At 42.8% G+C, this 144179-nt stretch overlaps 3 protein-coding genes and 1 long non-coding RNA gene across 7 annotated transcripts; 1 reads left to right on the forward strand and 3 right to left on the reverse strand.

The window, feature by feature from the left end:
• Window positions 1-582: 582 nt before the first annotated feature.
• Window positions 583-16677, reverse strand: PRSS16 (serine protease 16). 2 transcript variants are annotated; one of them, XM_075836220.1, is made up of 12 exons: window positions 16520-16677; window positions 11458-11639; window positions 10861-10960; window positions 10014-10143; window positions 9652-9772; window positions 8490-8567; window positions 7056-7103; window positions 3769-4032; window positions 3481-3622; window positions 2056-2235; window positions 1547-1692; window positions 583-1469 (listed from the first exon to the last, which is right to left on the reverse strand). In XM_075836220.1, exons 1-12 carry the CDS (start codon window positions 16536-16538, stop codon window positions 1416-1418), a joined length of 1464 nt encoding a protein of 487 aa, XP_075692335.1. In that variant the 5' UTR covers window positions 16539-16677; the 3' UTR covers window positions 583-1415. The 2 variants fall into 2 exon arrangements, with proteins under 2 accessions (XP_075692335.1, XP_075692334.1); XM_075836219.1 differs by lacking the exon at window positions 16520-16677 and adding an exon at window positions 14324-14448.
• Window positions 16678-28711: 12034 nt separating this feature from the next.
• Window positions 28712-106595, forward strand: LOC142658846 (uncharacterized). Of its 2 annotated transcripts, XR_012850203.1 has the most exons (6): window positions 28712-28745; window positions 40973-41082; window positions 41628-41877; window positions 48408-48550; window positions 48622-48705; window positions 106459-106595. It is a non-coding gene; the product is annotated as an uncharacterized LOC142658846 (long non-coding RNA). The 2 variants fall into 2 exon arrangements; XR_012850204.1 differs by lacking the exon at window positions 41628-41877.
• CRX (cone-rod homeobox) lies at window positions 37794-46627 on the reverse strand. Of its 2 annotated transcripts, XM_075834452.1 has the most exons (4): window positions 46572-46627; window positions 41539-41771; window positions 40641-40792; window positions 37794-39341 (listed from the first exon to the last, which is right to left on the reverse strand). In XM_075834452.1, the coding sequence occupies exons 2-4, from the start codon at window positions 41633-41635 to the stop codon at window positions 38721-38723; spliced, it is 870 nt and encodes a 289-aa protein (XP_075690567.1). In that variant the 5' UTR covers window positions 41636-41771; window positions 46572-46627; the 3' UTR covers window positions 37794-38720. The 2 variants fall into 2 exon arrangements, with proteins under 2 accessions (XP_075690567.1, XP_075690569.1); XM_075834454.1 differs by lacking the exon at window positions 46572-46627 and having other exon boundaries at window positions 41539-41777.
• A 6058-nt stretch (window positions 106596-112653) lies between the features above and the next one.
• On the reverse strand, window positions 112654-120527 carry SELENOW (selenoprotein W). The gene is made up of 6 exons (XM_075834455.1): window positions 120401-120527; window positions 116107-116131; window positions 113933-113986; window positions 113776-113850; window positions 113204-113321; window positions 112654-112846 (listed from the first exon to the last, which is right to left on the reverse strand). The coding sequence occupies exons 1-5, from the start codon at window positions 120439-120441 to the stop codon at window positions 113247-113249; spliced, it is 270 nt and encodes an 89-aa protein (XP_075690570.1). The 5' UTR covers window positions 120442-120527; the 3' UTR covers window positions 112654-112846; window positions 113204-113246.
• Window positions 120528-144179: the final 23652 nt, after the last annotated feature.

The following is a 144179-nucleotide window of genomic DNA, read 5'->3' on the forward strand; positions in this document are numbered from 1 at the left end:
ACATGAGAAATGGTCATGAAAACAAGTGTCACTGGGAAATTGTGTATATTTTCCATATTATTGATATAGCGGTATAATAATGGTTTTTTTATTTTATTTTTTTAAACTACTATATTTTGTATTTCAATTCAAGATCTCCGCTTGCTCAGACCATATGGAAGCATTCCGGTTTACATTCGGAGGCTGGAAATCCGTCCTGCTCACACAGCGGAGACTTTGTAACAAGGAATGGAGGAATTGAAACGTGATATATGGCAGAGAAGTTTCACTACTGCAGCAACAGATGCCCCTATAGATCGGTGGCAAGCACTAAGGGCACATTTTAGACGTCCACCCCCTTGCCCTGCCTTTGCATTGGTGATGGGTGAAGATAAAAGGGGCTCGTGGCTCTCAGACAACCTACGTTTTAGACAAATTTTTTTGGATCCATTTTATATTATTTATTGAACATTTCCACAAAGCATACATACATTTTTCTAATTCTTGGTGACTATGATACTTTGATAATCTAAAACATAACATTTTATGGTATCAAAGTTTTTAATTTTACATCTTGAAAAAATAACTAATTATAAAACCTCCTCAATATTGTAATAATTTATTTGTAGAACAAAGGCAAAATTAAAAAATTGCTTAGTGGCCTCACAGATCGGCACAAGACATATTTATATAAAACCATAGAAAAATAAAAAATATACAAAATGTAAAATACCTTCTCAGTGGTTATTGTACATCTGTGCACAGAGATTCCTGAATGTATTTGTAACAATTAAAAAAATCAACCTGAAAACAAGTTTCTATGGGACAGAGGAGCGGTTATCACATTCTCATACAATACTGTTATTTAAGTCTAAGATAAAAAAAAAAAAAAGAAGCAATTTTTCATTGTCTTCATTAAAAATCCCCTGCCGGTTTGTATATACAGCTCCTATGCAGACCTCTGTGTCTCCAAGGTTACAAACTGCAAACCCGGTGTAGTCTGATCCTGCCGTAATCCATTCTAGCTAAGCTAATAGGCGACAGATGGAAGGGAATATGACTGCAGCATCAGACTACATGGGGTTTGTTCGTAGTCTGTAACCATGGAGACACACAGGTCTGCATAGAATCTGTATACACAAAACATTAGGCAATTTTTAGTCAAGACTAAATGCAAAGTTGCTTCATTTTTTAAAATTTTTAGATGCATTGAAGCAATGAAAACATTAGTTGCAAAAGTGGACATAGCCTTTAAGTACATAAAACATGGAATCTCTTTTTTAGCATCATTGCACATTGTCTCCTTGCATTACAGAAAGAGATTTAACACACAGAAAACCTGAGGCCACGCGCTTTGCTTGCATTGGTTAAAATCCACATAAGACATTTTTTTCCAGTGCTTTTTAAAATATTTTGGTATTTTCTGGTGTCAAATGTTACACTGCCATCCGGGCAGTTTTCAGCCATTCTCCAATTTTATCGGCAATTTCCTGCAACACAAAAGGGAAGATCGTAAGCGACGTATTCAATATTAAAGTAGACCTGTATCATTATGTATTCTTCTAACCTCTCGAGCTTTCTGCAGGGATGGAGGATCGGAGGCACGGGAAGGACCCATGTTTGCACAATGGGCTGTCCCGTTGATAAAGATCGCGATTTCTGAGCGAGACTGGTTCTTCAACACACTGAGGGCGTGCCAGGGGTCCACGTCACCTGCAGGTGAGGCAACAAGAATACTTTAAATGTTAATTAAAGGAACACTCTGGGCAAAACTGATACACTGTGTTATGCCTAATGCAGGGACTGAGGGGGCGGCGCACGACACCTGCACTAGACATAAAATGCATATGTTTTAGCTGGAGTGTTTCTATATTTTTAAATCGTTAAATCCTTTGTATTGTTGGAGTGCATTCACATGTGCTGCTTTTGTCACAACTTTGCACAAAAACACTTTTTATTGCAAAAATAGCAGTAAAGAAAAAAAGCAGCACATGAGAATACACCCTAGAAAACACAAATTACCAACTAAACATTAGTTTAAAAAGGCAGCACACTCTGAATTTAACACGGTCATACCATTGACAAAGATGATCCTGCTGGACTTGGGATGATCAGCACCATAAAATTCATTGGTAAATTGGACCGACTGACGGACAGACTCTGTGGGGATCTGGAAAACTTCTGTGCAGAGATCCAGCTGAGACTTCAGGGTTATGAGTGAGGAGAATGGGCAAGAACTGTTCTCACAAGTCTGATCTGTGAACAGAAGGGGTAATAATCAAAGAGAGTATTAAAACCGTGTAAAAAAAAAATGTTTTCTGGAACCAGACAATCTTTTTTTTTTGGGGGGGGGGGTTATCTTAAGATAAAACAAGAAACCAATTTAATTCTATATGAAACTTTCTCCGATCCCTGCTCATGTAAACAAAATGGTCATGAAGATGTTATTTTTTTTATTTTTTTTTCAAACATCTCGTCCATTTCATAATAATCACATGATCACACAGACCCTGACTCAGCCCATCTGATTAGGTCGTCACATAACCGCATAGACGTGTCGTCACAGGTACAACATGTCACCGTGGCCGTAAATATTACAAAATCAAATTAGCTATCCAACGACTATGCAGTCATGTGATCTTTCTCAGATTTTATTTTAAGATAATTCCTTAAAAAACAAAAGCCCCTATGGTGACTTTGTAGGTACTGCTCTTTTCACAGCCTATAGAAACAAGTGCCTGACCTCTGCATACCGCCCAACATTTGAATCCCAAATCCCTAGACATCTAAGCCAACGCCAATCCAAGCCAGAAACACCCCCCATAATGGCTTATTACGCCCCTTTTAAAGTGAATTTGATTAAGTCTTGCCCTTTCATGGCCTAGTTCACGGAAAAACAGAATTATCGAGAGGAACGTCTTTGTGGGCTGTATACTAATTAGAACGCCATTGCAAAGTACCGCTCCTCAGGCTCCCTACTCCCAGCACAGCCAGTATAAGACCATTGACGCTTGTATTTCTAGGCCCAATGCACACGATGCGTATTACGTGCGGATTTGCAGCGCAGATTTTACTGTAGCAAATGCGCAGCGTAATTCAGTGCTAGCAAAGTAATTGAGACTTCAAGTAATCTCATCTACAAATTGCAGAATTTATTCGCACATAATTTATAATCTGCAGCATTTCAATTTATCTGTCATTTCCGCTTGCGAATTGCATCTGACAAGTTTATATATATATAAAAAAAACAAACACAAAAAAAAAAAAACAAAAAAAAAAAAAACCACACACCAAAAACCGCACCTATTTCCGCATCAAAATGTAGAAAACGCACATAACAACGCATCATTAGGTACGGATTGTGGTTTTAATGCAAATTTTCTGGACCAAATTACGCAACGTGTGCATGTAGCCCTAGGCTTGTTTTAGGGCACGTTCTTCAATACTAAATCACTTCAGTCCCCCAAGGTAAAACACAATTCGGAGACAGCCAGCACTCACAGTAGCCAAACTCGGTGCACGTTTGGTAATACCACTGCCGTTCTCCAACTCCAACCGGATTTAGCTCGGTGTTTCTCAGCTCCGACATCGTTTTCTCATGGGAGTTCTCCACACATTTCAGGCCTATGAAATCCATGTACATCTGCCAAAGACAAGGTACATAGACGTGACTGTATCACAGATCATCCTTTATCTGGCTGCAGTGACTTTACATGACAATCTTCATAGATTAACCCATTAGTAGAGGAGCATTAACCCCCCCCCCCCCCCCCCAACTGCAGAACTTACTGAATTGGCAATTCTCAGTCCTTCATATGCTGATTCTGCACTGACTATATGCTGACAGATCTTCCTCACATCACTGCCCGGAGACTCCATGTTGTATTGCACAGCTCCCATAAATATATCTGCCAGGTTGCTGACAAATTCCGCATAATCCTCAGGGGCATGGAGAGGCGAACAGGAAGAGAAATCTTTCTCCAGTTTAGAGACATTCCCTGTGTGAAGGAGGGAATCCACTTCTTTGAAACTCTCCCTCACTTTGTCAAGACACTGCAAAAAGAACCGACCAGAATATTAGCCAAAAAGACATGCTGCTCAGTTACTCGAATACAATTTACATGACACTCAGGGACCGCAAAGCGACCCTCCGGTCTCACGACAACATTTTAAATATGATAGTGTACATGGGGGGTAATAATACCTGATGCCCTCCAGTTGTGCCCCACTGCCGTAAATCCGCCTCTGGGCTGTACCAAAATGGCCACAGTGCTACTTAGACTACGAGTCTGAGCCACTTCCACTGTTCTCGGATTGACCAGAGCGGTTTACATTAGCAGTTCTGTCCAATCCGTGAGAAGAGGCGTGTCTTAGACTCAGTCTGAGAAGTGCTGTGGCCATTTTGAGTACACAGGGGGGGCCCTAAAATGTTGAATCCGCGGCAGAGGAGCACAACTGGTGGGCATAAGGTAATATTACTCCATATACCCCATCACTATATCATTTTATCCAGGGACCGGAGGGTCGATTTAAATAATGTTTAGATCCCCCCAATCCTTGTATATGGAATGTCCGTGTAAGGCTCTGTTGACATCTGTGTCTGAGGCACTGTTCGGATATCCCTTATATTTTTCCAGTCTTAACGACAGACACCACAACACTACCTGATGGACCCCACTATATGCCCAATGGTGTCCTTTGGGTGCCTGTGGTATCCATCGTATGAAGGGAAAACCCAATGCAAATGTGAACATAGCCTTAAATAGCCTAGAAATATCACCAACGTCAGACTTTCAAGATCCTTATGTAAATGGTAATCTGGCTCTTCTCATAACACACTGTTTGCTGTATGTATTAGATCCACATCAACAGGTCAAAAGACCAATATGTCTTTAGATAAAAGACCAGGGTATGGAGATTCAGATTTAAAGGGTTGTCCGGGCATCGGTTTTTCATACTGATGACCTATCTACAGGATAGCTCATGAGTATATGATTGGTAGGGGTCCGACACTCGGACTTCGCACCGATCAGCTGTTCCGGCTGCCTCCGAGCATCGGATGTTATGCAGCGTTCAGTGCAAAAGTAGTAAAATATAGGGGGGAAAAAAATATAAATTTGGTATCACTGTAATTGTATTGAGTCTCAGAAAAAAGTTGTCGTTTTTACTGCACGGTGAAAGCAGTAAAAACAAAACCCAAAAAACAACGGAGGAATCACAGTTTTTTCCAGATTCAGCCTGCAAAGAATTTTATTTCAGTCTCCCAGTACATTAAATGGTGTCAATAGAAAATACAACTCCTCCCGCAAGAAATAAGCCCTCATAAGACTCTACTGACGGAAAAGTAAAAAAAAGTTATGGCTCTTGGAAAGCGGGGAGTGAAATACGAAAAAAAAAAAAAGAAAAAAAATGGATCAGTCCAGAACGGGTTAATTAATTTCTAATAAAAAAAACATTTATGACCACCTGTGGGGTATTGCCGTACTCGGGAGAAATTGTTTACAAATGTTGGGCGGCTTTTTCCTCCTTTATTCTTTGTGAAAATTAAAAAATTAAACATTTTAGTGGAAATAATGTTGCTATTCATTTTCACTGCCTATTTCGAATAAATTCTGCAAAAGACCTGTGGGGTAAAAATGCTCACTATACCCCTAGATAGATCCCTTAAGTGGTGTAATTTTCCAAATGGGGTCACTTTTTGGGGGTTTCCACTGTTTTGGTCCCTCAGGAGCTTTGCAATGCGACATGACACCCGAAAACCATTTCAGCTAAATTTGAGCTCAAAAAAAGCCAAATAGCGCTCCTTCCCTTCTAAGCCCCGCTGTGGGTGCAAACAGCAGTTTATTACCACATATGGGGTATTTCCGTAATCGGGGGAAATTGCTTTACAAATGCTGGGGTACTTTTCCTCCTTTATTCCTTGTAAAAATTTCTATGTTTTTTCAGAAAAAAAAAAGTAGATTTTCATCTTCAGACTAATTCAAATACATTTAGCAAAAAAAACTGTGGGTTCAAAATGTTAACTATACCCCTAGATAAATTCATTGAGGGGTGTAGTTTCCAAAATTCGGTCACTTTTTTTTTTTTTTAAACTGTTTTGGCCCCACAAGACCTCTTCAAACCTGACATGGTGCCTAAAATACATTTAAAAAAAAAAGGAGGCCCCAAAATCCTCTAGGTGCTCCTTTGCTTCTGAGGCCGGTGCTTCAGTCCATTAGGACACTAGGGTCACATGTGGGATATTTCTAAAAACTGCACAATCTGGGAACTGATTATGGAGTTGCATTTCTTGTGTAAAACCTTCTGTGTTACAAAAAAAAACAAAACAAAAAAAACCAAAAACTATTACAAATGAATTTCAGCAAAAAAAATGAAATGTGTAAGTTTCACCTCTACTTTGCTTTAATTCCTGAGAAACACCTATTGGGTTAAAACACTTTCTGAATTCTGGTTTGGATACTTTGAGTGGTGCAGTTTTGAAAATGGGGTGATTTATGGGGACTTTCTAACATAAGGCCCTCAAAGCCACTTAAGAACTGAACTGGTCCCTCGAAAAAATGGCCTTTTGAAATTTGAGAAATTGCTGCTAAAGTTCTAAGCCTTGTAACGTCCTAGAAAAATAAAAGAATGTTCAAAAAACGATGCCGATCTAAAGTAGACATATGGGAAATGTGAACTAGTAACTATTTTGTGTGGTATTACTATCTGTCTTACAAACAGATACATTTAAGTTTAGAAAAATGCAAATTTTTGCAAATTCTCTAAATTTTGGTGTTTTTCACACAAATATTGAATTTAATAGACCACATTTTTTTTACTAACATAAAGTAGAATATGTCTCAAGAAAACAATCTCAGAATCACTTGGATTTGCTGGTAAAAGCATTCCAAAGTTATTACTACATTAGGTAACATGTCAGATTTGAAAAAAAATCAGCTTCGTCCTCAAGGCCAAAACAAGCTGTGTCCTGAAGGGGTTAAGAAACTGATCAAGACAACAACATGGTTTACAAGGGAGGACATTCTCATAGAATAATCTACATAAGCGTTGACCATAGGGCAGTGGACTGGACTTACCTTGGTTGACCCTCCAATGACTGGATCTGACAAGCTCTGAGCCACCACCTGTAAAGCGGAAAAGAGGTTGATAAAATCTGGTACAGGTGATCAAGTAATGCCTAAAATGTTTCAGATCAAACAATTACTCCTGCCAAAGCACATCAACAAGTTTTGTAGCATTTAACTAAGGGTCGCTCGTCCACATACATTTCTATCATGTCGGCAGCGCGTCTACCTGTATACAGATGGAGATGTGCAGCCGACAACGATAATAGTTCTTGCAGCATAAACCATACAATCAGCCGATGAACGAGCGTTTAATAAGAAGAAGGAGCGTGGAATGAGCTTTCTGTGATCGCTCATTTGCCCGATAATTGGCCCGTGTAAAAGGGCCATATGTAAACTTATCTGCATAAAACAAATATGGAAACGGTTACTGCCAAAATAAGTGGAGTCTGAAATTTTACAGAAATGGACTTCAGAAAAGGGGAGATAATCACCCGGAGGTCAGACTTCCCCATTTTGACCTAACAGTTTTGAGGCGACCTATAAATATTAGATGTTTAACCCTCACCCAAAAATTGATGAGCAGCGGAAAAAACCCCGACAGGTTGTGTGTTCCTATCTAATGCTAGGACGGTAAATCAGTCCATATGATATATTCCTTTAAAGAAAAATTCCACCTTAATTATTAATTATATTTATATCACAATGGTTATCCCATCAGAACAACCCCTTTTTCATATGCCCAATAGGGCATGTGGATATCGTGGGGTCTCTGCTTGAGACCCCCCCTCTATGAACCATAGTGGAGAGCCACTGGACATGGACTACTATTAACCCTTTAAGGACACAGAATTATTATTTTTTGGTTTTATTTTTTAAATCGTCGCATTCCAAGAGCCAAAACGTTTTTATTTTTCTGTCTACATAGCCGTATGAGGGCTTGTTTTTTTTATGGGGCGAGCTGTAGTTTTTTTTGGTATTTTGGGGTATGTACAACATTTTTTTCAATCTTTTTGGGGAGGCGAGGTGACCAAAAAAACTGAAATTCTGGCATTCCGACATCTTTTCCTATGATGTTTAACTTGCGGGTTAAATAACGTGATGTTTTAAAAGTTCGGACTTATAGTATATCAACAGGATATGCCATAAATGTCTGATAGATGCGTTTGCCAACTCTGGGACCTGCACCAACCATTATAACGGGGGTCACCTGACCCATGCCACCTGGCAAAGCAGCAGCTGGCGAAGAATCAATGGAGATGTGGCCGGGAATTATGCAAACAGCCGCATTCACTGTGATACGCCATCTCCATGGTTCCCAGAAGTGAATGGGAGTTGTAGGAAAGCAGAGTTTAGAGCTGGGAAACATTTCTATCAGACATTTGTGGCATCATGCCAGATAATGAATCCGCATATATAAAGATTCAGAGAAACTATGTGACTGACCTTGTTATAATCTGTGAAGTCCAGCTCTGCTCTGACCGGGGCAGAGGAGGCCACAGCTGCATATACCAGATGTGGGAACTGCGAAAAGTAAAGCAAGATATAGAATTATTACGCTCATCAATATCACAATTTACTGTATAACTAATATTACACAAACAAATAAACCATCCATAGTAAACCACAAATTCAAGTACCTGTGGCAGAAATTAGTAACAGAGTGGACTTTTGGCATATGTTTTGCCGGTATACCGTTGCCTCAACTGAAAAACATTTTCAATACAACTGTATGCAAAATGGTAGTCAATGGCAGATATAGGTCATTGTAAAGGCATATAGGGGGATACATTAAAGGGTCGACAGGATATGTCATAAATGTAAGATAGATGCGGGTCCCACCTCTATCTCTAGAACGGGGCCCCCTAAACCCCGTTGTAGCTTTTTGTGCTCACGCTGCCCCAGCCACTTCCTGATTACATGGTCGGGAGTTACAGAAACAGCGTAACACGCTGAGCTACGCAGTTTCCGTAACTCCCATAGTAGTGAATGGCCGTTACAGAAGCAGCGTAGCAGGCGAGTTACACGGTTTTCGCCTTGATGGTCGGAAATCAGTCGGAACACAAAGAGGTAGAACGGGGTTTAAAGGCCCCGTTCTACAGAGATAGGTGCGGGTCCCAGAGGTGGGACCCGCATCTATCTGACATTTATGACATATCCTGTGGATATGTCATAAATGTCCCTCGTGGGAAAACCCCTTTAAGTGGACCGTTTGAAACAATCCCACCGAACATAATCCACAAACATGGTTTATTTTAGAAGAACTTATGATCAATGGGTGCAAGAATGGCGCGTCACAACCAGATTTTTGCCCATTTATGGTATTTTTGACGGCAAGAATAGCGAAGTCTGCAAAAAACCCCTAATAGACCCAATTATAGTCCATGAAGTCCGCCGGTCTTCATTTAAAAATAGATCAGACATAGCCGATATGGCTTTGTCATAAGAGTTAGCATGGTATCGGTAGATACTATGATTGTTACTGTGAAATACAAAACGTTTCTTCATGTCTTTTCCTTAATTACATCATAACATTGACTATTGCCCTATAGTATGGAGATTATACAGGCGGTAATCAAATCCAACCATTCACATAGAAAAGACCCACCTTCAGTCTAAACCAAGCAGAAAGAGATCCCGGGTAGGAGCCACCAAAGCAAATCCAGGTGTTCTGAGTCAGGTTATATTTCTGGGAGATGAATAGATGGAAAGAAGCCAGGTCTGCAAGCCTATGTAATGTAATGCAAATAATGAAAAGATTGCATCTTAAAGTTTTTAAGGTGGTTGAGGACCTTTCGACTCCTAGTACAGGAGGACACATAGTAGAAATGCTAGAAAATGTGCATATGAATAGATCATTATGGAGGCTCAACCTGCCTGGTATATAATGAATATATTCCTCTTCTGGTGTATGAGGTGGAGATAGATATATACACACACACACACACACACACACACACGAGTACTTACGCCTGCTGACTGGACAGAAACCTTATAGCTTCCAGGGTCAATCCGTCTTGATTGATGCTGGCTCCATAATAACGATGTTCAAGGGCCACCAGAAGTGCTTGATGTTTTTGAGCCAACTCAACGTGCTCACCTAGATTAAAATGAAATTTACTTGTAATAATTCTCCGTAAGGAACAATACACCAAGTAAAAGGATAAAAAAAACATACACAAGTACCTAAAGTCAAGAGTTTCTGCACGCTTCAAAAAAATAAATTAAAAAAATAGAGAAAACAAAGGTCTGTCTCCTCCTAATTCCTCTCCAACACAACTACCTCGATTAGAAAGTGACTTCATGACATGATCTTATTTTTTTGGTCATAGAAACCACTAACTGCATCTGAGTGAAGCTGGGCTCCCTTGGCTGCGGTGTCTGCTATCCTGGTAGTTACACCCATGGGTGGGGCTTAGTTAAAGGAGCCGTGTTTAACTTGTTTCCAATGTTAGCGGAGTGCAGGGAGGTTTCTGCTTCAGCAATCTGCCCTCTAGCCAAAGTCTCACTAGACTAAGCCACGCCCCTCTAGATTTTGAGGAAGAAAAAATATGGATGCCTTCTAGGAAACATTTCAAAGACATGTTATGCTTTTTTCTTTATTTTTCACCCTTTGGATCACAGTATATGTGAGAACAGATTTCAGGAAAATGAGAAGATCATGCCAAGTGTTGCTAGTATCTTTTAATTATAGTGACCCTTTAAGAGCATAGACACAGTAAACATCACAAATACTATTCTACAACAGGTTGTAAATGTTTCTGAATTTTCCACAACAGATAGATATAGAAAACTAGAGGTCATGTACAGTACCAACCTGCTAAGACTGAGAATTCAGATTCGGCACTTTCCCCTCCGATATACAGGAAGACTGGTCCATCAGGGCGCTTCCAAAATTCTTCATTTATCCAGTATCTCTACAGATAGTTAAATGAAATGCAGGATGTAAAAAAAAAAAAAAAATCAACATTTTCGTTTTTTGGGAGAAAGGGTAATGAAAATTCCAGCACAAGTAAAGGTGTCTGAAAAACTCCTCCTCAAATCAGAGCCACCTTGATATCGCTAGGGAAGCGGTGGACAGCCATATATTTCTAAAGGAGAAATTAAGGGGCGACCATGTAATATATGGACACACTGAGTCCTCCATAACGGGAGGAACTATTGTGGCTCTCCACTCTCGATGATAGAGAGGTCCGTCGGGCCGTGTAAGAGGACACTTACTATCCTGCCTTATCTAGGCCTCCATATATTAGAGCAGTCATTAAATCCCCAGCCCTATGTTGACAATTATCTTATCCTGTCCCAGTTTAGACAGCAAAACGTTAATTAAAATCCTGACTGCATAAGTGTGAACATACTCTGACTTTTCTGTAAAAAAAAATGAGGAGCGGCTTTGGAACCCGTTTTTGCTCACCTGTTTATATGTGCCATTATTCCTCCGGTTGAAGTGGTCAAGAGGCTGTGTGAGATAGCCTTCTACTGGGGGCACATATAAGGGGGCGCCCTTTGGGAATCCAAGACGAGTATAAAAGGTTTTAAAGTTCTGGACCTCACGCAGTTGGTAGATTTTTTTACGGATCTGTCTTTGGTTCCAGGCTAAAATAAACATGGAGTAAATCAGGGACTGAGATACATAGTACAGAACAAGTAACCTAGAGAGTAGAACTGACCATAGAAATAGTGATAATCACAAAATACTAAATAATGATAAAATACTAAAAATTATTGGTTCCAACCAATGATGTCCTGTTTCCAAGACAACTGTCAGACACCGAAGCCTTAACATTGACATTAGACGCATGACTTAGCAAGTAGCCCTCCCTGTAGCACCAGTATGTGCATGTACTTCCAAAAGCACAGCAGGCTAAAGGCTCTGGACACCTATGACATGGCCAACAGCTATTAACACATTCCCCCTTACACTTGTACATACACGTGGCACCGATGGGGTGACAGAGGGTGCCCCCTTCCTCTGTAGCCACTTCAATGTCAACCATGGCATCTAAGGGGTTCAATGGCTGGGATTGGAGGTAACTCCGATACCAGCCGTTGCAGCAGGATGCCAGCTGTATGTTACAGCCCGCACCCGCCACGGATGGTGTGGCCACAGCTCATGTTCCCATGCCATCCAATGGGCGCATTATTACATCCCATTGTGGTCAAATGCTTTCGGTTGACTACTCTTCCTGCCGACACCACCATACACACGCATGCTCGACTTGGCCAACCTTCCAGATCCTTCTTTCCACTGAAAGACCTGCACTTACAGAAAATAAAAATATACGCTCTAGAGCGGGAATGAAGAGGTAGGAAGGAATGCTGCCAGTCTTATTTGCGGACGTGACAAGTCGTCTTTAGGTCTCAGGCTTATGCCGCACCATTACCACTGCGTGCGCATGTACCCTTAGGCTGTGTTCATATCTGCATTGGAGGCCCAATTGCAGATTCCATCAAAAATGACGGGCACCGTGACGGAAACCTGACCGGAGTCGTTAAAGCTAATGAGTTCTGTCGGGTACAGTTGGTGTCCGTCATGTGATGGACCAGTCACAACATTGAATTCCGTTTTTCTCCACCTACGACGGAACAGAAAAATCTGAATTCCTAGTGCAGATGTGAACAGAGCCTTAGGGTATGTGCACACACACTAATTACGTCCGTAATTGACGGACGTATTTCGGCCGCAAGTCCCGGACCGAACTCAGTGCAGGGAGCCGGGCTCCTAGCATCATACTTATGTACGATGCTAGGAGTCCCTGCCTCGCTGCAGGACAACTGTCCCGTACTGTAATCATGTTTTCAGTACGGGACAGTAGTTCCACGGAGAGGCAGGGACTCCTAGCATCGTACATAACTATGATGCTAGGAGCCCGGCTCCCTGCACTGAGTTCGGTCCACTACTTGCGGCCGAAATACGTCCGTCAATTACGGACGTAATTAGTGTGTGTGCACATACCCTTATAAGAAAGTAGCTGTGGACAGGTGACAGGTGACGCTTAACCAATGAGCTGAGAGTGGGAAATAAAATGCTCAATCCTGAAGGCCCAAAATAGCGGCTCCAAGATGAAGCTTCATTTTAGGCTTCTATGTCTAGAGTCCTTTACTCTAGCTCAGACGCTTAGTGTATAGTCATGTGCCTGTTGTGCTTCCTCTTGTAACTAATATCCCCCGAAGAGGAAGCCACGCAGGAAACTCTGTCATGTGCATCCTAACATAAAAAAGCAATGTCCAGGCACGATCAGCTCCAGAACCTGATCTACTCCCCTACATCTTGCTCTCTCATGAATGACTAAGCTTTTACGTGGGTTTCCCAACCCCTAAAGATAGGGCTAAAAAAAGAGAGTAATAATATACTTGTCGTTTAAATTCAGCATCACCTATATCGGAGTCCCCCACCGTGTCTTGTTACTATGGACGACATGTCACTGCCGCCGCCGTGGTTTGATGCGATAACAAGGCTTGTCGTTGAACCCAGTTTTTTTTGGAGTGGGGCATTAATTACCGTTCAGCTCTATTTTTAGGTAAATGGCTTAAAGTGTATTTCCATATTTAAAACAACATTTTGGAAAAAGACAATTCCAAAACCTCGGGTGCGGACAAATAGCAGAGGGTCCCTGTACAAGATCAGTCTATGGACCCCTTGCTCCCCAATAGCTCATCATAGAGCCCCCCCCCCCCCATGTCGATCTAACAATCCACCAGTAATCGCAGGCCATGAAATGTATTAGCTCAGTCCCTTACATGCAATCTTATAGACAACAGGAAGCTGCGGCCCCCTACCTACTGAACTTAGAGGAATGTGCTTCATACGGCATGAACTTACTCACAGCCCCTTGATTGTAGGGGTGACACCCAGTAGTCGCTCCTGCACCCTCTAGTGTTACCTTAGCATCTATCTAATTTACACATAGTATTTGCTACACAGCAACTTTTGGTTGCTGCAAAAGTACAGTCTATTGCACGTCAATATTTCACTATGGGGCAAAAATTCTTGCAATCGTCTCAAGTCGTCCGCAACTTTTTGTGAAACCGATACATACAATCCGTATCAATATCAGAAGCTGCTCAAGTTCTGGCTGGGGCTAAAGATAGGACTAAAAAAAAAAAAAAAAAAAGACTGTCGCAGTCGGAAAAAAATTCAAACCTGATGAATTGCAAGTTGCAGACGACTTTGCCTGCATGGACTTTAATGTAAGTCACGTGGACGTAGAGTGAGAACATTGAGAGGAGCAGAGACCTGCAGGAGGGGACGAGAAGATTATAGTAAGTATTATACTCACCCCCATCTACTCCACCTAAGAGCAGGACAAGCAGGAGCTGCAGACACAGGGCGAGCATTGTAGGACTAGTGTGAAACAGAAAGAGTCCACTTCCTACACCCAGCAGGCTGGATGCCTCAGTCACATGACATGCCGGATCACGTGACTCCTTAACTTTTCATTAACTCCAAAAGTTGCACACTCAGCTTTTGTTTTTGCTTCTGCAGCAGATGACACATGACTAAAGATTTAACTGTTTCACCGCACTGAGTTTCTTTGCTACGTCTCCTATTTAACATGTGGCTAGAGCTACACGGTGACTTTGTGCACGCGATATAAAAATGTTTGCAATTTGTCTGAGACTTCTTGTCGCACAACTATTTTAGGGTGTGAATGCGACATGCAAAAGATACCTCCAAAAATATAAAAACAGCTGACATGTCACAGTCGCACGCAACTTACATTAAAGTGTATGGCTGAAAAGTCGAGTGTGATTTGCACATCTCGTTTTTTCCTTGCATTTAACGTTTGCGCCAGTTAAAAACTCCCCCATGTATACGTTAAATGTAGACTGTGATGGATGCCTAAGGGCCGGTTCACATCAGCGTTCGCTTTCCGTTCAGGGGTTCCGTCTGAGATTTCCGTCGTGGTAACCCTCAACGGAAAGTCAAACGGAAACCTTAGCTTCCGTTTGCATCACCATTGATATCAATGGTGACGGAAACATTACTAATGGTTTCCGTTTGTCACCGTTCTGGCAGGTTTCCGTTTTTTCGACAGAATGCGCTATTGATTCCGTCGGAAAACGGAAACCTCCAACGGAACCCCTGAACGGAAAGCAAACGCTGATGTGAACAGCCCCTAACAGTGGCCTCCATCACTTATAGACTATTATAGTATCTGTTTAGCAAATACGTAATGAATTTTAATGACATTTTCATGACGTATCTGTTAAATGCCACTGTTAGGCATCCGTCACCCAAAGACTATTAAGGTATCTGTTGTAATGCCTGCTGCTCCCCTCTCTGTTGTTACCTGATACTGTCGTCCGGGCCGGCGCCTCCCTCGTCGCCAACACTCTCTTCTGGGCCCTAGTGCGCCACTGGCCCTTTAAGAAAGCGGGGGTCAGGGCGTGCACTAGGACCCAGAAGAGAGTTGATGGACAAAATTATTTCTCAGCCCTTCCTGGCTATAATGCACACGTGGCAGAATTTAGTGCAGAAAATTTGCATCAAAACCACAAGTAAATGCGGTTTTTACATTTTGATGCAGAAATAGCGCGGTTTCATGCTTTTTTTAAAAAAACTGGTGCTTTTTTTAAAAAAAACTTGTACAATTCGCAAGAGGAATTGCAATATAAATTGACATGCTGTGGATTTAAAAATACGCTCTGCAGGTCAGTTTACATGCTGAAAAATTCTTCAACGTGTAGAGGAGATTACTTGAAGTCCCATTTACTTTGCTGGTACTGTATTACGCTGCGGATTCGCCGCAGGAAAATTCACGTGGCAAACCGGCACGTAATACACATCATGTGCATTTGGTCTAAGAGTGTATTCACATAGTGCTGTTTTGCCGCGTTTTTTGCCGTGCGCCCAAAACACGTATGCATTCTTACCGCAATTTGACACGATGCGTATCCCCCTGCATACAATGCATATTACGTGCGGTTTTACCGTGCAGATTTTCCTGCAGGAAATCCGCAGCGTAATACAGTACTAGCAAAGTAAATAAGATTTCAAGAAATCTCATCTAGACGTTGCAGAATTTCTCTGCACATAAATTGACCTGCGGTTCATATTTCAAAATCGGCAGCATGTCAATTTATCTTGTGCTTCTTTCTCAGAATTGTATCTGACAGGTTTATAAAAAAAAAAAGGACCAATATCCGCACCTATTTCCGCATCAAAATGTAAAAACCGCACCTAAAAACGAATAAAAAAAACTGCAGTAACAAGTACAGATTTTACCTGCGGAATTACCTGCATTTACCCGCGGTTTTGATGCAGATTTTTCGCATCAAATTGCGCAATGTGTGCATGTAGCCTATTGGGTCCTCTCCTTCCTTCTTTGCCAGAGCAATTTGGTTCTAGAGTAACCTCTGCTATTTAGTTTACTGGATTACCTATGTTTGACCTTTGCTTGTACTTTGACCATCCTCTCTTGCTGTCTGCCCTCACCTCTTGCTATTTCTGACCCCGCTTACTGGCACTTCACCTGTTACGTTGGCCGTCATCAATGGAGACTACCCTGGGGGTAGCGACCTGGGGTTCCCCTGCAGCGAAGTCCAGATCTCTGTATAGAGGTACAAGGGTGAAAAACAGGGGTTACTTCACACTCCGCTGCCTGGTTCAAATCCCTTGGTGATAAAGTGGGTTCACACCGCCCTCTGCTGGCTTTGTGACAGAATATCCCACGGGCCCCGTGACATCTGTTTAACATTTACGTCAGCAAGAGCTATTAAAAAGTGCTGTGATGTCAGATGACCGCAGTGCCCGTATATTCCACGCCACGGTTTGAAACGAGGCAGATCTCTTGCCGTTCGTTTATTTGTATCCTTAGTGCTGGGCTACTTTTTTTTTAGCTCAGCACTTACTTTGGGAGCTGTGTTTAAGCAATGAGGAGGGTGGAATCTATATTAGTTGGCAGCTAATAACTCGTACCCACATTTTATTTGCCTGTTACCATAGAAAGTTCTGTTACTGTTCTGTTTCAAGTCCGTCTAATGAAGCTTGCCGACCCATGTGACTCGATGGGGGAAAAAAAGTTGTTCACCCTTTTTATATCGCACCAAAATCCTATGAAGAAGAAAGTGTCCTGTGACAGAAGGACAGCCTGAGCCTTAAAGTGGATGTACCCACAAAAGTAAGCGGCCATAAAGACCGGCTGATCGCCTTGAGTCTGACTGTTGAAACCCCCACCATTCAGCTAATATTGCTGGGGACAGCCACACATTTCTCCTTTCAAATAAATAATCTAATGTAATACAAGGTCCAAAGTCCACTAGAGCGGGAGCAGCTGTATACAGCATCACTCCACCCTGGAACCCCCACCATTATGTCTATATACTGTATGTAGCGTCCATGGCCACGGGCCGTCGGGTTTACTCACCTCCCGACGCCCGCAACCATGGATCTGTGAGCGTTGGTTCCCATCTCCTTCCAAGGAGACGCCAGCACTCACTTCCGCTCCGGCCTGCTGTGTCCCGCAGGTGAGAATCATCATCATCATCAACAACTGCCCATGATTTCCTGGTCTATAAGAAGGTCCCCCTGCCCTTCTGATCCTTGCCTGAGCGTTGTTAGTTATCCCAAGTCTGTCTTGTAAATGGTCCCTTAGTGTTTCCCGTTCCAGTTGTTATCCTGCCTTGTTACATGTTCCTGTATCCCATGCTGTTCTTGTTCCTGTGCCTATTAGTGTCAGAGTCGTGTCACGTCCTGTGTCATCTACCACGTCCGGAGGAAACCGCCACGTCTGGCGCAACCTGCGGCACCTGTGTCATCCGCCACGTTTGGCATTACCTGCTGCACCCATCTCCATCAGTGCCAGAGCTGCGGCCACTGTCTGGACTATCCAGGTACCCTTGTGCGGGACATTGTATTGCTGGGGTTCCCTGTTGTTTGGCCAGCTGCCTCCCCGCTACGGCGCTTACGGCCTAGTGGGTCCACAAACCCGCTACGTGACAGTACGCTCAGGCCATGGACCCCGCTGGTCAACCTGAGACCTTGACGACACAAGCCATGCTGACTGAGATGGAGGATCTCCAGTCACGACAGGACTAACTCCTCCTGTCGGTGAACGCCATAGCCCATCGGCTGCTTGCTCCAACCACAGTCGTCACCGCACCCATTCCTGCTGTTCCTCCTGCTATACTTCCTGTCTGTACCAGTACCAATCCCCTGTGCTTCCTGCCGCTACCTCCACGCTATGACGCAGATCCGAGGTCCTGCAGGGGATTTTTGAATCAGTGCCAGATCCACTTCAAACTACATGCCAGGTCCTTCTCTTCGGATGACGTCAGGATCTCCTTCATCATCTCTCTCCTTACTGGCAAAGCCCTGGCATGGACTAATCCTCTGTGGGAACATCAGAGACCCGTGACTTGCAGTGCTTCTTACGGACCACCCGCTCGATCTTTGAGGAACCTGGGAGTGTTTCTTCGGCTGCTGCATCCCTGCTGACCCTACACCAGGGAGACCTCTCCGTGGGCGAGTATGCCATTCAATTCCGTATCCTGGCTGCTGAGTTGACCTGGAACAACGAGGCTTTGGTGGTTACATTCTGGCAGGGACTATCTTCAGGGATTAAGGACGAGCTGGCTGCTCGCGATCTGCCATCTACCCTGGACGATCTTATCCTACTCGCCTCCCGGGTTGACATGAGGATCCGGGAGCGTTCCCAAGAGGTACTCTGGGAGAAAGAACTTCCTAGGCTGGATTCTACTTTCCAGCAATCCTCCTCAGTCGTCCAACCAGAGGATCTTGTGCAGAGTAACCAGGCCAAGTTGTCTATCCAGGAGAAACAGCACAGACGCACTTCTGGACTTTTTTGTATTGCGGCCTCGGAGGCTATATTGTATGTCTGTGTCCCCAGAGACCCCATTGCCTAGGATTGGTTGGAGAGACAACCCTAGGTGGAATGGTACCTAATAGAGAATTCTGCTCCAAGTTGACTATTCCTGTGACCCTAGTATCCGGCGAGAGGACGCATCAGGTTTCTGCATATCTTGACTCTTTGGTCTGCGGCAAACTTCATTCAAAAGGAGCTAGTGGATCATCTTCAGTTCCCACAGTTCCCCTGGAGACGTCTTTGGCTGTTGCCTCAGTTAATGGACTGCCTCTGCCTGATCCTATCGTTTCTAAAACCAAGCCGTTGAAGCTCCAGGTTGGAGTCCTGCATTTTGAATTAATTTCTTTCCTTGTTTTGCCCAAGGCCATCAATCCTGTTCTGCTGGGCCTGCCTTGGCTTCGACTACATGCCCCAGTCCTGGACAGGAATTCCGGAGAGGTTCTCCAATGGGGCTCCAAGTGCCATGGTCGTTGTCTGTTGCAGATCCATCCTGTCAAGCCTCCTCTGCCTCAGTCATTGGCGGGACTGCCTCCCCAGTTTGCTCAGTATGCAGATGTTTTCAGCAAAAGGGAAGCTGAGACGCTGCCTCCACATCGGACTTATGACTGCCCTATTGAACTGGTTCCTAATGCCTCCCTCCCCCGTGGCCGAGTATATCCTTGCCAGAGTCTCTATCCATGTCAGCCTATATAAAGGAGAATCTGGAGAGGGGTTTCATACGAAGGTCTTCCTCCCCGGCCGGGGCTGGATTCTTCTTCGTTAAAAAGAAGGACGGATCCCTTCGACCCTGCATTGACTACCGTGGTCTCAACCAGATCACAGTCAAGAACAAATACCCGTTGCCACTTATATCTGAGCTGTTTGATCGCATACGAGGAGCTAAAAAAAATTCTAAGCTATTTTCTAAGCTAGACCTGCAGGGGGGGCTTACAATCTAGTCCGGATTCGCCAGGGTGATGAATGGAAGACGGCATTTAACACCCGGGACGGGGCCCTACGAATACCTAGTGATGCCCTTCGGACTGTGTAACGCTCCCACAGTGTTTCAGGAGTTTGTTAATGATAGCTTCCGAGATCTCCTCTATGTCTGTGTTGTTGTTTATCTCGATGATATTTTGATTTTCTCCCCAGATTCGACGACTCACCAGAGGCATGTCCGTCAAGTTCTACTACGATTAAGGGAGGATCGTTTATACGCCAAGCTGGAGAAGTGCATCTTTGAGAGGAGTTCTCTGCCCTTCCTGGGCTACATCATCTCGGATCAAGGTCTCAAGATGGATCCTGAGAAAGTGAGAGCTGTTCTGGAGTGGCCACGTCCTCAAGGCTTAAGTGCCATACAGCGGTTCCTGGGATTCGCCAATTTCTACCAGCAGTTTATTCCTAACTTCTCTTCTCTGACGGCTCCCATCTCTACCCTTACGAAGAAGGGTTTGAACGCCAAGGTGTGGACTCCAGAGGCAGAGACCTCATTTATTAGCCTCAAGAAAGCCTTCACTTCAGCTTTGATCCTCCATCATCCTGACGTATCTCTGCAGTTCTCACTGGAAGTGGACGCTTCCTCTGTTGGTGCAGGTGCACTTCTGTTCCAGAGGAGCTCCAGTGGAAAGGCAGTAGTATGTGTCTACTACTCAAGACTTTTTTCTTCTGCTGAGCGCAATTACTCTATTGGAGATCGGGAGCTACTGGCCATCACATTGGCTCTGGAGGAGTGGAGACAACTTAAGAGGGCGCTGCCCACCCCATCCTGATCTTCACCGACCACAAGAACCTTACCTACCTTCAGTCCGCTCAACGACTGAATCCCCGTCAAGCTAGGTGGTCACTGTTCTTCACTTGTTTCCAGTTTGTGCTCCAATACCATCCCGCAGACAAGAATGTGAGGGCCGATGCCCTGTCCAGATGCCCTGTCCAGAGACGGAAGACACGGTGGAGTCCCTTCAGACTATCATAGACCCGTCCTGCATTGTCACTGCTAATCCTCTGCAGGTTAGAGACATCCCTCCTGGGAGGACTTTTGTTCGGTTGGCAGACAGGAGAAGAGTTCTCCGCTGGGGACACAGTTCTAAACTGGCTGGGCACGCTGGTGTCCGTAAAACCCGAGATCTGATTGCTCGTCACTTCTGGTGGCCCACGCTACCTAAAGATGTTCTGGACTTTGTCTCTTCTTGCACGGTGTGTGCTTCTAACAAAGTTACTCACTTCAAGCCTGCCGGCCTGCTTCAACCTCTGCCTGTACCCAATGCCCCCTGGCAGCACATTGCAATGGACTTCGTCACAGACCTTCCCCCCTCAGCAGGATGCAACACTGTCTGGGTGGTGGTGGACCGGTTCTCTAAGATGGCACATTTTATCCCGCTGACCAGCCTACCTTCTGCTCCCCGACTGGCGAGTCTCTTCATTCTACACATCTTTCGCTTGCATGGCTTGCCTCTTCACATTGTGTCCGACTGGGGGGTTCAGTTTACCTCTAAGTTCTGGAGAGCCCTCTGTAAACTCCTGGATGTGAGTTTGGACTTTTCCTCAGCCTATCACCCCCAGTCCAATGGGCAAGTTGAGAGGATCAACCAGATCATGGAGAATTATCCCTGCCACTTCATCTCTTCACAGCATGATAACTGGGTACAGCTTCTTCCATGGGCCGAGTTCTCATTCAACAACCACACAAGCGAGTCCACCACTTCCACTCCATTTCACATTGTGTACAGTCAACATTCTAGAGTCCCTCTTCCTGTGTCGACCACATCTCAGGTCCCCGCTGCTGACTCTGCATATGGGGACTTTCTGCAAATCTGGCAACAGACCCGGTCCTCTATTTTGCTGGCAGTCGAAAAGCAGATACTAGGAGAAGAGAGCCGCCTCAGTATCTTCCGGGGACTAAAGTCTGGCTGTCCTCTGTGAACATTCGCTTGAGGGTGCCTTTATACAAGTTTGCTTCCAGGTTTCTTAGTCCTTTCGAGATTCTGCAACAGATAAACCCTGTCTCCTATAAGCTGCTGCTGCCTCCTACCCTCAGAATCCCCAACTCCTTCCATGTGTCCCTCCTGAAACCTGTGGTCCTGAACCGCTACAGCAAGACTTCTAGTTCCACAGTTGCTCCCAGCGGTTCTTCTGATGTGTTCGAGGTGAGGGAGATCCTGGACTGCAAAAGGGTAGGAGGAAGGACTTTCTATTTGGTGGACTGGAGAGGGTTTGGTCCTGAGGAGAGGTCCTGGGAGCCAGAAGAGAACCTCAGTGCTCCTGCTCTCAGTAAGAAATTGCTCTCTCGCTCCGGCCCCAAGAAGAGGGGGTGTAAGAGGGGGGATACTGTAGCGTCCATGGCCACGGGCCGTCGGGTTTACTCACCTCCCGACGCCCGCAGTCATAGATCCGGGAGCGCTGGTTCCCATCTCCTTCCGCTCCGGCCTGCTGTGTCCCGCAGGTGAGAATCATCATCATCATCATCAACTTCCCATGATTTCCTGGTCTATAAGAAGGTCCCCCTGCCCTTCTGATCCTTGCCTGAGCGTTGTTAGTTATCCCAAGTCTGTCTTGCAAATGGTCCCTTAGTGTTTCCCGTTCCAGTTGTTACCCGTGCCCTGTTACCTGTTCCTGTATCCCATGCTGTTCTTGTTCCTGTGCCTATTAGTGTCAGAGTCGTGTCACGTCCTGTGTCATCTGCCACGTCCGGAGGAATTTGCCACGTCTGGCGCAACCTGCGTCACCTGTGTCATCCGTTACGTTTGGCGTTACCTGCTGCACCCATCTCCATCAGTACCAGAGCTGCGGCCACTGTCTGGACTATTCAGGTACCCTTGTGAGGGATATTGTATTGCTGGGGTTCCCTGTTGTTTGGCCAGCTGCCTCCCTGCTACCGCGGTACGGCCTAGTGGGTCCACAAACCCGCTACGTTACACTGTATTAGCAAAAAGAAACAAATGTGTGAACTTTTTATGCACTCTATAATATATACTAAATGTACAAAGACTTTATTTGAGTAAATAAACATACACCAAACAAGACAAAAATATATTAAAAACATCTAAAAATCACCAAACAAGTACATCCAATATGGGGATGTAAACCTTGATAGGTTGCTACCTCCTGGACCTAACCTCCAGTGGTATAAGTCACCTATGGCATACCAATCACAAAAATGTGAAATATCTGCCAAGTAGAAAACAATTGCGATGGCATATGACATCTGATAATACTGTATGACCATACACAAAGATAAATAGATAATATCACCAATTGATTTAATGAAAATGAAGTTCAAATGATGAAGATACTCGCCCGTATTTACCACTTTTACCGAACGCCGATCGACAATACAGTCTCTGCATCCACATGGATCAATGATCGGGAGTATGGGGATGAATGGTTGTTAGGGTATGTGCAAACGACAACGCCAAATACGTCTGAAATTCCAAGCATTTTTCGCGGCGTCTTTTACGGACGTAATTGGAGCTGGTTTTCATTGGAGTCAATGAAAAACGGCTCCAATTACGTCCCAAGAAGTGTCCTGCACTTCTTTGCCGCGGGCGTAATTTTACGCGCTGTCTTTTGACAGCGACGAGGAAAATGCCAGCTCGTCTGCACAGAACATCGTAAGACCCATTGCAGGCAATGGACAGATGTTTGCAGACGGATTGGAGTTGTCTTTTCAGGCGTAATTCGAGGCGTAAAACGCCTCCATTACGTCTGAAAAGAGGTTGTGTGAACATACCCTTACTACGATCGTTCGTTCACATACATTTGCATCATGTCGGCAGCACATCCTGTTTACATGGAGGGATGCGCTGCCAACAACGACCGTTTTTCTGGCCTCATAAAGGATTCCATCAGCCAACGATCGAGCCTTTGCTCGTTCATCGGCTGATCTCTGCCCAATGATCAAGAACAAGCATTCGTACGGACGCTCATTCACCCAAACATTGACCCATGTAAAAGGGTCTTTGAAATAGGGCACAAGCACAGCAAAAAAATAAAAAATAGATAGTAGCCTCAATATTTACCCTCCTCGCTCCCGGCAGTTGTTCAGCTCCGGACGCCACTGCAATGGACCCTGACGCCATCCAGCATCAAGACATAGTGCATGCGGCGCACGCAACATCCTGCCACTGGACGGGGTCAGGACCCAGGGCAGCGGCGCCAGGAGTTTGGAGCGTAGGTAAAGTCTGGTCTGGGGTCTGTATATTTTTATGTTTTCTTGTCTGCTGTCTGAATTAAAGAGGTTGTCCAGTTTCAGCAAATTAATGTTAAATTCTGGTTGTTGTTATTTAGTAGGAACATACATTGTTAACTTCCAGTGGATACAATTCTATCCATGGTCATTTCACTTTTAATTATACAAAAAATAACATTAATGTGCGAAAATCGGACAAACCCTTTAAAGGGTAACTAAACTTTCAAAAAACTTCTGTCATGTCATAGTGACATGTCAGAAGTTTTAATCGGTGGGGGTCCGAGCACAGAGACCCCCACAATGGGTAAAACGAAGCAGCAGAAGCGCTCGTGTGAGTGCTGAGCCACTTTGTTTCTGATCGTCTTTTCTCGGAAAGCCGAGCGATTGGTGTACAGACACAACTTTCTATTGAGCCCGTATACCAATTTCTTGGCTTTCCGAGAAAAGCTAATCAGAAAACAAGCGGCTCAGCGCTCTACCCAACCACTTCTGCCGCTTCATTTTAGCGATAGGTGGGGGTCTTGGACCTCCACCGATCAAAACTTCTGACATGTCACTATGACATGTCAGAAGTTTTTTTTAAAGTTTAATTACCCTTTAAGTAACGTGTCTGGGGTCTGATATAAATATAGGGGGTCTGGTCTATGGTCTAAATATATTTAGCGGATGTGGTCTGGTGGTCTGAGATTAATATATTTAGCCACGCATTCTTATATAAGTATCACCCTCTGAAGGGCTCTCCCAGGTTAACATCTCTGGGCCCTGGATCTACCAACTCACCGTTTTCTCACCACTCTTATGATTGTAGTGACATTACACATAGTATCCACTAGATGGCGCTGCGGAATAAGCCATAGCTTCTGCACCACTTTGAACCATTAGAACTGCAGGTTTGGAAGCAGCTAAAGGGGTTCTCCGAGGCTTTAACATTGATGGCCTATCCTAAGGATTAGTCCCCAGAAGAAGCGGAGTCTACTCTGCGAAATACACATCAGGGCAAGCACCGTAGAGGAGAATAGAGACAATAATATATAGCCACTAGAGTCAGATTGCAACTTAGTAGCACAGGCTTGCTAAAAGTAAGGATTCATAGCTCCTATAGGTGCGGTGTGCGAGCCACATGCCACGTTAATATAGAGACAGGTTGGTGATACAAACCACACGCCGCAGAGCGATAAGAGATAGCAGAGAGACTGTGCTGTGTTCTCTGTTGGCTGACATTAGGGGGTACGTATAGTGCCCCCAGCCCATGTTTTTGTTGCAGATTGCTGCCTTACCTCATCTTACAATGACGTCGCACAAATACCTAACCACTCGATACTTCTAACAATTGTAGTGCATTGCACACTGTATCATTTCTAATTGTAGTCTGAAAAGCTGCAAGGACAGGAAGACGCTAGTGCCGGCAATTTTCCAGCTTTTCTATTGATTTTACGTAGGATCAATAACGCAGCCTGCAACCAACCTGCATCAGATCCCAACTTTAGCTGATGGGGTGGGGACAACTGACAGAGCTCTGCACACACATTATGTGTTAAAGGGGTTTTCCCATAATCAATATTTATTATCTATCCACAGGATAGGTGATAAATATCTGATCGGTGTGACCGTCGGGACTCCCCCTCTCAAACAAGAGAAAGGAGCGGTAGTGCACGTGCTCAACCACCCCTCCATTTATTTATATGCGGCTACCGGGAGCTATTTTCGGGAGCCCCATAGAAATGAAAGGAGCGGTGGCCGAGCATGCGCACTCCCTCTGCATTCCTATGGGGCTCCCAGGAACGGTAACGTAAACCCATTCTCGTGATCGGTGGGGGTCCCAGCAGTCGGGCCTGCACCGATCAGATATTTTGCACCTATCCTGTGGATAGGTGATAAATATTGATTATGGGAAAACCCCTTTAATGGCCATGAGCAGGTAGAGAGTAATTAAAAAACCTGTAAAATTAATTTTAAGGAGCCCAGTGGCGAATATTTAGAGGTTATTTATGGGCCCCATAGCAAAGATAGAAATGATGCTCCTTTCAGGGGCTCCTTGACACCATTGCACTTCTAACGTCTGCCCCTATGGTACGGATGCCCTAGACTAGATGGAACATGACATTTACAATAGGCATATATAGAAGTCAGGACAGTGGAGATGTAGCTGAATATTCTTGGGGCAGGATGTATACATGCATTATCTGGATTTACCTAAATTGGGCCTTATTTATTTACCACCTGAATCCTCTCAAAACGGGTGTGTGACTGCAATCAACCCCAATATCCCTTTTCTTTCCTTTGGGTCCCGGGTGCGGAGATGCAGGAAGCTGTTTGGCAAGATCCTCACACTGTCGAGCTGCTTTAGCTGTCCCTGCCTGACACTGTGAACACTGTAGTCAACAATCAATTCCATTTCCTAATTAAAGAAATTACTCTTTTTTTATTTCTTATAGTGAAGGCCATTGAGATATGCCTGAAGATAGCATTGTGGGTGTTCAAGGGCCTACAGACCGACCATAGAAGTAGCCCGTGCGGCTGTTATTTGGCCCTTGGAGGGGGCAGCCCTGGTTGGACCTATTGCCTTTGCTATTCAGAGGTAAGAACTACCAAGCCCTTCTGTCCTGGGTGGCAAAACTCTACACCATAATAAGATGCCCAGTTTTAGTCCTACTCTTCTATGTACTCCATTGGTGGGGGGTACATGAATTAGGACCCAAATGGATTTCCATCTATTAGCCAGAGCCGAATACCTTTGGAAAGAGCGTCTTGCGCTATTGTGGATTAATCGCGACCATGTATTACATAGTCACCTGCTTATTCAGATGGGTTCCATATGATGCTACATTTTCAGAGGTATATCGCTGCAGGGAAATCTGTTGGCACCTGCAGCTTCACCTGGTTATAACAGCTGATCACTAAGGCATCAACCTCTCCATGGGAAATAACAGGCAAAATAACGCACGCTTTCGTTAAATCCAATGCAAGGAAGTTGTGATAAATGGATGTCGGCGACTTTTCCATTACACCCGGCTGCCTGTGAGCACTGCTCTTGAGCTTCCTTCCAATAACACACTTTAAACCAGGCTTAGCCCCGCTGCCCTGGCACCCCTCCCCTGGGGATTATAAAGCCAGCGTCTTGCTACACCTCCTCAAGGTTTCCCTGTTCATGGCTCCATCTGTCCCCGGGGATAATAAAAGATTACATATCCCAATCTGTCCGCCTGCCCTGCACCAGTTTTAAACTTGCTGACAGGTTCAAAGATTAGTTATACCTCCTCCCCACCTGTCCACTGCCAGGTTCCTCCTCACTGTCCTCCCTGGCATGACGGGTAAAACAACCTCCTTATCTGAGGGGACGGTGGACACTACTACAGAAGAGCCTCATTTCCGATAGTCTATATGTTCAGTGCCAACCTGTGACATCAAACACATATATTTGTATCATCCGTGTATTATAAAACACTACCCAATAGTCCAGTGAAGGTAATTACTGCTATAGTGACCCTGGTAAGGAGAAAACATTTACTTATTGTCTTTATCTTTCTCATTGAGATTATTTAATACAGCACACTGAATTTTATAGGGGTTCTACAGGATTAGAAAAATATATCTGCTTTCTTCCAAAAAACAGCACCACACCTGTCTACAGGTTGTGTGGTGTATTGCAGCTCAGCCCCATTCAATAGAACTGAGCTGCAATATCAGACACAATCCATGGACAGATGTGGCGCTGAAGAAAGCAGACATATTTTTCTAATCTTGTACAACCCCTTTAAATTGCCTTTAAAATCAAGTGACACAACCATGGTGACGGTTCAGTCCAAGAAATACTCAAATATTAAAAGAAAATTCCTGTGGAAAAATGGTGTACTATTATTCATCAGGGTGACAACATCAAATCTTGGTGCTTGTTGTCACTCATAGAGATTCATTTGTGCCTACAGCAGTTCCAGTTTAGCAGCTAGGGAGAGAAAGACTTAGGGTATGTTCACACGCAGTGTTTTCAGGTATTTTTCTTGGCGTAAACGCCTCGAAAAATGGCTGAAAGAACGGAAGCTGAACGCCTCCAAACATATGCCCATTGATTTCAATTGAAAAAATGGCGTTTCGTTCAGACGGGGCGTTTTTTGACGTAAAAACGTAAAAAAACACCCTGTAAATAGATGTGCAGGTCACTTCTTGAGCCGTTTTTGGAGCCGTTTTTCATTGTGTCAATAGAAAAACAGCTCCAAAAAACGCATAAAAAAAAACGTTTGATGCTTTAAAAACGGCTGAAAGTCAGAGGCAGTTTTCACTTGTAAACAGATCTGTATTTTACAGCCATTTTTACTTTAGCGTGTGAACAAAGCCGAAGTGACTGGATCGCTTAGTGCTGGATTGCGGATTGCCAGATAAGGCCAAATTCACAAGACCGTGCCCGTAATCACAGTCCGTGATTACAGGCACTGACGGCCGCGGACAGCCACCCGCACTTGCAGGCCGTGCTCCCATATAAAGTATGGTAGCGTGGTCCGTAGAACGCAAAAAATAGGACATGTCCTCTCTTTTGCGGAGCCTTACTACAGCACGGATACCTTCCTGTAAATATATGGGAAGATGTCCGTCGGCCATAGAAATGAATGGGTCCGTAATTACAATTCAATTAATTTAAAATAAAAATATTAAATAATTATATTTTTTTTATTTGCTGCACACATAGGTCTGCGTGGGATCTGTATACAATAAGCGGTAGGATTTATTTTGTTTTGTTTTTTTCTTCTTTTTTTTTTTCAGAATATCACAATTATTGTGCATATGTAAGCTGCATGCTGAACAAATGTTATATAGATTGCAAAGTACCAAATTTTCATGGTCACCATCATGGTGATGGGGAGACCAGGAAGAATGGAGGCAGGGCCTCTCAACAACATCCCTCACAAACTTTCACAGGACTCCAATTACACCAATTGGCTAGCAAAATAATATAGGTAAAAATGGGGAAGTGCTAATCTCTCCAGTGGGTCCTAATTAAAAAAATAATTAGACAGATGTACTGACCTTTGACATATTTGTACATAGTACATTTTAAGCCATCTTTTTATCTTTTTTATTTTTTTTTAAACTAAATAACTCAAATTGTAATAATATTTCTTGGTGCTGCAATCCACCCATTCCTGTACTTAAAGGTGCCCAAAATACACACAATATTCCATGTGTGATCTGCTTAGTGATTAGTTTAGAGGCAAAACTATGATTTTATTTGCTTTTGCAGCAGCTGACTGGCACTTTTTGCTAAAGTTACGTTTATACCCATACCAATACCCCCAAGTCCCCGGTTTGTTAATTAATATACATGCACTAATGATCGCCATTCATTATAGTAATTCCTATTGCTTATGGCCATGGTCTAAAACAAAACAAAAAAAAGCTTTGTTTTACTGTCCAATAGGGACATAGAAGAATATAATTAATGGAAGGTTTTAGTGATTTACATGGAGAAAATACAACAACCCATAAACAAACTGTTATTTTTCTATTTTGAAGAGTTTGTTCCTTAATTAAAAGTGGTTACCCAGAATCCCCTGCATATCCCGGGCATCTGTCATCCTTTATTGCAGAACCTATTTGTCATGTTGCCGGGATAGGTAATCCCTCCTAATTCAGTTACCAATCTGCTGGGGGAGCACAGAGCATAAGAGGATTGAGACATTTGCTAAATTAGATAAGTCAAACTAACGTATAGGGACGGAGGGGTTCAGGGGGGTTGAGGGCACCACCACCGTGTAATTCTGACCGGCAACAAGTCAAAAAAGGCAACGAGATATATTTCATTGGTTGCGAGTCTTGCGACTTATCATCTTATACAAATATCAGTTGCCCGTAATAAGCGTGTCGCCAAGTAAAATACGTGTTCGAAATGTAATATTATTATTTTATATATTTTAGAATATTTCTTATTACAGCCTCCACAAGTATAGATATCCAGCTTTTCTATACTCCTGAACAGCAACTTCATCTTATTATGTAGTGATAACCCCGTCCCTCCTATAGCAGCAAAAATAGACAATCAGGAATTTAGTTAAACTGGGTGTCAATCTGTGTCGGCTTTAATGGTGTTCACCCAGAGACTGAATAGAACTTTAAATGCAGCTATTAATCATCAGGGCAGCGATCTACCTTAAAGAGGCTCTGTCACCAGATTCTTAAATCCCTATCTCCTATTGCATGTGATCGGCGCTGCAATGTAGATAACAGTAATGTTTGTTTTTTTTAAAACGTTCATTTTTGGCCAAGTTATGAGCTATTTTATATACAGGTAGGGAGACAGACAGGTGAGCCCTAATCTACCCGCCACTCAGTCCCTGCCTACTTGCAACGGCCCGTCCTAGGTGACGGCGTACAACTGGGCGACGGTCCCTACTCTCACTATGTGCACGACAAACAAACAGACAAGGGTACAAAGAAGCTAAGGGAAATGGGGCAGATGCCCACGGCAACACCGTGAGCTACAAGAGTAGTGAACAAGCCGAGTCAAACCAGGAGTGTACGAGGTACCAAACGCAGAGCAGGAGAGTAGTCAGTAAAGCCAGGGTCAATATGAAGCAGAGGACAAATAGTACAAGCAGCAGCAGCAGAGCCAGGAAACAAGCAGAATCACAGGCAAAGGAGGAGCAGGAAATGAAGGTATAAATAGACAGAGGGCGGGAGCTAGCTCCGTCTGGCCAGGCTGTGATAGGCTCTCCCACTCCTCAGCCTCCCAGCCTGAGTGGTAGAAGAAGGAGTCACTCTATCAGACCTAGGAGCAGGTGCAGACTGACTAACCACGGGCGTTGACACAGAAGCTGTGTCTGGCAGATCCATTACAGTACCCCCCTTTTATGAGGGGCCACTGGACCCTTCCTAGGTGGACCTGGCTTATTGGGGAACCGAAGATGGAACCTCCTGAGCAATACCCCAGCGTGAACATCCCGGGCGGGTACCCAAGTCCTCTCCTCAGGCCCGTATCCTCTCCAATGGACCAGGTACTGGAGGGAGCCTTGGACCCTCCTGCTGTCCACAATCTTGGCCACCTCGAATTCTACCCTTTCAGGGGTGAGAACAGGGACCGTAGGTTTCCTCGAGGGAGCCAAGGACGGGGAGCAGCGTTTCAGGAGGGAGGCATGAAACACGTCGTGTATTCGAAAAGATGGGGGTAACTCCAGTCGGAAGGAGACAGGGTTAAGGACTTCAGTGAACTTGTACGGCCCTATATACCGGGGAGCAAATTTTTTGGACGGGACTTTAAGGCGCAAATTTTTAGAAGACAGCCACACCAGATCCCCGACCACAAACAAGGGGTTAGCAGAACGTCTTCTATCTGCCTGAGTCTTTTGTATGCTCTGGGACGCCTCTAGGTTCTTCTGAACCTGGGCCCAGACTGTGCACAGTTCCCGATGAACAACATCTACCTCGGGATTGTTGGAACCAGCCAGCACCTACCGGAGAAGTAGAGGGGCGAATGTAACCCTTGGCAAGGAATTCCTGGATATACTCTCTCATGGCTTCACGTTCGGGACAAGAGAGATTAAATATCCTACCCTTAGGGAGCTTAGCTCCTGGTACCAAATCGATTGCGCAATCGTACTCTCTATGAGGAGGTAACACTTCGGAGGCCTTTTTAGAAAAAACATCAGCGAAATCCTGAATAAACTCAGGTAGAGTGTTCACCTCCTCAGGGAGAGAAATACAATTAACAGAAAAACATGACGTCATGCATTCATTACCCCATTTGGTAAGATCCCCAGTATTCCAGTTAAACGTGGGATTATGCATCTGCAACCAGGGTAGGCCTAAAATCAAATCGGACGATAATCCCTGCATCACCAGTACAGAGCACTGCTCCAAATGCATGGAGCCAACAAAAAGTTCAAAAACAGGGGTATGCTGCGTAAAATAACCATTAGCAAGAGGAGTGGAGTCGATACCCACTACCGGGACAGGTTTAGGCAATTCAATCAATGGCATAGCTAGAGACATAGCAAATTCCACAGACATAATATTAGCAGAAAACCCTGAATCCACGAAGGCACTGCCGGTAGCAGACTTACCACCAAAAGAGACCTGAAAGGGAAGCAAGATCTTATTAGGTTTCATATATACGGGAAATACCTGTGCGCCCAAGCGACCTCCCCGATGGTCACTTAGGCGCAGAAGTTTTCCGGCTGCTTATTCTTACGCCTAGGACAGTTGTTCACTTGATGCTTGTCATCCCCACAGTAGAAGCAGAGACCATTCTTCCTGCGGAAATCTCTACGTTGTTGGGGAGACACGGAGGCCCCGAGTTGCATAGGTTCATCCGAGTTTTCCGTGGAAGAACGAAGCAACAGCACCTCGGGAGTCATCATGGGGGAGCCAGAGGAGAAGGCACAAAAACGTTCAAGTCGTCGTTCCCTGAGACGTCGGTAAAGACGTACCGCTAAAGCCATAACCTGATCTAGAGAGTCAGAAGAGGGATAGCTAACTAACAGGTCCTTCAGGGCGTTCGACAGACCCAATCTAAACTGGCACCTCAAGGCAGGGTCATTCCACCGAAAAGCTTCACATCACTTCCTAAAGTCTGAACAGTACTCCTCAACGGGTCGCTTACCCTGACGTAAGGTCACCAGCTGACTCTCGGCAAAGGCAGTCTTGTCAGTCTCGTCATATATGAGCCCGAGAGCAGAAAAAAAAAGGTCAACAGAGGAAAGTTCAGGGGCGTGTCGGGAGCCAAGGAGAAGGCCCATTCTTGGGGCCCGTCCTGGAGCCGGGACATAATTATACCCACTCGCTGGCTCTCAGAACCTGAGGAGTGGGGCTTTAGACGAAAATAGAGCCTACAACTCTCCCGAAAGGAGAAAAATGTCTTCCGGTCGCCTGAGAACCGGTCAGGCAACTTGAGGTGGGGTTCAAGAGGTGAGGTGGGGGGCACTACCAGGGTAGCATCATGCAGGTTGCCCCTCTGAGCCAGGGCTTGGACCTGTAGGGAGAGGCCCTGCATTTGCTGAGCCAAGGTCTCAAGGGGGTCCATAGTTGTGTCAGGGACCAGGGTGGAAAAGGTATATGGGCCTGTGATTAAGTAAAGACGGGGTAGGGAGACAGACAGGTGAGCCCTAATCTACCCGCCACTCAGTCCCTGCCTACTTGCAATGGCCCGTCCTAGGTGACGGCGTACAACTGGGCGACGGTCCCTACTCTCACTATGTGCACGACAAAAAAACAGACAAGGGTACAAAGAAGCTAAGGGAAATGGGGCAGATGCCCACGCCAACACCGTGAGCTACAAGAGTAGTGAACAAGCCGAGTCAAACCAGAAGTGTACGAGGTACCAAACGCAGAGCAGGAGAGTAGTCAGTAAAGCCAGGGTCAATATGAAGCAGAGGACAAATAGTACAAGCAGCAGCAGAGCCAGGAAACAAGCAGAATCACAGGAAAAAGAGGAGCAGGAAATGAAGGTATAAATAGACAGAGGGCGGGAGCTAGCTCCGTCTGGCCAGGCTGTGATAGGCTCTCCCACTCCTCAGCCTCCCAGCCTGAGTGGTAGAAGAAGGAGTCACTCTATTAGACCTAGGAGCAGGTGCAGACTGACTAACCACGGGCGTCGACACAGAAGCTGTGTCTGGCAGATTCATTACAGATAGATAGATAGATAGATAGATAGATAGATAGATAGATAGATAGATAGATAGATAGATAGATAGATAGATAGATAGATAGATAGACTTCAAAAAATAGGCAGCACTCCGCAGTATGGTGAAAAAAAGTGAGGGTACTTTATTGCCCCATGTGCAACGTTTAAGCTCTGTCCTCTAGAGCCTTTCTCAAGGCTTGAGAAAGGCTCTAGAGGACAGAGCTGAAACGTTGCACATGGGGCAATAAAGTACCCTCACTTTTTTTCACCATACTGCGGAGTGCTGCCTATTTTTTGAAGTCTGTATAGGTGGAACCTAGGTCTGGTTCCTGAGGCTTGCACCCAGTGCTGCTGGGTTTTCTATTGTTAGATAGATAGATAGATAGATAGATAGATAGATAGATAGATAGATAGATAGATAGATAGATAGATAGATAGATAGATAGATAGATAGATAGATAGATAGATAGATAGATAGATAGATAGATAGAAAAAAACCAAAAGTGTCAGTCGCACAGTTGCCAAAATCTGGATGGGAGCAACCCCGCCATGGTCATGACCATAGACCCAAACAAATATATCCAAAATCAGGCAACACTCCAGGGATAAAGTGAAAAAGTGTGATGCTTTACTGATCCATAAGCCCAATGCAACGTTTCAGCTGTACCATAGAAAAAGGCTCTATTGTAAACTTTGCATTGGCTTGTGGATCAATAAAGCCCCACACTTTTTCACTTTATCCCTGGAGTGCTGCCTGATTTTGAGATAGATGGATGGATGGATGGATGGATGAATAGATAAAACTTTCTGCAATATTTTTCAGTATAAAAATATTGCAAAGCAAGCAGTTGTCTCATGTGCAACATTTTATCAGAGAACGATTCCTTCCAGTAGACGTTGTTACACATGACCCCCTTATGTTCCTGATTGTCCCTGTGGATTCCTGAGGTGTCACATGTTTTTAGCACAATATAGCATTGGCTGCATTTCTTTTGTTTGTGCTTTTGCTATATATCTCTTGTACAGGGCAATGGATGAGGATTTCTTGTTTGATCAGGGCCAGGGCTGTTGCTGCTTATTAGTCAGTTTATGTGACCGGCCCATTCACCTTTGTTTTCAGAGCAATTGCACAATCATCTTAAACCTGATAATCCGAGGCAGCTGATTTCCTCTAATTCCCATTTTCCTCTGAAAACAACTATGTTTACTGTACCAACCAGGAATCTGAAAAATATCTGCATGGTTAATTGGAGTTAATAAGGTGTCAAGTTCAACCAAATCTTGGCAAAAAGTACATTAAATTAGGATTGATCAATGGGAACCTCTCCGAGTAGTAGCCTGGCTATGCCCACTATTTTACTGTCTATGGCTTCACATCTAATGATGACGTGCTCTGTAGAACCTATATACATTATAAAATATCTTCATAAGAGCATATTCCTTATGTGGTTGGGTGGACCATGGATCGTCGAGGTGGTGGACCTCAGTTGCATTTGCTATATCTTCGCCCCTTAAACTCGTCCACTGGGATTTGTGTATCTTAAAACCATCAATCTTTAAAGGGTAACTCCAGTTGTAATTATTCATTAAAGAGTCCTCCGGATTCCCATATAAATTTATTTTGCAAGAGCTATCCCTTGGAAGTCATGTATACATATACAAATTTCTTTGCACTGGTTGGAATAGAAAAAGGAGGAACAGGCAGGACACACATTAGTACATTATTGCCAAAAAGTGATCTGGGTTTTTTTTGTTCTAAAAACAGCGCCACTCTCATCCATGGGATATGTCTGGCATTGCAGCTCATCTCAATTCAAGTGAATAGAGCTGAGCTGCAATACTAGACATAACATATGGACAAGAGTGGCGCTGTTTCTAGATCGAGAAAAAAAAACGACTATTTTTTCTTATCCTGGACAACCCCTTTTATTGCAGCATAGATCATTGTATGAGACGACTTAATATGCCACACATAGCAGTGTTTGGGGCTATACTGTACATCTGTACACCTCTGATATCATATGGAGTTTTACAAATTGAAAAAATTGTGGCTTTCTCCTTTTGATGCTGTAGTACAAAGCATTGCTTCTAGGGGACAATATCTCCTCAATACGGAGCTGTACAGAGGCAGCATGCGACAGGACACAGAGTGCCTAAGGATCATCCTTCAGAACTGTAGGGACTCTGCGTGCCGCCTTGCAGGCTGTGTACATGACTATGCCATGTACATGAGGATTCACGATGACAGCACGCAGCATTATACTCTTCATAAAAACTTTTCTACAATGTTCACAGCTCGGATGGCTTTTTTTGGTCTAGAAAAAGTTTCACATTTTATGCATAAGACGCATATCTGCGCCATTGGCCGAGCATGCATGTGTATTCAATGCAGAGAGGGGAATAGGCCACTGCCAGACACATCTAACATGAGAATAAAGGATCGGACATATAGAAATCCAACATGCCGATCCTTCTTACCCACGACATCTGCCGTCAGGCGAGGGTCGGGACACCCCCATACATATTAGATGATCGGTTGACGTTAATGTAATGTGATTGGGCACCTTTATTGTCTTATGCCTGGTTTACACTTGACTTTTTTCTTCAGTATGGTTTATTTGCGCTCTAAATGATTTATTCTGCAAATTGATTGTAAAAATTGACCATAAATTGCTTAGTATGCATCAATATTTCAATCCGTCAGTGAATAAAAAAAAAAAAGTTGTGACGATCCTGTAAAAAAACAAAACTGATCATGATGGGAAATGAATGCACTTTATCATTAGTTTAAGTTCCATAGGAATAAATAGAATCTGTCATGATCTGTGTTTTTTCGTTTTTATAAACACAAATGTAAACAGAGCAAAAGTCCCTTTTTAATATAAACATCGAAAATTGCGACATGTTCTATCGCATGCCACATTACAGAGGTCTGCACCTCCAGCAGTATTACTTATAGGGTATAATGCAGAGGTAACACACCATACGTGACTTAGCCTAAAATAGGTCTAAAGGTGGCCATACATCTTAGATTGTATTCCTACCCCCCCCCCCCCCATTTACATGCAGGCTCAGCTGAGTGTGCATGCGTTCTCAATGGGGAGATGTGTCTGGCAGCATCTCATCTCCTGCAGGAACAAAGGATACAGCATGGAATCCAACATGCCCGATCCTTCCCCACCTTAACATCTTGTAAGAGTTGGGACGCCACCATACACATTAGATGGTCTGCCGCCCCTCCGAAATTGGCTATCCAGCCGATGTTGAGTTAATGTGTATGGGCACCTTAAAGGGGTATTCCCATCTCGGCAATCAAACTTCAACTGTTAGGTAACGTCAAGATACGCATCTTAACAAAAACATTTATTTTTCAATAATGTACCATTTGTCAGATCCAGATCACACTCCAACCATGGTCCCCTTTTTGTTTATAAGACGTGGCCTACAGATACGGCCCGGTCCAGCAGCGGTATCCGGACTTGCACCGTTCTGTCTCAGCATTTTGCAGTGAGGATGGCCGGGAACTCGGGAGCATTCAGGCTAGAACATACGCAGTAGATCCCTGCCCAGGCACCTTATTGCAGCTCAATAGGGCAGCTCCCGGGCATCCGATGCACAGAGCATGTAGGGAGTGCCTCACATGGAAGCAGGTAGCATGCTACCCACAAACCGTCCGATGGCAGGGAGCCAGAAGCGGGCAAATGTAGACCAGAAAAGCTGAAGGCATCGTAGGAATTTGGACTGGATGCGGCGGATTGGTCTCATTTTCATTAGACAATTGATGGGGACAAAAAAAAAAAAAAGGGCTGAGATGGGAATTACGCTTTTTTGTTGTGATTGTTGAGCAGAGATTTGCATTATTAGACATTTTTCCATTCACCTTGGTCATAACCAACAGATTAGACAAAGAACACACAGGGACTGGTTTGACGTATTTTAATAATATCCCACACAGTTGTTTTTTTTTTGTTCTTTCAATTAACAATAATTAATAATAATATAACAGATCTATGGGGGAGGGGAAATCCTCTCTTAGCAAACATTTGCGGCAGCAGACACACAAGCTATTACATAGCACTATATTATTAAGCAACAAATAAAAAGGAAAGGTGGAAAAACAGAGACACGTTTCTTCCAGTGTAAGGATCGTGATAACCTATAATGTTTTTGGGTAGGCCGTGACCTTTTATAAAATAAATTAAACTTTATTTAAACATATTATACAGTAACAAAATGCATCAGGCGTATATTGCATGACCTGACTTATTCATCATGTCTATAGCAGGTCTAGTGTTTTACCCTATGGGGGAAGGTGTGACACAATGAACAGGTCATTATTGGAGTAAGGTTCCTGGCAATTTGAAGCCTAATTAACACAATAATTGCCAGCCATTAATTAAAACACCATTACTGTTATTACCAGTAGCCAAAACTCCAGGGGCGTAGCTAGGTGGTTGGCAGGGCATGTTCCCCTTCTGCCAGGGAGGAGGTGCCAACAAGCCACTCTGCCTTGGCCAGGGTTTTGCGATACAGTTTACGGTAGAAAATAAAATAATTTTCCCGGGCGAAGGAGGCCTAGGTCTGTGATACCACATATAATTATATTAATAGTCCACTTTAGTGGTAGAACGCTAGATTGTTTACTAAATCAATGCACCCAGAGATCACTCACATACAATGAATAGGAATTCTAGAAACTTTGTTTTTAACTTTTTGTAATACAGAGTTTGGGAAAGGGAATTTATTCTCTGGGAGTTAAGGTAGCCTGATCTGCTCTTGTATGTGATGACGATCAATAGTCAAAAGCAAAGCAAAAAAGCTAGCAGACAATAACCATAAGCTATGATTACCCTAATTGAAAGTGCTTTTATATCCCAGGCTGAACATTGTCTATTACAGAAGAACATGAGAGGAGAACGATAAAAGTCCATTTCTAGGTGCAAACTCTCAGCAGGTTTTTTTTATAGCCAACGATAAGACATTGACTTTGCAAACTTTGTACATTCTGGTATCTTCTTACTGTTGTACCTTTGCCTGATTGTTGACTCTCTGGGCTGGTGGTAAGTCTTCAACCTACTTTACAAGACTTGAAATTTCCATGAACTTTGGTCCTTATAATCAAGGCAGTCAGTGGCATTAAAATTAAGCTTCCAAGAAGCAGTTTGGTCCTTGTAGTCTAAGCAATCCACTGAGGTGAACCCAAGGCTGGATCCATATCCCTGGGCAGAGAGAGATGCAGGTGACTGGCTAAGATGGCTGCCCATTGTTGGAGTGGCAATGGGGCTCAATGTAGCTCCTGGAGCAGATAGCTGTGGGTGCATGGGTGATAGGTAGGAGCTACAGTCCAGGCCAGTGAAGTAAGATGATGATCCTCCATAGCTCTGGGTGTAGGCTGGAGCTTGACTGTAGGTCATAGGGTATCCAGCTGATCTTTGCATACAAGGAGTGGTGACTGCAGACAGAGGATCTGGAATAGGAGATATCGAAGCTGGACTCCATATGGAAACTGTGGCACTAGCTGTGGAGCTAGGGGTCACGGCTGTGCCAGGTGGTGGAGGACTATACTGCCCATTGGTGCTGGCTTCTGAGTTAGTCTCTCTCGCAGGGGAAGTCTTTTTCTTGGCAGGACGAGGTTTGGCCTGTCCACTGCTCTGCTGCTGTTGTTGGCGACATTTGGCCCTTCTGTTCTTAAACCACACCTTCAGAAGAAAAAAACATAATAATAATTAAATTAGTGTTTTAGTATAATATATAGAAAGTACTGCTAAGATTATACCATGCATGACAAGCATCATCTATAGACTTGGGATGCTTAAGACAAGGACAATCTAGTGGCATTTATAAGGCCCTCATGTATGAATAGTCAAGCTTCATCTATAGACTTGCATTGCTTACAACGAGGACTATTTAGTGGCACTCATAAGCCCTTCATGTATGAATAGTCAAGCTTCATCTTTTAGACTTGGGTTGCTTTAGACAAGGACTATCTAGTGGCACTCATAAGGCTCTCGGGACTAGTCAAGCTTCATCTATAGATTTGGGTTGCTTTAGAGAAGGACTTTCTAGTGGCATTCATAAGGCAGCTTCATCTATAGTATATGGTTGGTTTAGAGAAGGACTATCTTGTGACAGTCATAAGGCAGCTTCATCTGTAGTATAGGGTTGGTTTAGAGAAGGACTATCTTGTGACAGTCATAAGGCAGCTTCATCTATAGTATAGGGTTGGTTTAGAGAAGGACTTTCTAGTGGCATTCATAAAGTAGCTTCATCTATAGTCTTGGGTTGACTTAGAGAAGGACTATCTAGTGACAGTCATATGGCAGCTTTATCTATAGTCTTGAGTTGGTTTCGAAAAGTACTATCTAGTGACAGTCATAAAGTAGCTTCATCTATAGTCTTGGGGTTGTTTAGAGAAGGACTATCTTGTGACAGTCATAAGGCAGCTTCATCTATAGTCTTGGGTTGGTTTAGAGAAGGACTTTCTAGTGGCAGTCATAAGGCAGCTTCATCTATAGTCTTGGGCTGACTTAGAGAAGGACTATCTAGTGACAGTCATATGGCAGCTATATCTATAGTCTTGAGTTGGTTTAGAAAATTACTATCTAGTGACAGTCATAAAGTAGCTTCATCTATAGTCTTGGGGTTGTTTAGAGAAGGACTATCTTGTGGCGGTCATAAGTAACTTCATCCATATTCTTGGGTTGTTTTAGATTAGGACCATCTATTGGCAGTCATAAGGCAGTCTCATCTATAGTCTTGGGTTGCTTTAGTCAAGGAATCTCTAAAGGCTTTCGAAAGACTGTGAAACTATTTTTTGTAGCCCTGAACTTGTGATTATGAAATCAATTTATCAAGACATATAGAGGGTCAATGGAGGTAGGAAGGTCTAACAATTCTATACTGGATGTAACAAATACCCTCGTCCTCTTCTAATTACAACAGGATCAATATTAATTTACCACACTAGTTTGTAGTAAAGTCTACTACAAGTCATTTACCTGCACCCGTGATTCTGGGAGATTTATCTTTAAGGCCACTTCCTCCCTCATGAAGATATCAGGATAACGTGTTTTAGCAAACAGAGCTTCCAAAATATCTAGCTGTGCCCTTGTAAATGTTGTCCTCTCCCTTCTCTGCTTCCGCGGTGTGTCTGGTGAAGTAAAATACAGAGGTGGGCATTACAAACAGAAGTGAATATTATCTTGGGAGCTAATATTATTACTTAAATATAAAAACTATAACAAAAAATGAATAAATAATAATTTATTCAAATAATTGTCATAAAAATTGTGCATAAATTATAAAAAAATTGACAAAAAATTCTCTACAGGATTGGTATTTTTGGAAAACTGTAGACAAGACATTTCCCTACGTAAAAAGAATATATCAGCGATTATGCGGCAATACAGAATGTTGAAATCGGGATTAGTCCAATTGCTGGTAAGTGGTTAAAAAAAAAATCTGAGATTATTACGTGCTTCATACGAGTATTGTTAAGCCTTCTTCTGGATCAATAGGGTTTGCAGGCATAAAATATGAAACTATATAAACTTAAGAAATTTTTATTCAAACTATGATTCAGCTATGTAAAAATAGGATTATTTTAAATTGATATTAATGCAGTAATATATCACTATGAGGAAAGTAACATATAGCATGTATGTATAATCATCAGAAACCTGCTTGCTATCAGTCCACAGACAATCACCACACAGCATCAGCCTATCATTTCTACGTCCAAAATTTTGAAAATAACAGTTCATACAGAAATATTTAAGTACGGTAGTAGCGAAAATAGTTATTAAAAAAATAAAAAATATTCAACATTTTATGCATAAAAACAGATAAAATATGAATAATACAATACGTATTAAATAAGAATAATACCCAACTTACTTGGATATCCCACAGCAGAGTGCAATAAATCCATCCCCGTTCCAGCTAGCGTCAGCCCATTGACTGTGTAATGTGGTTGTTTAATGTAGGACATCATTTCAGCGGCGCTTGAGGTTCCGGAGGCCGGCGCTACCTTGGATGAAAGTTGATATTGAGGATAAGATCCTTTATAGATCCTTGTACTTTGGAAATATCTTGGTTGCGCAAAACTGTAAAGCTTCTTTTAGCTGATCCTGAAAATTATGAGATGAGATGAAGTTGTTTTCTCATGAAGTCCACAAAGCATACACTGGTACCAAGTCTATCTCCTACGTCCAAGACCAAGCCTACTGAGCTCAGGTGAGGCCAATGTTTGTTTTAAAAGCTCCCCCTCCAGACCACTAACTAATTAAATCAAAGATTGTCAGGGACTCTCCACCCACTGCTCACCTCCCCCATTACTCTCCAACACACTTCCCCCTTAGAATTTTGGGTGGAGACTTTACAAGAACTTGGGAAACCAAGAATTTAAGAATGAGATATTAAAGAAAATATGTTCATGAAGTTCTTAAAGGTCTGAAAGACTATTTCCTTTCAAGATAAGGTCTATCTTTCAAGATACTATATATAGAGTCCTACCATGTGGACCCATTCCCCAATGTTTTCCTCAACAAGCCTACACGGGAAAGCTAAAACATAGGAGTTGTTGATATCTAACTTGTAGATTTAAGCCTTCATTAAAGTTTGCCGTCCCCGTGAACACAAGACTTTCTACAGAAGAAACCCCATTGTCCTTAATGCATTTTAAAGCTATATAGAGTAAAAGGCAACAAATACCAAGGACCCAATGAGGCCCTAGCCATTGATAGTCAAATGCCCCTCCTTACAGAGCGTTCCCCAGGGGGGTAATGACATAGGACAATGGTTCCACATAGAGATCTCAGTGATACAAAGAGATTTATTTAACATGGGGAAAATAGGTGAGGTGTCCCCAGCTAATATCCTATTACACCTTTTTGTTTGGGCGTCAATGACAATCACGGAGGGTGTGTTAATACTGTGCTAATTGGGTAAACACAGATAGGGAGATCTGTTGGCCTACTTCATCAGAATCACATCTGGTAGAGAATATTCTTAAATAATTCCCTTGACCACCTCCAGGCATATCCCCCCCGGGGAGTCTGTAGCTCTTTCAGCCAGATAGGAATAATAGCCGGAGATCTGTGTATATCCACAAGTTAATAGGACTGCAATAAACTACTCAACGTGGCAATGATACTTATTAATTGGCTCAAGATCTTCACAATGAGCGCGCTCCACTGTGGGACCTATAGCCATGTCTTATCAGGCTGGTGATTATTGTACGTACAGTAGTATAGATATGCGAATTCTGGGAAAATACAAGTCTTTCTTGATCTTTTAAAACTTTAGGATTTTATTTGTTTATATAGCTTTGTTTTAGTTTTGGTTTTCTTTGGTTAACAATTTCCCCTATTTTTAGACCTCATATACACGATTAAGATCTAAAAAAGATAAAAACACTGCTGAAAGTGGTGACTAAATGCTCGCTCATGAATTACGATGTCAATTCAGTAAAGCTTGTTAGATAGATAGATAGATAGATAGATAGATAGATAGATAGATAGATAGATAGATAGATAGATAGATAGATAGATAGATAGATAGATAGATAGATAGATAGATAGATAGATAGAATTGTAAGTTCCAGACCGTCCATTCTTTTTGTAACTTTTGTTTTGTGAAAATGATGCAACAAAGCACGTTGGGCTAAACATGATCAAACAATCTAAATGATTTAATTGACACAAGGTACAACTTCCCATCCATTTCCAAGCCCCCTTCTCCCTATCTGTTAGGTTTTATCCGTTTTGCCTGCTTTTGAACCTAATTACATTTTCACTCATAATTTCAGAAAGTATTGGTCCCCCAAGTTACTAGACATAAATAATGAATTTACAAAAATTGTTGACAACCATAATGGCTCCCACAGGGTTCGTCACCCAGCTTTCTTAGACTACTGATTGCCAAATCTGCATCGCTGCATAACTTTACACTTTCAAGGCTCTCTCTGAAAAAGCTTGGTCAGAACCCAGACAATGGAGGATAACTCAAGAACATATGAAAGTTTTTTTAATCTGACTTCCTAATACCCTGCCTAGTGCAGAATAACCATATAAAAGGCTGTGACAATACAGGTATCAGACCTCATCCCACATATCTGATTGACTAGCGTGGCCCCAGCGCAGGTAACATCCCTGAGATCTACGTACACAGTCATTAACACCTCCACCTAGGTAATTACTTCCAGGGAATCATTGTTTGCAGCAATCTCATGAGGATATCAAGGGAGACCCTTGTGTTGTGTTCATTTTATGTGCTGTAGATCCCAAACATCCATCCATCCATCCATCTATCTATCTATCTATCTATCTATCTATCTATCTATCTATCTATCTATCTATCTATCTATCTATCTATCATCTATCTATCTATCTATCTATCTATCTATCTCATATCTATCTATCTATCTATCTATCTATCTATCTATCTATCTATCTATCTATCTATCTATCTATCTATCTATCTATCTATCTATCTATCTATCTATCTATCATCTATCTATCTATCTAAAGAATCACTCATGATAATTGTTCTACTTAGTGATCCGTTACGACCAATGAAATCTGTTCATCCGTCAAAATGATCGTTCAGACAGAAACATATTTTTTGACAACTGTTCTTGCTACGATCGGAAGCAAATAAAGGTTTCTCAAGGCGCCGGGTTCCCTTAAAGCTTAGCGTGTATTTTCACAGCTAGCGTAAAAGCAATACATTGATCAATTGGCCTTTCTTAAGTTACGATCGTAGTGTGTCAAAAGAAGTATAGACCCTCAAAAACCCTCTTTAAATAGGCCTCTATAGCCAGGGGCATAGCTGTGGGGGACTGCGGTGATGTGCCCACAATACGAGGTCCCGGGGGGGCACCAACAAGCCACTCTTTAGACTACAACTCCCTGCATCCACTAACTTACCTCAGCTATAAACACACATTACCATGATATAATAAGACAACAGCTGACCAATACTAGAATAACGCTACAATAAATCAATACTTTCCTGTATATTTTGTGCATGTAATAAATTGTGTAATTAGTCTCAAAATCATTTACAGCAGAAAATTTGTAGGTAAATATTTTTTAGAAGGTTTTCATTGGTCTGCTTAAAGAATATTATCCTACTCCTAATGTGGGCGACAGATGTAAAAATAATTCATTATAATCATCCAGACTGATAATCGTTGCATCTCTAGAATACAGAAAAGATCTCCTGGTCTCCTTTAAAATTGTTTTGAAAATGTATCGGAATTTTTTTTAAATTAAAAATTTCGGAAGACATAAAAAAAAATTCACTAATCTAGAAAATTGGAAACTAGAATCATATTGATCGTGGATGAACTAGCCGGAGTCATTACGATCAACATGAAATAAAAGAATAAACGAATAAAAAAAATACAGATCATTTTTAAGAAAATGTTTTTTCTTTTATATGTATTTTTATAGGGATCATTTGATAAGATTTATTGATACTTTTTGGGTATATAAATATTTTTTTTTAATTCAAGTTTTTCCAATATTTTTATTCAATTATTTTTTTAGTATTAGATTTGATACTTTTCCATTGTTCCCTTTTATTTTTAGGTTTTAATGAAAGAAAAATCTATTTGCAAATGAAACATAAACTTTTGTTCTTTTTATTGCCAATTTTTGTAATCTATAATAAAGATATAAAATATATAATTGATATATGTGGAAATGGTCAGAATTATTTGATTTAATCATTATCATATAAGATGTATAAAAATTGATGATGATGTCTAGGATCATGATCGCTCTGATTGTAGCATCTAAATAGACGTCTAAAACTAAACCCAATTATGGGGGAAAAACACAACTTAATTTTTCTGGGATGTCCAACTGTAGAACTGAGATCTTGATAATTCATTATCTAGTTAATAAAGTATTCCCTGTGACTTTTTTTTTTTTTTTTTAAGTTTCTAATTTCATTATTATGTTTATTTCTGTTTATTTTAGTTCCTTTCATCACAATCTATTTTCTATATAATTTGACATTTTTAGCTCCTGTCCCGTTATCACATGTTGTGTGTCCGGCAGGCTCGTGTTGTGTTGACCTGCGATAAGACAATGTGTAAGGTTCCTGTAAATCCTTACTTAGCAGGAGAACACATTCCACAAGTCACCCATCAACGCAACATTTTTATAGCAGATTAACTTGGTGTCTCTGGGAGGGGTGAATGATAGACAAAAGACCATCCCAAATTATTAGAGCTGAGCAGTTTGTTCCTGATAATTAGAGAGGGGAGAGAATTACCCAACCCCAGCTGCTACACCAACAAGAGCCTTATGTCTGTGTGTCCGGCATCATGCGTCTGTGTGCGGTTAGTTTATAGTGCAAATAAATAGAAAGCAAGATGCAGATTGAGCGTGTAAAAATTGAGAGGGAGTGATAGATAGATAGATAGATAGATAGATAGATAGATAGATAGATAGATAGATAGATAGATAGATAGATAGATAGATAGATAGATAGATAGATAGATAGATAGATGATAGATAGATAGATAGATAGATAGATAGATAGATAGATAGATAGATAGATAGATAGATAGATAGATAGATAGATAGATAGATAGATAGATATGAGATAGATAGATAGATAGATAGATAGATAGATAGATAGATAGATAGATAGATAGATAGATAGATAGTTAGATAGATATTAGATAGATAGATAGATAGATAGATAGATAGATAGATAGATAGATAGATAGATAGATAGATAGATAGATAGATAGATAGATAGATAGATAGATAGATAGATATGAGATAGATAGATAGATAGATATGAGATAGATAGATAGATAGATAGATAGATATGAGATAGATAGATAGATAGATAGATAGATAGATAGATAGATAGATAGATAGATAGATAGATAGAGAGATTGAACATACCTTTTATCCAATTCTTCAGTAGTCAGTATAATACAGACACTTGTTGCTTTCTGAAAAACATAAAATAAATCTATGAGTGTCATGAGTTCTTTGTACCTCGGTGTTAACATTCTCAGTGCTGGATGTGGGGACAGGGGGTGACTGTCACCTGATCTTTGTGGTCCTTTCAGGGTTAATGGCCTGAATAACAGGGATCACATTGGGATTAATATGTTGGCATAATGGCGCCTTGTCCTGTGAGTTCAGGCAAGTTAACCCTTTAACTAAATTTAAAGATAATTCTATTCAATTTCTTTTATTTACTATTACCCAAAGAATTTACCACTAAACTGTAAAGGACTCTTAAGTTAACGCACAAGGTTGTTTACACTGTTTACATGCGTGGTTGTTATATTCACCATAAAGCCGGTGCTACTATTGGAAGTTTATCTGCGGTCTATGCAAAGCTACAGATATCAGCTGGTGATTTGTGCCAAATGACAAACTCAGCTTTGCTATATCTGTAGATATGTGCTAGATAAAACTATCTATCTATCTATCTATCTATCTATCTATCTATCTATCTATCTATCTATCTATCTATCTATCTATCTATCTATCTATCTATCTATCTATCTCATATCTATCTATCTATCTATCTATCTATCTATCTATCTATCTATCTATCTATCTATCTATCTATCTATCTATCTATCTATCTATCTATCTATCTATCTATCTCATATCTATCTATCTATCTATCTATCTATCTATCTATCTATCTATCTATCTATCTATCTATCTATCTATCTATCTATCTATCTATCTATCTATCTATCTATCTATCTATCTATCTATCTATCATCTCTCATAACTATCTGTCCTAAATAATATATGCATATATCATTAATTTCCTTTCAAGTACTAGTAGGTCCAAGTCTGTAATATAGTTCTAATTAAAATATTGACATGTTCATATGTAGTAATAATGCATAGTTATATCTCTTAAGGTTAAGGTAATGTAGTAAACGGCAGCGCAATGTAAAACATCATGATATGCCAATGCCCCGTGCCAAATGACAAACACATTCCTGCTATATCTGTACATGGTTTAGCTTTAAATAAAATTGTCACTTACATACATCAAAAGGCTACTGATCCCCAACATGTACAAGGAACTAAAAGTTGCCAGCGAGGCGACCGCAGATAAAGTGCTTCTAGAGCGCACATGTAGCAGTCAGTGACATTCCCTGAGTGGGAGGGCGGCTCAGTGAAGGATTTGGTACCACAGGCAATTTGTTCTTAGAAAACACACCAAATAATGTGTTAAATACGTGTTAGGGCCTTGGCAAGCGTGAGTTGGAAATACAAAAATTCCAATAAAAATCTTGACGATAGGATGGGGCAAGTTGAAGCGATGAAAATAATTATTAGGCATGACATTTACAATTAATGTCTTCACACATACGATGCATATGAAAAAGTGTGTGTCATATGTATATGCATTTACATTATTCTGTATAATATCTGTTCGTTCTATCTATCTATCTATCTATCTATCTATCTATCTATCTATCTATCTATCTATCTATCTATCTATCTATCTATCTATCTATCTATCTATCTATTTCATATCTATCTATCTATCTATCTATCTATCTATCTATCTATCTATCTATCTATCTATCTATCTATCTATCTATCTATCTATCTATCTATCTATCTATCTATCTATCTATCTATCTATCATCTATCTATCTATCTATCTAAAGTTTTCATCCATCTATTTAACTTTCTGTCTAGTTCTATTTGAGTTTTTCAAGTCTAAGTCCATGTCTTCCAACTTTCTTCTTGCAGGACACCAAGGAAAAATGTGAACGTTCACTTGAAAAGAGATGTGTCCGGATAAAGAGACCCTTGTGTTGTGTTTATTTCCTGTGCTGTTGACCCTAACATAAAGAAGTTAATCTAGATCAGAGGAGCCGAGCTGTATTATCGGGGTAAGAACTTTAAATCATTAGTCATAATTTTATCAGGATGGCTAAACCTCTCTATTTTAAATCTGGATCAGATATCCTGCGGATAGAAAACTGGAAGAGGAATGAGATTCAAAGCCTTACCTCGGAACAGTGCGGACTGGCAACCAGGAGCGCAGGTAGAGATGGGTGCTTTGCTCAGGAGATGCAACTGAAGGAAGATGCAAGATGAGGGCATCAGAACAAAATAAGGATCAGACAAGATAGTTGGGTGACCATCTTTAAGCCGGAGGGGTGGTGATGTCATGAAGCATTGTGTGAATTTCACTGGTTAATATGAGGAGTGTGGCAGTGGGTTGGGGGGTGAGAAGGAGGTGGACTGGTAAGGGGGAGGGCGAGAGGTCTAGTATGGAGGTGACATTGCTTCAATGCCCACCCTGGCTCGTGTGCTGTGTGTGTTGACTTAATCCCAAAATGACATGCCGGGACCAATTAGTGTTTATCTCCCCAGACAGGATGCTGACATGTAGACTCCCTTGTGGGGCCTTGGGCAGATGTCCCTGTGGACAGATCTGGTCCCCTTTCTGGTAGGACGTTGGGGGGCAGGTGGTGGCGACTTGGAACGGGTGGGCGCCCATATGGCCCAAATCGTTGTCACTGTACCATGTTTTTTTTTTCCTTTTTGTGTTGTCTGTGATGAACTGACCTCCTTTATGTCATCGTCCTGCATACAAATAATATATCTGTCACTTGTTCTCTGTACAATTATTATATACACAGATGTAGCAGAGCTGAGTTAGTCATATAACTGTTTCCTTTGACTTAAGATAATACCGTAATGCAGTCCTTTAGAAAACTACATGATATACTTTGTAATGTCTTGATGAGTTGAACAAAATGAGAAACTCCGCTCTGCTGTTCCTGTATTGAGGTTTTTTAACACGTGGTACTTGGCTTTATATGCGCCGCAAGTAAATGATCAGATTTTTTTTTGCGTGTGTTTATAATGCTACATTTCAGAGTTTACCTAAATCAGTGATCGCCAACCTGTTGCTCTCCAGCTGTTGCGAGACCACAACTCCCAGCCGGTAGCTATCAGGGCATGCTGGAGGTTGCCGTTTCACAACATCAGTAAACTTTGATAGATCAACAAGTGGAAGCAATTTCTGTGTAATTCCATATGAAGTATTCCTAGGTCTGCAATGGTAATGCTAGATGTGCACTAATATAGAAAACCAAATCCGACTTAGGCTTCTATTGAGGTATAATGGCAGATCAGTGATTGGATTGTGTTGGTCAGTACAAAATTGACACTATAAGGCTACATTCAGACGAGTGTGTCCGATTTGCGCACGTAAAAAACGCAACGTTTTTCCTACATATTCTTGTCCATGTGCGTTGCTTATTGGCATCAGTGTGCTTTGCGTTTATCACGTCCGTGCAATCACGTAATTTTTTTTTTACATTTATTTATCTGCTTTTCTATATTTTTCTCTGCTTTTTCGTATTTGATGCGTGAAACACAGACAGCGCACGGATGTCGTCTGTGGTTTTCACGCACTCATAGACTTCAATGGGCGACTAGGTATGTGAAAACGCACCAATATACGACATGCAGTGAGTTTCACGCAACGGACACCGGCTGCTTGAAAACTCACGCATGTGGGACCAGCCACATTGAAATCAATGGGTCCGGGTGCTGTGCGTTATTTTTTTAACGCACAGCACACGGACGAGTATAAGGGTATGTTCACACGGCGGGGGTCCGTAACGGCTGAATTTACGGGGATGTTTCAGCCTGAAAACATCCCCGTAATTTCAGCCGTACCGGCATGTGCAGGCGCTTGAACGCCGCGTCAATTACGGCCGTAATTAGCGCTGCTATTCATTGGAGTCAATGAATAGCGGCTCCAATTACGGCCAAAGAAGTGACAGGTCACTTCTTTGACGCGGGCGTCTATTTGCGCGCCGTCATTTGACAGCGGCGTGTAAATATACGCCTCGTGTGAACAGACAAACGTCTGCCCATTGCTTTCAATGGGCAGATGTTTGTCAGCGCTATTGAGGCGCTATTTTCAGACGTAATTCGGGGGAAAAACGCCCGATTTACGTCCGTAAATAGGCCGTGTGAACATACCCTTACGCTCATCTGAATGAGCCCTTATGCACTACTAGTAAATGAGCCCTATGCACTACTCATCAGGACTGGAATGTTTGTCAGAGGTTTATCCTACTGAGATACAAAAACACGGTAAATGTAATGTAAACTTTTCACAATTATCCTTGGTTTATTTACATTGGTTCTTAAGCTGGCAACAGACGTACGGATAATTCAGCCAACAGGACTGATAATTACAGCGCTCATTTTTGTTGGTCCAACCGCAGAGGTAGAGGGGGGGGGGGTAAGACGATGGCCGAAAATAACACAATGCAACCAGGATCAGGCCCGATGCATATTTCTTGTAAGAATACGTGGGCATTGTCTACAAAGAATATCGGTCTGCTCTTTGCTGGGGGTTTTCTGTAGAAAGAATTGTTCATAAATTTACAAGTTTACAAAAGTGAGAAGCGACAGTTCTCGTAATAGATTTAATGTCTATTTCTGTAGGAAACATAGGGGAGATGTTTTAAGACCGCGCCAGTGTTAATAAAAGTCAATCTGGAGTAAGATGCGTTACATTTATTTAAAGGCACACGCCCCCTTAATAAATTTGTCACATCTTCATCTGTCCGTGCGCCACCGAATAAAATCTACACCAGCCATTCACATCTGGCTGGCGTAGATTTCCGCTATGATTTACACCAGTTTCTGGGATAAATTGTAGTTAATGGGTTGGGCCTCTTGTGAAGCTCCTCCCATTTTTCAAACTTTTGGGATGTTTGCGACATTTCTAAGCCAACAAACTGGCGTAGAATTCTTGTTACATATCCCCCATAATCTCCAGGCAGATGAGGACGGCTGAAAGGTATAAAAAGAACAGAAGGAGAGAGTTGGCCGCAGAGAAGGGAATTTGAAGCTGATTCATTTTTGGGGATGTTCTGCTCCTAGTCTGTAAACTGTGGCTTTCTAGTTGTTTGAAAACGAAAAACTCCCAGTGGGAAAAAAAAGTAACCATTGATTAATGTTCTTATGCGGCTATGGGGCTTTTTGGCTCCCTCGGGCTACCTCTGCACCCCCGATAGATAGATAGATAGATAGATAGATAGATAGATAGATAGATAGATAGATAGATAGATAGATAGATAGATAGATAGATAGATAGATAGATAGATAGATAGATAGATAGATAGATAGATATGAGATAGATAGATAGATAGATAGATAGATAGATAGATAGATAGATAGATAGATAGATAGATAGATAGATAGATAGATAGATAGATAGATAGATAGATAGATAGATAGATAGATATGAGATAGATAGATAGATAGATAGGTAGATAGATATGAGATAGATAGATAGATAGATAGATAGATAGATAGATAGATAGATAGATAGATAGATAGATAGATAGATAGATAGATAGATAGATAGATATGAGATAGATAGATAGATAGATAGATAGATAGATAGATAGATAGATAGATAGATAGATAGATAGATAGATAGATAGATAGATAGATAGATAGATAGATAGATATGAGATAGATAGATAGATAGATAGATAGATAGATAGATAGATAGATAGATAGATAGATAGATAGATAGATAGATAGATAGATAGATAGGAGATAGATATGAGATAGATAGATAGATAGATAGATAGATAGATAGATAGATAGATAGATAGATAGAATCCAAAAATCAGGCAGCACTCCAAGGTATAAGCAAGGTAAAAAAAGGTGCTTTATTGGTCCATATACACACACGACGTTTCAGCTCAACACAGGAGCCTTTTTCAAGCATACAAACAGTGCAAAATCAAGTGAAATATATGGAGACCAGACAATTCATCTCATTAACAACGTGGAATAGCGCTTTAGATTTACGGATATACGTCATAGAGTAGCGCCGTTTATTTCCTAAGGCGCCGGAAAAGCACCCTGGAACATGGACCCAAGGTACCACATGATGAATGTTTTTTTTTTTTTTTTCTGCAAGTTATACAAAACCACACAACAAATAAGAGCACGCAGGCTCAAACATATTAAACAGTATTACCACAATGTGTAATATAACAAATAAAGAAATTGCACATTAGTTTGTATCAAAAATGTTAAAAAAATAAGAATATTCATAAAGCAGTACTGAGGAATGATGAATGTTTTTAATGTGACACATTATTTACACATGTGAGCATTTATGGTTTTCTGACTAATTAGCACATACGTTTTTATGTACACAGTGATTTCAATTTTTATGAGGACGATTATATGCCTTTTGTTACGATGCTGTATATATGCATATTTTATCACAAGTATTAGTACTGTATTATTGTCTTTTTCAAATTTTATGTTAATCACTTGTTAATGAGATGAATTGTCTGGTCTCCATATATTTCACTTGATTTTGCACTGTTTGTATGTTTGAAAAAGGCTCCATATGTAGAGCCGAAACGTTGCACAGGGGCTAATAAAAAAGCCATTTTTCCATTGTTACTTGGAGTGATGCCTATTCTTGGACGACGATAGATAGATAGATAGATAGATAGATAGATAGATAGATAGATAGATAGATAGATAGATAGATAGATAGATAGATAGATAGATAGATAGATAGATAGATAGATAGATAGAATGTAGCAGTTCTTAAACTCTGCACCGCTGAGCAACAGAAGAAAACCTAAAGGAATAAAACAAAGAGGAAGAAATGATACAGTTGATAGCTGATTTAGGAGATATATATATGTATACACACACAGTTCTGTAGTTGGGTATAAATGGGACTGAGATAACAGAACACGTGGTGGTCACGCTTCTTATTATTGATGTCTGGAAGTCAGTCCACCAGCGGCTGATTTCAGGGACAGTGTCTGCGGGGGGGATTTCATCATCCATACTGTTGGCTGCATGAACATGATACACCTATATCTCCCTATAGACCTTTGCTATGTATATAGGGTCAAGCCGCATGTAAATAAACACACCCCTGCCGCCATGGGTAATGATATTAGTTCTTTAGGGACCGAACTTTACCACAGAGTATGTGGGAAGTGTCAACACTACTTGTGCTCTATTTATATCACCGTATAGAACTTGCAGTATGGCTGCCATAGAGGTAACAACAACTTTTTTCAGAAGCCCTTTGGAAAATAAACGAAGTTGTTTTGGGTAATTCCATCACTTTTTCACCATTTTTGATAAACCCACCCTGTATAATGAGGGTATAATCGGCTACATATACATGGGCAGCAATCATGAGGGACACTTTCTAAGTTTCATGCACACGGTTGTATTACAGATCTGTGTTGTATTATATAGCACCCATAGATATATGCCGGCAGCTCGTCTCCCTGTTTAAACGGGGTGATGTAATGCCCACTAGTGACCAATTTATTGGCTACATAAACGAGCTGATCAGCCGATGAACAAGGGTTTGCCCAATCATTGATTCATGTGAAAGGGCTTTTAGATGTTTGGTCGTATGGGAGATTGATGGAATTATCACCACAGCTACAGGACAATATGGAGATACATTGTCTCTCCCTCTCCATCACTGCCCTCAGAATGGGGTAAATGAGATCAATAAAAAAAAAATCACTCTTTGTACAGTCGTTCGCCATCATCAAAATTTGATCCTATGTCGAATCTTCAAAAAATTATTTTACACTTTATGGCCAAAAGTATGTGGACACCTGACCATCACACCTATATGAGTTTGTTAGACATCCCATTAAAAAACCAGGAGCGTTAATAGCGAATTTGGTCCCTTTGTCAGGAATAACAGTTTCCACTCTTCCGGGAAGACTTTGTACAAGATTTTGTCTGGGGGAATTTTTTCCCATTCTTCCAGAAGAACATTTGTGAGATCAGACATTGATATTGGACGAAAGGACCTGACTCGCAATCTGGTTCATCCTAGAGCTATTGGATGGGGTTGAGGTCAGGACTCTGTGTGAGCGAGTCAAGTTCCTTCACACCAAACTTATCATACCACGGGGGGAATTCTACTCCAGTTTCCTCTTAATAAATGATGTACCTATTACGCCAGCGCACTTTATATTAGGACTGGTGTATGAAACGCCATTCTCAATAAATCTCCTTCCATGACTTTATGGACCTTTTATGCTTTGTGCACAGTCATGCAGGAACAAGAAATGTCCGAACCCCAAAATGTTACCACAAAGTTGGAAGCTATAATTGTCTAAAATTACTTTGTATGCTGTAGAATTAACCCTTGACTGGAAATAAGGATCCAACCCGTGAAAAACAGCCCCAAACCATTATCCTTTTTCCACCAAATGTAGCAGTAGGCACTATGCACTCTGGTAGATAGCATTCTCCTGGCCTTTGCCAGATAGTGAGCTGTGATTTATAACTCCAGAGAACACATTTCCACTGCTTCAGAATCAGTGGCGGAGGCTTTACACCACTCCATCCAAAACTTGGCTTTGTACATGGTGATCTTCGGCTTGTGTGCAGCTGCTCAACCATGGAAACCTCTTTGTGGCTGAGCTAGTGTTACTCCTAGACCCTTCCATTTCACAATAATAGCACTCACAGGTGACCGGGAGTAGCAGCCCTCATAGACATAGAAACATAGAATATGACCTACAGGTCCGTATACAGTACATGACTGATGGATGATGAGTTCGGTCCTCATGATCATTCTACTTACCTTAAGGAGGCCAACCACCCAATCCGAACCTTGTGTACCCTCACCTCTTAAATAAACACAGTCTCCTGATTGGATAAATTTGGCCACAGCAGCCAATTTATTAACAAACAATAACAACAATAGAAAAAATACTATCCACATATACAATAATCAACCTTTATTAAATATAAATTAAACAATCATTCAAGGAAATAGGTCCTTGGAGCTAAGAAAGGGGGTCTGCCATGCCAGTCTGTGCATAAATGCAATTTTACCCCCAGCCGATTCCCACAGGCTCGGGCAGCATATCTAATTGAAAATGGCCAATAATACACCCCTGCTCCCCGGGACACCACCCAACAGGAGCCCAAAAATAGCCAGACCCTCCATATTGCACAATCTGGAAGGGACCAAACCCACGATGAGTCCCTCTCCCATCAATTTAACTCAAAGGACCTCCAACCTGCCCAACAATGCTGTGACAAATTTACAATCCCTACCCAGTATCAACTTGAACCAAAGAAAAACAAATAAGGATTGTAGTGGGTCTTACCCTGCACGTGCTCTTCCCCTAATGGCGCCAGAACTGCCTGCGTGCCAATTAACACCCTCACAGGCTCCGCCCCTAACTCCTCCCTCCTATCCCCCCGGTTATGTAGCCTTCTCTCATGGCCTGCGGACGGGATCTGGCCCTTCTTATATGTATCAATATATAACATCCACCCTCATCTGAGCTGAGCATAGCAGTTTTGGGTTTCCTATCTGTTTTACTGTATGTTCCACTCCAATTTGTTGGGAAGACCAATGTGATTTCGGAATTTTACCTGCAGTCTTATTTCAGGAAGGTTATGATTTTTGTATGTAAAAAATAAGCATGTTGAGATAAGGATTTACCTAGTATAGAGAAGACATGGGTGGCTACTGTTTGAGCTCCCAGTTCCTTTGGACTCTATTCCCGACCGCGGCTGCTGGAACCTTGTTCATATTTTCAGTTTATATATATATATATATTTGACATTACATCCAGAGGTTGAAAACCTGTCCTGATCAGTTGCAGAGCTTGTAACAATGTATCAGAGCTCCCCTCGGTAACAAGTCTGTAACAAACTATGTACCTGTGTGAGGTGGACAACATCAGGACAGTTTTTAACCTGTTTTGGCACTGCGCCATACATTTATGGTGCTGGTGGGAGGTAGTTCATCTAGGCGTTCTTTCATCGGTGTCAATCTCTCCTACACTCCTCCGCTCTTGAATAACTTGAATTGTCTCCTGCCTCACCTGACGTCTTTTAGGGTATGTTCACACGCAGATTCAAAAACGGCTGAAGATTACGGAGCTGTTTTCAGAAAAAGACAGCCTCTGATTTTCCGCCGTTTTTGAAGCTAAAACTTTTTTTCAGGCATTTTTTAGAGCTGTTTTTCTATTGACATAATGAAAAACAGCTCCAAAAACGGCTCAAGAAGTGACATGATCCTTCATTTTATGCAGTGTTTTTTTACACTGCGTTTTTTAAAACGGCGGCATAAAAAAACGCCCCTTCTGAACAAAACCCCTTATTCCCATTGAATTCAATGTTCAGATGTTCGTAGCGTTCAGCCACGTTTTTTTTCAGGCGTATTTCGTGGCGTTTACGCCCCGACATACGCCTGAAAACACAGCGTGTGAACATACCCTTACAGGAGATGTAATTTAAGAGCAAAGGGGTTTGGGATGGGTTGCCGTTAATAATAATGATTTTTTAGAATATATAACGTGTGACTGAATTTATTAATTTTTTTCCTGTATACTTAGTTTATGATAGAAAATATGGGATGTTTAAACTTGTTTCCCCAGCACCTATTTAGCGGTGTTAAGAGTTTATGAGAGGCCTATTAAGTCCCAAAATTGCTGTGTTTTTAAGGGGTTAAACTTCTGGATTTTAACAAGAATATTTCCATTCACTTACCGCTAGTTGAAATGGTGTAGATTGAAACAGAATGTATATTAGAAAGTTAAATTTTTAATTCTACATAAATGAAACAGGAAAATACTTTTAATTTGTTGGGATGAACAGAAAATACCCCCAAAAAATTAGACAGCAATTAACCAGGAGCGAGGAGCGATCCCTGCTGCGAGTGCTCATGATTCGCTTATTGTGCTGTCACATAACACATGGGTAAGATGTCCTGTAATAAGCGTAATAATGGGCGACATTTAGAAAAATTGTGGCGGACATTAGCGGCCACCTTGAATTGTTTACAGTGTTGTGTTATTTACATTGTAGCATTCTATATAAACTTGAGATTTCAGTGCCATTGTCTTGTCTTTTGATCACTTGCGTCACTCTTCTGTGGCAGACAGTGGGTTAACTCGCAACATCCTCGCATTCTCTGCTGCTTTTGGTGCAGTCGGTGAAAGGAACGTGTTCCCAGTTTCCTAATCCCAGAACCCAAAAGCACACGCGCTTTTAATTAAGGAAACAGATTAGCCCCATCTGTCCGTCAAGATAAATTCTGCTTCAAACTGGGGCAGCTTCTAACAACAAGGCTCTTCATTAGTCGACCTTCGTTTACACTTGCATCTAGCACCCAAGTTAGTAGGCATTTTCCTGGGTTTTAGTCGATCCTTTATCGGGTCCAGGCTGTTGAAATACTTTTTGTAATTTACAGTGCAGTCTGATGTGATTCCTTATTATATGTTCTGTCATCCCTCCCAGTCTCTACTTTGCAATGTATGTCATCTATATACCTTTCCTTAAAGCCTATGTTCATCTTCGAATGCTTTATTTAACAAATGAATCTACATAAAACTGGATAATTTTGCAACTACATAACATTATTTATCTTTTACAGTCCAGAGCTGCATTCACAATTCTGCAGGCTTCAGAGTTGACATTTCCCAACACTCTTTGCTCTGTCAATCTCTGCACAAAGCTTGTACAGGTTACTTGCTTTGCAGGAAATGTCATCTTTACAACAGTCATCTTTGTACAGTTTTCTGATGTAGAGAGAACTTACAGTCATACTGGACTACAGGCGCTGATTTTTTTAAGGGGTGTGTCTGTTGACGAGCTTGTCGGCAGTTTCCAATAGCAATCAGCAGAATTGTGAATGCAGCTCTGGACTATAATTTAATTCTGTCAAGATCAGTGCAGCATAAGTAATGTAATGTATTTACAAAGTTACATTCACAATTCTGCACTTAGTCCCTTCCTATATCCTACATCATTAAATATCTATGGCATCATAATCACATATATTCGTCACTCCTCCTATTGCTCTCTACAAATTTATACTTGTACTCCACTTAGCCTCCACATATAACCAATCAACTCTTTTTATATACTCACATGGTTATAGGGTGAGTTATAAGGAGAGGTTATATGGAGCAATACAAGGAGCTATAGGGGGTTATATGAAGTAATGAGAGAAGTTATAGGAAGAGGCTTTATGGAGTAATAGTAGGAACTATAGGGGATTATATGAAGCAATGGTAGAAGGGATGGGGTCAGGATTTATGGAGTAATAGAAAGAGCTATAGGAGGTTATATGAAGTGCTAGGAGTTATAGGGAGAGGCTCTATGGACCAATAGAAAGAGTTATATAGAGTAGGTTATATTGCGTAAGGCAGGCTTCAGATGGCCTCATTTTTGCATTCGTATTAGGGCCACAAAAACCAGATCCCAATTTGATCTAAGTTTGGTTCAGTAGAACCACGGGAGGACCATGCATTACTGTTATAATACGGATACTAAAATGCGGTCACATTACTGCTATCGAAAGACGGCCTAATGGTAAAACTTAGGAAGAGGTTATATGGACCAATATCAGGAATTATAGCGACAGGTTATATTAAATAATAGAGTTAGGCCCCATGCACACGACCGTAAAAATTGTCCGGAATTGTGGACCGTAATAGGGTTGGCAATCACGGACCCATTCAGTTCTATTGGCCACGGACACCTTTCCGTATCGCAACGGATTGGTGTCCGTGCCGTAGAAATGTTCAAAAAATTATGGAACATGTCCGTTCATTTGCATTTTACAGGCCGTGGCGTTCGCTGCCGGAAGTGTCCGCAATCGTGGGCCGTGATTACGGACACGGCTGCGTGCATGGGGCCTTATAGTAATGGGTTATATGGGGCAATAGAAGGAGGGCAATAGGTGATATAGAGTAACACAATGATTAAAGTGACATTCCACCTTTGAAACCACTTTAAATAGAACCTGTCACCTGTTTGTTTTAGTAAATAATTATATTCCCCATGAAATAACAAATCTGGAGAATCTTTTCTTAGAACGCTACGTTATGCTGTTACTCTGTTATTCCTCCTTGAAATTAATGAATACATTGACAACTGAGTGTTAACAGTTGTGGGCGTGTCCTTACACAGACTGACACTGTCCAATCAGGGCTGACAGTATCAGACTATGTAGGGACACGCCCCTTTGACAAGGGTAATGGTAACACCCAGTTATAAATTTATTAATACATTTCTATGAGGAATAACAGAGGAGCGGCACAACGCAAAGTTCTAAGAAAAGATTCTTCAGAATTGTTATTTCATGGGGAATACAAGTATTTACTAAAATAGACAAGTCAGGAGAGGTGAGAGGTCCTTTTTAAAAATTATATTAGGGAATGTTATACATAACAATTCCCTAATATAATGTTATCACTTGGATTACCCCTTTAGCCTGTGTTCTGTTGATTGGTCTGCAGGGAAGCATGGTATTTTGACATTATGTAATTCTATTATATGTTCTTTAATTGGCTTGTAACTTTAAGTCATTTCGTTACTTCATATTTCCAGGGCCGATTCTAGCTTTTCTGCTGCTTGAGGCGAAAATGTAAATGGTGCTCCCCAGATTTTGATTGACATACCAATGGCTGATCCACATCACTAGCAGCTTCCTCCAACTCTTGCAGATGCGCCGTTGCCTTGTACTTGCATGCGCGGTGCTGCCGGGCAGAGTACACCTCGCTTCACGGTGCGTGCCCAAGTAGTACAAGGCAATGGCGCATCCGAGAAAGTTGGAGGAGACTGGTAGGGATGTATAACAGCCAGGGGGATGTCAATCAAGCATGGAAAGGTGGGTTTGGAGGCAGGGCTATGTGACTCTTCAGGATAGCGGCACCGCCCCATGGCTCTTTAATGCGCCGTTTTAAAAGTTGTTTTTTTCGATTTTGCTGCATCCTAAACAAACAAGGGAATGTTTGAAAATATTGTCAGGCCATGTATTACGGCATGGTGGCGGTACAAGGGGTTAAAACTACCAAACAGGTTCACATTATATATACAAGGAATTAAAAACAACTCCATCTGCACTGCAATTTTGTTATTATAAATATATTCTATATAATTACAGCATCAGAACCAAGCTCTGACATATACGGCTCCAGAACCAAGTTCAGTACATATATACAACACCAGAACAAATCTCAGTGCATAAATACAGCACCAGAACCACTTCAGTACATATATACACAACACCAGACCCATGCTCAGTACATATATCCAACACCAGAACCAAACTTAGTACATATATACAGTTCCAGAACCAAGCTCAGTATATATATATATATATATATATATATATACATATATACAACACGAGAACCAAGCTCAGCACATAAATACAACACCAGCACAAATACAGCTCAATTTACTGCAATCCCTGCCATATAGGTTTGTACGGCGTAAAACTACAGCTCCCAGCATGGCCTGAACAATGGTAAGGATATGCTGGGAGTTGCTGCTTCACAAAAAAATAATCATAGCCACCCAACATCTCGCTGCAGATCATGTAGTGACTACAGTACCGATTAGAGGCAGAATAAACATTTACATTAAGTGACTCACCGGTGACGTTTCAGATTCTAGTTGTTCTTTTTCTCTTTTCTTCTCCATCCGGTCCAGACCTCTATGATGACTTCTCCCGGCCACAGCCCATTTCTGCAGTTTGCCGCTTAGATGTCTTCATCTTCTCTATTTTCAAACATTTCTGCACCTATAAACGAAGATAAAATTCTCATGGTGCAATACACTATGCCACAAAATACAATAGTGCCGTACACTGCACGTCTAATTATAATAGCACCATACACTGTCCCTGATTATAATAACCCCATACACTGTGTCCCACACACACACACACACACACAGTTCTCCCTGTAGATAGTGGCCCCCATAGAGCCCCCTTCAGATAGTGCCCCACATAGATCTCCCTGTAGATAGTGCCCCACATACAGACCCCTGTAGATAGTGCCCCACATACGGCCCCCCGTAGATAGTGCCCCACATACAGCCCCCTGTAGATAGTGCCCCACATACCGCCCCCTGTAGATGGTGCCCCACATATAGCCCCCCATAGATAGTCCCAATATATAGCTCCCCTGTAGATAGTGCCCCACATATACCCTACCCCTGTAGATAGTGCCCTACATATAGCTCTCCCTATAGATAGTGCTCCACATATAGCCCAACCCTGTATATAGTGCCCCACATATAGCCCACCCCTGTATATAGTGCCCCACATATAGCCCACCCCTGCATATAGTGCACCACATATAGCTCCCCCTGTATATAGTGCTCCACATATAGCCCACCCCTGTAGATATTGCCCCACATATAACCCACCCCTGTATATAATGGCCCACATATAGCCCCCCTGTATATAGTATCCCTCATATAGCCCACCCCTATATATAGTAGATAATGCCACTCACATTTTTATTAGAGAAAAAAAAACTTGACATACTCACCTTGATCCCGTTCCTACGCCGTCCGGTGGCAATGCAGATCTGCTCTCTTCTGAGCAGGTCTGCTGGGGCTTAAAGACGAAAGGAGTTAATTGACAGGGAAAGTCATTCTGCCCTCCCAATCAGCGCCTTTCAACGACGCAATCGGCGCTCGGCCATTCATCGCTTATGCAATTAGAGTGTGAGAGGGGGTGGCGGAGGTTGGTTTCAGTGATGCCGCCGCCCCCTTATAGAGGCAGCAGGCCGCTGCCTGAGGCGAGATGCTCATCTCGCCTCATGGACAGGGCGGCTCTGCATATTTCCTATCTCCTTAATACATCTCCCCGTAACCCCTCCTACAAAATATATAATCCCACCTCTAATCCCTCCCACTTCTCGTTATATTGTGTAAGGCCAGGGCTACACGTAGACTTTTTTATAGTTCTACAAGATTGCATGAAACTCAATGTACTCATGTGGACTTCAACTATAGCTCAAAAGTTAAAATCAATCAGTAGTGCTACAAAAAGTCTCTATGTAGCCCTGACCCAACTCCCTCTTTATCTTATTCTGTTACTTTATATTACTGTACTCCCTGACTGTGGATAGTCCCTGCCTAAAGACCAGTGTAACATCGCCGGTAGATATAAGGTATTCGTTATATTCCGATGATCAGGGTTTTGGTGTTGGCAGTCACAAGAATTTTTTCTCTAAATGGCAAACTCTCTGGGGTGAGATAAAATCACCATAAGAGGCTTCAGTTTCATAATTGTTCTTGGGGAAAATGAACACAGAGATAGTGTGCTTGTTAATCCTGTACCAATAACAGCCACGTGCTCTTTAATTACATGGCCGCCGAGCTCCGCACCCCCCTTCCCTCTATCCACCTTAATTAGAATGCACAAGGGGATTAAAGGCCCGTCCACCAGGCATTTCATCTGCAGTCCTTCCCTCCTCATTAGGCAAATGGAGAGAGAGAGACACACAGTGTAAGTCCTCTTAATTAGAAATCCCTTGTCTTGGAATACTAGAGGGATTAAATGCCATATTATTTCTACAAGTTGCGGCCGTAAAATAGACACTCAGTAGCTAGGGCAGCTTCCTACCCAAACACACCTGTTACTTGTGCACGCTTCTATATGGAATCCACTGCATAATGGACAATGCTAATAAGTCAGGACCCATATAAGCTTCCCATAAATGTTTTTACTATAATTTATGCCAAATTTACAGCACCAAGCTGGACTAAACTATTGTAATCATAGAGTGGTGCTATAGACGTCTGTACAGAGATAATTCTGCCAAACCTACTCCAAAATAGCAGCTACATTCAGACATGGCAGATTTGTTGATGATTTTAAAATTAAAATTAATGCAGCAAATCAGACACATCATGCTTCCTTCCCTTAGAAATCTGAATATATCCAGTAGTTCTATCAGCTCAGAACTAGCAGAAATCAGTGGGACCCAGGTACACCCATCTACTGTTCGGAGAAGTCTGGCCAGAAGTGGTCTTCATGGAAGAATTGTGGCCAAAAAGCTCTACCTTCCACGTGGAAACAAGCCAAGCGACTCAACTATGCACAAAAACATAGGAACTGGGGTGGAGAAAAATGGCAGCAGGTGCTCTGGACTGATGAGTGAAAACGTGAAATATTTGGCTGTAACAGAAGGCAGTTTGTTCACCGAAGGGCTGGAGAGCGGTACAATAATGAGTGTCTGCAGGCAACAGTGAAACGTGGCGGAGGTTCCTCGCAAGTTTGAGGCTGCATTTCAGCAAATAGAGTCGAGGATTTGGTCAGGACAAATGTTGTCCTCAATGCTAAGAAATACAGGCAGATATTTATCCATTATGCAATACAATCAGGGAGGTGTCTGATTTGCTCCAAATTTATTCTGCAGCAGGACAGTTACCCCAAACATACAGCCAATGTCATTAATAACTATCTTCAGCGTAAGGAAGAACAAGCCCCTCTGGAAGTGATGATATGGCCCCCACAGACTCAACATCATCGAGTCTGCCAGGGCTTACATGAAGAGACAGAAGGATTTTGATGAAGCGGCAACCACAGAAGATGTGTGGTTAGTCCTCTTAAGATGTTTGGAACAACATCCCTGCCGAGTTCCTTCAAAAACTGTGTGCAAGTGTACCTAGAAGATTGATTCTCTTTTAAAGGCAAAGGGCGGTCACACCAAATATTGATTTGATTTAGATTTATCTTCTGTTCATTCACTTTGTATTTTGTTAATTTATAAAAAAAACAAACTATTATTACTACTATTTTTGAAAGCATTCTTACTTTGCAGCATTTTTCCACAACTGCCTAAAACTTTTTCACAGTACTGTATCTATTATATATATAATGCTCATAGATAAAAACAAAATCGACTGTATTTATCTGTTTGACAATGAGCCTTATGCGCCTACTTTTGCCATTGTCCTATAGATACAGCTCGGACAGTCTATTTATACAGTCCAATACAGGAGAAAAATTGAGAAGTTGGATTTTGACATTTATTGTTTATTTTATGTCATCCGTAAGACGTTTGTTTCAAGCGATATCTGTTGAATGGGAAAGCAGTCACATTGTAATGTTTCACATTTGGGACTAGAAAACTAAAATAATCCTGGATAGACACTCCTGATATGAGACTGATAAGTAATAAAGTCCAGAGACCATGTGGTATTCAAGCATTGGCCAACCCCATATCATACGAGGTCTACCATCCTACACTGTTGGCTCACGCCATGAATGATTGGACTCATTCGCACACTAATGCCGCATGCACGGACACTATTACGGACTTAAAGGTCCCACTATATTGTGCCTCCATACCAGGCACCATATTGACAACAAGAAGCAATACTTCTAGGGGTGAATACCTCTGTAATGCAACATTCAGTTTTATAGAAACTGCTTAATTTTTCCTACAAAATATTTCAAAAATCCAAATAAAATTGCCATTCAGTGCGCAAATATTACCACAATGCAATACCTAAATAATACTCCCATACAGTGTCCACATAACACCAGCATATGGGTCAGTGCAGAGCAGGAGACAGCGGCACAGTTCTCTCTCCTGTTGGGCTCTGCAGACTACTGGACCCAACAGTGGAGCTAAATATTTTTACGCTACACTCTCAGGTTGCCCAGTTTGCAACCCCCTAAAGCCAGCCTTGACAGTATGGGCCCATAGAAATATATGGGTACTGTGTAACGGACCTGTAACACACCGATCCATAATATGGCCATGTGCATGAGAATTTACAGATTGATCAGACCAAGCAAGATCTCCATTTTCCAGCTTAATTTCTTTTGCAAACTGCAACCATAGTTTCTTGCGGTTTGGTAAAGGATGTACAGTAGATATTTGTGAGGATGGTGCCCATTTTGCTCTAGATTTGCATTCTTGTCCTTTGGCATTCTGGATTGTGAATTGACTGACTATAAACCATTGCAGTTTAGTGATCACCGGCAGCTTTTTGTAGATTAATTTTGGATGACTGTTCCAAGTCCCCATTGGATTCCTTATGAAATTGAGCATCTCTGTATCACTTGATGTGTGGCTGGCCCCTGCTGCCGAACCCTATTGAAAAGCACTTGTATTTTTCCTGCCATTTTTCCTCTCTTGCACAGTCAGTGTCTCAGTTATCTCAAGCCCAGGAAATCTTTTAACCTGCCTTCCTCTTCTTCTACACTGATTTAAGAGGATTTAACAGTGAAATCAATTAGGGATCAGAAATGTCACCTGGATTCACCTGAATAGTCAAAAACAGAACAGGTATCCCTAGTTTTATTTTTCCACTTAAAGGGGTTTTATGTATATATAGAAAAAGTTCTACAACTTTCTAATATACATTGGGTCAGATTATCTAATATTATGTAATATTAATACGATATTAGTACTATCTAATATTCTAATATTAAGACAGCAGAAACCTAGACGAGACAGGTATAAGACGCGCCAAATTTATCACAATGGCGCAGGCTGTGTGATCAATTTGGGCACATTTCTCAGATGGCTCAGGCAGCCTGGCAAACAGGCACAAGAAAGGTGCAGCTGAAGACTGGGAGCACAGTGGGATAGAAAATCGGAGGCTAGGGGGCAGCAACACTCATCCTGTAAATCTGTGGGTCCCAGCAAGTCTGGCAGGCGGCAGCAGAGGAAGGGGCAAGTGGCAGTTCTTTGCCTACAGCCTGCTGCCAGCAGACCTGTCAGCCCAGCAGTGTTCACGGAGGGCAGAAGGAAGGGGATAGAAAGGCAGCCACAGGCAGGACATTGGAGGGGGCCGAGCAGTGCCCGTGCAGGTGTGTGGATGGCAGATATGACCCAGGAGACTGTCAGGGAGACAGTAGAGGCAGATGTGTCCAGCAGAAGCGCTTTGTTCAAGCTGGATACAGAAGCGGTGGTGCAGGCCATGGAGCAGGACGGCAGGAACACTTGGGTGTCTGCAGCTGACAAGGATCACATAGGGCCATGGAATCTGTGTGACTCATCCTCCACAGCATCCCTGTAGCATTCAAGGAGATTTCCCCCAAACAAGGGGAACAGGATTAGGCCAGGATATTAAGAGCTAGCCGTCTCGGGGCGACCTGTCATGCTAAATGCGAGTCATGGTCCGATTTGGTAAATCTTGCTAGAAATGTAGCGCATCTTGCTAGACATTTGCCACATTTTTTTTTTCCTCTTCCGTACGCCACCTCTTGGTTGACTTACACTAGACCAATATTCTACAGCAAAATTATGATGCATGTCATTAATAGAGACACTTTTGAGCCATTCCCTCTTTTCTAGACACTTTTTAAAAATATTGAGGTGCAAAAAGTGTCTAAAACACATAATAAATCTGGCACAAGGCACGTAAGCCAGTTTGTTGGTGCAAATTGAGCCAGAATACAATTCCTCACAATTTTCAAGATATGTCACAGAGCATTACCTAGACCAGATACAATTATATCCACTCCTCCAATTAGAGCGGACTAGGTATGTACAGGTGAGCTGGCATAGATTTGAGCCATAATTTACACCATTTTTTGTCGTAAATCATCGTAAAATTGTTGAGCTGCGTGTGATCCCATCCCCTTTTGAAAAAGCCACACCTACTTTAAAAAAAATAAATGGCGGGTGTGAGGTAAAAGTTAAAAAAAAGTCACAAATTTCTGCATAAAATAGGCATGTGACAAAATTGACAAATACTCACAATCAGAGTTTTTAATAAATTCCCCCAGTGTTTATTAGAAAGTTGCAGAATTTTCCCTTTAAAGAAGATCTGTCACTAGTTTATTAATTTCCTATCTCCTAACTAATCTAATAGGCGCTATGATTCTGATAACTACAGTGTAATTTTTTTTCAAAAACTTTTATTATTTGCAAAGTTATGAGCATTTTTTCACTCTGGACGGTGTAATGTTTTCTGTATGACGCTGTCCAATCAGCATACAGCTTCTCCCCCTTCCCTGCCCAGCAAAACAGCGTGATCATATAGTACACAGCTTCCATTCCCGACTGTGTATTCAACTGGCGATATCTCCGGTCCTGGTGCCATATAAAAGATTAGAATCCCATCTTTAATATGATCTCAGAACCGGTGTCCTAGGTGGTCCACAACCAGAGATATGGCTATTTGAAGTGATCCCCCTTCCCTCCAGCCTCAGTCTCTCACACTGTGTGAAGCAGCTTCATGCTGATAGGACAGCGTCAGAGGCTGTGAGGGGGCTCCACCTCAGGAGATTCGCTGCTGTTACCTCCCACTTGTCTAATTAATTTCAATGGTGATGGATCCGGTCCCAATGGTTTCCGTTTGTCTCAGTTGTACAAGGGTTCCGTCGTTTGACGGAATCAATAGCGTAGTCGACTAGAGCCGTCAGAATAGAGCCCTAACGGATATGTGAACGAAGCCTAAGTTTAACCTACATTTAATGTCTGTGTCCAGCTTAACTCCTCTTAACCTCCTCAGGTCAATGCAAATCAATGCAAACACGTGCAAAACACAGTTGTTAGGTTTTAACTAGACTTATATCCATTGATTTCAGCCTTTAGCATTGATTTCACCCTGATCCTTGAATCATCATCTAATTTTGTGTTATTAAATGGTCTTTCCACCTTCTGATAACGTTAAGATCCAGCTTTTAAATTAGTGTTTGTATTTATTTGTTATATTTGTTACATCTAGAATTGGCTACTTTTCCACCAAAAATCGCTGTCCAGGTTTATACAGGTTGGACTAGCGCCCATATAATCTACATTCCAGATACTGTGCCAAACAGTAGTAGAGATGGATGGATATGAAGTAGATAGATAGATAGATAGATAGATAGATAGATAGATAGATAGATAGATAGATAGATAGATTAGATAGATAATATCATGTAGTAGCTGAGCAATGGAGCCTTTTAATTGAGGGTGCTTCTTATTCAGACATTACGGTAGCGGAGCCTGAAACGACACTGTTTGCAGCAACTGGATGGGGCAGCAACTTAGGAACAAATGGGAGCTGGCAGGCCGACTGTGCGGACAGCAGGAGCAGGGTATTAAATCCTGATGAAAATTGATTTCCACGTCTTAATCCCCATTCTCAATCTTATAGACTGCACACTACAAAACACATATAATATACTCCACAATTATACACTTACAATTTAATTTGTTCAACTGGCTTAGAGGAAATTGAAAATCGCAATAATAAAATAGAGGGGTCTACCCCACCCCCTCCCACATCTCCACTACTTAGCACTCCTGTCCTTGGCAATCTCATTTTTATTCTTTGTCAAGGTATTTTTATTTTTAGTATTACAAAAGACACGACTTTTATCTCTATTATCATAATGCACAAAGCCAGGGAGGCTGAACGACCCCTCGTACACAGCCATCCAATCAGCTGGAAATCACTTCCAGCAATACTTTCCTGCAGGACAGGTACATGATGAGTGCTATACTATTTTTCACTGTTTTCAAGGGAGACTTATTACATTAAAAATATAAAGTTTATATAATAGTATAATTTGACAACCTATATAGAATAAAACTGGGGCACCAATTAAAGGGCCAATTCAGTCACATTATTATTATTATAATTTTTTTAATTATTATTATTATAATAATATCATTATTAAAGTAAACGATACTAAGTCATTTGTTTTTTCTATTCTGAATGTCACCCCGATCATTTGTTTAGAGACAATGACAGATTTTGAATCCTCTTGGAGGGGCTTTCTCCTGTGCTCATTGTCGCCCCCTGCTGAGTAGTTTATTTTATATGAGCTGCCAAGGGAAGTGGAGGAAGGGAACTTACACCTGTCCTGAATACATGTCTGTCCCAGAAAAGTGACTTTGTAAGCCTGAATATCATTGCTAGTACATCACTTGTCACTACTATACCGCCCCCTATGGACATGTGCTGCACACAATTAAGGAGCATCCCTTTAAATAAGTTGTCAGAGACTAGTTAAATGAAGGTTATTCACTGTGTAATTCATAGTACAGGGCCTGAGGGGCGTTCCGTAACACAGGGATATTATCTTTGGTGTCCTTTGAGTCCCTGTGTCATGCCTCGCCCTCTTAGACCTTGCATTGTATCTGTTTTGTCCAAACTATTCGTTTAAAAGTGCATTGCATATGCTCAAACGTTGTAAATAAGTATGTACTTAGTGATTTTGGGGATTGCAGCTGTGGAGGAGGTGGGTCAGTATTTATTTACATTCAGTTCATTACTATATTACTAAAGTCAACCATACATGTAAGGCTATGTTCACACAGCAAATTAAAACGTCTGTAAAATACGGAGCTGTTTTCAAGGGAAAAAAGCCTCTGATTTACAGCCGTTTTTTATGCATCAGGCGTTTTTTTATGCATTTTTACGGCCGTTTTTGGAGCTGTTTTTCTATCGAGACAATGACGATAACGGCTCAAAAAACAGCTCAAAAAGTGACATGAAAATAGACCGTGTGAACATACCCTAAGATAGCAGTCTGTCATTTGGCCTATGCACATCAGCGCCACCACCATTCAGTCTGGCCGCTTTGCATTGCAGAATGGGGATCATAAGAGTCCTTTCTCCAGATAAACCCTACAGACTTCTGGTGCAAATGGTTTCCGTTTGTCTCAGTTGTGCAAGGGTTCCATCGTTTTGACGGAATCAATATCGTAGTCGACTGTGCTATTTATTCTGTCAAAAGGACAGAACCCTTGTAGAACTGAGACAAACGGAAGCCATTGAAATCAATGGTGATGCAAATGGAAACCTATGGTTTCCATTTGTTTCAGTCAGAGTTTCGTTCTGATGGAAAGCTTCGGCGGAACACCAGAACGGAACCCTGACGTAGATGTGAACGGAGCCTTATATGTCTAAAGATCCCCATATACATTAGATAGAAATTGGGCACACCCGCTAATTTTGGCAGAATCGGCCAACAATCTAATGTTTATGGGGGACACCCGAATCTCCCCCAATGGCATGTGTCAGGTGACAGAAGGATCGGGCATGTGGAATTCAACATGCCCGATCCTTTGTTCCCATGGTACATAAGCTGCTGCCAAAAGGGGTCTGAAATCAGCTTATTCCTCTCTCCCCGTTTTAATGCACGCTCGGCCGAATGTGTATGGGCACCACAAGGTGGGAAAACCCCTTTAAGGGCTCATTCTCCCAGACATCATGTCACCTTTCACAAATTTCCTAATGAAAACAAAAGGTTTCTCTGCTCTCCAGTTAGATACATGACATATACTAGTGATATGGGAGAGTAGTAGGGATACGAGGAATCTGCGGATTAAAGCGGGATGCTGTGATGTGGGTTAGGGGTAAATCAGTGGTCACTGTATGATGGGTAATGTGGAAGTCTGTGTATTAGGCATGTGTATCAGAGGTAGGAGAGAAGTGTGTGCATTGTGAAGAGGGGAGGAGGATATCTACCTGGGGGAGGTGAGAAGACAGAGTACTAGATGTACATCCAGACAAATGTATTTTATAAATTGTAGCACTTGCTCCTGTCTATCCACAGTGCTGATCTGTACCCGGTGCTCAGCACCTTTGTGTATAGTCAGATAGCAGGAACTTAGTGCAGGACAATTCAGGGATGCACCCCCCGTAATCTCTATAGATATAGGCAATATGAGACATAATTAATATACAGAGCAAAGGTCAGGGGTGACCATACCATAAAGACAGCTAATGCAGATGAACAACATGTCAGTGCTATATAAATAACGGGAAATAAATATGTGGCTGCTATGTGGCCTGTGGAAAAGGATTTCTGTAATGGAGGAGTATATGATATATGCAGGAGGAGTATATGATATATGCAGGAGGAGTTTATGAAATATGCAGGAGGAATATATGATATATGCAGGAGGAGTATATGATATATGTAGGAGGAGTATATGATATATGCAGGAGGAGTATATAATACATGCAGGAGGAGTATATGATATATGCAGGAGGAGTATATGATATATGCAGGAGGAGTATATGATACATGCAGGAGGAGTATATGATATATGCAGGAGGAGTATATGATATATGCAGGAGGAGTATATGATATATGCAGGAGGAGTATATGATATATGCAGGAGGAGTATATGATATATGAAGGAGGAGTATATGATATATGCAGGAGGAGTATATGATATATGCAGGAGGAGTATATGATATATGCAGGAGGAGTATATGATATATGCAGGAGGAGTATATGATATATGCAGGAGGAGTATATGATATATGCAGGAGGAGTACATGATATATGCAGGAGGAGTATATGATATATGCAGAAGGAGTATATGATATATGCAGGAGGAGTATATGAGATATGCAGGAGGAATATATAATATATGTAGGAGAAGTATATGATATATGCAGGAGGAGTATATGATATATGCAGGAGGAGTATATGATATATGCAGGAGGAGTATATGAAACATGTAGGAGGAGTATATGATATATGCAGGAGGAGTACATGATATATGCAGGAGGAGTATATGATATATGCAGGAGGAGTATATGATATATGCAGAAGGAGTATATGATATATGCAGGAGGAGTATATGATATATGCAGGAGGAGTATATCAAACATGTAGGAGGAATATATGATATATTCAGAAGGACTATATGATATATGCAGGAGGAGTATATGATATATGCAGGAGGAGTATATGATACATGCAGGAGGAGTATATGATATATGCAGGAGGAGTATATGAAACATGTAGGAGGATTATATGATATATGCAGGAGGAGTTTATGAAATATGCAGGAGGAATATATGATATATGTAGGAGAAGTATATGATATAAACAGTAGGGGTACATGAGATATGCAGGAGGAGTATATGATATATGCAGGAGGAGTATATGATATATGCAGGAGGAGTATATGATATATGCAGGAGGAGTATATGATATATGCAGGAGGAGTATATGATATATGCAGGAGGAGTATATGATATATGCAGGAGGAGTATATGATATATGCAGGAGGAGTATATGATATATGCAGGAGGAGTATATGATATATGCAGGAGGAGTATATGATATATGCAGGAGGAGTATATGATATATGCAGGAGGAGTATATGATATCTGTAGGAGGAGTATATGATATATGCAGGAGGAGTATATGATATATGCAGGAGGAGTATATGATATATGCAGGAGGAGTATATGATATATGCAGGAGGAGTATATGATATATGCAGGAGGAGTATATGATATATGCAGGAGGAGTATATGATATATGCAGGAGGAGTATATGATATATTCAGAAGGAGTATATGATATATGCAGGAGGAGTATATGATATATGCAGGAGGAGTATATGATATATGCAGAAGGAGTATATTATATATTCAGAAGGAGTATATGATATATGCAGGAGTATATGATATATGCAGGAGGAGTATATGATATATGCAGGAGGAGTATATGATATATGCAGGAGGAATATATGATATATGCAGAAGGAGTATATGATATATTCAGAAGGAGTATATGATATATGCAGGAGTATATGATATATGCAGGAGGAGTATATAATATATGCAGGAGGAGTATATAATATATGCAGGAGGAGTATATGAAACATGCAGGAGGAGTATATGATATATGCAGGAGGAGTTTATAAAACATGTAGGAGGAGTATATGATATATGCAGGAGGAATATATGATATATGCAGAAGGAGTATATGATATATTCAGAAGGAGTATATGATATATGCAGGAGTATATGATATATGCAGGAGGAGTATATAATATATGCAGGAGGAGTATATAATATATGCAGGAGGAGTATATGAAACATGCAGGAGGAGTATATGATATATGCAGGAGGAGTTTATAAAACATGTAGGAGGAGTATATGATATATGCAGGAGGAGTTTATGAAACATGCAGGAGGAGTATATGATATATGCAGGAGGAGTATATGATATATGCAGGAGGAGTTTATGAAACATGCAGGAGGAGTATATGATATATGCAGGAGGAGTATATGATATATGCAGGAGGAGTATATGATATATGCAGGAGGAGTTTATGAAACATGTAGAAGGAGTATATGATATATGCAGGAGGAGTATATGATATATGCAGGAGGAGTATATGATATATGCAGGAGGAGTATATGATATATGCAGGAGGAGTATATGATATATGCAGGAGGAGTATATGATATATGTAGGAGGAGTATATGATATATGCAGGAGGAGTATATGATATATGTAGGAGGAGTATATGATATATGCAGGAGGAGTACATGATATATGCAGGAGGAGTATATGATATATGCAGGAGGAGTATATGATATATGCAGAAGGAGTATATGATATATGCAGGAGGAGTATATGATATATGCAGGAGGAGTATATCAAACATGTAGGAGGAATATATGATATATTCAGAAGGACTATATGATATATGCAGGAGGAGTATATGATATATGCAGGAGGAGTATATGATACATGCAGGAGGAGTATATGATATATGCAGGAGGAGTATATGAAACATGTAGGAGGATTATATGATATATGCAGGAGGAGTTTATGAAATATGCAGGAGGAATATATGATATATGTAGGAGAAGTATATGATATAAACAGTAGGGGTACATGAGATATGCAGTAGGAGTATATGATATATGCAGGAGGAGTATATGATATATGCAGGAGGAGTATATGATATATGCAGGAGGAGTATATGATATATGCAGGAGGAGTATATGATATATGCAGGAGGAGTATATGATATATGCAGGAGGAGTATATGATATATGCAGGAGGAGTATATGATATATGCAGGAGGAGTATATGATATATGCAGGAGGAGTATATGATATATGCAGGAGGAGTATATGATATATGCAGGAGGAGTATATGATATATGCAGGAGGAGTATATGATATCTGTAGGAGGAGTATATGATATATGCAGGAGGAGTATATGATATATGCAGGAGGAGTATATGATATATGCAGGAGGAGTATATGATATATGCAGGAGGAGTATATGATATATTCAGAAGGAGTATATGATATATGCAGGAGGAGTATATGATATATGCAGGAGGAGTATATGATATATGCAGAAGGAGTATATGATATATTCAGAAGGAGTATATGATATATGCAGGAGTATATGATATATGCAGGAGGAGTATATAATATATGCAGGAGGAGTATATAATATATGCAGGAGGAGTATATGATATATGCAGGAGGAGTATATGATATATGCAGGAGGAGTTTATAAAACATGTAGGAGGAGTATATGATATATGCAGGAGGAATATATGATATATGCAGAAGGAGTATATGATATATTCAGAAGGAGTATATGATATATGCAGGAGTATATGATATATGCAGGAGGAGTATATAATATATGCAGGAGGAGTATATAATATATGCAGGAGGAGTATATGAAACATGCAGGAGGAGTATATGATATATGCAGGAGGAGTTTATAAAACATGTAGGAGGACTTTATGAAACATGCAGGAGGAGTATATGATATATGCAGGAGGAGTATATGATATATGCAGGAGAAGTTTATGAAACATGCAGGAGGAGTATATGATATATGCAGGAGGAGTATATGATATATGCAGGTGGAGTTTATGAAACATGCAGGAGGAGTATATGATATATGCAGGAGGAGTATATGATATATGCAGGAGGAGTATATGATATATGCAGGAGGAGTTTATGAAACATGTAGAAGGAGTATATGATATATGCAGGAGGAGTATATGATATATGCAGGAGGAGTATATGATATATGCAGGAGGAGTATATGATATATGCAGGAGGAGTATATGATATATGCAGGAGGAGTATATGATATATGTAGGAGGAGTATATGATATATGCAGGAGGAGTATATGATATATGCAGGAGGAGTATATGATATATGCAGGAGAAGTTTATGAAACATGCAGGAGGAGTATATGACTTCCCCTTTCCCATCCCTTGGTTGAACTTGATGGACATGTGTCTTTTTTCAACCGTACAAACTATGTAACTATGATATATGCAGGAGGAGTATATGATATATGCAGGAGGAGTTTATGAAACATGCAGGAGGAGTATATGATATATGCAGGAGGAGTATATGATATATGCAGGAGGAGTTTATGAAACATGCAGGAGGAGTATATGATATATGCAGGAGGAGTATATGATATATGCAGGAGGAGTATATGATATATGCAGGAGGAGTATATGATATATGCAGAAGGAGTATATGATATATGCAGAAGGAGTATATGATATATTCAGAAGGAGTATATGATATATGCAGGAGGAGTATATGATATATGCAGGAGGAGTATATGATATATGCATGAGTATATGATATATGCAGGAGGAGTATATAATATATGCAGGAGGAGTATATGAAACATGCAGGAGGAGTTTATGAAACATGTAGGAGGAGTATATGATATATGCAGGAGGAGTATATGATATATGCAGGAGGAGTATATGATATATGCAGGAAAAGTTTATGAAACATGCAGGAGGAGTATATGATATATGCAGGAGGAGTATATGATATATGCAGGAGGAGTTTATGAAACATGCAGGAGGAATATATGATATATGCAGGAGGAGTATATGATATATGCAGGAGGAGTTTATGAAACATGTAGAAGGAGTATATGATATATGCAGGAGGAGTATATGATATATGCAGGAGGAGTATATGATATATGCAGGAGGAGTATATGATATATGGAGGAGGAGTATATGATATATGTAGGAGGAGTATATGATATATGTAGGAGGAGTATATGATATATGCAGGAGGAGTATATGATATATGCAGGAGAAGTTTATGAAACATGCAGGAGGAGTATATGATATATGCAGGAGGAGTATATGATATATGCAGGAGGAGTTTATGAAACATGCAGGAGGAGTATATGATATATGCAGGAGGAGTATATGATATATGCAGGAGGAGTTTATGAAACATGCAGGAGGAGTATATGATATATGCAGGAGGAGTATATGATATATGCAGGAGGAGTATATGATATATGCAGGAGGAGTATATGATATATGCAGGAGGAGTATATGATATATGCAGGAGGAGTACATGATATATGCAGGAGGAGTACATGATATATGCAGGAGGAGTATATGATATATGCAGGAGGAGTATATGATATATGAAGGAGGAGTATATGATATATGTAGGAGGAGTATATGATATATGCAGGAGGAGTACATGATATATGCAGGAGGAGTATATGATATATGCAGGAGGAGTATATGATATATGCAGGAGGAGTATATGATATATGCAGGAGGAGTATATGATATATGCAGGAGGAGTATATGATATATGAAGGAGGAGTATATGATATATGTAGGAGGAGTATATGATATATGCAGGAGGAGTATATGAAACATGCAGAAGTATATGATATATGCAGGAGGAGTTTATGAAACATGTAGGAGGAGTATATGATATATGAAGGAGGAGTATATGATATATGTAGGAGGAGTATATAATATATGCAGGAGGAGTATATGAAACATGCAGGAGAAGTATATGATATATGCAGGAGGAGTTTATGAAACATGTAGGAGGAGTATATGATATATGCAGGAGGAGTATATGATATATGCAGGAGAAGTTTATGAAACATGCAGGAGGAGTATATGATATATGCAGGAGGAGTATATGATATATGCAGGAGGAGTTTATGAAACATTCAGGAGGAGTATATGATATATGCAGGAGGAGTATATGATATATGCAGGAGGAGTATATGATATATGCAGGAGGAGTATATGATATATGCAGGAGGAGTATATGATATATGCAGGAGGAGTATATGATATATGCAGGAGGAGTATATGATATATGCAGGAGGAGTATATGATATATGCAGGAGGAGTATATGATATATGCAGGAGGAGTATATGATATATGCAGGAGGAGTATATGATATATGCAGGAGGAGTATATGATATATGCAGGAGGAGTTTATGAAACATGTAGAAGGAGTATATGATATATGCAGGAGGAGTATATGATATATGCAGGAGGAGTATATGATATATGCAGGAGGAGTATATGATATATGCAGGAGAAGTTTATGAAACATGCAGGAGGAGTATATGATATATGCAGGAGGAGTATATGAAACATGCAGGAGGAGTATATGATATATGCAGGAGGAGTTTATGAAACATGTAGGAGGAGTATATGATATATGTAGGAGGAGTATATGATATATGTAGGAGGAGTATATGATATATGCAGGAGGAGTATATGATATATGCAGGAGGAGTATATGATATATGCAGGAGAAGTTTATGATATATGCAGGAGGAGTATATGATAAATGCAGGAGGAGTTTATGAAACATGCAGGAGGAGTATATGATATATGCAGGAGGAGTATATGATATATGCAGGAGGAGTATATGATATATGCAGGAGGAGTATATGATATATGCAGGAGGAGTATATGATATATGCAGGGGAAGTATATGATATATGCAGGAGGAGTATATGATATATGCAGGAGGAGTATATGATATATGCAGGAGGAGTATATGATATATGCAGGAGTATATGATATATGCAGGAGGAGTATATGATATATGTAGGAGGAGTATATGATATATGCAGGAGGAGTATATGATATATGCAGGAGGAGTATATGATATATGCAGGAGTATATGATATATGCAGGAGGAGTATATGATATATGAAGGAGGAGTATATGATATATGTAGGAGGAGTATATGATATATGCAGGAGGAGTATATGATATATGCAGGAGGAGTATATGATATATGCAGGAGGAGTATATGATATATGAAGGAGGAGTATATGATATATGTAGGAGGAGTATATGATATATGCAGGAGGAGTATATGATATATGCAGGAGGAGTATATGATATATGAAGGAGGAGTATATGATAAATGTAGGAGGAGTATATGATATATGCAGGAGGAGTATATGATATATGCAGGAGGAGTATATGATATATGCAAGAGGAGTATATGATATATGCAGGAGGAGTATATGATATATGCAGGAGGAGTATATGATATATGCAGGAGGAGTATATGATATATGCAGGAGGAGTATATAATATATGCAGGAGGAGTATATGAAACATGCAGGAGAAGTATATGATATATGCAGGAGGAGTTTATGAAACATGTAGGAGGAGTATATGATATATGCAGGAGGAGTATATGATATATGCAGGAGGAGTATATGATATATGTAGGAGGAGTATATGATATATGCAGGAGGAGTATATGATATATGTAGGAGGAGTATATGATATATGCAGGAGGAGTATATGATATATGCAGGAGGAGTATATGATATATGCAGGAGAAGTTTATGAAACATGCAGGAGGAGTATATGATATATGCAGGAGGAGTATATGATAAATGCAGGAGGAGTTTATGAAACATGCAGGAGGAGTATATGATATATGCAGGAGGAGTATATGATATATGCAGGAGGAGTATATGATATATGCAGGAGGAGTATATGATATATGCAGGAGGAGTATATGATATATGCAGGAGGAGTATATGATATATGCAGGAGGAGTTTATGAAACATGCAGGAGGAGTATATGATATATGCAGGAGGAGTATATGATATATGCAGGAGGAGTATATGATATATGCAGGAGGAGTATATGATATATGCAGGAGGAGTATATGATATATGCAGGGGAAGTATATGATATATGCAGGAGGAGTATATGATATATGCAGGAGGAGTATATGATATATGCAGGAGGAGTATATGATATATGCAGGAGGAGTATATGATATATGCAGGAGTATATGATATATGCAGGAGGAGTATATGATATATGTAGGAGGAGTATATGATATATGCAGGAGGAGTATATGATATATGCAGGAGGAGTATATGATATATGCAGGAGTATATGATATATGCAGGAGGAGTATATGATATATGAAGGAGGAGTATATGATATATGTAGGAGGAGTATATGATATATGCAGGAGGAGTATATGATATATGCAGGAGGAGTATATGATATATGCAGGAGGAGTATATGATATATGAAGGAGGAGTATATGATATATGTAGGAGGAGTATATGATATATGCAGGAGGAGTATATGATATATGCAGGAGGAGTATATGATATATGAAGGAGGAGTATATGATAAATGTAGGAGGAGTATATAATATATGCAGGAGGAGTATATGATATATGCAGGAGGAGTATATGATATATGCAGGAGGAGTATATGATATATGCAGGAGGAGTATATGATATATGCAGAAGGAGTATATGATATATGCAGGAGGAGTATATGATATATGCAGGAGGAGTATATGATATATGCAGGAGGAGTATATGATATATGCAGAAGGAGTATATGATATATGCAGGAGGAGTATATGATATATGCAGGAGGAGTATATGATATATGCAGGAGGAGTATATGAAACATGCAGGAGGAGTATATGATATATGCAGGAGGAGTATATGATATATGCTGGAGGAGTATATGATATATGAAGGAGGAGTATATGATATATGCAGGAGGAGTATATGATATATGCAGGAGGAGTATATGATATATGAAGGAGGAGTATATGATATATGTAGGAGGAGTATATGATATATGTAGGAGGAGTATATGATATATGCAGGAGGAGTATATGATATATGCAGGAGGAGTATATGAAACATGCAGGAGGAGTATATGATATATGCAGGAGGAGTATATGATATATGCAGGAGGAGTATATGATATATGAAGGAGGAGTATATGATATATGCAGGAGGAGTATATGATATATGCAGGAGGAGTATATGAAACATGCAGGAGGAGTATATGATATATGCAGGAGGAGTATATGATATATGCTGGAGGAGTATATGATATATGAAGGAGGAGTATATGATATATGCAGGAGGAGTATATGATATATGCAGGAGGAGTATATGAAACATGCAGGAGGAGTATATGATATATGCAGGAGGAGTATATGATATATGCAGGAGGAGTATATGATATATGCAGGAGGAGTATATGATATATGCAGAAGGAGTATATGATATATGCAGGAGGAGTATATGATATATGCAGGAGGAGTATATGAAACATGCAGGAGGAGTATATGATATATGCAAGGGAGTATATGATATATGCTGGAGGAGTATATGATATATGAAGGAGGAGTATATGATATATGCAGGAGGAGTATATGATATATGCAGGAGGAGTATATGATATATGCAGAAGGAGTATATGATATATGTAGGAGGAGTATATGATATATGAAGGAGGAGTATATGATATATGCAGGAGGAGTATATGATATATGCAGGAGGAGTATATGAAACATGCAGGAGGAGTATATGATATATGCAGGAGGAGTATATGATATATGCTGGAGGAGTATATGATATATGAAGGAGGAGTATATGATATATGCAGGAGGAGTATATGATATATGCAGGAGGAGTATATGAAACATGCAGGAGGAGTATATGATATATGCAGGAGGAGTATATGATATATGCAGGAGGAGTATATGATATATGCAGGAGGAGTATATGATATATGCAGAAGGAGTATATGATATATGCAGGAGGAGTATATGATATATGCAGGAGGAGTATATAATATATGCAGGAGGAGTATATGATATATGCAGGAGGAGTATATGATATATGCAGGAGGAGTATATGATATATGCAGGAGGAGTATATGATATATGCAGGAGGAGTATATGAAACATGCAGGAGGAGTATATGATATATGCAGGAGGAGTATATGATATATGCTGGAGGAGTATATGATATATGAAGGAGGAGTATATGATATATGCAGGAGGAGTATATGATATATGCAGGAGGAGTATATGATATATGCAGAAGGAGTATATGATATATGTAGGAGGAGTATATGATATATGCAGGAGGAGTATATGATATATGAAGGAGGAGTATATGATATATGCAGGAGGAGTATATGATATATGCAGGAGGAGTATATGATATATGCAGAAGGAGTATATGATATATGTAGGAGGAGTATATGATATATGCAGGAGGAGTATATGATATATGCAGGAGGAGTATATGATATATGCAGGAGGAGTATATGAAACATGCAGGAGGAGTATATGATATATGCAGGAGGAGTTTGTGATAAATGCAGGAGGAGTATTTGGAAAATTGACTTACTGAAATGTTCATTTTCTGGAGTCCAAGGCAGCACTTACACAGGGGTTAAAGTCTATTGACTTCCGGATAGAAGAGACAGGGTTAATAAACAGTATATGCAAAAAAAAAAACAATTAAGCACTCAGCCTTCCCCTATAAAGCTCCCAGAGACCAGGATGAAGATGCATAGTTGCAAGCAGTAGAAAATTATTGGGTGGGATATTGTGCTGCCTTTGACTCCAGGAAATGAAAATTTCAGTAAGTAAATTTTCCAATTCCTGTTCGTCCTACGGCAGCACTTACACAGGGGACTTATAAGTCAGTGTATCAAGGGAGGGAGCAGCTAGAAGCATTCGTTTGCCAAAGGCCAAACCTGCTACAGACTGGACATCCAGCCTACTTCACGAAGTTGGATGGTGATGCCTATGTTGCTGCCTTACAAATTTGATTCAGAGAGGGATTTGACTTTTCCGCCCATGAGGCGGTGGTGGATCTGATTGAATGTGCCCTGATTTTAAGGGGGGAATCCCGACGTCCTAGATTTATAGTGCTTTCTGATGAGAACTTTAATCCACCTGCCAGGAGTTGACTTGCTAGCTCTATTCTCTTTATTGGGCCCGTCAAATTGAAGGAATGATGCCTCGGAACTCCTGAAGGGTCGAGAGTGCTGAAGATATGCCAGGATTGCTCTTTTCACATGAAGCAGGTTCAGGTTTGAGGATAGCTCTTGACTCAAAAGGACTATTCACTGATTTATGTTTGAGACAGAAGGAAACTTTGGAGGGAACCCTGGCATCGTTCTCAGGATGACAGTATCAGTAAGACATCTCAGGTATGGGACCTTAGAGGACAAGGCTTGTATTTTACCAGTTCTTCTGGCTGATGTTATGGTCACTACAAACAGAGTCTTAATGAAAGATACTTCAGAGAGCCTTCCTCTATTGGTTCAAAGGGACGATTACATAGGTAATTTAAGACAATAGAAAGGTCCCATGATGGTATGAGTCTATGTAATATAGGTTTCACCAAGGGGTGACGAGTAAACTTTTCTTCAGAGAAGGCATTAATTGCTGTTATATGAATTTTTAAGCGTGTCAGGTCTGAGTCCCTTCTTGTAAAAACTGAAGGGAAATAACACCCGGAAACACCCGGATAAGAATATATTCCAGATGCGGTAATAGACTTGAGGTACTTGGTTTCCTAGAGGCTGATAGAATGTTGACCTCTCTTCAGAAAGGACCTTGGATTTTAAGGAGCTCTGCTCATCCTTCAGGCTGTCAGGTGCAAGTATCCGATATTGGGATGCATGAAACCTTGTTGGAACAGTAGATTCTTGTGTGATGGTAGCTTCCATGATCTTCCTCTTAATTAAGCTAGCTGGGCCAATGGGAAATAGGAAACGATGGCTTCCTTTCGTCCCGAACCGTCATCAGGACTTGAGGAATTAACAGACGATACACATTAATGAAGGTCCTCTCCCAGATGCCATGACATCCAGCTGAGGATTTCCTATTCTGGCTGTGATCTGTAGGAAAACCTTCTGAATTAGGTTCCACTCCCCCAAACGTAAGGAATATCAGCTTAACCAGTCCTCTCTGTTGTTGAAGTCGCCTCTGATGTGCATGGCTGAAATAAACAGGAGGTTGTTTTATGCCAATTCCATGATTTGACCACATTCCTGTGTCATAGAAGCACCTCTGGTACCTCCCTGTCTTTTCAGATAGAACACAGTCCGAAGGTTGTCAGACTGGATCTGGACCGGCTGCTGGTGTAGGAGTTGCTGGAAATTAAACAGGGTTCACTTGACCGCTCTCATTTCTTTGTAGTTGGAGGATAAGGACATTTCCATTCTGGACTATTTAATTAATTCCTCTAGATCAGGGGTCTCAAGCACGCGGCCCGCGGGCCGCATGCGGCCCCTGGGGCTGTCATCTGCGGCCCGCGGGACACAGAGCCGCTAGTATCGGCTCTGCTCTGAGACTCTGGAATTCCCTGACATCGCTGTCCACATATGAACAGCGATGTCTGGGGCTTCCGCAGAGCCGGAGTCCCGAGCGCTGGTGTCGGCTCTGCTCCGGGACTCTGTGGAATTCCCTGACATCGCTGCCCATATATGGACAGTGTGTCAGAGTCTTGCCCAGAGTGGAGCAGAGCGCTGGTGTCGGCTCTGCTCCTGGACTCTGTGGAATTCTCTGACATCGCTGTCCACATATGAACAGCGATATCTGGGGCTTCCCCAGAGCCGGAGTCCCGAGCAGAGCGCTGGTGTCGGCTCTGCTCCGGGACTCTGTGGAATTCCCTGACATCGCTGCCCATATTTGGACAGTGTGTCAGGGTCTTGCCCAGAGCGGAGCAGAGCGCTGGTGTCGGCTCTGCTCCTGGACTCTGTGGAATTCCCTGACATCGCTGTCCACATATGAACAGCGATGTCTGGGGCTTCCCCAGAGCCGGAGTCCCGAGCAGAGCGCTGGTGTCGGCTCTGCTACGGGACTCTGTGGAATTCCCTGACATCGCTGCCCATATATGGACAGTGTGTCAGGGTCTTCCCCAGAGCGAAGTCCCGGGCAGACCGCTATTATCGGCTCTGCTCCGGGACTCTGGGGAAGCCTCTGACATCGCTGTCCATACATCGACAATGATGTCAGGGGCTTCCCCAGAGCAGGAGTCCCAGTGATGTCAGGAGCACAGCTGGAGTCCCAGGAAGAGCCTACTAGCGCTCTGCCTGGGACTCCAGCTCTGGGCAAGCCCCTGACATCACTGGGGCAGCCTCTACAGAGGGCACTGTGGCAGCCTCTACAGAGGGCACTGTGGCAGCCTCTACAGAGGGCACTGTGGCGTTCTCTACAAGTGGGTGTGTGACAGTATCTGAAGAGGACACTGGCATTATCTAGGGGTGTGTTGCATTATCTACAGAGGGCACTGTGGCCTTATCTACAGCGGACACTGTGGCCTTATCTACAGAGGGCACTGTGGCCTTATCTACAGAGGGCACTGTGGCCTTATCTACAGAGGGCACTGTGGCCTTATCTACAGAGGGCACTGTGGCCTTATCTAGGGGTGTGTTGCATTATCCACAGAGGGCACTGCGGCAGCATCCACAGAGGGCACTGCGGCAGCATCCACAGAGGGCACTGCGGCAGCATCCACAGAGGGCACTGCGGCAGCATCCACAGAGGGCACTGCGGCAGCATCTAAAAAGGGGCTGCCCAATCTTGACATGTGTGCTAACTGAGCCGCCGGACTGCATTTAGCGACACTTAAACTGGAAAGCTGGATTGTTGAAATAAGCACGTGGAGAAATATCTCAAATTTTAAACCTAGCGCTATTATTATAGTAATGTAGTATTATTATTCTAGTAATATAGTGTTATAGTAGTTCAAATAACTAATTGATTAACAATAATTTTGTATTGTATCAAATTTGAAAGTAATGCGGCCCGTCAACTTCCCATTTTTTCTATATGCGGCCCACTTACCCGGCCGAGTTTGAGACCCTTGCTCTAGATCCTGGGGTATGTGGACACACTAGGTCGCTCCGCCATAACGGGGTGGCAGCTGGCAAAACCACAGTCTTTGCAAAAGTCTTAGCACAAGAGTACCTGTAAGAGTCCAGACAGACACGATGTGTAACAGACTCTTTTGCACAGATGGTTCGTGGTACAGATGATGCTTGGCGTGGCAGATGACACTGGACGTGGCAGATGAAACAACACAACTCTAACACTAGGCTTCAGCTAAGGAATAAACACAGTTACAGGATACAGAAACCCTGGGAACAGTATACAACTAAGGGACCATTTGCTATATGAACATGGGTAGACAACAATGCTCATCCAAGGAGTGGAAGGGCAGAGCCCTTTTTATAGTCCAAGGTGATCTGGGGATTGGTCGGGGAAATTTTACATGTGCGTGCGCTGGCCCTTTAAGGCGCACCCTAGAGGACACTGCACATTAGTATGGCGTCGTGTGCTGGCGTCTCCGGGGAGGGAGATGCCGGCAGAAAGTCAGAGGTCTGCGGCCGCCAGGAGGTGAGGGAAGGTGGCGGTCCACGACCACGGCCGTTAAAAAAACCTCAGCCACCTTGGTAAAAACCCTGGGGACAGAGGCAATCCTGAAGGGTAGGTAGGAGAATTGGAAATGAAGAATTTGACCCTGAATAAGAACTGTAATGCAGAGGAACTTCCCTTGAGCCTCGGGGACTGGAATACGTAGGTGCGTATCCATGAGGTCGATATTAGCCATCATATAGTTGGCCTGAAGGATGTTGGTTAACGATTGGATGTTTACTATCCTGAATTTCTATTTGACAAATTTGTTCAAATATGTCAAAACTATGACCAACCGCCATCTTCCTACCACTTTGGGAACAGCGAATATAGGAGAGTACACTCCCTGGCCTCTTCCTAGTGGTGGATTTTTTATTTTTTTTGTAGTATAAATTCCTATAAGAGGCAAAGGACCATGGAGTTTTTATTGAACAGGAACCAATCCCGTGGACAAGTTTTTAACTGCAGTGCATACCCCCGCTGGATAGTCGAGGGGACACAGGCTTCTGATGACGTTTTGAACGACTGAGCTGCAAAGGTCTGGAGTCTGCCCCCTACAGGTGGATCCAGTAGCCTGGAAACATTGGCCCTGACTTTTCTGGTCAGAGGACTTCTTGGTCTTGAAGTTCTGATCTCTGTTGTATCTGGAACGCTTCTGTCTTGCTGGAAATTGCGCCATGCCCTAAGTGATCTTTCCCTTTACCCACAAAGGGATCACAATGTGATCTCCTCTGGGGTTTTTTTGTTGTTTTTTTTTGTTTGTTTGTTTATTACAGCCTTAACCCCTTTAGGACGCAGCTTGTTTTGGCCTTGTGGCACAGCCGATTTTTTCAAATCTGACATGTGTTATTTTATGTGGTAATAACTCCAGAATGCTTTTACCTATCCAAGTGATTCTGAGAATGTTTTCTCGTGACATATTGTACTTTATGATAGTGGAAAAATTTGGTCGATAAATTCAATATTTATTCGTGAAAAACACCAAAATTTTGAGAAAATGTGCAAAGATTTGCATTTTTCTAAATTTAAATGTATCTGCTTGTAAAACAGATAGTAATACCACACAAAATAGTCACTAGTTACCATTTCCCATATGTCTACTTTATATTTGCATTGTTTTTTGAACATCCTTTTATTTTTCTAGGACGTTATAAGGCTTAGAACATTAGCAGTAATTTCTCACATTTTCAAGAAAATTTCAAAAGGCTATTTTTACAGGGGCCAGTTCAGATCTGAAGTGGTTTTGAGGGCCTTATATATTAGAATCCCCCAATAAATCACCCCATTTTAAAAACTGCACCCCTCAAAGTATTCAAAACAGCATTCAGAAAGTATTTCACAGGAAATAAAGCAAAGTAGAGGGGAAATTTACAAATTTCTCTTTTTTTTGCCGAAATTCATTCGTAATAAAAAAAATTGTGTAACACAGAAGGTTTTACCAGAGAAATACAACTCAATATTTATTGCCCAGATTCTGCAGTTTTTAGAAATATCCCACATGTGGCCCTAGTGTCCTAATGGACCGAAACACCAGCCTCAGAAGCAAAGGAGCACCTAGTGGATTTTGGGGCCTGCTTATTTTTAGATTATATTTTAGGCACCATGTCGAGTTTGAAGAGGTCTTGTGGTGCCAAAACAGTGGAAACTCCCCAAAAGTGACCCCATTTTGGAAACTAGACCCCTCAAGAAATGTATCTAGGGGTATAGTTAGCATTTTGAACCCACAGGTATTTTGCTATATTTGTTGGAGTTAGTCTGTGAAAATGAAAATCTACTTTTTTTCTGAAATAACATAGACATTTTTAATATTTACAAGGAATAAAAAAGAAAATGCACTCCAACATTTGTAAAGCATCTTCTCCCGATTACGGAAATACCCCATATGTATTAATAAACTGCTGTTTGGACACACGGCAGCTCTCAGAAGGGAGGGAGCACCATTTGGATTTTGGAGCGCAGATTTTGCTGGATTGGTTTTTAGTGCCATGTCGCGATTGCAACCCCCTGGAGGGAACAAAATAGTGGAAACACCCCAAAAGTGACCCCATTTGGGAAACTACACCCCTCAAGGAATTTTTTTAGGGGTATAGTAAGCATTTATACCACACAGGTCTTTTGCAGAATTTAGTAGAATTAGGCCGTGAAAATTAATATAAACATTTTTGTCCACTAAAATGTTGAATTTTTTTCATTTTCACAAGGGATAAAGGAGAAAAAGTCACGCTAAATTTGTAACGCAATCTCTCCCGAGTATGACAATAACCCACATGTGGTAATAATTAATTTTTTTAATAGAAATTAATTAACCTTTGCAGGACTGATCTTTTTTTGCTTTTCCATTTTAGGTTTTCACTCCCCGCCTTCCAAATGCCATAACTTTTTTATTTTTCCATGAATTGAGCGGTGTGAGGGCTTATTTTTGGCAGGACGAGCTGTAGTTTTTATTGGTACCATATTTTGGTACATGCAAATTTTTGATCACTTTTTATTACATTTTATTTAGGGCTTTGGTGGCCAAAAACAGTGATTTTGGCGTTTTAAATTCTTTATTTCTTACGGCGTTCATAATGCGCTATAAATAACAGTTTTACTTTATTCTGCGGGTCGGTACGATTACTGCGATACCATATGTATATAGGTTTTTTATGTTTTGCAGCGTTTGCACAATAAAATCACTTCTTTATAAAATAATTTATTTTCTGCGTCTCCGTATTCTGAGAGCCATAACTTTTTTATTTTTCAGTCAAAAAAGCGGTGTAAGGGCTTGTATTTTGCGGGACGGGTTGTAGTTTTTATTGGTACTATTTTGGGGTACATGCGACTTTTTGATCACTTTTTATTCTATATTTTAGGAGGGGTGGTGACCAAAAAATAGTGATTCTGGCATTGTTTTTAGTTTGTTTTTTTTGCTGCGTTCACCGTGCGGTAAAAATAACATTATAGTTTTATAGATTGGGTCGTTACGAACGCGGCGATACCAAATATGTGTAATGTTTTTTAACGGTTTAATTTTTTCCCTATAATAAGAGACTTATTATAGGAAAAAAAAATCTTTTCTTTTTACACATTTTTCTTAACTTTTTTTTTTTTTTTCTTTACTTTTTACACTTTCTTTTTTTACCTGCAGCTCTGATCGCTGCTAGAATACATTACACTACCTAGGTACAGAGGAAGCGTAATCTCGTTGTAACCTGTCATCTACAGCGTAATCTCGCGAGATTACGCTTCCTCTGCTGTAACTACCACAGAAACAGTAACGAAGTGCAGAGATTGTGATTAGACATCCCGTGGAATGTCTATTCACTGTCTAAACACTTCAGTATTGTTAATGTGTTAGTATAAGACAGCACATAGTGATCTAAAAGGATCCCTATGTGCTGCCTAAATGAATGGAGAGGAGTGCATGACGCTGATTGGTCACTGATTGGTCAGCGTCATACACTCCTCTGTACAACGCCCACTTGGTCTAAAGTAAAAACACGCCCACTTGGGCATTAAGCAACTCATTAGCATAAATCTAAAATCGCTAATAAAGTGGTGAAAATAGAGTGTTTTTTTTTAAATAAAAAGCATTACTGTCACCTACATTATAGCGCCGATCTCCTTATGTAGGAGATAGGGCACTTATAATGTGGTGACAGAGACTCTTTAAGATGGCCATACAAAGGAGATAGCTTTCAGTTAACAACTATCACTCCTAGGGTACTTCTACACTGGCCAATTTTGACCTTAACAACGAGCGCTGATCAATGAGACAGCTCGTTGATCAGCTCTTGTTTGTTCCTTTCACAATTATAAGTGATGTATGGGGACGAGCGATCATTGCCACGATCACTCATCCCCATGCATTTCCATCATGTTGGCAGCACACAGGGAAATGTGCTGCCGACAACGATAATATTTTCTGCTGCATAAATGATACGATCAGAATGAGGGTTTGCTCGTTCATTGGCTGATCGTTGCTCTTTTTACACAGGGCAATGATCGGTAACAAGCATTCATATAAACGCACGTTTGCCTGATCATTGGCCCATGTAAAAGAACCTTTACTCCACCATAGTCTCTAGCAGTGGCTTATCTCTTGTCGGAACAAATGATCGGGCAGAAGTCCGACATGTCTGATCCTTCTTCTTCACCTGACATGTGAGTCAGGAGACCCTTATATGCATAAGATGGTTAGTCAATACCGTATCGGCTAACTTCTATCTATGGCCATATTTACGGTGCCCAAGCACACTAGACAAAACTCCACAGAACCTGCCGATTTTGGTGGGATCGGCCAACGTTCTAGTGTGTATGGGGCCTCCCAACTCTCCCGTGAAAAGCTGGGGGTAGGGTAGCGGCTTATTCCCCTTTGAAATAAACATCCACATATGGCCTAGCTGTGCATGTTTATGGTGGAGTCCGGACAAAAGTCTTCCAGCCTACAGTTATTTCATGTGTCTAGCCAGCTTTGGATTATAAGTCCATATATGTGACTATACATATACATATATATCTATAGAGAGAGAGAGAGATAGAGCAGGGGGGGGGGTCTTTGTACGAGAAACCGGTGAGGGAGGCATGTGACCAATGTTCTCTACACAAACTAATTTAGTTTCCAGGGTGCTGGAATGTAGACTGCGCCGTCACACACCCAAATTGGATACAATTAAGGAAACCTACCCCCGTCCCTCGGGCATCCCTCGGAGGTAGAATTGATTCAATTATGCAGGATCATTAATGTGGACAATGGGGCACACTGACCTATTTATCATATCAATGCTTCTTATCTGTAGACACAATTAGGCAGCTAATTACCCCTTGAATTGGGAGCTGGGTGTTATCATTGCATTTAAATCAGTGTATTGGGTGCTGGGTGATTGATAATGGCCGTTGTTAGTATTTAGAATCAATTCAGGTTTACTATGTAATTCTGGTTATTACACACTTGCCCAAAACTTCTCAAACTGCTCCGGTCAAGTCTGTCAATAGGGACGGCTAATATTCGTGCTATTAGGAGTGAGTATCTTTGAGGACGGGACCTTGTCAGACTCATTCACTGGTGTGGAGCTGTTGGAACCAACGCAAGCATCAGGAGATATACATGTGTGGTCATATGTGTTGCACGGTCACTGAATACACGTATCATCATCGTGCTGATGGACTCAAGGATCGACATGGCAATTGGTCAAAGATATGCGGGCAAGTTGGACAATATATAGCACACAACCGAGCTACAAGATCCTTCCTACTCATGTGAGTCCAGTTGCATGGGAAATCTAATGTGTATGTTGGATGCCAGATAACCGTGGGCATCTTCACTTCGGGGGGACATGTTTGATTTTTTTCATGGCCATGATCCAGTTGCTCTCCTGAAATGTGCATAATATTGGAAGAGATCAGGGGTGATACTGTTGGCTGAAGCAGCGGTCGTCTGGCAGTTGTCTCCGTTACACGGTTAGTTGCAGTTTGGTTATATGATTATACGACATTAGCTCAGTAGTTTTGTCAGCGGTCGTCTTTGGCTGCACAAGCTAAACTGGTCATTGAAATGCAGCAATTAAAATCCTCTATACTCATGTTAGGCTTTGTTCTCTGGCATGGAGATGGGGGGTATGAGACAGACACCTCCAGAGAAGCTCATTCTAGAGGGGTTGTCTCATGAAGACTTCCACGTCCATATGCCCTATTAGGGAATGTGGACATCACAGAGGGGGTTCCCCACTCAAGACCACCCTCTATGAAATCTCAACGAGCAACTTCAGTTCTGGCGGACTCAAGCCATCCTTGTATTACATCTGAATGGCTGCCATGTAATACTACATTACCCCTACAGCGAAAATTCCTGGCTAGCCGTAGCTTCACCTGTTGTTTTCTGGGGGGACCGGAAGCGGGACCCGGGGCGATCAGCTGCCCCAGGAGACACATTCTGAAAGGTCTTGTCTCCGATGAGAAATGTTATAGGCTCAGGCAGGCAACATGTAACCTGAGCAAGGTTAAACTTAAGGCCCCCCTGCACACGAGACAAGAGTGCTGCGGATTTTCCGCAGCGGATTACAGTACTAGCCATGTGGGTGAGATTTTAACAAATCTCATCCACATGCTGCAGAACATTTTCTGCACAGAAATCAAAGCAAGCTCGTTCTGTTACGGATGATCACAGCGGATTTCAGCCTTTTTAATGTAAAAGGGGCGAAATGCGTAGCAAGATCCGCACTTAACACATCTGATACATCTGTGGGTACCCTAAAAGTGTCTGACCTGTGCAATTACACAGTGTGCATCACCCATCACTGCTGGAAGAAGTAGGTTTGGTCCTGTACCCAAAGCTCCCCCCCCCAATCCCACACTTTGAACTTATGAAAATAGTTTCCCCTAGATAATTCATTGGGCAGTGTTAATTGGGCACTGTATGGCGGTGGTGGCATTCTGGTGTCACGGTATGGCGGTGGTGGCATTCTGGTGGCACGGTATGGCGGTGGTGGTATTCTGGTGGCACGGTATGGCGGTGGTGGTATTCATGCACTGTATGGTTATATGTACACTGTATCATTGTAATCTTTGGGGACCATATGGTAAAATAAGGAGGGTTGGTCATGAAAAGAACGTACTGCACAGGGCACCATCACCTAAGACAGGCCATCAACCCGGGCAATTTATTATTTCCAAAAATGTTTGATACACCCATATACTAGATTGACAACATGTAATATTTTTGGTTAGCTCAAGGCTGGGTGACCACAAAGCCAAGTTGTTCACAGTCAATCACTTCTTAAAGGAACAGACTTCCATAAAGCAAATATGATTAGTGACTATTTGGCCTGTGGTAATGAATGGTAAATGTTATTGTGGCACAGAATGAACAGAGACCAAGTTGTGGTGGATTTCGTTTTTTCAATGTTATGACAAATAATATAGAGATCTGAAATGGAAGGGATCAGGGCATGTACAAAAATATGCCCAATTAATGACCACAACAAATGTCTACACCGGATCTCAACAAGAAGGAAATAAATGTTACCATTTTTGTTTCTTCTCAGCGGATGGGACCACGGCTCGTACTCACAGCTGACAGAATACATAGGGGACTTCTTGTGTAATATGGAGGTATTATATGTACAAAGTAAAAAAAAAATCTTCGGTGACAATGCCTGAATAAAATGATGCAAAACTGGTAAACTAAAGCTGACCCTAGACATAACATATCTCCTGGTTTTAGAAGTTGTCAGGGGGGTCTGCTATTGTACAGAAAGAATGACAATCATGTCCATGGGTTGTGTGTGGTATTGGAGATCATCCCTATTCACGTCAATAGTGCTGAGCTGTAATACCAAACACAACCCATGGACAAAAGTGGCGCTGTTTCATTAAAACATCTGCTGTCGGGCGTCAATCAGCGGCTCCTATACACATTAGATCACTGTTACGCCATGGTGATGGTGCAGGCACAGGAGCTGTTACAGGTGTCCAGGAGTTTTTACACGTGCGAACTGTAACATACAGCTGACATCCCGCTGTAATGGCCGGGATCAGTCTTTACCCCGATCCCAGGGTTTTAACCCCATTGGATATCGCAGTCAATAGCGGCAACGCAGAATTTAGTTTCCAATAATTGCCCCACATGGCAGCGATCGTTCATCGGCAAACGCTCGTTCATCGGCAGATCGTATCATTTTAAATGCCGAAAATATTATCGTTGTCCGCAGCACATCTCCCTGTGTAAATAGGGGGACGTGCTGCTGTCATGATAGAAATGTATATGGACGAGCGATCGGAGTAACGAGCGCTCGTCCCCATACTAGCGCCTTGTGGAAGGAGCCAAACGAGCGCTGAGCTGTTTCGTTGATCGCCGCTCGTTTACAAGGCCCAGGATGTGGACCTTGTAAACAGAGGGAGGGAGCAACATAAAAGAAAATCCCAAAAGACAATGATGGAATTGCTATTTCTTTCCATTAACCCCCCCTCTAAAAATGCATAAGAATGAATCACTGAGTTATCTCTATCCCAGAATGGTACAACTGAAAAGTATAAATTGTCCGACAAAAAACGAGCCCTTCTAAAGCTACAGCGATGGAAAAATATAAAAGTTATGGCTCTCAGAATGCGGCGATAAAAAAAAAGTTTTTTTCTATGAAAAATGCTTCTATTGGGCAAAAGTAGTAAAATATAAAGAAAAATCGACACATAAACGTAACGACCCATAGAATAAAGCTAAAATGTTATTTATCCAGTATGGACAGCGTGAAAAAAAACAATGGTGGAATTGCTATTTTTTTCTGTCCCACCAGAGGTTTTTTGTAAAACTGCTACGTATATGGAAATATACAAAAAAAACGTATGGCGTTCAGAATGCAGTGATGAAAAAAACAAAACCATTGCGTCCTGAAGGCCAAAATAGGCCATGTCTTATTAACCTAAACCCCTTAAGGGGGGGTGACTTTGCGTTTCCTGAAGCACCAGGACCCTGGGGTGACTGTTACCTCTGCATAGCTACACCCCCTGTCAGTAAACATTATTTTGCCAGCACCGGCAGTGATCGGTACCAGGACTCTTCTAACACCGACTCCCGGACAAAGTGTTTTATTGTAGCTGGAACTTCAGGAAATCCGCTCTGGAATGAGATAATCATCTGGAGGTCACACACAACCGTACAGAAGGGGGGACACAATATAAATCACTTGGGCCTCTGTCAACATTATTAAAGAACCTGCCAAATAAAATGTCAAGACCCTAAAAGCCCTATTACACCGGCCAATGAGCGGGCAAACGATCGCTCATCGGCTGATTAAAAAAATCAGCGTTCTCGGCAGCACATCTCTCTTATTCTGGGGTCTGAACAAGTTAGGAGGTCTGGTCTGAATATATTTAGGGGGTCTAAATATAATCGGGGTATGGTCAGGTCTGGGGTCTAATATTAATACAGAGGGTCTGGTCTATGTCTGATATTATAGGAGGTCCAGTCTGGGGGGTCTTAATTTAATATGTCAAATATGAATATAATTATGGGGTCTAGTGTCGGTTCTAAATATATTTAGAGGATCTGGTCTGACGTTTTTTTTGTTCAGGATATTTGCAGATGTTACTTTTTTTTTTTTAATAACCTGGATAAGAAGTGTAAGTAGAACCAGCTCTGTTGAGATCAGTCTGTGGCGCCACCTTCTGATGGAAAATAGAATGACAACACTGAGTAGGTTAATGTTTAATACCATGGACCTAGCACCACCTAGTGGAAAACAGTTATATGACCACAATGTGGAAATCCTAATTTCGCTTGAGATTAGATGCTTAGGTTTAGTCAGTAGTAATAAAGAATTTGTCAGCCAGCTTGAATGAATATTCCCCTGCTCTCTAAACACTTTTGCCTGAAATCTTCTTATTTTAAGTGATGCCTATCAGAAGCTAAAGCCTCATGGGCTCTAATGCAAAAGTGGAATATATGGAGTTTTATTTTGTCGGCTTCTGTATGAATCTGATACAAAAAACGTTAGCGTGTTCTATCGGATGTTGTTTTGGAGATGTTCAATGCTCCTAGGGGAGAATATATCCATAATACAGCGCCATATGAAGACTCAATGCAACAGCACATGGCTCTGCAGTTATAATTGGAGCATGCTACAATATTTTTTTTCTTACGCGTGTTGATATATTTATTGTTATATGATGATGATAGAGATATATATATATATATATATATATATATATATAGTTATAGCAATGGTTATACATATATATATATATATATATATATATATATATATATATATATATATATATATATATATATATATATATATATATTGAATGGCCACTTTATTAGAGACACCCATCCAGTAGCGCGTTGTACCTACTTTGGCCTTCAGAGTTGCAGCAATTCGTCATAGCATGGATTCCACTAGCTGATTGTTCTGCAGGAATATTGGCCCATGCGGACAGGAGAGCTTCTCGCAGTTGCCGCTAAAGTGTCCCTCTGCCATAGCGTAAACAGCTGAAGGGATAAACTTGGTCGGCCACGATACTTAGGTAAGTCCTACTGTTCAAACGTCCATCCACAGGTATCAGAGGACCAAGGCTGTGCCAAAAAAAAAATCCCACTCCATTGCTCCACCTCCACCAGCCTGAACTGTTCACACCTGACAGGGAGGGTTCATCGATTCATGCTGCTTGCGCCAAATTCTGCCCCTCCTATCAGCATGGTGGAACAGAAATCTGGATTAATCTGACCAGACAATGGTTTTTCTACTGCTCAGTGATCCAGTTTTTGCCCACTGTAGCCTTGTCTTTCTGTTTCCCTTAGACAGTTAGGGTGGATTCACACGAGCATGTTCGGTCCATAAAGGACGGAACGTATTTCGGCCGCAAGTCCTGGACCGAACACACTGCAGGGAGCCGGGCTCCTAGCATCATAGTTATGTACTTGATTGAGTGATAAGTATATTGCTGAAATCTGCAATAATGTAATGTAAAAGAGAACTGGTTCAACCGCATAAGTAACTTTCTTATGCAGCAACCTCCTCACTACACCACCTCCACCCAGCAAGGTATCCTCTCAGACAAGGCCACACTTCAGGATTTGAGCCGGGGTCCACACAGAAGACACTGCTTAAGCACCAGACCACCAGCTCAGGCTGATCTCTGAGCTTTCTTATTGTCCCCATAAGACCAAATTTAAACGTCACTTCCAGCAGGAATAAGAACACGTCATCTTTGGAAGAATTTGTTGCCAACAGTTGAAGGCAGAGGTAGCGCACTGGTAAAGATCTCTGCTAATGAATTAGAGGCGTGCGGACCATGTGAGTTCGATCTCCAGCCTTAAAAGCAGTTGACCCCCAAGCCACCGTGCTGTCATGTCCCAATGTCATCCAAGGTTTTCCTTGTTCAAAGTCCGATTACCCGTTTTTAAAAGAGGTGAAAAATGTGCCCTTGTAAGGCTGCCATGCAGCTAGCTCACAGCTTGCGTGATCCGAGTTGAGTGCAGGAATCACTTCTGTACAATGTGGGCTCTAACCCCCATGTTGTCCTTCTGGTGACCTTGGGCAGGTTCCCCTTTCCCAAAGTGCCACCTATGGAGGGATGGATTATGATACCTGTTTGAGTGATGAGTATATTGCTGAAATCTGTAATAATCTACTATATAAGTACAGCTGTCTCAAAAGAGACAGCTGCATAAGTAACTGTCTTTACACAATTAACTTTCTTATGCAGCAACAACCTCACTGCACTGCCTCCACACCACTTTAAACCCCATCCAGCAAAGTACCATTTTGGACAATCCACACATCAGGATTTGAACCAGGATTTGAACCAGGGGCTGCACAGAAGACATTCACTCTTTAGACACCACTTAATCACCTCACCAGCAGCTCACATTGGCATCTTGGCTTTCTTATTGTCCCCATAAGACCAAATAAAGTCATTACTTCCATCAGGAATAAGAACATGTCATCATTGGAAGAGTTTGTGGCTGGCTCTCAGCAGCAGAGGTAGTGCACTGGTAATGTTCTCTGCTGATAAACTAGAAGTGTCAGAGACATGTTAGTTCTATCCCCAGGATTCTCGTGTCTCAGTTTTGAAAGTCTTTCACCAGTGCAGGTTCACAAGGCGAGGCATTCTTTTAAAGGAGAATTGCATTGCCCTGTTGAGCATCAGCTGCTTGCCAAAATTGTTGGAAAAACATCACCAAGCACAAGCAACAAACTCATATAAGTGAGGAGATCGCCTTCTACCACACATGCAGGATGCTTTGAACCTAGGGACATGTGATAACTCCATAGCAAACCAGACCTAGGCACTTAAGCCCCAAGCCACCATGCTGTCATACTAACCACCCACATTTTGAGGAGTGACCACAGGGTCTCAATGGGATTGAGATCTGGGGAGTTTTCTGGCCATGAACCCAAAATTTCAGAGTTTTGTTCACCGAGCCACTTAGTTCTCACTTTTGCCTTGTGACATGGTCCATCATGCTGGAAATAGCATTGTTCATCACCAAATTGCTCCTGGATGGCTCGGAGAAGTTGCTCCTGGATGGTTGGGAGAAGTTGCTCCTGTATGGTTGGGAGAAGTTGCTCCTGGGTTGTTGGGAGAAGTTGTTCCTGGGTGGTTGGGTGAAGTTGCTCCTGGATGGTTGGGAAAAGTTGCTCCTGGATGGATGAGAGAAGTTGCTCCTGGATGGTTGGGAGAAGTTGCTCCTGGATGGTTGGGAGAGGTTGCTCCTGGATGGTTGGGAGAGGTTGCTACTGGATGGTTGGGAGAAGTTGCTTTTGGAGGATGCATAGATACCATTCTTTATTCATGGTAGTGTTCTTAGGCAAAGTTTTGAGCCCACGCCCTTGGATGAAAAGCAACCCCACACATGACTGGTTTTTAGGATGCTTTACTGTTGGCATGACACGGAACTCATGGTAGCGCCCACCCTTTCTTCTCTGGACAATCAAATGTCCCAAACAGTTTGAAGGGGGCTTCATCAGAGAAAATAACTTGCTGCAGCGGTCACATGGGATGAAACGTCATCCCAGGAGGCTGGCCCGGACGAAGAAACAGAATTCTGGGTAAGTATAAGATTAAAGAATTTCCGAGTTGCGTTTTTTTTGCGGTGGAATCGCTGCTTTTTTGCCGCAAAAAAACAACATCTGCTATTTGTTGCGGGTTTTACCTCCCTATTGAATTAAATGGGGAAAACCCGAAACAAATAAGCAGCATTTACGCAAATACAATTGATATGCTGCGGAATATACCGCAGGTAAATTTCTGAGCGTTTTTTTCTGCTTATAATTTAGGCAGCGTGTGGATGAGATTTGTTCAAATCCCACCCACTCTGCTGCTACTGTGTTAGGGCTCGTCCACACGTAACAGAATTGCTGCGTATTTTCCTTCCTGAATTGTTGACGGAAAATACGCAGCAGAAAACAGTAGCAGCAAAGTGGGGGAGGTTTAACAAATCTCATCCACACGCTGCGTAAAATTTCCGACCAGAAATTGACCTGCGGTGCGTATATTTCGTACCGCAGCATGTCAATCTCCGCTGAGGAATGTGACCATCTCCCAGCATTGAGAAAAATGCAACAAAACACGCACCATTTTCTGCAGCAATTCCAATACGTGTGGACAAGCCCTTATGATGCGGATTTTCCACAACGAAATCCATTGGTAAAATCTGCAGTATTTAAACTACGAGTGAAATAAATACAACAGCTATAGCGTTCTACACTCACACCCACTTTATATATATATATATATATATATATATATATACATATATACAGTGAAGGAAATAAGTATTTGATCCCTTTCTGATTTTGTAAGTTTGCCCACTGTCAAAGACATGAATAGTCTAGAATTTTTAGGCTAGGTACATTTTTTCAGTGAGAGATAGATTATATATATAAAAAAAAAAGAAAATCACATTGTCAAAATTATATATATTTATTTGCATTGTGCACAGAGAAATAAGTATTTGATCCCTTTGGCAAACAAGACTTAATACTTGGTGGCAAAACCCTTGTTGGCAAGCACAGCAGTCAGACATTTTTTGTAGTTGATGATGAGGTTTGCACATGTTGTAGATAATTCAAAGTCAAACAGTTGCTCCAGATTCATTCATATTTATTTCCTCATGAGAAGGTTTCACAGCAGTGTCATAATGATGTCACTCAGCAAGTGATGGCAGACGGCCTTTTACATACATTATGAGTGGGCTTATATACAGTTTTTTAGACTGAACTTTTACTACATCAGCTGTAATATATTCTCTTGAGTTTGCACAAAACAAATTACATTCACAATATTTTCTTAGCATTGCAATATTTTCCTATCAAGTCATTGAATGGTAAGTCCTTATCATCTTCTGTATTCTGTAAGGAGGGCGTAGAGGGTGGGGTCTTGAGTCATCAGTTTTCCCTCAGCCTTTATTCTTGCTGATTCAATTCCTTAACACAGCAAAAACAGAAATGCATTCTCTCAAAATATCACTCTTATATTGAAGTTAAAATGGAAATATAGAATAGAAGACAAAATGGTGGAATTAAATAATTTCTTTCACATTTCACCCTTTTGATAATATCATTATCACACATATATATATATTATTCTCACTAACTAACTATCATCCTTCCTATCCTGGAAACCACCCCCGAGACAGTCCGTACTTCACAGAGTATACAGATAAGCTGCATAGACCATGAGATGTCAAACATCTATTCTTGACTGTTTCTTGGTAGCAATTTCCACTAAATCGTCCATATGTTGTATTGATAGCAAAACACACACACAAACTCTTTTCTAACTATTGTAGATGACAACAGCCGGCCAGAGATGCATCACATCACAAGGACCACCCCGGAGAAATCCCCGGTGAAATCATTCTCAGAGCATTGACTGTTCTTTAAGGGTGGTGCTCAAACTGCTGGGGTGCATCTGTGGGACCCTCTTCTCAGAGATGATGTCCTCCACCCTACTCTCAAAAAGCTGAGGGGTCTTCAGGAGAGGCGGGTAGTCGAGCTTGGCTGTCAGACGATCAACTCTGTAGCTGTTTTGTCATCATGTTTAGAGTATAGATGTATCCACATCTTTACTGCAACGAGAAACACAACACATTAATAATTTCCAGGCAATTAATAGCATTAAAATCAGTCCTATCACTACCACTATGGGTTTCAGCAATCCAGAAAGCATATTATTAACCCAAACACCAATAGATCCCATCCAAGAAAAGGGATTCCATCCCTCCTTAGATATATCTCTAGCTTTTTTCTGCAATTCCTTTACCTTATTCATGTGTGCCTCTATGGGGTCATGTGAGTCTTCAATCCAGGTGCAACATTCTTCACCTATTATAGCACAAGTTCCACCTTCTATTGCTAACAGATAATCAAGAGCCATTCTATTTTGGAGGGCGACTTTCCTAACTTTCTTGAGGCTAATGAATGCGGACTCTGCCTCCGGAGTCCACACCTTGGCGTTCACACCCTTCTTGGTAAGGGTAGAGATGTGGGCCGTCAGAGAAGAAAAGTTTGGAATAAACTGCCGGTAGAAATTGGCGAAACCCAGGAACCGCTGTATGGCCCTTAGGCCTTGTGGACGTGGCTATTCCAGGACAGACTTTAACTTCTCAGGGTCCATCTTAAGGCCTTGATCCGAGATGACATAGCCCAGGAAGGGCAGAGACCTCTTTTCAAATGTGCATTTCTCTAACTTGGCATACAAGCGATTCTCTCTTAGTCGCAGAAGAACTTGACGAACGTGCCTCCGATGGGTCATCAGATCTGGGGAGAATATTAGAATATCATTGAGATAAACTACAACACACGTATAGAGGAGATCTCGGAAGATGTCATTAACGAACTCCTGAAATACTGTGGGAGCGTTCCACAGTCCGAAGGGCATCACTCGGTATTCGTAGTGCCCATCGCGGGTGTTAAATGCCGTCTTCCATTCATCACCCCGGCGAATCCGGATTAGATTATAGGCCCCCTGCAGATCTAGCTTGGAAAATTTTTTGGCTCCTCGTATGCGATCAAACAGCTCGGAAATGAGTGGCAACGGGTATTTGTTTTTGACCATGATCTAATTGAGACCACGGTAGTCAATGCAGGGTCGTAGAGATCCATCTTTCTTTTTAACGAAGAAGAATCCTGCCCCGGCCGGGGAGGAAGATTTTTGAATAAAACCCCTCTCCAAGTTCTCCTTGATATAGGCTGACATTGATAACGTCTCTGGCAAGGAGAGAGGATATACTCGTCCACGGGGAAGAGAAGCATTGGGAACCAGTTCAATGGGACAGTCATAACTCTGATGTGGAGGAAACGTCTCAGCCTCTCGTTTGCAGAAGACATCCGCAAAACTGGCATACTGAGAAGGTAGATCGGAGAGTGAATGAGGCAGAGGGGGCACAACAGGATGGCCTTGTGACAGGCAATGGCTATGGCATCTGGAACCCCATTGAAGAACTTCTCCAGAACTCCAGTCGAGTGTTGGGGCGTGTAGACGGAGCCATGGCAGACCCAGCAGGATAGGATTGATAGCCTTGGGTAGTACCAGGAAGGAGATCTGTTCTGAGTGAAGAGCTCCGACCCGTAATGTCACCGGCTCAGTGATGAGCATGATTGGATCAGGCAGCGGTAGACCATTCACCGAGGCAACTGCCAGGGGTCTCTCCAGACGGACTGTGGGTAGTTGAAACCGATCCACTAGATCTTGGTGGATAAAATTAGCAGCCGCTCCAGAGTCAAGATAGGCGGAGGAAGGATGTGATGCCTGTCCGGTGACGATGGCCACAGGTATCGATAATTTGGAAGAGGTTTTAACGTTTGGAGACGTTCCACCTAGAGTTGCCTCTCCAACCAACCCTAGGTACTGGAGTTTCCCGGTTTCTGTGGGCATTGACGCACAAAATGACCCTTGAGGCCGCAATACATGCAAAGTCCAGAGGAGCGTCTGCGCTGCTTCTCCTGTTCAGATAACCGGACTCTGTCTACCTGCATGGGTTCCTCAGGTAGCGCACTAGGAGTGGACAATTGTGGTCTCTGGGCAGGGGGTGCTGGTCTGTGGGCCCGGCTCTCCTGACGAACCTCTTGAGAGCGCTCCCGGATTCTCATATCAACCCGGGTGGCTAACAGGATGAGGGCATCCAAGGTAGAAGGAAGGTCGCTGGCTGCCAGTTCGTCCTTGATGTGAGAGGACAGTCCCTGCCAGAAGGTCGCCACCAGTGCCTCATTGTTCCATGCCAGCTCGGCTGCTAGGGTACGGAAGGAGATCGCATACTCCCCTACTGTGGAGCCTTCTTGCTTGAGGGTCAACAGAGTGGCTGCGGCAGAGGATGTTCGACCCGGCTCCTCGAACACGGCACGAAAGGACTGCAGGAACAAGGCAAGGTCCGCGGATACAGGTCCTTGTTGCTCCAAGATTGGGTTTGCCCATGCGAGGGCCTTGCCAGCGAGGAGGGAGATGATGAACGCTACTTTAGCTTCCTTGGAGGGGAAGAGATGAGGCCGTAGCCTAAAATGCACCGTGCATTGATTGAGAAATCCTCTGCATGCTCTGGGGTCACCGTCATAGCGAGGAGGAAGAGGCAGAGGAACTGAGGATCCGGAACAAACAGGGGGAGCAACAGGCAGTGGCACGGCAACAGCTTCTGGAGGAAGAACCGGGGGTGGAACAGCGAGTAGATCCAGGCGGACCAGAATAGAATTCACCGCCTCAAGGAGTTGATCCTGACGAGTGCGTAGGTCATGCATCTCTGTCTGAATCTTCTGTACTGGGGTCTTCGGCTGGCCAGCGGGTTCCATGGCCTGAGCGTACTGTCATGGTCACTGGGTTTGTGGACCCACTAGGCCGCTCCGCCGTAGCGGGGAGGCAGATGACCAGGTCACAGTCTATGTGAAAGTAAGATAGCAGACAGTAATGCTTAGGTACCTGAAATAGTCCGGACGGTGACTGTGGCTTCAGCACGGATGGAGGCAGGTGCGGAAAGTGGCGCCAGACGTGGCGGGCAGTATCCGATGAGCAGATAGCACTTGACGTGGCAGACGGCACTTGACGTGGCAGACGGCACTTGACGTGGCAGATGACACTTGAACACGGGTAGGCACAGGAACAATGCGGAATACAGGAACGGTAACAGGGCACGGGTAACAGCTGGAACGGGAAACACTAAGCGACCATTTGCGAGACAGACAGGGAAAGACTAACAACGCTCAGGCAAGGATCAGAAGGGCTGGGGCATTCTTATAGGGCAGGGAATCACGTGGGTTAATGATAATTGTTTTCATGTGCGCGCGCTGGTCCTTTAAGAGCGGGTGCGAGCGTGCGCGCGCACCCTACGGGACCCGGCTAGATGGAGCGGAAGTGAGCGCTGGCATCTCCTAGGAGGGAGACGGAGGCCAGCGCTCACAGATCCATGGCTGCGGGCGTCGGTAGGTGAGTGAACCCGACGGCCCGCGGCCATGGGCGCTACACATCTGACCACAGCACCTTCTCTCAATCACTCTCAGAATCATCCAGATGTTCATTTGCAAACTTCAGACGGGCCTGTACATGTGCCTTCTTGAGCAGGGGGACCTTGCGGGCACTGCAGGATTTTAATCCATTACGGCGTAATGTGTTACCAATGGTTTTCTTGGTGACTGTGGTCCCAGCTGCCTTGAGATCATTAACAAGTTCCCCCCGTGTAGTTTTCGGCTGAGCTCTCACCTTCCTCAGGATCAAGGATACCCCATGAGGTGAGATTTTGCATGGAGCCCCAGTTCGATGTCGATCGACAGTCATTTTGTATGTCTTCCATTTTCTTACTATTGCACCAACAGTTGTCTCCTTCTCACCCAGCGTCTTACTTATGGTTTTGTAGCCCATTCCAGCCTTGTGCAGGTCTATGATCTTGTCCCTGACATCCTTAGAAAGCTCTTTAGTCTTGCCCATGTTGTAGAGGTTAGAGTCAGACTGATTAATTGAGTCTGTGGCCAGGAGTCTTTTATACAGGTGACCATGTAAGACAGCTGTCTTTAATGCGTGTAACTGGTCTGGAGGAGGCTGAACTCTTAATGGTTGGTAGGGGATCAAATACTTATTTCTCTGTGCACAATGCACATAAATATATATAATTTTGACTATGTGATTTTCTTTTTTTTTTTTTCATATAATCTATCTCTCAATGGTAAAATTAACCTAGCCTAAAAATTCTAGACTGTTCATGTCTTCGACAGTGGGCAAACTTCCAAAATCAGCAAGGGATCAAATACTTATTTCCCTCACTGTATATATACACACGCACACACACACTATATATATATATATATATATATATATATATATATATATATATACACTATATACACACAAACAAACTATATATATATATATATATATATATATATATATATACATACACACATTGTACACATATAAAGTACACATTGTAAATACACATGCACTTACTTTTTATGTAGGATATTTGTGAAGGGAGTTCAGCAGGTTGATGGGGTGAGATTCTTCACTCCAGACCTTCTCCTGCTCACAGCCCGACACAGTGCCGCCGACAGTCTCCCCTCCCCCTCCCGCAAGTCCCGACTGGTAACAGCGGCAGGAGCGGAGGTTGTGTGAAGAGTAGGGAAGGGGGGCTGGACGGGCAGATTTTAAATGGAAGGTGTCATGAAATGTATTTATTTTTTATCATATTGATTTTAGTATGATATTAAAATAAATGTTATTTATTTGTGTTCTTGTGTTCTACTTTTTACTTTTTTCTTATTTTTACTTCTCTATGGGGGCTGCCATTTTTATTTTCATCTCTGTATGTGTCGATTAACGACACATACAAAGATGGAATATGGCACATACAACCCCATAGAGAATGCAAACGGGAGCCGTTCCATTCACTGCAGCGTACACCGTCTGTGTGGGAACGGCGCATGCGCCGCTCCCACACAGACCAAAACGAAGCTCGCTCGCAGAGCGAAATCCGGCACCATTTTCATGTGGACCAGAAGCCCCTGCCGGACAGTAAGATGACGACTTCCGGCCGCGGCTTCCGGCCATATGTATAAGGAAGCGAAGGCGCAAGGTATAGGAGCGGAGGCGGTGGCAGGAGCAGGTAAGTTATGTTTGTGTATGTGATGTGTGTATTATGTTTGTGTTACACTGTCTGATTACCACTGTATCTAATCCTCCTACACTGTGCAGCCGCTCAGAAAATGGCACAAAGTGTAGGAGGTTTGAAGATTCAAACCCCTCCTTCTCCTGGCACTAGCCAGAATAAGGGAGGGGGGATTGTGTGAGGACACTAGAGAGAGTGTGTCTACCCCAAATTTGCAGCATAAAGCAATGAGGTTGCTTTACCACATTGACCATGCTGCAATTTTGGGATCTGCTCCCTCTAGTGGCCAGCACATGGAAATGTTATAAATTAGAATCTAAAACAAATTTAAAACAATGTGTAATCACTCAAATAATAATTGTTTAACTAAAAAAAAAATTCTAGCGACACATTCCCTTTAAAGTAGCACAGGGAGTTTTAGTAATAGCAGCACAGACCGCGGCTGCTATTACAGTCGGACAGCAGTTCTTAGCTGCTGTGCCGCCCCCTTAGAAATGCTGTACCCTGCCGCCTGAGACACTGATCGTTTGGGTGGCCAGCAGGCGGCCCACTGTTCACCGGTCCATCTGGCATTTGCCAGAACTGCCGTATGGCCAGTTTGGCCCTGTTTGTCAGCCCAGAGGTGTGTGCACTTGTGTTACCTACTAGCTAGCTGCTACTTACAGACTGGCTGGAGGAGCACGAGGACAACAGTCAGGGGTGAGGTGGGAGTCTAGTTGAGCAGCCAGTATATTACTATCCAGCTCCCTCTAAACTCTACCTAATTACCCTGCCACACTCTCTACTCCATGGCTGCCACCCGCCCCTGCACCCAGTATGAGTTACTCTTACATCGCTGGTCTCTTATTTGGGGTAGTTGCACCCCTTACAGCTTCGCCACCAATGCCCATAGCCTTCACCCTCTTCTAGACTCTACAGCTTCTTTACTTTTTATACATTACATTTATATGTCATTGTGTACCAATATATGGTGTCAAATACTCTGAGTTATGTGAATGAGGCCTTAGGATATATTTTTCTTGAGACCTCCTGAATTTATTAAAAGTGGATCTAAAAGAAAGAAGACGTACAAAAGAAAAAATAAAGCAGGATTTAAATGTAAAATATTACTAAAGGTCGTTCATTACTAATAACTCTTTTATTTTTACAGAGAAAGGAATAGAAGAAAATTACCTAGTAGGGGAGAAAGTAGTAAAGCAGAAGAATAAGAGCATCATCGGAGGAGGAAAGAGACAGAAGAAGCCCGAGATGTAGACGAGGAAAGAATGAGAGATAGGACTGGAACAAAAGATATAAGGCTGGGTTCACACGACCTATTTTCAGACGTAAATGAGGCGTATTATGCCTCGTTTTACGTCTGAAAATAGGGCTACAATACGTCGGCAAACATCTGCCATTCATTTGAATGGGTTTGCCGACGTACTGTGCAGACAACCTGTCATTTACGCGTCGTCGTTTGACAGCTGTCAAACGACGACGCGTAAAAATACAGCCTCGTCAAAAGAAGTGCAGGGCACTTATATACATTATATGCAGGACACTTATATACATTATATGCAGGACACTTATATACATTATATGCAGGACACTTATATACATTATATGCAGGACACTTATATACATTATATGCAGGGCACTTCTTTCAGACGTAATTTGAGCCGTTCTTCATTGAACTCAATGAAGCACAGCTCAAAATTTACGGCTGTCAGAGAAGCCTCGCAAAATGCGAGGAGGAGCATTTACGTCTGAAACGAGGCAGCTGTTTTCTCCTGAAAACAGTCTGTCATTTCAGCCGTAAAAGCCTCTCATCGTGTGCACATACCCTTAGTCTCTAGTCACACGACAGGGTCCGAGTGTCGGCCGATAAAACCGACCGTTTTGGTCCGTTTTTCTCAGCCGTTTTGCATCCGTTTCTTTTCAGGGCTGTGTTTCCGTTTTTAACGGCTTATTTTGACCCGTTTTGCAAAACGGATGAATTTCAAGTAAATTTTTTTCCAACACACTTCCCCCTGTAGATACTGCAACAGCCCCCCTGTAGATAATACCACACACTGCCCCCTGTAGATAATGCCACACAGCATCCTGTACATACTGCCACTGCCCCCCTGTAGGTAGTGCCACACAGCCCCCTTGTACATAGCACTCCCCCCCCCCCCTTCCTGTAGATAGCGCCACTGTAGGGGACCGCTCCAGGAGATGTCCCCGACTTCACTGCCTATATATGGACAGTGACATCAGGGACTTCTGGAGCGGAATCACCGGCCACAGCGTCTGCCGCTGTGGCCGGGGATACCGCTTCAGGAGTAGGGGCCCGCTCCAGGGGAAGTCCCTGATGTCATGACGTCATCGTGCCGCTACCATCTTTGATTTGCAGGGCAGAATTACTTCCCCCGCCAATCAGCGCCTTTCAACAAATTGAAAGGCGCTGATTGGCAGGACAACTTATTCTGCCCTGCAAATCAGCGCCACTGTAAGGCGCTGAATGGTCGGGCACAGAGCGTACCCGGCCACAGAGCTTATGCATGTAATTGCACCTGCGTTCTATAGACACAGGTACAATTAGTGCAGGAGGGAGTGGCGGCGGGTGGTTTCAGATGCGCCGCCGCCCCCTCAGAGAGGCAGCAGGGCGGACGGTGCGGCTTTATTCCCTCTCAGCCCGCCCCTCCACCCCATTTGCGGCGCTAGCGCGCTGCAATATGTTTTTTTTTAAATGATGTGCGGTTCAGGTGGCCATGGGGCCCCTGGGAGCCGTGGGCGGCCGCCCGAACTGCCCATATGATAATCCGCCACTGATCAGGACCGACGTTTAAATGTCAGGCTAATCGCAGATGAGGTAGGAATACCAAAAACAGCGGTTCATTGAATCATTACTGAAACTCAACATGAGGAAAATTTGTGCAAAACTCATCCCAAAAATCGTATCTGATAAGCAGGAGAATCATCAGTTCTCCTGTTGGACTTTTTTTTGGTTCCCCAAAATCAAAACTCACCTGAAAGGACACCATTTTCGTACTGTTGAAAACGTCCAGTCAGCAACGACGAGGGCTTTGAACAACCTCTCACATGAAGACTTCCAGCACAGCTACAGCGAATGGCAGGGGCGGTAGAATCGTTGTGTTCAGTCCGAGGGAACTTACTCTGAAGGCGATTGAGCCAAATTGTATGTTGTGGTTTTTTTAAATAAAAGGATTTCTTGGGAAATCATCCTTATTACTTCTGGGATGCACCTCGTATACATGGAACTTTATAAAACAGTATGTACTAGGCTTCCTCTAGTGCCAGCTGTGGGCAGGATTTGTAGATCTTTATTTGAAAAACAGGAGGAGATGGAAAGTGGCAAAAAAACAAGATGTTCGCTGTGGGCCATAGATCCAAACAATATCACCGGACTCCTGCATAAACCTGCACGATTGGCTCAGCTGAGTGTGAACGTCATTTTCAGAGGGGGGGGGGGGGATTAGCTACCAGACCTCATCTTGGGGAAACCATTAGCATCAGTCAGGTTGGTTCTCCCAGGCAGGAGCAACATCTTGCCCATCCACATTACATAGTCAAGATCCTGCAGGGACTAAAGCAAAGCCACACTGGTATATTGGAAAGGACCTCACTGTCCTTGAGAGATCCATACATCCGGAAACCACTACTTTCCCCCGTGCCCCATCTCTTAACTGCCGATTAATGGCTGGTCAATTGGGTGATGGTAAGCCCTACAGTTTACCCATCAAGGTTTTCTAGCTTGAACTTCTAGCCGTCTCAACATGCAGCAAGCTGTATGAATGAGGTGGAGCATTTTCCTGTCTTGTTGGATGTACAGATGTTATATAAAGTGTGTCATCACCAACAAGCCTTCAGGGTCCAGAACAAACATGCCTGTACAACCTTAATGTCAGCAGTCGGCAACCGTCACAGACGCACACGTGTTTATACAACAGGATTCATTTCTGCTTCAGTGTATTAGAAGAAAACAGTGAATCACTGGCCGTCATCCTTAATCGATTATCCAAATACTGGAGATCTATGACTGCCCCTTCACGACAAATCTTCATCTGGTTGGATTTACATTCCTGGACATACAATATAACAGACCTGCTGTGTGACTGGCTGTGCTCGACAACACCAGTAGTCACGTAACTTCACACTACAGCCATTAGTCACCGCAATCACGCTCAGGGCCGACTCCAGGTTTATGTGGGCCCTTGGGTGACACAGATAGAAGGCCCCCTTTGCGAGGGAACTCGCGGCGGCAGTAAAACTTCACTTTGTGCCCCCATATAGATGTTAAGCCCCCAGTTTGTACCCCCATAAGTTTAGTGCCCTCTGTAGGTAGTGCCACACAGCCCCCCACCCTGCTTGTTGGCAGCGTCACACAGCCCCTCCCTCCTCATAGGCAGTGTCACACAGCCCCTCCCTCCTCATAGTTAGTGCCACACATACCCCCCCTCCTCATAGGTAGTGCCACACATCTCCCCCCCCCTCCTCGTAGGTTGTGCCACACATCTCCCCCCCCCCTCTTTCCAGGTAGTGCCACACAGCCCCCCTCCCTTTAGTTAGCACCTTTGGGGTTCCCTCTAGGAGTGGAATCCCCAGCCAGAGAATTGCCAACGCTCTGGCTGGGGATTCTGCTTCAGGAGGATCCCCTGACGTCATTGTCCATATATGGACGGTGCTGTCAGGGATAACCCCAGAGCCACAGTCCCGGGCAGAGCACTACTAGCACTCTGCCTGGGACCAGGGGTGTAGCTAAAGGCTCATGGGTTCTTATGCAGGAGTTTCGTTGCTTTTCCATTTTATCCAATTTCAAAATAACTTTTCCAAATCAGAGGCCATGAATGTCTCCCTTCCCTCCTCCCTTCTACTCACATTGGAACAATCCTTTAGCTTTAAATGGAATTCGGCGGCACTCAAGTACCTTGGAGTACACATCCCGTCGGATCTGAAGGAACTCTTTAATCTGAACTTCCCATCGTTTCTTTCAGAAGTTAAAGCGGATTGTGCTAGGTGGTCAGGGGGCACATTGTTGGATGGGTCGCTGCACTATCTTTAAAATGAACATTCTTCCTCAACTACTCTACTTATTCCAAGCTCTTCCTATAGCAGTTCCAATGTCGTTCTTCAAAGCAGTCAACTCCCTACAAATCTCTTTTGTCTGGAATGGTAAACCTCCCAGACTTAGACGAGCACTCCTGTGTCGGTCCAGGGCGGCGGGGGGATTGGCACTTCCTGACATCCGGTCGTACTACATAGCATCCCATCGGTCACGCGTTGTGGACTGGTGTAGACACGCCCCTTTCAAGTCATGGGTGGGTCTTGAGAAAAGCTTCTCCGCGGTCCCCCTCGCTGGATCGGTCATCTCAAATCCCTTCGCCAACACCCCACTATTAGCCCCACGCTGAGGTGTTGTGCCCTTCATACGGTAAGATCAAGCCTACTGCCTCTCTGCTCCCCCATGTCTCCAATCCTGGGGAATCCTTCTTTCCCCTCTGGGTCGACAGATGCAGTTTTCCGGTCCTGGTTTACGGCAGGTGTATTTAGGGCAGCTCAATTCCTGAAGGACTCTGAGTGGCTCTCCCTTTCGGAGCTGGCACGGATGCCTGACCTTTGGGTCATTGGCGAATAATTCAACTCCGCCACTTCTGTTCTTCACTATCGCCCCGGCCCTATTCCAAGCTCCTAGATCTCAGTTTTAAGACGTGTGTTGGCTCTGATCTAGCTCGCCACACACTGTCCACGATCTACCACCTCCTTCTGAACCCACCGGACCTTCCCCCACCTGACTACATTTCTAAATGGGAGTTGGACCTGGGTATCTCCTTTACCACAAGTTAACGCACTCGCATCCTCACTTTAGCCCATAAAACATCGATTAGCTCGCGCTATCAGGAAGCCAGTTTGAAATTGCTCTCTCGCTGGTATAGGACCCCGGTTCGCCTACACCGTATTTTCCCGACAGTATTCCCCCCCCCCCCCCTTTGTTGGAGGTTCGGATTGGATAATGGTACCCTTCTCCACACCTTTTGGTCCTGTCCACTACACAGAATTCTGGGGAGGGGTTAAGAGGGTGATCTGCGATGTAACAGATACCAGTCTTGACATGGATGCGGCCTTCTTTCTCCATCACTGCGACATTCCAGCAAATTGTTACAAACGCTCCTTGCTTCACTTTTTAGTGATGGCTGCTCGACACTGCATTCCATTGCGATGGAAGAGTTCCTCTCCTCCCACTTCGTCCCTCTGGGTACCAACAGTTAACAACCTCATGCATATGGAGGATCTGACCTCTTGCGTTCATGACTCCCATGCTAGGTTCTGCCTAACGTGGTCTCCTTGGATTGGTTTCCAGGACTGACGCCTACAAAGACATTCTTCGAGAGATGGACACTGTTCAGTAGCCAGTTGTGGGCGCTCTCTGGAGATGAAGGGACTTCCTCAGTGGGAAGTGATGTCTTTCCCCCTCCCTCCCTTTTACTTTTTTCTCGTTCATCTATTGCTCTGTCTCCTCTTTCTTCTACTTATTGGGGTGTGTTTATCAGTTAATATGGATTTGAACAACAATGTCCTATCTATTGATTTGTTTACAGTGCGCTGTTCAGTGAAATCTAGCTTCATTTCTGTATACGTGTCCCAACTTCCCTTATGTACATGCTGTATTTTTAGTATGTGGAAAATGTGGCTGTTGGTCATGAGAATAAAGAATTTAAAAAAAAAAAGGCTCATGGGCCCTTGTGAAAGAATTTTCAAGTGAGTAGGAACAGAGCTGCAGCTCAGCCGCTATGCCAAGTACAGAGCCAACCGCTTCCAACTCCATACATCGCATAATGGGCAATGACATCCAGGGCCCACTGGAGCTGATCAGCGCAGGGTCTGGGCATTGGACCCGCACCGATGACCTATCCAGTGGATATGTCATCAGTTGTCCGAACCCTTTAAGTGCTCCCTGAAAACACCCTTTAATATGTATAGAAGCATATATTGTTATTCCCATCTAAGACACTTCCACAGGATAAGCCATAATGTCCGATAGATGCAGGTCCCAGAGCAGGGACCCCAGTCCCGCCACCACATCTAGGCAGAGAGATGGCTGCACATGGTTATCTTGCATGTACACGGCTCTCCATTTATTCCTATAGAAGTTATGGAAACAGTCAACCAAGCGGGCTTGTCTGTTTCCGTAACGGATTGGAATCAAATGAGAGCTCTCTGCAGATGTGCGGGTACCTAGTTTGATATAGATGTGGGTCTCAGGTCTATCAGACATTTATGGAATTAACCATAGATATGCCATAAATGACTGACAGGAATAACCTTTTAAGTTTCATGCTCAGCACCAGAAAAGAGACTAAACAAGAATATTTTAAATAATTTTATTACTTTGAAAAAATAAAAAAATAAGTGTAGAAGCAAAAAGATGGGTGACTGTCATTCGGTTCATCTTGGTTTACTGCACAGATTTGTCAGGGAGTGGCCGCGCTCACCGGCGTTTTAGCGTTTCCCGTCATTAAGTGCTCGGCTAAGCTGAAAGAAACAAGAGCTCATCCCATCTGCAGGAAGAAAAAAAAAGAAAAAAGTAACTTCTATAGTCGTTACCAATCACACAACAGCCCATTTGCAATTGCCTGAAGCAACGGGCCTCGAAGCCGGCAGCCCATGTGTCCTTATGACAGCACTTACAGTTTGTGCTCTAGAACGGTCAAAGGACCCGGTGTGAACATAAACAATTACAATCTCAACGTCAAATGTTCCCTGAACAAGGCCAGAGCACAGACAGGAAGTGTTGTCATAAGGATACAAGGGCTGCTGGTTCGGAGGAGTTTAAAACCATTGTGTAGCTTTCCGGTTATACGTTGCCATTTTTTTTGTTAGTTTACAGACTTCACATTTTCAATATCACCGCTCACCTTTGCTACTCACACAGTAAACTCCCTAACGTTCCCAGTGTCATCATCCTCTCAAAGCGATCTCTATGGCGGACACGATCTTCTGCAGCTTCGAGTTGTCCACATAACCGTCTCCATTCTAACAGATACAAATAAGGTTAAGGGTATGTGCACGTGCAAAAATGGCTGAAAATACGGGAGCGGTTTTCAAAGGAAAACAGCTTCTGATTTTCAGAAGATTTTTAAGCCACTTGCGTTTTTCACGGCTTTTTTTACGGCCGTTTTTGGAGCGTTTTTTCTAAACGCTTGTATGCTGCAGTCAGTTGCGACCGTGGCCCCCACGTCCACCATGTAGAAGAGCTTGTTGAGCTATCACTCGTTGGGTCCCAGAGGTGGATATGACATGGCCATGATGGTAACACGCCTTTATAGGCTTTCATTCAGTGGGAATGGCTGAACAGTAGGAGTAGGGGTTCCACAGATGGGCAACATTTTTTTTTACCAGCCCCCCCCCCAGTGGTAAAAGGTTTGGAATGACTGATCTAAGGCTTAGAGACCGGTCAGTAGTGCAGATCATCCTCAGGTCCAGTTACCTTCTTTGAATGCACAAGCTTCCCATTAACGGACACTTCCAACCACCCAGTGGACGTCGGGGTGCCTTCACCATCCTGAAACGGACAAGTTATACATAGTCAGATATTCTGCGTAATGCAGGATGGAGGATAAACACTAAACAGAAGGGGATCTTACAACTTTCAGCAGGCACGGGAACCTTTTTTCTAGGTCCTTCTTCAACTGCTGAAACTAAAAAGAAATTCACATCAGTTATATCTGCGCTGGGATGAGACATCAAGGCCCTTTAACACGGACAGATCATAGACCGGAAGTATTCATACGAACGATCGTTCCACGTTAACTAATTTGTTGGCTGATCGGATCTTTCATGCAGGCAAAACAGTCATTTGTCTGCAGCACATCTCCCCGTGTAAAGATGTGCTGCGGACAATATGCAAACCGTATCGTGACGAATGATCCTATTAACAATCGTTTATCACCACACTCGCACTGATTGCTCCACGTAGATGTAATACACCAGCACCAAATCGACACGTTATTATTGTCACTAGCAGAATGTCTGTCTGTAAAAGAACCATAAGGGTCCATGCAGACATTGTGGTTGAGATGTGATTAAAACCACATTTGAAAAATTGTATGCGTTTTTGCCGTAATTTGATTAATTTTTCCCCTGCACCTCAATGTCTGAATGGATCCTTTGAAACCTAGCAGGAAACAGGTGGTTGACAGCAAGATTCTCCCCCCCCCCCCCCCCCCAAATATATTAAGGCTTGCTTCAGGTTTTTTTGGGGGGGGGGGGGGGGGGCGGGGGGGATTGATAAGGGATAAAAAAACGGCACCTTAAAAAAAAAAAAAAAATGCAATGTTTGTAGTGCATTCTATATTTCAGCATTGATTTCCAGCTAGACACGCTGCAGATTTCCTAAAACCTCTGTGTGAGGGCGCCCTAAGGCCAGGTTCCCATGTAGCGTAAAAGCTGCAGAATTTCCACAACGAAATGGTCTGGAAATTCTGCAGCATTTACAGTAGCAGCAAAGTGAATAAGATTTAGTAAATCTAATGCCCACGCTGCGGGGAAAAAAAACCCCCAAAAAACAGACGTAACTAAATTGACCTGTGGAGCAGAATTTAAATCCGCAGCATGTCAATTTATGCAGAATTTTCGTTGATTCTCTGCTGCGGGTTTTCCCCCATTGAATTCAATGGGGATATAAAACCCGCAACCGAAAGCCAAGTGTTGAGACTTTTGTGGCATAATCGCAGCGATTACTGCGTAGAGAGCGTGACTACAGAAAAAAAAAAAACAACGTACCCAGAAAGCTCTCCTTCCTGCAGTCCGGCCTCCTGGGACGATGTTTCTCAGGCTGCAGTGTCACATGGACCGCAAAGTCATAGTAGGGGGCTGAACTACGCACAGAGAAGGATCGGCCGCGGGAACTTCGTTAGAAAAAAAATGCACCACAATGTGGGGCGGTTTCTCGTACGGAAGGTGCTGCGGGTTCCAGGTCGGATACGCTGCATGCAGTTTTTATGCAGCGTATGCGACCTGTGAGTACCTGGCCTCAGGGTCCAATCACAGAGACACTTTCTGCCGGTAACTAGTGTTGATCACACCATGTCGGTCACTGCTCGTTTAGTACATTTACATGGTGCAATCAGCGCGAGTGTGGGGGATGAACGATCCTTAATACGACCATTCGTCTCCATACAGTTTGCATATTGTTGGCAGCACATCCTTTGTTTACACGGAGATGTGCTGCCGGCAAAGTGATTCTCTGGCCTGAATAAAAGATTCGATCAGCCAGCAAATGAGCGCTGCTCACTGCCACGTACAATCAGGGCAGTGATCAGGAACGAGCGCTTGTACAAACGTGTTTTTGGCTGATCTGCTGGTGTAAAAGGACCTTAAAAATGTACTCAAACGCTACAACAGAAAATGTGTGAACACTGACAATAGAGGCAACATTAACCCTCTACCTACTAGTGTTGAGTGAAAGACATCTAGTGGTCAATATCAAAAACTGCAGCGATAGCCACTTGGTAATCCCCCTGCTAAACCCTACTGTCAATGTGCAATTGGAGGAAAATTTAAAAAATATATATATATATATATATTTTTTGACCGTCTCATTCTGAAACCCATGCGCTCCACCACACCCAATACATAGTAGATGAAATCTTAATACAGCGTGCCCATCAACGCCACTTTTATTACCACACAGTAATAGCCAAGGGAGAAAGGAAACAATCCAGACTAAATGAGAGACTGAGCGGAGACACCCTGACGCTTCTCAAGAAGATTTATGGCAAGTGCTCTACATTATCTAACCACATAAGAGCCGTCTTACCTTGGGGCGGTACCCTCAGGCGCCACTAGAAGTTAAAAAAAAAAAAGTTTGATTTTAAACTTCTCAACTTTATGAATAGGATTAATTTAATCAGAATATTAGGGACATTATGAAAAGCCGAGGCTACATTGTATAACTTTGTATCTACGTGTGTCACAATAGGACAAGCTATTCACATAACATTGAAAACAAACTTCTTAGATTTAAAGTGGAGCTGAACGTTCAACAAACTTCTGACGCGTCATAGTGACATGTCAGAAGTTTGGATTGGTGGGGGTCCGAGCGCTGAGACCCCCCCACCAATCGCTAGAACGAAGCAGCTGAAGGTCTCGTGTGAGCGCTCCGCTGCTTCGTGTCTGTTCGGCTTTTTCCGGAAATAAATGTATCGGAGTACGGGCTCAGACTTTCTATTGAATCTATACACAGATACATTTATTTCTGGAAAAAGCCGAACAGAAACGAAAAAGCTGAGCGCTCACACGAGACCTTCGGCTGCTTCGTTCTAGCGATCGGTGGGGGTCTCAGTGCTCGGACCCCCACCAATGCAAACTTCAGACATATCACTATGACACGTCAGAAGTTTCGCGAGTGTTTGTCTACACTTTAAAAAAAATAAAAATAATACTTATTCACAGGATAGGAGGTAACTATTTGATAACTGGGGGTCCCAGAGTCCTCAATTGCACGCTGCAGTTCCATACAAACTAAGGATACATTCAGACCGTGCGTAATTTGTTGCAGTAAATCCACACTAAGGCCGTGTTCACACGTAGCATAAACACTGGATTTTCTACAACAATTTTAATTTCGGAAAATCTGCAGCATATTACAGCAGCAGCAAAGAGGATGAGAGTTGAACAAATACCGTCCCCACGCTGCATATAAAAAAAAAAAAAAAAAAAAAAAGTTTGCAAATTGATCTGCGGTGGTTTTTTTAATCCGCAGCACGTCGATTTATGTTGCTGAGTAGCTGCTTTTCTGTTGCACCCCCCCCCCCCATCTAATTCAATGAAGAGGTAAAACCCACAAAGAAAAAAAAAAAAGCAGATCTTGCTATTTTTGCGGTGGAAAAACTGCGCTTCGGCTGCTGCAAAAAATATAAAAAGCACTTACCCAGAACTCTGCTCCTGCATCCAGCCCGGCCTCCTGGGATGAGGTTTCATCCCCACGTGACTGCTGCCGCCAATCACAGGCTGCAGCGGTCACGAAATATAACGTCATCCCAGGAGGCCGGGCTGCAGGGACGTGTCGCCATAGCTAAGGGTATGATTTTTATACCTGCGATTTTCCACAGCGCACATTCCGGACAAAAAAAAACTGCACCACAATTTGGTGTGGTTTTTTGGCCAGAATTCCCTGCGGCATCCAGGACAGATACGCTGTGTAATTTTATGCAGCGTATCTGCCCTGTGTGAATATGGCCTAAATGCTAAAATACAAAAAATAAAAAAAAAGCGTTTTAAACATTTTGATGCAGATTTTGGCTGCGAGATACACTTCTGTGACGGAAACGCAAGATAAGTTGCTCACTGTGGATTCTAAAATCCGCACCACAGGTCATTTCACGTGCAGAAAAATTCTGCAACATGTAGAGGCGATTACCTGGAATGTCATTGACTTTGTTGGTACTGAATTACACTGCGGGAAAATCTGAATGTATTACGCATCGTGTGAATTTGGCCTGAGGAAGTTTAGATAAATGTTCATTGTGAGAAAACACCTAGGATCACACCACGCTTGGCCATATAGTTGGGTAAAATGGAAATAATAAATCTGGACCACAGCAAGGGCTCATGCACACGGCCACATTAGGACTCCATGTTGTAACCACAAACAGGCATAGAACCGATCATGGGACTGCAGGAAAACCCTTCAGCAAATTGTTTTTGGGTCAGGGTAGTTTTAGTATACTTTCCCCATGACTGGGTCATATGCCATTTTTGTTATCAAATATATACAGCTCCCACATAGAGCCATAATATCCCCTTCTGCATAAAGCCTAAAAGGGGCGGCTTCAAGAGGACACCCTATTAGCCGCTCTGATGGACCCGGCCAATCCGTGCATTACATGGACGCCTATTTATGTGAACGGCCACCAAGTAATGATACATTTTCCCTGCATATATTACAATATACTTTTTCAAGATCTCTGCTTGCTGGAACTTCATTGTTTACATTCATTGGACAAATAGGTGTCCTGATTATGTGATAAACTCAGGTGCACAACACGTTACAGTACGTGGATCAGAGTTCTGTCTTGCGCGATGCACCCGTGTCCATCACATTGCAGTATGTGCATTAGGGCACGTTCACACAGGGCGGGTATGCTGCATAAAGGTACATACACCCTGTTGTCTGCAGTGAATTTAGATTATATATATATATATATACACACCTTACCATTGCAATACATCACTCCGATGACCTGCAGCCCTGGGATGACAATTCAGACCAAGTGACCACTGCAGCCTGTGATTGGCTGCAGCGGTCACATGGGATGAAGCATCATCCCAGGAGGCCAGCCTGGACGAAGAACCCCAGAATTCTGGGTAAGTATAAGACCTTCATTTTCTTCTAAATTTAGTCTTTTACGTCAGAATCGCAGCTTTTCTGCTGCTGCTGCAAAAAAAAAAAACCTCATTTGCTATTTTTGTTGTGGGTTTTACATCCCCATTGATTACAACGGTGACAACCAGCAACACAAAAGCAGCGATTAGGCTTCATTCACACCTGCGTTGTGCAAGTTTTCCGCCGTTTTAACAGAATACCACAGTCGACTGCGCTAGTCATTCCGCCAAAACAACGGTGACAAACGGAAGCCATTGGCACCAGATCGGTCACCATTGAAATCAACCTATGGTTTCAGTTTTTGTCTGTCAGGGATCCGTTCCGACGGAAAGCTCCAACAGAACGGAGCCCTAGAGCAGATGTGAACGAAGTCTTACACAAATACAATTGACATGCTGCGGATTAAAAAAACCTCAGGTCAATTTGAACGTTTTTCCCACTCATTTACGCAGCGTGTGGATGAGATTTGTTCAACTCTCATCCACTTTGCTGCTACTGTATTATGCTGCAGATTTTCCCCAAGAAAATCAGTTGAGGAAAAATCTGTGGTATTTACACATCGTGTGAACTCAGCCTTAGGCCTGATTTACACGGGCGTGTGCGTTTTGCACACGCAAAAAATGTGCCGTTTTGCGCACGCAAAAGGCACTTAACAGCTCCGTGTGTCATCACCATATGATGCGCGGCTGCGTGATTTTCGCACAGCCGCCATCATTATGACACTCCGTTTGGATGTTTGTAAACAGAAAAGCACGTGGTGCTTTTCTGTTTTCATTCATAGTTTGACAGCTGTTGCGCGAACCACGCAGTTCGCACAGAAGTGCTTCCGTGCAGTATGCGTGGTTTTCACGCACCCATTGACTTCAATGGGTGCGTGATGAGCGAAAAACTGCGAAATATAGAACATGTCGTGAGTTTTACGCAGCGGACTCACGCTGCGCAAAACTCACGGACTGTCTGCACTGGCCCATAGACTTGTATAGGTCCGTGCGACCCGCGTGAAAACCACGCGCGTCGCACAGATGTATATCACGGTCGTGTAAATAATGCCTTAAAGGTTTTACCTGGTCTCCGTTGGCCACTATGGTGTTGTGAATCCAGCACAATGATGTGTCAGCCATAGCGACATCACATGGACAGGGCAGCCTGTAGACCTGGGTTGTAGAAACACCACGTACCGCTGCTTGATGCCTCCATAGAGGCACCGTTTCCTTCCTTAAATACAGGGTTTCTCTGATACCGGCACAACTACATTTTTGAAGATTTTCCACAAATATAAAATAAATAACCCTTTGTGCACCTCCATATGTAAAAAAATAAAAATAAGTCAGTGAACACCCAGATTAGACAACAGGTGCCATATAATGGATCTGTAAAACAGCCATGTACCCAAGCCCCATGCCCAACACATCAGAACGGCCCACAGAAAGCAGGGCAGAAGGCCAAAGGTAGGATCTTAAAGTTGTACTTTTTTTTTTTAATATAAAAATCCCTTTTAGCGAGAGATCACAGATCAAAGGCGACACATATAGCAGAGTACAAGCTGTAATAACAGAGATGAGAAGTCCCAGCAAATACTAAACACCGGAGAAATCCTACAGTCCTGCAGCCAGTACATGCTATAGTAGAGCACAGTCCTACTTAGAGTGGGCACACAGATCCTCCCAATTCCTGCATGTTTCCCATCTACAAGCAATAACTGAAGCAGAGGACAGGACTCTCTCACCAGTACACGACATAGACCTCGACCAACTGCGTTCTGGGCATGGCGTCTCTCGCACTTGTAGACCTGCAGCTGTTATCGTGTCACCCAGAGCCGCTCCACTGCTCATAAATAGTAGCCACGCCCACACTGCCGGGTCAACGTTCTGACTGCACCACACAGCAGAGGGGGGAGAACTAGGACTGTACCATTCCACACCCCGAGCTAAAAATACCTCTGAGAACAAAATGCCGCAAACGTAATGAAGTTATTTGATATTATAGCAATTAGTTACATTCTATAATAAGAAATACACGCTGTAAAGAATCAAATGTCCAAATGTAACCCCAAGTTTGAGAATCCAATATTCTAGAAGAAGGCATGTCCTGAGGCTGAAGGCAAAGGTGCTCTCTTTTTCGTTTTTTAATGCTTGTAAAAAAGCGCCAAGAATTTCAAGCGTTTTTTATGTTAAAACATTTTGTAACATCCAAAAACACCACAAAAAAACTCGCAAAAATGAGGCAAAATGTTGTGTGTGAATCCGGCCTAAGGCCTAATTCACACACACAATTTTTCTGGTGTTTTAAACTGCATCAAAAAACGCTTTTAAAAACGCCAGCATTTTTAAAATGAAACATGCGATTTTTCTGGTGTTTTTAGTGGCATTTTTCATTGGGTGTCATTTTGTACATGCTTTTTTTATGGTGTTTTTGAAGTCCTATAGAGAGGCCTATGAGAAAAACGCCTGAAAAAAAGCCATACCCAGAGAATGCTGCGTCAAAAAACTGCCTCAAAAATATCACAAACCAAAACGCAGTTAGTTAGTAGTACATTTGATATTTTACTATAGAATTCAATGTAACATCCGGCCGTACAAGAAAAAAGCCTCACAAAACGCTCACAAAAACGCCATTAAAAAACAGCAAAACGCAGCAAAATGTTGTGTATAAATCCAGCTGAAGGCCAAAATCACACACACGGTTTAGATATAGTTTTTGTGGCAGGTTTTGGCTCCGTTTCTTTTTAACCAAACACAGAAATGGACACAAAAGAAAGAAGATCGGTGGGGGTCCGCTGTTTAAGCAGCGGATAGTGGTGCAATACCTTTTACGGCCGCTACAAATATAACAACGCATGCAAGTACATACAGCGATAAGAACCATGTAAACAATGTCCCAAACAATAACAAGTACCGGTAGCCTTTGTGTGATCTCCCTCTAAAGGGGTTTTTACACAGGACGATTATCAGGCAGACGAGCATTAAAGAGGCTCTGTCACCAGATTTTGCAACCCCTATCTGCTATTGCAGCAGATCGGCGCTGCAATGTAGATTACAGTAACGTTTTTATTTTTAAAAAACGAGCATTTTTGGCCAAGTTAAGACCATTTCTGTAGTTATGCAAATGAGGCTTGCAAAAATCCAAGTGGGTGTGTTTAAAAGTAAAAGTCCAAGTGAGCGTGTATTATGTGCGTACATCGGGGCGTTTTTAATACTTTTAGGGTATGTTCACACGGCCTATTTACGGACGTAAATCGGGCGTTTTTGCCCCGAATTACGGCCGAAAATAGCGCCTCAATAGCGCTGACAAACATCTGCCCATTGGAAGCAATGGGCAGACGTTTGTCTGTTCACACGAGGCGTAATTTACGCGCCGCTGTCAAATGACGGCGCGTAAATAGACGCCCGCGTCAAAGAAGTGACCTGTCACTTCTTTGGCCGTAATTGGAGCCGTTATTCATTCACTCCAATGAATAGCAGCGCCAATTACGGCCGTAATTGACGCGGCGTTCAAGCGCCTGCACATGCCGGTACGGCTTAAATTACGGGGATGTTTTCAGGCTGAAACATCCCCGTAATTTCAGCCGTAACGGACGCCCTCGTGTGAACATACCCTTACTAGCTGGGCGTTCTGATGAGAAGTATCATCCACTTCTCTTCAGAACGCCCAGCTTCTGGCAGATCACACTGTGACGTCACTCACAGGTCCTGCATCGTGTCAGACGAGCGAGGACACATCGGCACCAGAGGCTACAGTTGATTCTGCAGCATCAGCGTTTGCAGGTAAGTAGCTACATCGACTTACCTGCAAACGCTGATGCTGCTGCAGAATCAAATGTAGCCTCTGGTGCCGATGTGTCCTCGCTCGTCCGACACGATGCAGGACCTGGGGAAGTGACGTCACAGCGTGATCTCTCGAGAACACTCTGTGTGTCTGCACTGCCAGAAGCTGGGCGTTGTGAAGAGAAGTGGATGATGCTGATTCGTCAGCATCATACACTCCCATTCACAACGCCCAGCTAGTAAAAGAAGTAAAAACGCCCCGATGTACGCACATAATACACGCCCAGTTGTACTTTAACTTTAAACACGCCCAGTTGTACTTTAGAAAGCCTCATTTGCAAAAATATAAAAATGGTCATAACTTGGCCAAAAATGCTTGTTTTTAAAAAATAAAAAAAACAACGTTACTCTTATCTACATTGCAGCGCCGATCTGCTGCAATAGGAGATAGGGGTTGCAAAATCTGGTGACAGAGCCTCTTTAATATAACGCCTGTTTCTGATAATTGTCGTGTGTAAACAGGGGAACGATCAGCAGATAAGCAAGCAAATGCGCGATCATCTGCTGGTCGTATCGTTATAAAAAAGTAAAATATTATCGTTGTCAGTAAACTGAGACGCGCTGCCGACATGATAATAATGGATGGGGACGAGCGATCAGAGTAATGACTGCTCATCCCAATCCATAGCTCCGAGTTGCAGGAGCAAGCGAGCGCCGATCATCAATGTCTCGTTGATCGGCGCTCACTGCACCGTCCGCTTATCAGCCGGTGTAAAAGGGCCTTAAGACCCCATGCACACAATCGTAATTTTCATCCGTAATTACGGATGAAATTGCCGACCCATACATTTCTATAGGCCACGGACACCTTTCCGTATATTTACGGATGTGTGTCCGGGCCGTAGAAATGATCCGCAAAATATATAACATGTTCTATTCTTGTCCGCACGCGGCACGGACTCGCCCAGAGAAGTCTGGATGGGGATGTGCATCCGTAGCTGTCCGTAATTGCCGAAGCGTTGCTATGCGATGGCAGGGGTTTCACGATGGAGACTTTTTCAAGGGGTTGGCACATGTTGGTGACATCATTTGTAGCCTCCCTTTTTTTGTGGATCTGTAAATACAGATGCACTACAGACTGTATTTGCGGACAGCGTGCCAGATGTGGATGACTTGCGGATGACTACGGATCCGTATTTGCGAACAGTAAAAAGCCTTACGCTCGTGTACATGAGGCCTAAACCTGTACATCTTCATTGCTGCGTGGCGCATGATGAACGTAAACACCAAACATAACAAATGAACGAAAACTGATCAACTGGTAAAGCGTCATGCACGCGACTGTGCAGTATGCATGGTCAGTAAATAATGTAAGGACAGGCCGCAGAGTGTCATCCGCATTTGCAGGCCGTTCTCACAGTAATAATTATAGGAGCACGGTCCGTAAATGGAAAATAGGACATTTAATTTTTTGCGGCTCATTTCTATGGCCCGGACACACACGTGTTAATATACGGGAAGGTGTCCGTGGCCGATAGAAATTAATGTGTCAGTATTTTATCCGTAATTGCGAATAAAAACTATAGTAGCATGCTAGGAGAGTGTTTTCTGCAAACGTATATATGTTTTGGTAACGGATTTGCAGTTCTTTGAATGATGCATGGAAATTGAGTTTATGTATTCCTATGAATCGAGTTCTGTGTCTTGGAGAAAACAAATGTTCAATGTGTGAAAGACAGGGGCCGCCGAGCATGCAGCAAGTGTGTCTAAAAAATTACTTGCCCACTTCCAATCACTGCTCACAAGCGCAAATATTGTCTAGCGCAGAGATATAGGTGACTATAGAGCAGGGGTCTCAAGCACATGGCCCGCGGGCCGCATGCGTCCCCTGCGGCTATCATCTGCGGCCCGCGGGACACAGAGCCGCTAGTACAGACTCTGCTCCGGGACTCTGGAATTCCCGACATCGCTGTCCACATATGAACAGCGATGTCTGGGGCTTCCCCAGAGCTAGAGTCCCGTGCAGAGCCCTAGTATAGTCTCTGCTCCGGGACTCTGTGGAATTCCCTGACATCGCTGTCCATATATGGACAGTGTGTCAGTGTCTTCCCCAGAGCGGAGTCCTGGGCAGAGCGCTAGTATTGGCTCTGCTCCGGGACGCTGCGGAATTCCCTGACATCGCTGCCCATATATGGACAGTGTGTCAGGGTCTTCCCCAGAGCGGAGTCCTGGGCAGAGCGCTAGTACAGGCTCTGCTCCGAGACTCTGTGGAATTCCCTGACATCGCTGCCCATATATGGACAGTGTGTCAGGGTCTTCCCCAGAGCGGAGTCCCGGGCAGAGCGCTAGTACAGGCTTTGCTCCAGGACTCTGTGGAATTCATTGACATCGGTGTCCATATATGGACAGTGTGTCAGTGTCTTCCCCAGAGCGGAGTCCCGGGCAGAGCGCTAGTACAGGCCCTGCTCCGGGACTCTGTGGAATCTTCTGACATCGGTGTCCACATATGGACAGTGTTGTCAGGGTCTTCCCCAGAGCGGAGTCCCGGGCAGAGCGCTAGTATAGGCTCTGCTCCGGGACTCTGTGGAATCTTCTGACATCGCTGTCTGCATATGGACAGCGATGTCTGGGGCTTCCCCAGAGCTGGAGTCCCGGGCAGAGCGCTAGTATAGTCTCTGCTCTGGGACTCTGGGGAAGCTTCTGAAATCGCTGTCCATACATCGACAGTGATGTCAGGGGCTTCCCCAGAGCAGGAGTCCCAGTGATGTCAGGAGCACAGCTGGAGTCCCAGGAAGAGCCTGCTAGCGCTCTGCCCGGGACTCCAGCTCTGGGGTTGCCCCTGACATCCATGTCCATATATGGACAGTGATGTCAGGAGCAGAGCTGGAATCCCAGGCAGAGTGCTAGAAGCGGCTCTGCTCCGGGACTCCAGCTCTGGGCAAGCCCCTGACATCACTGTCCATATATGGACATGGATGTCAGGGGCAACCCCAGAGCGGGAGTCCCGGGCTTCCCCAGAGTTCCGGTGCAGAGCCTATACTAGTGCTCTGCTCTGGGACTCCGGCTCCGGGGTTGCCCCTGATATCACATTGTAGTCCAGGAGGATCCCCTGACATCACTGTGTATGGACAGTGACGTCAGGAGCTCCAACAGTAGAGGAATCCCCAGCCAAAGTGTCGGCAACGCTCTGGCTGGGGATTCCACTCCTAGAGGGAGCCCCAATGGAGCTATCTATTTGGAGTGTGTGTGGCATTATCTGCAGAGGGCACTGTGGCAGCATCTGCGGAGGGCACTGTGGCAGCATCTGCGGAGGGCACTGTGGCAGTATCTACGGAGGGCACTGTGGCAGCATCTATGGAGCGCACTGTGGCAGCATCTGCGGAGGGCACTGTGGAAGCATCTACAGAGGACACTGTGGCAGCATCTACAGAGGACACTGTGGCAGAATCTACAGAGGACACTGTGGCAGCATCTACAGAGGACACTGTGGCAGCATCTACAGAGGACACTGTGGCAGAATCTACAGAGGACACTGTGGCATTATCTAGGAGTGTGTTGCATTATCCACAGAGGGCACAGTGACATTATCTACAGAGGGCACTGTGGCATTATCTACAGAGGGCACTGAGGCATTATCTGCAGAGGGCACTGTGGCAGCATCTACAGAGGACTCTGTGACAGCATCTACAGAGGGCACTGTGGCAGCATCTACAGAGGGCACTGTGGCAGCATCCACAGAGGGCACTGTGGCAGCATCCAAAGTGGGCACTGTGGCACTATCTAAAAAGGTGCTGCCCAATCTTGACATGTGTGTCTGCCAAACAGTGCTAACTGAGCCGCCGGATTGCATTTAGCAACACTTAAACTGGAAATTGGATTGTTGAAATAATAATGTGGAGAATTTGCTCAAATTTTAAACCTAGCGGTATTATTATAGTAGTGAAGCATTATAGTAATGTAGTATTATAATTATAGTAATATAGTGTTATAGTAGTTCAAATGTTAAAATTGAACATGCTCAATCCTTCTTCCCCCCGACATCTGCTGTTGAGGGATAGTTGTGTGGCCCCCATAAACAATAGGTCGTCAGCCAGTCCTGCAGAGCACATCCAATATGAGATTGAGGGTTACAACTCATGATAACCTCTTGATATAGAACTCTAAAACAAGCTGATCTGACTTTGCAGAAAGAGTACATTTCAGTTTGAGGTGGATAGATGGAAGATGCTCCGAGTTCAATGTAGAACCAATTCTGTCGTGCAAACACAAATGCTTTTATGTGACCCTTAAAGAAGAAGCACATGACCCCACCGGTGATCAGTGAGCAGATTGTAGATGTTACAGAACTTTCAAAGCAGGACTCATGTGTTTGTGGTTATATGGTGATAAAAGCTTCAGATGCAGTGGGTTCAGAAAATCAGGAGAGGTGCCAGTCTACAGCAACCATGAAAGATGAAATCCATTTTGCAAATGTAAATGTCTCTTAGCTTATGTTGTTGGAGATGAGTTGGTGATCATGAGACTCTTCATCTTATGCACATAGCCTGAGAAGCTTATAGGGGTTTTCTGAGATCTAAAAAATATTTTTCTGAAGTCTGACTTTTTTTTTTAGCTATAAATACACCCCCCTGCATGCCTTTTTGAAGTTTTCTGTTTCTTTCCGTTCTGTAAACATTCTCTCTTTACATTGCGCACTTTGTTTACATGCCTCCTGACAGCAAGGCCGGTCAAACACGCTATGAGAGCCACCACGCTTATTCAGACGCCGGAGAAAGAGTACCTGGTCCACCCTTTCCTTCAGTGTGCAGTGACATCAGGAATGATGTTCCCGTATATTGAGCAGGTTGGAAAACGGAAGTCAAAGATCATGTACGGGGTAGCGCCTGGTGTAAGGATTTTGCCATTGGAGACACATCACGTGACCGGCGCTGGAATTAAATCAAAACGTAGGTATATTACAAATTACTTTATTTTTATATGTTCAGTGAATCAGAAATTAATTAAATGGTTCCGGAAAACCCCTTTAAAGGGTTATTCCAGGCAAAATGCCAAAATTTTGTTTTACCCAGAGTACATCTGCTCCCCCTACCTTGATTTGTCCTTCCGTTCCCGTAGCTGCCAGATCCTTGCTATATTCCAAATACTTTTTCTTATTTAATATTCCTGGGGTCTAGGATAGTGAAAGGGTTAATACCAACATCTCTAGCAGTTTAGGGTAGTTAAGTGGTTAATGCCAACACCCTTGGTGGCCTAGTGAATTGAAGAGGTCAGTGCCAATATCCCTGATGGTCTAGGGAAGAGAAGGGGTTAAAGTAAGTATCCTTGGTGGTCTAGGGCAGGAAAGGGGTTAATGTCAGCATTCATAGTGGTCTAGGGTAGTTAGGGGTTTTTAGCAATATCCCTGGTAGTCTAGTCTGGTATAAATAAATGAAATAAATCTGGGGATAACGGAACAAGAGAAGGACCTGGGTATTCTGGTTACAAATAAGCTAAGCAGCAGCACTCAATGTCAGGCAGCAACTGCAAAAGCAAATTTTAGGGTGTATAAATAGAGAGATAAAAAATTCAAAGGTAATATCACCCCTCTATAAACCCATTGTAAGGCCACATCTTGAATATGGGATTCAGTTTTGGACTCCACATTGTAAAAAGGATATAGGAGAACTGGAAAGGGTTCAAAGGTGGACAACTACATTATAAAATAGGTAGAGAGGTCTCTCTTAGGGTATGTTCACACGCAGTGTTTTCCGGCGTTTTTCAAGGTGTACACGCCCCGGAAAAAAAATGAAAAAACGGAAGCTGAACGCCTCCAAACATCTGCCCATTGATTTCAATGTCAAAAACTGCATTTCGATCAGACAGGCGTTTTTTTTACGTGGCCGTTTGAAAAATCAGCGCGTTATAAACTTCCCCGTAAAAAGAAGTGCATGTCACTTCTTGAGCCGTTTCTGGAGCCGTTTTTTATTGTGTCAATAAAAAAACAGCTCCAATAACGGCTGCCAAAAACGCCATAAAAAACATTTGTGGTTTCAAAAATGGCTGAAAAATCAGAGATGTTTTTCCCTGAAAACAGCTCCGTATTTTACAGCCGTTTTTCGTTTAATGTGTGAACATAGACTTACAATGAAAGGCTGGAAAATTTGGGCTTGTTCAGCTTGGAAAAAAGACTAGTCTAGGCTTGAGAAAGACCCACCACTTGTCACGGGTCGAAACTTTGCCATTTTTTACTGGATGTTTGACCAATAAAAGAATATATTAATTGAAATTTGGGAGATGTGTGCTGCTGTATAACCACGCTTTTTCTGAGGATTACACTATATCAGACTGGGTTTGTCTGATTTTACAGCGTGACACCGTTCCTGATATCTGGATTTCTGCTGCTTCAAATACTTTTTTATTTTTTGGATATCCACAGGATATGTCATAATGTCAGATAGATGCGGGTCCCACCTCTGGGACCTGCACCTATCTCTAGAACGGGGTCCCCTAAACCCCGTTCTAGCTTTTTGTGCTCACACTGCCTCCCGGTCACTTCCTGATTACATGCTCGGTACATGGTCGGGAGTTACAGAAACAGCGTAACTCGCTGAGCTACGCTTTTTCCGTAAGGCTGGGTTCACACGTGGCGGAATTTCACTTAAATTCCGCTGCGGACACTCCGCAGCGTTAATCCGCAGCGGAGCCGTTTGTCCATTGACTTACACTTTAATTTAGAAGTGTTCGTTTAGACGAGGCGTAAAATTCCGCTGCGCAGCATAGGCTGCGGAGCGGAATTTGGTGTCCGCAGCATGCTCTGTCTGTTGCGGAGCAGTGGCGGACTCATGGCGGAATTTCTCCATTGACTTCAATGGAGATTCAAATTTCCGCAATGAAGTCCGCAGCTGTCATGCACATGTTATGTGTGCTGCGGATCCGTCTTGCTTTTTTAACTTGACATTTCTTCATTCTGGCTGGACCTATGTATTTCTAGGTCTACAGCCAGACTGAGGAAGTCAATGGGGCTCCCGTAATGACGGGAGCGTTGCTAGGAGACGTCAGTAAATAGTCACTGTCCAGGGTGCTGAAAGAGTTAAGCGATCGGCAGTAACTGTTTCTGCACCCGGGACAGTGACTACCGATCCCAATATACATGTATCTGTAAAAAAAAAATGAAGTTCAGACTTACCGAGAACTCCCTGCTTCTGTCTCCAGTCCGGCCTCCCAGGATGACGTTTCAGTCTAAGTGACGGCTGCAGCCAATCACAGGCTAATAACAGGCTGCAGCGGTCACATGGACTGCCGCGTCATCCAGGGAGATCGGGCTGGATGCCGAAGGAGGGACGCGTCACCAAGACAACGGCCGGTAAGTATGAAATTCTTTGGCTTTCACAAGGGAAAGTGCTGTCCCTTCTCTCTGTCCTGCACTGATAGGGAGAAGGGAAGTACTTTTACCGCAGTCCGCAGCAGCTAGGCCGCATCAATTTACTGCACATTTTGTGCAGATCCGCAGCAGAATCTGCAACGCAGATTCTGTGCGGCATTGATGCGGACAGTTGCGGAGGAAATCCGCCACGTGTGGTCATGCCCTAAGTCCCATAGAACGGAATAGTAGTTACGGAAACAGCGTAGCTTGCATGCTATGTTGCTTCCGTAACTGGCATTCACTATTATGCGTGTAACGGAAACAACGTAACTCAGCGAGTTACGCTGTTTCCGTAACTCCCGAGCATGTAATCAGGAAGTGGCCGGGAGTCAGCGTGGGCACAAAAAGCTAGAACGGGGTTTAGGGGACCCCGTTCTAGAGATAGGTGCGGGTCCCAGAGGTGGGACCCACATCTATCTGACATTTATGACATATCCTGTGGATATCAGAGAAAAGGAGATTTTTGAAGCAGCACTAGTCCCGAGTATGGTGCGGTGCACGCTGTCAAGCCAGGCAAACCAACTCCAGCACGATGTATATCCAAAGAAGTAGTAGGACAACAGCACACGTCTTCAAATCATCAAAGTGGTTTTATTGTCAAGACATCCACAAACGACAAGCTTGTCCTACTACTTCTTTGGATATCCTGTGGATATGTCATAAATGTCCTTCATGGGAAAACCCCTTTAATGGACTTGAGTCTTTTTACAACCTATGTAACTATATATATATGGGAACAGCTGTAGTTTTGTCTATAAACATTTGCCCATGCTTTGTAAATCTACAGTGAAATACAAGTTTTACACCTCTTGCTTACGACATACGATACGTACTGTATCATTTTGTTCAGTACGGAACAGCAGGGACTCCTAGCATCATAAAATGTCTATGATGCCAGGAGTCCTATTCACCTGTACCATGGTCGGCCCGGGAAATGCGGCCGACACTCGGACCATATTTTACGGCCCGAACTCGGTCGTGCGCAAGAGGTGTTACTCCATTACTCTCTGATCTCAGAGCTGCATTAACTTCTATTCTTACAGCCAATATATCTAAAAAACAAAAGTTATATAGCATCACAAAATAACTCTATCATGGGGCTAATAGGTTTATTATAATGGTTCCCCATCACCTGACATTGCATGCTATATTCATTTGAATTACCTAGAATCCCACCCTGGAAATGAAGCCTGTAAAGAGGTGAATCATCACGTCACAGTGAGATATAATCTGACATTTTACTTAGTTATGGATTAAATCACTTATTTCTACGACTAGCTTGAAGAATTTGAGTTATAAAAGGGTTCTCTTTCAAGTCTCCTGGGCTTTGCTGTAGTCAGATATAAAGGAGCACAGGAGGTTGTGGTTATAGTACACACAACGAGGGTTTGTTACCCTGAAGAATCTTGTGGTTTTCTGCATAAATTTGACCTAAATGTGTTCAACTTTTCACCTAAATCAGAATTATGGGTGGACAATGCTTGCGGAGGCCTCTCGCTCTCTGCACATTTTGTGTTGGAGCTCAATAAAGAGTGCATTCTTCATGGTTCGCTAGTAAATTTTCCTCTAGCAGATTACAATCTTACCGAAATAGTGATCCATGGGAATCATTATCACAGTCACTTACTTGCAATATATTAGATAGTAGGAAACAAGGCTTTAGTTAAAAGGGTTGTCCAGTTCAATAAACCCACTTTCAATTACTCTATTGGAGCATTGGAGTTTATGGAGGGGGAACCCCATCTATTAGTCTAAGCAGAGACTGCTACAAAGATCATCTCTTGCCCTGGAGGACATAGACAGCATTTTTGCAATGAGAATTGTGTAATGCCTCATTTCCCCTATGGTGGTGCTGCAGGGAAATCAAATATTTGCTGCCCCACAGATTACAGTTGATCGTGGGGGTCCCAGATTCAATACATCCTGTGATAAGCTTATGATCAAGGAACCCGTCTAACAAAGAAAAACACCAAGGCATTGTCTAAGGATCTATTGTAAATGGTTAATCAGAGGTCTAAAGGCCATTATGTGGAATGGATCTACACATGGTGGTAAATTATAAATGCCTGTACCACGTGGGCTTAAAGAGGCTCTGTCACCAGATTTTGCAACCCCTATCTCGTATTGCATGTGATCGGCGCTGCAATGTAGATTACAGTAAAGTTTTTATTTTTAAAAAACGAGCATTTTTGGCCAAGTTATGACCATTTTTGTATTTATGCAAATGAGGCTTGCAAAAGTCCAACTGGGCGTGTTTAAAGTAAAAGTCCAACTGGGCGTGTATTATGTGCGTACATCGGGGCGTGTTTACTTCTTTTACTAGCTGGGCGTTCTCGATTGCGATCTCCGCATGTAGCGGGTTTGTAGCGCATCAGCAGCCCCCATGCAATCGTGGGGGCTTCTGATGCTTGTGATGGCACCCGGGGGCCAGACAACGGCCCCCAGGTCTGCCATGTATGTCAGCCTATGAGGATCAGCCTGTGGTGATCCTCGTAGACCAACTGTCAGAGTGACTGTGACGTCACACTGACAGTTGGAATACGTTACACTACCTAGGTAGTGTCATGTATTCTAGCAGCGATCAAAGCTGCAGGTCAAAAAAAGAAAGTGTAAAAAGTAAAAAAAAGTTAATAAAAATGTTTTATAAAAGTGTAAAAATAAAAGGTTTTGTTTTCCTATAATAAGTCATTTATTATATGGAAAAAATGAAAACGTTAAAAAAAAGTACACATATTTGGTATCGCCGCATTCGTAACGGCCCAAACTATGAAACTATAATGTTAATTTTTCCGCGCAGTGAACGCAGCAAACAAAATAAACGGAAAACTGTCAGCATCGCTATTTTTTGGTCACCACCCCTCCCAAGATATAAAATAAAAAGTGATCAAAAAGTCGCATTTTCCCCAAAATGGTACCAATAAAAACTACAACCCGTCCCGCAAAAAACAAGACCTCCCACAACTTTTTTGACGAAAAAATAAAAAAGTTACGGCTCAGAATAGCGTGTCCCAGAAAATAAATTATTTTATAGAAACTTAATTTTATTGTGCACGGTGAACGCTGTAATAAATAAAGAATTTAAAGCGCCAAAATTGCTGTTTTTTGGTCACCTTAGCTCTAAAAAAGATCCTGAGGGGCCAAAATGCTCACTATACCCCTAGAAAAATTCCTTGAGGGGTGTAGATTCCAAAATAGGGTGACTTTTGGGGAGTTTCCACTCTTTTGGTCCCTCCGGGGCGTTGCAAACCCGACATGGCACTGAAAACCAATCCAGCAAAATCTGCGCTTCAAAATCCAAAAGGCGCTCCCTCCCTCCTGAGCCTTGCTGTGGGTCCAAACATCAGTTTACGACCACATATAGGGTATTGCCGTAATCGGGAGAAATTGCTTTACAAATGTTGGGGTGCTTTTTCTCCTTTATTCCTTGTAAAAATGAAAAAATTCTATGTTTCCACAGAAAAATAGGTGATTTTCTTCTTCACAGACTAATTCCACTAAATTCTGCAAAAAAAACTGTGGGGTCAAAATTCTAACTATACCCCTAGAAAAATGCCTTGAGGGGTGTAGTTTCCAAAATGGGGTCACTTTTTGGGGGTTTCGACTGTTTAGGTACCACAAGACCTCCTCAAACCTGACATGGTGCCTAAAATATATTCCTAAAAAAAGGAGGCCCCAAAATCCACTAGCTGCTCCTTTGCTTCTGAGGCTGGTGTTTCAGTCCATTAGGACACTATGGCCACATGTTGGATATTTCTAAAATCTGCAGAATCTGGGCAATAAATATTCAGTTGCGTTTCTCTGGTAAAACCTTCTGTGTTACAGATTTTTTTTTATTACAAATGAATTTCGGCAAAAAAAATGAAATTTGTAAATTTCACCTCTACTTTGCCTTAATTCCTGTGAAACGCCTAAAGGGTTAAAATACTTTCTGAATGTGGTTTTGAATACTTTGAGGGGTACAGTTTTCAAAATGGGGTGATTTATGGGGACTTTCTAATATATATGGCCCTCAAAGCCACTTCAGAACTGAACTGGCCCCTGAAAAAATAGCCTTTTGACATTTTATTGAAAATATGAGAAATTGCTGCTAAAGTTCTAAGCCTCGTAACGTCCTAAAAAATTAAAGGACGTGAAAAAAAATGATGCAAACATAAAGTAGACATATGGGGGATGTTAACTAGTAACTATTTTGTGTGGTATTACTATCTGTTTCACAAGCAAATACATTTAAATTTAGAAAAATGCAAATTTTTGCTAAAATTTGAAGTTTTTCACAAATAAATATTTAATTTATCGACCAAATTTTTTCACTAACATAAAGTACAATATGTCACGAGAAAACAATCTCAGAATCGCTTGGATAGGTAAAAGCGTTCCGGAGTTATTACCACATAAAGTGACACATGTCAGATTTGAAAAAATCATCTGTGTCCACAAGGCCAAAACAGGCTGTGTCCTAAAGGGGTTAAAGATGACCCAGCATTGTAGTTAGAGGCTGGTTAGTTTGAAAGCTCAAAGGACAGAAATGCCACAGGAGTGGACACCCTGGGGTGCCTGAATTCACGTGATGAGATCCCACTGATTGAGGACACATGTACACACACTTGCCTTCTGCCTGGTAAACATCAAGGAATTTTTATAATTCCGGTTGGATGTCCGGGCGGTCATGACATGGCACACATTGTTTAGGGAGACAAAAAGCATAAACTAGGCCTTTTTTTTTAAAAGAAAAAAAGCCGACAGGCTTCTGCTATAACTTCCGATTTCCTAATAATTGGCCCATTTTACATTTTGGGTAGATATGCTTTTTTATTAGATAGGTGTTGTGGCAGAACCTGTAAGATGTTCATACAAGAATGACCGGCAACATCCATGAGTTCTTTGAATAGGAAAGGGTCCGAATTTTTTCAAGCTGTTTTGCGTTACTGATCAAAAGTTTCCATAGACGATTCGTTCTAAAGTTTTCCTAAATGGGGATTATCTAAAAATGTTGGCATTTTGTAATTTCAGTGGAGATTATTCAGTGGGGATACACATTTTTCTACTTAAGAAGGTGCAGAGAATGTTCCGTTTACCTGAAAACTCCCACATTAGGAGATCACACAGCCCATACAAGGGCTCTGACTGGTATACCATGACCTCAGTGCAGCATGGAGGACTTAAAAAGGACCTGTCACTAGGTCATATAAGTTGAACTAGTTAACTGACCTGTTGTGTTGGCTCCCTATATGTTAATTCGATGTAGTTGTGTAGCCAATGGGGGGGAGCTAGCTTCCCTGTCTCTGCTGATGACCAATCAGCGTGAGGCAGCATGAGACTAGTTCACGCCCTGTTGGCTGACTACAGCAAAATAGCATAGAGGGAGCCAACACAACATCTCTGGAACGTGTGTCTAGGAAGAAAAAAATAAACAGTGTTGGAATCGGGGACACGGCAATATTCAGGCCAGTTAACCAATTGAACTTATATGACCTAGTGACAGGTCCTCTTTAAAGTATTTAATTATGGATTAAATGCTACAGAGTCTGTTTAACGGCCGATTAAGGGCAGTAAGGGCAGATTGACACGAATGGAATGGAAAAAAACAGCAATTTCATCATTTTGAGATTTTTTTTCCGCCGTTTACTGTGCGGTTTAAATTAGATGTTAACTTTATACTACAGGTCAGTACGAATATGGCGATACCAAATTTATATATATTTTTTTATGCTTTAGTATTTTTGCACATTAAAAGCAAGTTTTATGAAAAAAATGTTTATGTCCCCCCCTTAAGTGGTTTAACTGGTTCCCGACCGCTGGCTGTGTTTTTACGGCCAGCGGTCAGGGTCCTTAAAACCCGCGTCATAGACTTTTTACGTCTCGAGGTTTTAATCTGCTGAATGTCGGGTCTCCGGCTGTCAGTGACTGCCGGGGACCCTGTGGAGATGATAGAAGCAGAAGCAGATTTCGCTGCTTCTGTCTTCTCCGATCACTTGTACAGAGCGCTCAATGAACGCTGTGTATAGGAATAGAGGCGGCGGCTGTGCCAATGTCTCTATTGCTCCCGGTGTTCATGTGACTGGTCACATGATCGCCGGGTGCCGTTACTGACAGACTGCTGCTGCGTCTTACTAGACCCAGCACAGCCCTATTAGTGACAATCGTCACTATGAGAGGTCTGATTTCCCCTGTAACTGGGGCTGCTGTGCAGCTCCAGTTCGGGTATGTTCACACGAGGTCATTACGTCCGTAATTGACGGACGTATTTCGGCCGCAAGTACCGGACCGAACACAGTGCATGTAATCATGTTTTCAGTACGGGACAGTAGTTCCACGGAGAGGCAGGGACTCCTAGCATCGTACATAACTATGATGCTCGGAGCCCGGCTCCCTGCACTGTGTTCGGTCCGGGACTTGCGGCCGAAATACGTCCGTCAATTACGGACGTAATGACCTCGTGTGAACATACCCTTACAGTGGAAAAGCATGGTGTAAAAGTTAGAAAAAAAAAATATAAAGTTCCCCAAAGGTCTTTTTTGACCTTTGAGGGACAGACCATAGTAATAAAAATATAAAAGTAAAGTGCAAATTTTTTTTTATAATAAATACACATAAAATACCCACCCCAAAAAAAACTTTCCCCCCCGCCAATCATTGTTGTAACGCTATCGCTGACCTAATTACCCTAATATAGACATGTAATATATTAAAATTTACGGTAGACAATGACGATCACAAATAAAAGGTCTATTTTAGGGTAAAACTATGTTATTACCAAAAAGAAAATGGCTGAAAAGTAAAAAAGCTTATTTTTTTACTATTATTTTCAAACTTTAAGAATAAAAATTCTAAAATAGCAAAAAGGATGTGTATAAAAACGATAAAAAAAAAGAAACCTGCATTGTCTACGGAAAAAAACATCGCAAAAATCTCGTCGTTAGCCCAACAAATAAAAAATTTATAGCCATTTAACTAACGCGTGCTAAAAAGGACTAAACCGTGTCTGGTCCTGAAAGCTAAAAAATAGCCCGGTCCTGAAATGGTTAATTAATTCAGACCAGACACCTAAATAAATTTTAGACTTCAGACCACTTAAATAAGGTCAGGAACCAGTATGGTGGCGCTCAAGCTCAAGGGGAGTCGTGAGCGGTGAGTATTACTGAACGTTATCTATTGAATAAATCCAAAAGAAAACAAATTGCATTATTGTTTAAAGGGGGCGCTGCAGAGAAATTGAATATTTGCTGGCGAAATCCCCCGCAGATGCCAGCTAATAAAAATGAAAAAATACTAGTAACCTACACTCCAGCACTGGAGAATGACCGATATTTTGCTACAGCTCTGAAGTTGGAACAAAAGTGCTTTTGGCACATGCTCACGCCATATGTATGTACTTTACTCTTTGAAATGGTACCCAACTTTATTTTATTTTTTTTAACTTTCCAGCTGTTGCACTTAGGCCTCATGCACATACCCGTAGGGTTTTTGTAGTCCGCAAAAGCACGGATCCGTTGTCCGTGTTTGCTGAGTATTTGTCAGTGAAAAACCTTCCGCAGTTCATCCGTGTGTGATCAATAATCACGGATCCACCAAAAAATGCGGAAGGCTGGAAATGATGTCACTAGTATGACGATCCATGGGTATGTGCACCCACTAGGCCGCACCGCCGTAGCAGCTGGCCAAACAACAGTCTATACAAAGTCCTAGCACAAGTGTACCTGAAATAGTAAGACAGTAGCAGAGGCTTAGGTACAGATGGAACTTGAAGGTAGATGACGCCACACGTGGCGGATGTTATTAGACGTGGCAGCTGACACCAGACGCGGTGTATGACGGCAGGCGTGACAGGTGGCACAACATGACTCCAACACTAGTTGCAGAATACAGGGCAGGGCACGGGAACAACAGGAACAGGATAACACTAGGGGACCATTTGCTAAGACTCACATGGGAATACACAACACTGCTCAGGCAAGGAGTGAAAGGGCTGAGCCCTTTTTACAGTCCAGGGTGATCAGGGGCTAATTTGTAATAATCCTCATGTGCGCGCGCTGGCCCTATAAGGCCGGGAGCGAGCGCACGTGTGTACCCTAGAGGACACTAGGAGGAAGATGCCCGCCAGCACTTAGAAGTCAGCGGTCGCGGCCGTTGAGGGGTGAGTGGGGACGAGGACGTTACGATGAGTAGTCACAACCGCCTTAGTAGGCCACATAATAGTAGTCCCAACCCCCCCGAGATGGTCACATGATTGGTGCACGGAGACAGCCACCAATCGCTAGAACGAAGCAGCAGAAGCGTTCGTTTGAGCACTCAGCTGCTTCGTGTCTGTTCGGCTTTTTCCGGAAATAAATGTATCGGTGTACGGACTCAATAGAAAGTCTATGAGCCGGTGCTCGGACCCCCACCAATACAAACTTCTGACATGTCACTATGACATGTCAGAAGTTTGTCGAACATTTAGCTACACTTTAACTTTTAATACTATTAACTTCAACGGTAGTCACTGTCCCGGGTGCTGAAAGAGTTACTGCCGATCGTTTAACTCTTTCAGCACCCTGGACAGTGACTATCCCCTGACGTCGCCTAGCAATGCTCCTGTAATTACGGGTGCACACACGTAGCCACCCGTAATTACGGGAGCCCCATGGACTTCTATGGGCCTGCCCGTGCCGTAATTACGGCCTGAAATAGGACGTGTTCCATATTTTTCAATGGCAAGGGCACCTTCCCGTAAGCAAACAGGAAGGTACCCGTGACCAATAGAAGTCTATGGGCCCGTAATTACGGGCATTTTTACGTTCGTGTGCATGAGGCCTAACAGTCTGGATGTGCTGGGAGTTGTAGTCCTCTCCTCTTATACTCCTCCCTGTAATGTCCTCTGATATCACATAATAACAGCCTGGACATGCTGGGAGTTGTAGTTCACTCCTCTTATACCTCCTCCCTGTAATGTCCTCTGATATCACATAATACAGCCTGGACATGGTGGGAGTTGTAGTCCCCTCCTATTATACCTCCTTATTTATTCCTTTCTGTCTGTGATGGTCACTTTACTGGAAGGGGCTGATGGTTATTTTTGGTAGGGTGCCCTGAGGAATTTATTTTTCCAGGGGTGCCTCAAGTCCAAAAAGGTTGGGAAACTCTGCTCCAGAGGAACAGCTAATCATCACCTTCAGGTAAGAACACATAATATCCCCTTTGCCCATTTCTGCCATGTGGCCCTGGCACAGGCAGTTTACCCGTAGTTGTCCCCTATGTCTATTGCTGCCATGTGTACCTTGCACATATAATATAACTGTAGTTGTCCCCCTTGCATATTGCAGCTATGTCTCACTGGTACTGCTATCACTAATGTGATTGTTTTTTCAACAGATTCCTGGCAACCGGTAACTTGTTTGCATCGCTGCATTTCGAGTTTTTGCTGGGTTCCTTCTCAATTTTGTAGATCATCCGACTGACCTGCAAAGTAATCTGGCAGCGACTGAGAGCGGCGGTGATGCCACAGCCCAAGGCAGAAGACTGGCTTCGTGTTGCCGAGGGCTTCTACCAATCTGCACAGTTTCCCAACTGTGTTGGCTCGCTGGATGGGAAACATATTCGTGTGAAGAAGTCGCCTCACTCAGGATCCCTATACTTCAATTTTGAGCAATATGTCTCGGTGATGCTGTTGGCCTTGGCTGACAGCGACTACTGGTTTATAATTGGTGCTATAGGGGCCTATAGGAGCTCTGCTGCTGATGCTGGCATCTTTAGGGCTTCCAGAATGGGTGATCAGCTTCAGTCCATCCAGCTCGCCCGTTCAGAACCAAAACATCTGCCGGGATCTTCTGGACCTCCAGCACCATTTGTCATTGTGGCTGATGAAGGTTTTGGACTTTTAACTCCCCTGATGCCCCAGGCGTGGCTTGGATGACCGGAGGCGCATTTTTAAATACTGCTATGTGGAGTGCGCCTTTGGGATTCTGAGCACCAAGTGGCGGGTATTGCAGTCCTCTCTGCAGATGAGTCCGGATAATGTGAGCTGGTTATCCAAGCCAGTGTAATCTTCCACAACCTGTGCCGCATTCACGATGCTGGTTTGGACTGTGAACGTTCCTCAGGAACATAACCCGTATGGAAGACCTGGATTGTCAGGGAGCACTTGGTGATTACATTCCTCTGTCTTGGGAAAACAGGGCAAGGGATATGTCCTGGATTTAAGGCCTTTGTAGTGGTGGCAGTGGTGGTGCTTGTGCCGATGGTCTTCTGCGGCAGTACTCCAATACCTGGAACAGCTCATTAGGATCAGCGTTGGTTTTGAAGACCTCCACCACCCCCAATAGAGTGGTCTGGCACCTAATTTTTCCCTCCTCAGGCACTGTCTTGAGCAGTTGTGCCAGACTGCGGCAGAACATGTCCTTTTGGGTATCTGGGCTCCGGTCCCTCAGAAGTTGTAACACCTGTGCGTCTATCTCTGCCCTTGTGCCAGTGTTAGGTGTGGGTGGTACATTACGTGCTCTTCGACGCACAGATGGTCTGGAGGGAGGTGTATCTTCTCGCGGTTGGTAGGTGACAGAGTGAACGTCAACAGTGGACTCTGTCAAGCTGCTCGGTGTGTTGTTTTGTGTATAGGTAGGGGCGCTTTGCCTTGCACACGTCTCCACTTTTCCCCTTGTCCTTGAGTTCCCAACGGAACTGATCCCGGCAACTGTACCATCGGGTCTTCAGTTCTTCCACTAGAAAAAAAAACATTCTTAAAATCACATAAAAAACAACTTGGCTGCAAAGTGTGTGGGGGCATAGGTATCGAGGAATACTTACATCGTTTTTTGCGCTGTGCCCTCATCTCATTCCCCCACTCCTCTTGATGGAGTTCATCATCCACTTCTTCCCAGGCGCGGAATTTTAAATTCCTGTCCTGGTAACCACACTTGTCCCAAATGCATGGGCGCTCATGCACCAGGGTGATTAACTTCTCCACTTGCTGAGCACCCAGAGATATGATTCCTGTCCTGTAGTTTCCCCTGCTCTGCGCATAAAATGATTTGCCTCTGCCCTGTGTCCAGACCTCGTGGCTACAACTTGGAAAGTTCCTTGTGTCTCTAGGCAACCTATCCGCAATGGCGGATGCCATTGAAATGAATGGGTCCGCAATGTATTCCGCAAAAAGGCAGATAAATTGTTGCCGCAAAACTACAGTCGAGTTTGTGAGGCTTCAGTATTTTATGGTCCGTCAGTGTAGTTCTCAGAAATTCTTATTATGTGTATTAGGCGCCTTTTTTGACACTTTTTTTCATAGGAAATATAAATGGGCCTTATCCATTTTTGTGTGCTGCAAAGTGTACAGTGCTGCCATTAGATGGCAGCACTGAGCTTATAAAAAAAATCTAGAATGAAAACGTGATTATAGAAATACATTGGAAATTCTGAATGTTCATTGATGGCCACTTCATGTATCAGTAGCTCGTGATATCATTCTCCAGAAGTCTACCTCAGGTTTTGCTAATATGGAGACCTTGCAACTATTTTTCAAAATACGTTTTAGGGCTAGTTCACACTGAGTTTTGTGGCGGAAACAACGCTAAGAACCGGACGAAATCGCCTCCCATTGATTTCAATGGGAGGCAGAGGCGTTTTTTTTTACCTCGAGCAAAAAAAAATGCACACAGGAAAAAAAGCGTCATGCTCTTTCTACCCACGTTTCCGTCTCTGACCTCCCATTGACATCAATGGGAGGCAGGGAAGGCGGTTTTCGCATTATTTTTTGCCTGCGGCGCTCAATGGCCACGGCCGAAAAACGAAACACAAAAAATGCGGCAAAGAAAGTGCAGGCATGTCAAAATCTGCCGCAAAATTCCTGAAGGAATTTTGCGGCAGATTTTTCTGCCTGCAAAAAAGTTCTGTGTGAACATACCCTTAGGCCTCATGCACACGACCGTAGTGTTTTTCTGGTCTGCGAATTCCCCCACTGTGGTCCGTATTTTGCGGATGAAATGTCATTCGTAGTGCATCCATGTGTCATCCGCAAAATGCGGATCGTATAAAAAAAACTTCCTGTCGTCACTTAGCAACACTTCCGCAAATCACGCGGAGGTGAATCCCCAGTTTCCACGTGCCCAGTGACTTCTATAGGCAAGTCCATAGCGAATAAGACATGTCCTGAGTTTCTGCGGTTATATTTGCGGTCCTGGAAGGAAAACCACGTTTGCATGGTGCAATAGCAATGAATAAGTCCATTACTATAAATTGACAGTGCAGAGTAATGCTAAATAAAACTGCCTCAAATTCTTTAGTATTATAATATTTATCTTCTAACACCATAAAATGTTTAGGTCCAAAATTCTGGGCTGATTCATTACTTGATATATCTTTATAAGGATCAGAGGTCTGTTTTACTGATACAGAGCTCTAAATCCCCTGCATAGACAAAGTTACATGATAACTAGAGATGAGCGAACCGATTTGGCACAAATCAAATTCGGTCCAAATTTCACAAAAGTTTCACAATTGCCAAAATCTGAAACTTTCGAGGTTCTTGGCACACAAAGCTGCAAAATGGCAGCTGCCGGCGTGTGCCAGTCACCATTTTACAGAAAAAAAGAGAGGGGGAGTGTCCCGGGGGATATTTAGAGACTACCATCCTCATTTACCTGTGCGAACCCCCTCATCACTAGCTGTGAGCGGGCCCTGAGGGAAAGGGAAGGCCTGTTGATCATTGTGAACCACACTGAGATCCGAGCCGGCTGCCAAATTGTGGGCCTAAACCTTTCCCCTTTCCCATCGCTCCTCGGGTCACCCGCTCGCACTCTATATTTTGGTGTCACGAACAGGATTCGAACCTGTGCGGGGATACCCCATTGGATTTCGAACCTGGAAAATAAATTGTGTAGGGCTTCATAACCCAGAACAGAACCTCTTAATCCTGTCAGGCTTTCTGGCTCTGAATCCAATTCCTGAGGTTAGGGCCTGTTCACATCACCGTTCATTTCCGCCAGAGGTTTCCTTCGGGTGAACCCCGCAACGCAAAGTGAAAGTGACAGCAGAGCTTCCGTTTCAGTCACCATTGATCTCAATGTTGAAGGAAACATCTCTAATGGTTTCCGTTCGTCACCATTGCAGCTGGTTTCCGGTTTTCTGACGGAATCAATAGCGGAGTCGACTACGCTATTGGTTCCGTCGGAAAACCAGAAACCAGCCGGAATGGTGATGAACGGAAACCATTAGCGATGTTTCCGCCAACATTGAGATCAATGGTGACTGAAACGGAAGCTGTGCTGTCACTTTCACTTTCCGTTGTGGGGTTCACCCAACGGAAACCTCCGACAGAAGCCCGGAACGGAAAGGGAACGGTGATCTGAACAGGCCCTTACTCTCCTTCATGGAGTTTGGTGGTCAAAGGCTCTTGTGCTGTAATGTCCGTCTCTTTCTCTCTCTTTTATCTTTCCTCTGCGCTGCTCTGCCTGTTCTCAGGGGCTTCACTGAAATGTGGTCCCAGCAGAAGTGGTCACTACAAACTGTCAACTGCCTCCAACTGCTCCCAAACTCCAACTGCCACTCTGACTGGACCCGGAAACCCCTCTATGTCCTAAGCTCCTCCCACCTTCTGGAAACTTCCCAGTCTAAGCCCCTCCTGCATAGGCTGTAACACAGGGAATTGTAACTTCATATTTGTTATTTTAAAGTGACAGCACCCAACAGTGCAAAAATGTCCTAAAATACATTTACAACACATTATCTCACAAGTAATGTCTTGGGGGACATTACACAGACCTCAAACCCGACACCCTGTATACATAGACCAAACCCCCCTGTTTACGGACGACAGGCCAGGCATTCAGCTATTAACCTCTCTTTGTTCCTGCAATTCCTTTGGCTAATGGATGCCGCCTCAGACAACATCCTGATGCCACTGAGCGGAGGGAAGTGCTGGAACGGGGATAGGTGAGTATGTGGAGTTCCGAGGAGATTTGCCAGCTCTTGCAGGATTTGCAGGTATGATTATAGCTAACATCATGGCACAGTGTGCATTTATTATATTTATATGTATATATCTTTGGTCATTATTGTTGCCTATGGATAAGAAATCTTCATTGCATGTTTAGAGCTCTTGTCAAATCGATTCTTCAAAAATAATGGCGTCTTAGAGTAGGGCAGGGGTAGAGCATGTGTATAACTATCCCCTGCCCCAGGTTCACCCAAGTAGTGGCCAATGGTGATATTGGTGGCAGGGACTGACCAGAACAGATGTGGACCTTCAGTGCAATTATGCCTTTTGTTATCCTAAAACAAGTTAAACCACCATTTTCAAAAACATTCACTATTTAAATCTACATACAAAGCTAAAAACTTTTACAGAAACTTTGTTTTAGGCTAAGGCTCCA

Source organism: Rhinoderma darwinii, chromosome 8 (assembly GCF_050947455.1).
Source record: "Rhinoderma darwinii isolate aRhiDar2 chromosome 8, aRhiDar2.hap1, whole genome shotgun sequence".
NCBI lineage: Eukaryota > Metazoa > Chordata > Amphibia > Anura > Rhinodermatidae > Rhinoderma > Rhinoderma darwinii.

Bases quoted from the DNA above. Each gene is read 5' to 3' on its own strand.
- PRSS16 (XM_075836219.1), bottom strand. From the start codon at position 14,381: ATGCTCGCCCTGTGTCTGCAGCTCCTGCTTGTCCTGCTCTTAGGTGGA. The intron at 10,144-10,860 runs GTTGGTACTGTA...ATTTTAATCTAG, and splicing joins TGAATTCTCAGTCTTAGCAG to GTGAGCACGTTGAGTTGGCT. The intron at 1,470-1,546 runs GTTAGAAGAATA...TTTGTGTTGCAG, and splicing joins CCCTGCAGAAAGCTCGAGAG to GAAATTGCCGATAAAATTGG.
- CRX (XM_075834452.1), bottom strand. From the start codon at position 41,635: ATGATGTCCTACATTAAACAACCACATTACACAGTCAATGGGCTGACG. The intron at 40,793-41,538 runs GTAAGTTGGGTA...TTACTTCACCAG, and splicing joins CTCTGCTGTGGGATATCCAA to ACACACCGCGGAAGCAGAGA. The intron at 39,342-40,640 runs GTAAATGACTTG...TTTCTTCTGAAG, and splicing joins TCCCAGAATCACGGGTGCAG to GTGTGGTTTAAGAACAGAAG.